Raw genomic sequence first — 144,179 nt, 5'->3', positions numbered from 1 at the left:
AATGTTTCCAGTGGATCATCCGGGCCGGGATGCAATCCTGCCTGCGTCAGGAGCTCTTTCACCCGACGGACCACAGGGTCACCATCCTGGTTCTCTGCCCACCCATGATGGGGCAGGGGGTTCAACGGGGCGCCCTGTTTACTCTTGCGCCTATTCTCCACCTGATGAGAACACTGAGTCGCCTTGGGGCGATGGAAAGCGGGCAGTTCCACCTCTTCAAATGCTTCTGGGTCTTCCTCCGTTTCGGGCAAGTGAGGCATGCGTGACAATGCATCGGCATTCGTATTCTTGTGCCCTGCCCGGTATTTGATGGTGAAGTCGTAGTTGGACAACCGGGCCATCCACCGCTGCTCCAGGGCACCGAGTTTTGCTGTGTCCAAGTGCGTTAATGGGTTATTATCCGTGAAGACAGTGAATTTCGCGGAGGCCAGGAAGTGCTTGAACCTCTCTGTCATGGCCCAAACGACGGCGAGGAACTCCAGCTTAAAGGAACTGTAGTTAGGGTTCCTTTCAGTGGGTGAAGTTTCCTGCTGGCATAAGCGATTACTCTCTCCTTACCCTTCTGGACTTGGGATAGCACGGCTCCCAGTCCCACATTGCTGGCATCTGTATACAATACAAATGGCTGGTCGTACTCAGGGTAAGCCAGCACCTCTTCTCCCATCAGTGCCGACTTTAAGCAGGTGAACGATCCTTCCAGTTCGTCGTTCCAGTTGAATGGGGCATTTTTGCCCTTGGGTTTCTTGGACTGGCCCACCAACAGGTCTTGCAATGGCGCGGCCTTCTTGGTGAAGTCCTTGATAAACCTCCGGTAGTAACCCATCAACCCGAGGAATTGCCGGACTTCATGGAGGTTACTGAGCTGCGGCCAGTCCTTGATCACCGTGACTTTGTCAGGGTCTGGGGCCACTCCTTCGGCACTCACCACATGGCCCAGGTACTGCACTTTGGGTTTTAGCAGATGGCATTTGGACGGTTTCACCTTTAAGCCAAAATTGGACAGAGCTTCAAACACCTCGGCCAGGTGCTTCAAGTGGTCTTCATAGGTCTTGGAGAAGACAATGATATCGTCCAGATATAGCAACACGGTTTCAAAGTTCTTATGCCCCAAACAGCACTCCATCATCCTCTGGAACGTTCCCGGAGCATTACACAATCCGAAAGGCATGTAGTTGAACTCGCAGAGGCCCATCGGTGTCGTGAAGGCCGTCTTTTCCTTGTCTGCCTCCACCACGGGAACCTGCCAGTACCCACTGGTAAGATCTAAGGTAGAAAAGTAGTTAGCGGACTTTAAGGCAGCCAAGGACTCCTCTGTCCTGGGTAGGGGATATGCATCCTTATGTGTAATGCGGTTTAGTTGCCTATAATCCACACACATCCTCATGGTGCCATCTTTCTTCTTAACGAGAACTAAAGGGGCTGCCCAGGGGCTACAGCTGTCCCTCACTACCCCAGCCTCTTTCATCTCTCGCAACATGTCCTTGGCGCACTGATAATGAGCTGGGGGCACAGCACGGTACCTCTCTTTTATGGGCGGGTGATCTCCTGTGGGGATGTGATGTTGAATCCCTTTTACCTGCCCGAAATCTAGAGGGTGCTTGCTGAATACCCACTCATACTCATTAACCACCCTGTAGGCCCCCTGTTTCTGGTGAAACGGGGTAGAGCCCACGTGCAATTCCCGGCACCAATCTTTTGACTGTCCTGCAGAGCCATTGTCCTCCGCCGGTTCGGACGGAACTAAGGGCCCAGGTGCCTGTATTACATTATTACTAACAGTGAACAGCTTGGCAAGTGTGGCGTATTTGGTCAAGTGGACTTCTTCCTCCCCACAGTTAAGGACGCGTACTGGCACCCTCCCTTGGCGGACGTCGACCACCCCTCTGGCTGTCAGGAGAGTAGGCCTGTTATCTGAATACACCGGCTCTACCAGGGCCTGATAATTTTTACCCCTAAGGCCTATGGCTGCCCGACACCATATTAACATTTCACTACTGGGGGGTATCGCAATGGGGTTTGAATCACTCACTGTGACCCGGCCAATTTCACCACCAGTCAACTCCACCTGCTGTCTCTGCATCAGAGCTCTGATCTCTTTCTGCAAGGCACGCTGTTCACTGTAACCAGCTGTTTCGGCTACCTGCTGCAACAAGACAATAACTTCTGCAAGACAATTTTCTATAACATTAGTACCGATAGTCATCATGGGGTTACATTCACGTCGATCAATATCAACAATAACAATGCCCTGGGCCTCCAATTCTACCCGACCCACTTTGACGCTGACCTCCTTATACCCCACTTGTGGCAGTGGCTGACCATTACTAGCTATGATGGTGAAATCGTCATCGGGGCCACGGGTAATGTCGGTGTCCTCCCAATAGTGTTTATAGAGGACGTAGGGCATAGTCGTCACCTGGGAACCGGTGTCCAACAGAGCGTTCAATGGGATACCGTCGATCACGATGGGGAGAACTGGTCGTCCTCCAACGTATTTGGCTCTCCAATGTTGCGGGCCTGATCGTCCTATTCCTGGGAGTTGGCCCTTTGCCCCAGGGGTTGCTCGTTTAAAGGACAGTACCTTGCAAGATGGCCCACTTGGTGGCAGCGGCGGCAAATCGGTCGTCCATCCCAATGGAAGCGATCGTCGTCTCGGCCTCTGGTCGACGGGATCCTCCTCTGTCGCTGCCAGGGGACATCCTCCGGTCTGGAAGCCAGCTGGATCTTCTCCTTGGGGGCCTCCTGTAGGGACTGGACGGTCCGGGCTAGGGCAGCAACGCTCTTGGTCAGCTCTTGCATCTGGAGGCGTAGTCCTGCAGGGGAGTCGTCATCCAGAGTCTGGGCATCGGCCTCAGCAGAGACGGATGTATCTGGCGCCACCTCCTGGTGGTACGTGAGGGCTTGACGCCTGGGGAGTACAGCACGGCTGGGCTGTCGCTCTGGGAGCGCTTGGATGGCTTTATCTTTGAATTGCACAAAGGTCAGGTGTGGGTTCTGCATGGCTAAGAAATATAACTGAGCCCTTTGGTTACTGCACCGGAGCCCCTTGATGAACCGTTCTTTCAGGAGTTTATCTTCATCTTGCATGCTGCTGGGGTCACTCTGCTTGATGGCCCGCAGTGCCTCCTGAAGATTGAGGGCATAGTCCCGTAAGCTATCCTGCGGCCTCTGCTTGCACCCATAGAATGTCAATTTAATTTCCGTAGCGGTGCGGGTGTCAAAGGTGGTTTGTAGCTTTGCAAGGACCTGCTGTGCAGTTTTCTTATCCGCGGCAGGCCAGGACTTCGCTTCTCTCAAAGCCGCGCCAAAGAGCTGTCCAGTTATCATATGAACCTTCTGAGGCTCTGTCAGGGGATAAAACTCGAGCAGGCTTCAAATCCCCTCTTTAAAGTCAGTGAACGTGTGGGCTTCTCCGGAGTATCGCGGGAGCCTGGTGGCTCCTGGTAGGTACGGCATGGAGAAGGACATTATGGCTGTTGTGGCTGCAGCAGTGTCCAGCTGGCTGATGGTAGCAGCAGGCCCCGCGGCTTCCAGCGGTGGTACCAGGCCCGTGGCTGCGTCTACTACGGGGTCTGGAAGTGCCCCTGCAGCTGTGGCCGCCGCTTCTCCTGGATCTGACATGGTCGTTCCTCCTTCCTGCTAACCCCCCCTTCCTTCCCCGGGGTCGGAGTTCCACTTCCGTAATCGGCACTTCACCGCGCCTTTTCTTCTGCGCTCTTTTCGGCCGGCTCTGCCCATGAAACAATGGCTCCTCCCTTCGTGCCCCACTCAGCGCAGAAATGGCGGATTTTGGCGGCAATTAGCAATACACAGTCTTTGCAAGGGATCACAGTTCAAGTACAATTCAACACAGTTCCAAGGCACACATGACCTGATTCTTTCAGGCTTAAGTAGATCCTGTTCGTGATGCCAAATTGGAGTGCCCCCAGACACAGGGCCACGAGTTCTCGATACCGTGCCCCTCAGTCTCTGTATTGGGGTCATCACGGTGGCTAGACCCGGTCCATGACCCTGCTAAGGGGCGCCCAATGAAAGGTGATGGTGTGATGCGTGGTGCAAGGCGCGATGAATAACAAGGACACAGGGTTGCAGTCTAGGGTTGAGCGACCTTTGCTTTTATAGGATCGGGTCGGGTTTCACGAAACCCGACTTTTTCAAAAGTCGGGTCGAGTGAAATCGGCCGATCCTATAAAAAAGTCGGGGTCGGGGTCGGCCGAAACGCGAAACCCAATGCAGTGCATTGGGTTTCCATGGTTCCCAGGGTCCTTCAGGCCCTGCGATCCATATTTTAGTGTAAAATAAAGAATTAAAATAAAAAATATCGCAATACTTACCCTCTGACGCGCCCTGGTACTAACCGGCAGCCTTTCTTCCTTAGAATCAGCCTTCCAAGACCTTGCGGTGGCGTCGCGGCTTCTGATTGGTCGTGCGGCGGTCACATGGGCGGCCGCGCGACCAATCACAAGCCGCGACGTCACCGAAGGTCCTGGAAGCGCTGATTCTTAGGAAGGACCTTCGGTGACGTCGCGGTGACGTCGCGGCTTGTGATTGGTCGCGCGGCCAATCAGAAGCCGCGACGTCACCGCAAGGTCTTGGAAGGCTGATTCTAAGGAAGAAAGGCTGCCGGTTAGTACCAGGGCGCGTCAGAGGGTAAGTATTGCGATATTTTTTATTTTAATTCTTTATTTTACACTTAAATCTGAATTCCGATACCAATTCCCGATATCTTAAACATATCGGGAATCGGTATCGGAATTCCGATTCCAGATTCAAAAGATCACCGACTTCATGGCCGACCCCACACTGGGGTCGGGTCGGGTTTCATGAAACCCGACCTTGCCAAAAGTCGGCGACTTTTGAAATATTTCGACCCGTTTCGCTCAACCCTATTGCAGTCTCTTTACCTCTTTACTGAAGGCTTTGGGATCCGCAATCCAGAGCACTATTAACAGGGCTGGCTGAGACCGGCCGGTCCGAAGGCACATCCTGAGTTTCCTTTGCAGGTGGAAATCAGTGCCTACCCACTAGCGCCTGGGTGTTGTAGTCCTTCCCTGCTGAGCACCACGGGATAGTCCTCACAACTGTTGTGTCTGTGTTCGTTGTTCTTTCTCTCTCTCTCTTTGTCCCCCAGGTGATATGGTTAGGACGCACCCGTATGACGGGTAGGCCTGGAGTTATTCTGGGACCCTAGAGAAGCCCCTCTCCCACAGTTGCCTCCCTTGTCTGCTTAGGTGATTTAGGTGAGACAGCCAACCTATAATTAACTGTCCTGCCGTGTTGAAGTAATGCGTAAAGTCTCTTACTTTCTTGGTGCTCCGGCCACCACTATGCGCCTCAGAAGGATGTTGCCTCGGTCTCACGGCACGACTCCTACTGGCTCTATCTCCTTTACACTGTGATCCCGCTTCTCACTTCTCCACAATCAACTTTGCTTTGTGTCCTTTCTTAGAATACCGCCGCAAGGTAGTGCAGGCGCGGTTCAGTAACGATCTGTTCTCTTTCTGGACCGCTGTCAGGATCCTACCCGACAGGTCCTCTCCCAAACTCTCCCGGACTCTTTCTGTCCAACTTCCTGTCCAACCCCCAGTTTTACCAGAGTGTGAAGAGTGGCCTACTAGATAGAACCACTCCCCCTGGTGGCTGGAGTGTGAAGTGTCATGTGTGTTTGTGATACCTGGTCAGAACTCCTTTAGTGCCATCAGACGTGCCACCACTCCCCTTAGCGGCAGAGCGTCATACTGCAACGACCAGATCTCTGGGGCGCTGCATAGCTGGGCATTATACTACATAGCTGGGCAATATACTACGTAGCTGGGCAATATACTATGTAGCTGGGCAATATATGTCTGTAGCTGGGCAATATACTACGTGACTGGGCAATATACCACGTGGCTGGGCAATATACTACGTGGCTGGGCAATATACTACGTGACTGGGCAATATACTATGTAGCTGGGCATTATACTATGTGGCTGGGCACTATGCTACATCACTGGGCAATATACTACGTGCCTGGGCAATATACTATGTCACTGGGCAATATACTACGTCACTGGGCAATAGACTACGTGGCTGGGCAATATACTACATGGCTGGGCAATATACTACGTCACTGGGCAATAGACTACGTGGCTGGGCAATATACTACATGGCTGGGCAATATACTACGTGACTTGGCAATATACTACGTGACTGGGCAATATACTACGTCGCTGTGCAATATACTACGTCGCTGTGCAATATACTACGTGGCTGAGCAATATACTACGTAGCTCTGTGCTGTATACTACGTCACTGGGCAATATACTACGTCACTCGGCAATATACTGCGTGACTGGGCAATATACTACGTGGGTCTGTGCTGTCTACTACGTCACTGGGCAATATACTACGTGGCTGGGCAATATACTACATGGCTCTGTGCTGTATACTACGTAGCTGTGCAATATGCTACGTGGCTGGGCAATATACTACGTGGCTGGGCAATATACTATGTGGCTGGGCAATATACTACGTGGCTCTGTGCTGTATACTACGTCGCTGTGCAATATACTACGTCACTGGGCAACATACTACGTAGCTGGGCAATATACTACGTGGCTGGGCAATATACTACAATTTACAAGTTTGAAAAATAAATCTTGCCAAATCAGAAAAGGTGATTTTCTGGCTTTATTTTCTCATTTTGACTCTCATCTTTTTAAGTGGGAGAACTTGCTTAATAGGTGGCTGACTAAATACGGTACTTATTTTCCCCACTGTATAATACATAGAGGACAGTGAGGACCTTCATTCTATATATAGGGAGAAGTGGGGACATCATATTTTACATAGGGGCTATGTAGCCATTTTACTGTATATAGGGAGCGCTGGGGTCCTCAATGTGTTATAAAGGGCTTTGGGGACCATCATATTGTGTATTGGGGGCTATAGGACCATCATTCTATATATACAGAGCTGCGTGGGTACTCAGAGGACATTATTTGTTATAAAAGGGGACATTATTAGTTTTAATAGGGGCATTCAGGTTCCAATTTTATTTATTTTTGTTGTGGGGCATTATTAACTTCTAAGTGGACACTCAAGGGTATCTGTTGCTGGAAGGGGGCTCTTGGGATATTATATAGTAGATACAGGCCTTTGCACAGTAGGGGCATTAATACTTTCTATGGGACACTTTCATTTTTTGGGGAGGGAGTAATCCTAATAATGGCACAATTTTTTAAATATTGGGGTCAGTGTTCCAAAACACAAGTGCACGGAGAGTGTGGAGCTTTTGTAGGTTGGAAATAGATGGCGACGTCGCTGAAAATGTGTTTTTGTTGTAATCTGTGCAGACAAGCTGTGGCTGGAGAAGTGGTAATGGAGATCTGGGCCAGATGGAAAAGACTGGAAAAGTGAATGATCTGAATCATAAAGCATGTCATGAATGTGTAAGTTACTATATATAACTATACTGTAATCACGTGTATGTTCTGTGGGACTGGTATCTACCAATATACGGTTACTGTAAGGTGGGAATATTGCTCTTTTTAGCAGTGTTTTTTTTTTTTTAATTTAGTAACAGCTTAAAGTGTTTCGGTCATTATGTTGTAGAAGGTGTATGGTGGGGTCATTAGTCTTTATATAGAGTGTTTAGTTACAGTGGGGCAAAAAAGTATTTAGTCAGTCAGCAATAGTGCAAGTTCCACCACTTAAAAAGATGAGAGGCGTCTGTAATTTACATCATAGGTAGACCTCAACTATGGGAGACAAACTGAGAAAAAAAAATCCAGAAAATCACATTGTCTGTTTTTTTATCATTTTTTTGCATATTATGGTGGAAAATAAGTATTTGGTCAGAAACAAACAATCAAGATTTCTGGCTCTCACAGACCTGTAACTTCTTCTTTAAGAGTCTCCTCTTTCCTCCACTCATTACCTGTAGTAATGGCACCTGTTTAAACTTGTTATCAGTATAAAAAGACACCTGTGCACACCCTCAAACAGTCTGACTCCAAACTCCACTATGGTGAAGACCAAAGAGCTGTCAAAGGACACCAGAAACAAAATTGTAGCCCTGCACCAGGCTGGGAAGACTGAATCTGCAATAGCCAACCAGCTTGGAGTGAAGAAATCAACAGTGGGAGCAATAGTTAGAAAATGGAAGACATACAAGACCACTGATAATCTCCCTCGATCTGGGGCTCCACGCAAAATCCCACCCCGTGGGGTCAGAATGATCACAAGAACGGTGAGCAAAAATCCCAGAACCACGCGGGGGGACCTAGTGAATGAACTGCAGAGAGCTGGGACCAATGTAACAAGGCCTACCATAAGTAACACACTACGCCACCATGGACTCAGATCATGCAGTGCCAGACGTGTCCCACTGCTTAAGCCAGTACATGTCCGGGCCCGTCTGAAGTTTGCTAGAGAGCATTTGGATGATCCAGAGGAGTTTTGGGAGAATGTCCTATGGTCTGATGAAACCAAACTGGAACTGTTTGGTAGAAACACAACTTGTTGTGTTTGGAGGAAAAAGAATACTGAGTTGCATCCATCAAACACCATACCTACTGTAAAGCATGGTGGTGGAAACATCATGCTTTGGGGCTGTTTCTCTGCAAAGGGGCCAGGACGACTGATCCGGGTACATAAAAGAATGAATGGGGCCATGTATCGTGAGATTTTGAGTGCAAACCTCCTTCCATCAGCAAGGGCATTGAAGATGAAACATGGCTGGGTCTTTTAACATGACAATGATCCAAAGCACACCACCAGGGCAACGAAGGAGTGGCTTTGTAAGAAGCATTTCAAGGTCCTGGAGTGGCCTAGCCAGTCTCCAGATCTCAACCCTATAGAAAACCTTTGGAGGGAGTTGAAAGTCCGTGTTGCCAAGCGAAAAGCCAAAAACATCACTGCTCTAGAGGAGATCTGCATGGAGGAATGGGCCAACATACCAACAACAGTGTGTGGCAACCTTGTGAAGACTTACAGAAAACGTTTGACCTCTGCCATTGTCAACAAAGGATATATTACAAAGTATTGAGATTAAATTTTGTTTCTGACCAAATACTTATTTTCCACCATAATAGGCAAATAAAATGTTAAAAAAACAGATAATGTGATTTTCTGGATTTTTTTTTCTCAGTTTGTCTCCCATAGTTGAGGGCTACCTATGATGTAAATTACAGACGCCTCTCATCTTTTTAAGTGGTGGAACTTGCACTATTGCTGACTGACTAAATACTTTTTTGCCCCACTGTATGTAGAGGTAATGGTCATATTATTATGTATTCGCTGTGTAGTGGTGATGGTGGTGGTTGGTAGTTTTATTGTTTTGGTCTTTTATAGTAGTCATTTTGATAATATTGGTCTTTGCATTGTGTGTTGTTGGCTAGCATCAGTGATATACTGTAATTACATATGTACAGATGGCGAAACATGCACTTTGGGGCTTGGACCCCTGATCTTTTAGGATCCTAGGAACACCCCTGCCATACTGTGTGTTTACATGTCCGTGTTTCTGGAGTTGTATGTTTGAAGGTAAGCTCAGTTATGGTACCATATCTGAGCAGCAAGCTTGGTTCTGGTACTGTATCGATGTAGTAATCTAGACCCTGGTACCACATGCATGACATAAGCTTGGTATTGTTCCCGTATCTATATAGTAGACATAGTAAGTTCTGTTGTACTCCCTTATCTCTGTAGTAAGCTCTGTTTTGCTCTCTTATCTCTGTAGTAAGCTCGGTTCCGCACCCATATCTCTGTAGTAAGCTCGGTTCTGCTCCATATCTCTGTAGCAAGCTCTGTTTTGCTCTCATATCTCTCTAGTAAGCTCGGTTCTGCTTCCCTATCTCTCTAGTAAACTCAGTTCAGCTCCCTTATCTCTGTAGTAAGCTCTGTTCTGCTCTCATATCTCTGTAGTAAGCTCCTTTCAGTTCCTATATTTCTGTTCTAAGCTCGGTTCTTCTCCCATATCTCTGTAGTAAGCTCTGTTCTGCTCCCATATCTCTAGTAAGCTCAGTTTTGCTCACATCTCTGTAGTAAGCTCCTTTCAGTTTCCATATCTCTGTAGTAAGCTCGGTTCTGCTCCCATATCCCTGTAGTAACTTAAGCTAATTTCTGCTCCCAAATCTCTCTAGTAAGCTCTATAGTAAGCTCAGTTCTACTCCCTTATCTCTGTAGTAAGCTTGGTTCTGCTCCCATATCTCTGTAGTAAGCTCTGTTCTGCTCCCTTATCCCTGTAGTAAGCTCGGTTCTTCTCTGACATCTCTGTAGTAAACTCCTTAGGCTAGGGTCACATTGCGTTAGGGCAATCCGTTTAGCGCTAGCGGATTGCGCTAACGCAATGTTTTTAAGGGGCCGCATTTCGGGGTCGCGTGAACGTCCCCGCTCTCGCAGATCCCCGATCTGCAAAAGCGGGGAACGGACCACGGGCGCGCCGCGGACGCTGCAAGCAGCGTCCAAGGCGCGCTGCAAAAGACCGGCACATCGCTAGCGCGTGCCGAAAAGGACACGCGCTAGCAATGCGCTGGTTACATTGCGGGCTATGGGAGCGCTAACGGGCGCGTTGAATGGCGTTAATTTCGCCGTGCAACGCTGTCCGTTAGCGCTCACACTAAAACGCAATGTGACCCTAGCCTTACAGTTCCCTTATCTACGTAGTAATCTTGGTTCTGCTCTTGTGTTTATGTAGTTAGCTTTCTTCTGTTACAGCATCTATGTAGGCAGTAAGCTTGGTTCTGCTCCCATATCTATGCAGCAAGCTTGGTTCTGTTCCCATATCTATGTACCAGCCTGTCTTTAAAGCTTGTTAACTCTGCTGCTTTAATGCAGTGGACAGAGATAAGCAGGGCAGAGGTGGACCACCACAATTCGAGGGCCACTGCCTTGTAATTGCCCCTTAGGCTGAAACGTGCCAGCCAGCCCCTGCCACAGCCCCTCATCATCCCCTTCTCCCCACAGCCCCTCGTCATCCCCCTTCTCACCACAGCCCCTAATCATCCCTTCTCAGCACAGACAACCCCTCATCAGCCCCCTGTTTGCCCACAAAGCCCCTCATCATCCCCCCATTCCCCACACAGCACCTCATTATAATCTTCCCTATGCAAGCCCACTCAAGTAGCATCAACCCCTTTCCAAAATCCATCTTCAGAGTACTCACACTGAGTCCTGGGTCTTCATTCCCATTTGCAGCCCCTCGGTCCTCTCACGGGGCTCCATGGTGGAGTCCATCATTTCCAACTTCCTTCTCTAGCAGCCTAGGCAAAACACAGCTGCCTGCTATTGGATCTCTTCATTGGACTGGACAGAAGGAGGCCCCGCCCCGCCCCTTCCAGTGACATTATTACCTCAAGAAATCTTCTCCGATCTAGACACAAACCCTGCTGCCAGCTGCATCACAGTAATGTATATCACAGCAAACACGGCCGCACGCAGTTTGCTGTCTGCGGCCATCAGGTGGCTGGCCCTGCACAGCTGCTGGGTGAGTGGCCCAGGGGGCATTTGCCTCCCTGCCACCCGGCCCAGCCCACCCCTGCTGGGAGCCACGGGACCCCAGTTGGATCTGTGGTATCAGGCATGGAGGGTTTCAGTGCTGCCATTAATTTGTTTGTTCTACATCCATGATTGAGCAGAGCACCTTCTCATGTCAGGAGGAACATCAATCAAAGCTGGCAGAGATGTGACTGCTGGTGTCAGTGGTACCAGTGGTAACCAATTTTAGGAATAATTTTCCCCCTGAAAGTGTTTGCATTGTTAGATTGACATATAATAAAAACAATTTCATATTATGGAATTGTCACGTGTAATTTTCTTACACAATAGTGCCTTGTTCACGTGTCAGTATTTCATCAGTATTTGAACTCAAAAACCAGGACTGTCTCCAAAACACAGAACAGGTGTCAGTCTTTCAATTATAGCTCTTCTCTGTAGGTTCCACTCCTGGTTTGGGCTTACAAAATACTGATCAAAAATATTGATGTGTGAATGACGCCCAATACAACCCCAATTTTTAAAAAAAAGTTGGGTCACTTTGTAAAATAAAATGAAAAGAATGCAAAGAATTAGAAATCTCATATATTTTATTCACAACAGAACATAGAAAACAGATCAGAAGGTGAAAGTTTTTCACATTTTTCCATTTCATTTGAAAAGGACGGTTGAGCAGCTAAAATCCTACATCAGACAAGAATGGGACAACGTTCCTTTCCCAAAACTCCAGCAATTGTTCTCCTCACTTCCCAATCGCAGACTGTTATGGAAAGCAGAGGAGATGCTAATGGTAGACTCGGCCCTGTCTAATGTTGTTGAGATGTTTTGAGGCCATCAATTTCTATGAGTCGATTTTTTTTCATATGAAATGGAAAAATGTCTAATGTTCACCTTCTGATCTGTATTTTATGTTCTGCTGTGGATGAAATATATTTATAAGAGATTTCCAGATCATTGCATTCTGGTTTTCTTTACATTTTACACAACTTTTTTGAACTTGAGGTTGTAATTTAACAGCTGTGATCATTGTATTTACCACTAATAATTATAGTTCAAAATGTTATGGTAGATATCCAATAGTCACAAACAAGTTCAATCTAGGGTACCAGTTTTTTATTTGGACCCATTGTCACAGGCGTGTAAGATCCAGCCCATAGCCCTGCAATCTGCCTCTAAAAACATTTGTGAAAAACAAAACGTAACGAGTCAGTTTGTGACATTTCTATCCTCTTAAATATTCCATGAGGAATGAGGAGTGGTGTTACTGGAAAGAGAAGCGCTTAGGCTACGTTCACATTTGCGTTGTGCGCCGCTGCATCGGCGACGCAACGCACAATGCAAATGAAAACGCATCAAAACGCACGCAAGAACGCTGCGTTTTGCGACGCATGCGTCGTTTTTTGCCGAAATTTGGACGCAAGAAAAATGCAACTTTTTGCGTTTTCTTGGCCCGACGTTTGCGGCAAAAAAAACGCATGCGTCGCACAACGCATCACACAAAAACGCATGCGTCCCCCATGTTAAATATAGGGGCGCATGACGCATGCGTCGCTGCTGCGTCGCCCGACGCAAACCCGACGCAAACACGCAAAACGCTAATGTGAACGTAGCCTTAGGAACTGCAGCCAATCAGTCCCGATCTTGTACATCTTTTGAAGTTACAGAGTGGGAGTCATTCAGAGCTTAGGTGCTTCAAGCAAGCATGAGGCTATGTTCACACGCTGCGGATTTTGCTGCAGATCCACAGCGTTTCCGCAGCTGCGGTTCCGCAGCGGTTTCCTATGCGTTTACAGTACAATGTAAACCTATTGGAAACGCAATCCGCAGCGCACATGTCCACGGTTTACATTCCGCAGCATGTCAATTATTTGTGCGGAATCCGCAGCGGTTTTACACCTGCTCGATAATAGAAAACCGCAGGTGTAAAACCGCAGTGGAATCCGCACAAAAAACGCGGTGTAAATCCGCAGTAAATCTGCGATAAATCCGCAGGAAAAACGCAGTGTTTTTGCCCTGCGGATTTATCAAATCCGCTGCGGAAAAATCTGCAGTGGACCATTCTACATGTGCACATACCCTAAAAGTCTCCAATGCTCTGCTGATTCAACAACTGCAGAGTTCAAACCTAATCTGGTGCAAACAATGTACCAAAAGCTTCATGGCATAAGTTTCCATGCTGAACAGCTGCATGGAAGCCGTACATCACCAAGCACCATGTCAAGCCGATGAAGTGATGTAAAGCCGCCACTGAATTCTGGAGCAGTAAAAACATGCTCTGTGGAGTGAAGGATCACATTTCTCTATCTGGCAGCCTGATGGGTGAGTATGAGTTTGCCGAATTGTGCAAACTGTAAGGCTAAGTTCACACTAGGTGTTTTCAGCTGTGTTTTATACTACCGGTAAAGCCAATGAGAATTCAGAAATCTCATTCACACACTTTATTTGTAATCAGTACTTTGTGCTTTGCATGTTTTTTTTTTTTAACATAGAGCATGTCATATCTTGCAGAGTTTTTTCAGTGTTTTTTACCCATTGACTTGAATGGGTGGTGAAAAAGCTCACCAAAAACGCAGGTATCAGGTTTTGCTGCGTTTTTTGTGCCAAAACCTGATTCTATGGAATATGCCTTTTTTTTCAACACTAAACTTTATCAGCATGTGCAAGAGACAAATCTAGCATGCCAAAAACCGCCACAAAAAAAAACCACACTAAAAACACAAGGAAAACATGCTTTTTTCCTGCAGCTTTTTTCCTACAGCTTCTTTCCTGCAAAGTGATCAGGTTTTGCTGCAGGAAAAAAGCTGAAAAAACGCCTAGTGTGAACTTACCCTCCAGTTGGGATAGGAAGGATAATGTCATGGGGTTGTTTTTCAGGCGTTGGCGTAGATCCATTAGTTCCAGTGAAGTGAAACCTTAAAGTTTCAGCATATCAAAGACATTCGGACAATTGGATGCTTCCAACATTGTGGGAACAGTTTGGGGAAGGCCCATTTTTGTTTTACTGTGCCAGTGCACAAAGCTAGGTCTGTAAAGATATTGTTGGGTGAGTTTGACATTGAAGAACTGACTTGCCGCACAGAGCCCTGACCTCAAAGCCATTGAATATTGCTATGATGAATTGGAATTGAGATTGTGAGTCAGGCTCTCTAATCCAACCTCATTTTTTTACTTCACAAATGCTCTTCTGGGTGAATTAAAAAAATCCAACAGACACAGTCCAAAATCTTTTAGAAAGCCTTACTTCAGAAGAATTGACACCTTTTTTTTAGCTGCAGAGTTGTAACTAACTCCATATTAATGCCTATGGATTTAGATTGGGATGTCAGAAAGGCTCCTGTAGGTATAATGTGTAGGTATCCCAATACTTCTGTCCATATATTGTACCATTCCTAATGTTTCCATAGCCTCATGGCAACCACATGGGACACTGTAATTGTAAGGGGCACGACCAGACAGCGGGTACCTGCGTGCCGGGTCCGGAACTTGAGAGGCTGTATCCACTGTTTCCGGAGGGAAGACTGAGTGAGCCGGACCTTCCCCTATTGCCTGGGGGAAGAGCTAGTGAGGGGGACCTTCCTGCTGTCCCAGGGTGGTGGAGTGAGCCTGGAAAGCGTGCGCAGCAACAAAAAAAAAGAAGGATAAAGCACCAGAGAGTGCTGCAGCAGGCGTGAAGGACGGGGACTGCTGCATTGAGGGGAGTAGTGTGCTCAGCAGCAACGTGCAGAGCAGAGCCATGCAGATCAGCGTCGCCCATCGCCAACAGCGGGGACCAGGGAGAGCGTGAAGTGCCGTGTGTGTCCAGTGATGGCCAGAGAACCAGGTACCGTACACTACGTGACCATGCGTACCGCACACGCACTGCCCACGAGGGACCAGATATGAGTCTCACATTGGCGCCCTGACGTTGGCAGAGAATAGTTGTCCTGACCTTTGTTATCTGACTACCCCAGTTAAGATAGTTAAGGAACCACGTTGGGCTCGCACAGGACTGGGGCTCGTGCTGTTGTTAGCCACATCAGTATATGAACAAGGGGCAGTGAAAGGTATAGGAGACCGACCACTGCCGCCAGAATATGGACCAACAACTACAGTACCATCCTGGAAAGGGCGCTGCACCCACCGTTGCTGGCGCTATTGAGTTCGCAGAAGAAGCTGCAGCATCAGGACTTCCTGATACGCTGCTACCGAACTGTCGTTGGTTGTACCATTGTACTTCACTTTGCCATTCATACTGTTTAACTCTTTACCTCTCTGCGTTTAGTACTCCCCTGTAAATAAACCTGTTAACCCTTGCTCTGCTTCCTGCCCGTCACTGCATCCCACGTTCCTGCAATTTCTACATAATGATGGCCATTAGTCACCGTTCTGTTTGCTTGGCAGTCAGGATTTTTTCATTTTTGTAATTCTTTTGAGTATCTCATCTTGAGTATATTTTTTCACAGGTCAAGAATGACTTTGACATTTAAGCTCTGGTAGCAAGTATCACAGCGAATAAAGTAGTATCGTTTTCTAGGGAGACATTTCTTTCGAGCATATTTGGAGAAAGATCTAACGATGACATGCTCGTTCTATTGTAAATGCGGTGGCTTTTACTTCAGCAATTCCATTAATATGACAGACTATGCCTGATTTATCTAATAGTGTCCATAATTTAGGTGTTTTCATTGTTAGTAATGCTCCAGACTGAGAAGACATAACTATTTGGCTACAGACTGGGTCATGTTACAAAAATTATTTTCAGTTTGAGACTAAGCAGAAATGCTAAAAAATGCTAAAATAAATCATGTCTGCATTTTGTTCGAGGATACATTAGAAACATTCCTTACAGGAGAAGTCAGCTCTTGCTGCCATTTTTATGCCTTTAATTTCCATAAGAGCTTAAATAAAAGTTTCTGGATATGAAAACCAAGAGGCTGTAAATTATAGTTCAGTAATTCCCCCAAGGATTCCCCCATACTTCTAATTATTAAGGAGGGCTCCTGTTTTGGTCCATTGACACGTAGCTTAGAACTGGACTGCACTGATTACCATTGCTACTCTAGGGACCTTGGCTACTAATGGTCCGGCTTGGCTGCTAGACGCATTACAGCCTCTATGGCTTTCACCTTGGTAGTTACATCCATGTGTATAGTCCTATTTTTCTCTGCAGGGGCTACAAAAAGTATTTTTGTAGAGTTACAATAGTGATTAGTGATGAGCGAGTATACTCGTTGCTTGGGTTTTCCAGAGCACGCTATGTTGGCCTCCGAGTATTTTTTAGTGCTCGGAGATTTAGTTTTCCTGAGTACATGTGGGGGTTGCCTGGTTGCTAGGGAATCCCCACATGTAATCAAGCTGTCTAGTAGCCGCAAATCATCCAGCTTCGGCAAGGAAAACTAAATCTCCGAGCAGTCATAAATACTCGGAGATCACCCGAGCGTGCTCTGGAAAACCCGAGCAACGAGTACACTCGCTCATCACTAGTAGTGATCCTAATTTTACATTCAGCTGATGCACAACACACTATTAGGATACATTAATATTAAAAAAAAACATTAAAAAACAAATATAAGAGAAATCATGGAAAGTCTACTTCTAAAGCAGATAGATGAAGCTGCAACCCATAATGAGGTCCTGGTTATGGGGGACTTTAACTACCCGGATATTAACTGGGAAACAGAAACCTGTGAAACCCATAAAGGCAACAGGTTTCTGCTAATAACCAAGAAAAATTATCTTTCACAATTGGTGCAGAATCCAACCAGAGGAGCAGCACTTTTAGACCTAATACTATCTAATAGACCTGACAGAATAACAAATCTGCAGGTGGTCGGGCATCTAGGAAATAGCGACCACAATATTGTACAGTTTCACCTGTCTTTCACTAGGGGGACTTGTCAGGGAGTCACAAAAACACTGAACTTTAGGAAGGCAAAGTTTGACCAGCTTAGAGATGCCCTTAATCTGGTAGACTGGGACAATATCCTCAGAAATAAGAATACAGATAATAAATGGGAAATGTTTAAGAACATCCTAAATAGGCAGTGTAAGCGGTTTATACCTTGTGGGAATAAAAGGACTAGAAATAGGAAAAACCCAATGTGGCTAAACAAAGAAGTAAGACAGGCAATTAACAGTAAAAAGAAAGCATTTGCACTACTAAAGCAGGATGGCACCATTGAAGCTCTAAAAAACTATAGGGAGAAAAATACTTTATCTAAAAAACTAATTAAAGCTGCCAAAAAGGAAACAGAGAAGCACATTGCTAAGGAGAGTAAAACTAATCCCAAACTGTTCTTCAACTATATCAATAGTAAAAGAATAAAAACTGAAAATGTAGACCCCTTAAAAAATAGTGAGGAAAGAATGGTTGTAGATGACGAGGAAAAAGCTAACATATTAAACACCTTCTTCTCCACGGTATTCACGCTGGAAAATGAAATGCTAGGTGAAATCCCAAGAAACAATGAAAACCCTATATTAAGGGTCACCAATCTAACCCAAGAAGAGGTGCGAAATCGGCTAAATAAGATTAAAATAGATAAATCTCCGGGTCCGGATGGCATACACCCACGAGTACTAAGGGAACTAAGTAATGTAATAGATAAACCATTATTTCTTATTTTTAGGGACTCTATAGCGACGGGGTCTGTTCCGCAGGACTGGCGCATAGCAAATGTGGTGCCAATATTCAAAAAGGGCTCTAAAAGTGAACCTGGAAATTATAGGCCAGTAAGTCTAACCTCTATTGTTGGTAAAATATTTGAAGGGTTTCTGAGGGATGTTATTCTGGATTATCTCAATGAGAATAACTGTTTAACTCCATATCAGCATGGGTTTATGAGAAATCGCTCCTGTCAAACCAATCTAATCAGTTTTTATGAAGAGGTAAGCTATAGACTGGACCACGGTGAGTCATTGGACGTGGTATATCTCGATTTTTCCAAAGCGTTTGATACCGTGCCGCACAAGAGGTTGGTACACAAAATGAGAATGCTTGGTCTGGGGGAAAATGTGTGTAAATGGGTTAGTAACTGGCTTAGTGATAGAAAGCAGAGGGCGGTTATAAATGGTATAGTCTCTAACTGGGTTGCTGTGACCAGTGGGGTACCGCAGGGGTCAGTATTGGGACCTGTTCTCTTCAACATATTCATTAATGATCTGGTAGAAGGTTTACACAGTAAAATATCGATATTTGCAGATGATACAAAACTATGTAAAGCAGTTAATACAAGAGAAGATAGTATTCTACTACAGATTGATCTGGATAAGTTGGAAACTTGGGCTGAAAGGTGGCAGATGAGGTTTAACAATGATAAATGTAAGGTTATACACATGGGAAGAAGGAATCAATATCACCATTACACACTGAACGGGAAACCACTGGGTAAATCTGACAGGGAGAAGGACTTGGGGATCCTAGTTAATGATAAACTTACCTGGAGCAGCCAGTGCCAGGCAGCAGCTGCCAAGGCAAACAGGATCATGGGGTGCATTAAAAGAGGTCTGGATACACATGATGAGAGCATTATACTGCCTCTGTACAAATCCCTAGTTAGACCGCACATGGAGTACTGTGTCCAGTTTTGGGCACCGGTGCTCAGGAAGGATATAATGGAACTAGAGAGAGTACAAAGGAGGGCAACAAAATTAATAAAGGGGATGGGAGAACTACAATACCCAGATAGATTAGCAAAATTAGGATTATTTAGTCTAGAAAAAAGATGACTGAGGGGCGATCTAATAACCATGTATAAGTATATAAGGGGACAATACAAATATCTCGCTGAGGATCTGTTTATACCAAGGAAGGTGATGGGCACAAGGGGGCATTCTTTGCGTCTGGAGGAGAGAAGGTTTTTCCACCAACATAGAAGAGGATTCTTTACTGTTAGGGCAGTGAGAATCTGGAATTGCTTGCCTGAGGAGGTGGTGATGGCAAACTCAGTTGAGGGGTTCAACAGAGGCCTAGATGTTTTCCTGGAGCAGAACAATATTGTATCATACAATTATTAGGTTCTGTAGAAGGACGTAGATCTGGGGATTTATTATGATGGAATATAGGCTGAACTGGATGGACAAATGTCTTTTTTCGGCCTTACTAACTATGTTACTATGTTACTATGTTAAATGGCACATAAAAAGTTGAGATTGAATATGCCACAGCACAAAAAGTGTGTAGTCCCAGCCTTACATGGGTTGTCCAGTGTAAAAAAAAAACCTTAAAAATAAAAAAGATTACTTTGTTTCCATCAACAATTGACAACTTGTAAAAAAAAAAATCACAAGCTGAGGCATACCTTGAAGCTACTGACCACTAATGGCAAGTCTTTTTTAGGGCCCCCAACAATTATGGGCCATTTGTAATATTTGCATCTTCTATCTGAAGGTGAGACTGTTACCTCAACACTCCGTATAGCTTGGCACATGGGCCAGAAGAGCATTTTATGATGGATTTCTGTTTCGCAATGTTTACTGGCCATGCAGATGTTAATATCAGTAGATACGGCAATTACTCTTTAATCCCATTTGGTTTGGATACCTCTCAAAAAGAGATACTTTGACTTCTATGTGCCAACTTTCCTAAAATGGTTTTCCAAGTTTTCTATTCGTCATCTGCTATAAGACTTTCATATATCAAACGTTACAAGCGGATATTGATGGAATAATAAGTGTTTTTCCGTCCGAAATCGCTTTACAGATTTTACAATCTGAGCAAAATTAATTGCTCCAATTTCCTGCACTACATGGGGCAAATGTATCAATAATGAATATGGAGCTATGTAAAATCTGTAATCTTGAGGCCTGTGACCAGCGTCGGACTGGAGCACCTTGGTCTCACCAGAGAAAATCATTCTTGGGGCCCACTATATAGCTACATAGAAATAAATACAAGACCATCAATTGTATGGTAAAACACGCTAATATCAGGGTATAATATAAAGTAGTACACGTCTTAATTATGTAGCAGAGGTTGGGGTAGCCCCATCATAGAATATAAAGTAGCCCACCTCACAGAGTATAAACTAACCTCCCTCATGGAATATAATGCAGCCCCCCTCATATGGTATATTGCAGCACCCCACAAAATATAATGCAACCCTTTCATAAGGTATAATGCAGCCCCCCATAAAATATAATGTAGCACCCTCATATGGCATAATGCAGCCCCCTCATATAGTATAAGGCAGACCCTCCACAGAATATAATGTAGCCCCCTCAGAGTATAATGTAACCCCTTCATAAGGCAGCTCTCCATAGAATATACTATAGCCCCCTCATAGCACATAATGCAGCTCCCCTCATATAATCCAGCCCCTCACAGGCTCCTGTCTCTAGCTGCAGCTCTCCAGGACTTGGAGGGCCCCCCCTGACTTAGCTATTAGCAACACACCACAGGCTGGGGGGCCCCTGGAGCAGTGGGGGCCCTAGGCAGCTGCTGGCCAATATGCCAGCAGGTGTCTGTGCCTGGGCCCACTGGAGAATCCTCCGATTCTCTGGTGGACCAGTATGACGCATAAATGCGTACACCCTTTTTGAAAAGTAAGATTTTAATCAAATAATTAAACTAAGCTATTGCTCAAGGAGGCAATATCCCACCAAGCAGTTACAAAGACGAATTCACAATATTCCTTAATGGATGTTGATGTACTACATTTTAAAACTGTCAGTCCAGGCTTCAATTGTCCATAGATAAATAGAAGGAAAAAGGTCCATATCCATAACGTCCATTCCAACTGGGCTTGACTTTGTGACTTCAACTCAGCCCATGCTTCTGAGATAGTGCCCCTGAGAGATACTATCCAAATGTCCATTGTAAAGCGCTGCGGAATATGTTAGCGCTATATAAAAGTAAAGATTATTATTATTATTATTATTGTAAGATTTTAATCAATAGCTCACTGATCACAAACTTCTGACAAGACTGAGTTTCATAGGACATTTTTTAATCCCTAACATGAAAGTAAGGTTAATAATATAACTTTAATTGCAAAATCTTCAGTTGAACTCAAATTAATTGATGCAAAAATGAGTACTCCCCACATTAAAAACTACTACATCTAATATTTTTATATGCACATCCTCAATATGACAGTTTGAGGAAAGACGATAAAAGTTTCAAATTAAATCTTAATTAAGTTCTTAGACAATAAAAAATAGAATATTTTATTCAAGCGACTGGAACAGAAAAGAGAACGGGAGCATGGAATCACAAAATATCAACAATGGCGTGCACATAGAATACTCCAAAAAATGGAAAAAACTTCCAAAGAAGAGAATATGTCAATGATTCATGCCAATTCATAAATAAATCAACCATAAAGTGCATAGTGCATACTGTAAATATTCATAATGAATTGGAAACATCCTAAGTGGATAAAATTAACTCTGTGTCAAAAGTGTCGCATGACTAAAAAATGGCCAATATGTATCCTGTGATAAAGGGTTTGCCAGAGTCATGATCAAATAGTTGTAAACACAAAATTGAATAAATAAGTGAAGGTAAAAAAGAATGGAGTACCTATAAAGTGCTGAGTGTAAAGGTTCCAGCTGCCACGTTCTCTCACCCCTACATCTAATATTTTGTATGGCCTCCATGATTTTTCAGGACGGCACCAAGTCTTCTAGTCATGGAAAGAACAAGATAGCGACATATTGCGACATGTATCTTTTCCACTTTTTCACTCTTTTACACCCCAGATGATGGATGGTGTCACACCAGGGTAGAGAGATGCCCAGTGTGCGACACAAAGGGTGAGGAAACAGGAAAAGGGGAGCCCTGATGATAGGGAGAGGGAAAGGATGGTGATCCCCTAACCACTCACCTAATGCTGAACCCTGTGCTCCCTATTGCCCTAGACGGGTCCTTCCCCCAGTTCACTGTCACATTGCTAAGCCCTCCCTGACCCTGGGCGTAGCCCTGGATAAAGGTAAGGACACTAGTCTTACTACTATGATAAGTCAATTTCAGGATAGAGACAGAAAGGGGAAGAACACACAAGCAAATGGAACTCCACAGGTCTCAAAAGGAACACAACAGCTTTTCCAGGAACACCTTTTTCAGATTCGTAAGGCACAGGATAGGAACTCTATCGCTGAAAGCGAAGTAGTCCCAATAAGCCGCAGCTGACACAGGAGCCAATGGAAAACTCAGCAGAGTTTAACACTAGGACTACTGGACTCGTGACCCCGACTAGAACTACTGAAGTGCAATTAGTCAAAATGACTATACCAGTAGTCCTAGTGTTAACCAAGGAATTCTTAACCCCTTCAATACCAAAATAAACTATAAACTTGTTTAACTCATGAATGGCTGCGCAGATACAAAAGAGGACCAGTTAACCACTGTGATCTTCTAATTTCAGACTCACCACAGGTCACAGCAGGGTGGGGCACATTCATGACAAATTCAAGAGTGATGCTCAACGTGTCTCTTCAGAATTTCCCATAGGTGTTTGGTTGGATTCAGATCTGGAGATATGCTAGGCCACGGAATCACTTTCACTCTGTCTTCTTCAGAAAATGCAACAGATGTGTGTTTTGGATCATTGTCGTGTTAGGCAGGGTTCACATTGCATTTTGTAGAATCCGTTAAACGTATGTGTTGAAAGTAGCCAAATTTTGTCTAAATATGCCCTCGCGTTAACGCTTGTGTTAACACAAGTGACTGCGTTATGTCATTTTGATGTCCATTCCTGAAGCCTCTATTTGTCTGCCTTCAAGCACTGTCAATAAAGTTGCTCATTTTATTTTATTTTTTTGGCCTTTTGTCTGCATTGTGTGGGAGTGGACACACATTCTCCATTTTGGAAGCATTGAGTGAACTTTTGCTGCAAGCAAGAAGTTTGTGTCTCAGTTTGTTAGATTTCGCTTGATGCAGTTGTGACGTCATCAGAGAAGGCGTATTTCCCAAAGGAGATGTTGGATTCATGATGTGAATTTTCTCCGGAATACGTATGGTGTATTTCACACCCTGTATGTTCAACTTCAGGATCATCCCTTTAAATTTCAGCGTTATCTTCAGATGTCCATTGAAACTTTTGATATTCTGCTCTCACATGTGAAGCATGAGATACATCATCAACACAGCGCTTTCCGGGACAGTATTTCTGCGGAAGAACGTTTAGTGTTGACCCTGAGGTAATTTTCTTTTTCTTGACACTGTGCCAAAGATAGGATGTAATTTATCGTTGTGCATGTCTTGTTATGTAATACACGTAGCCAACTTCCAACTGTCCTTGTCCATTTTCAGTTGCCTTTCTTTTTTTTGTCCGACAAAATCTGTACCATATGTCCATAGTCATATTTTTTTTTCGATAGATACCTGGCTACGGGAGAAACATTTGCGTCACTGCACTTTCAATTTCGGATGGGGAAATCAACCATTTGCCAACTAGTTCGAGAAACCTGTGATGCCATTTGGAATAACTTACAACCACTTATACTACCGACCCGACAACAGAAATGTGGCTATCGATTTCCCAAAATTTTGAGGTTGTGGCTAATTTTCCCAATTGCATTGGTGCCGTGGACAGGAAGCATATTCGGATTCAGAAACCAGTGCATAGTGGATCCCTATACTATAACTATAAAAAATACTTTTCAATTGTATTAATGGCTATTGCGGATGCTAGATACCGGTTTATTACTGTGGATATCAGTGCTTATGGACAGATAAACAATTCCAGAGTCTTCAAAGAGTCCAACATGGGGAAATGTTTGTACATCAACTGGAGCGCCCCCAAGGGCAGTGGGTACTCGGTACCGTGTCCTTCGTTCTCAGGGGGATGTCACGGTGGCTGACCCAGTCCGTGGCCCTCGGGACAAATAGTTAAAGGGAAAGGTCTTTATAGGGATACCGGGATCCTGCGCCTCAGAAGGAGGCAGCCTGTGTAGGGCAGAACTCCTCCTGGTATCCACTCCTTTGCTATGACTTCTTCACCCTCTCTACAATACAGTTATCTTTTTGTGTCTCTTTCTTAGGAGCTGCCACACTTAGGGCAGGCGCAGCTCCGTGTCCTTCTGTCTTAATCTCTTAACAGGCTCCCACCCCTGCCAGGGACCAACTACCTGAGCGAAGCTCAGCCAGCAACTAACTAACTTCCTCCCCAGGCAACCAGTTTTACCTAAGTGTGAAGAGTGCCCTAATAAATAGGAGCATAGCTCCCCCTGGTGGCCTGGAATATGAAATGTGTTGCATGTTTGTGATACCTGGATTCGGTTGTCTTTCTTTGCCTCCAAATGTAACATCACTCCCCACTAGAGGGAAATGATATTACTGCAATGACCAGGACCCTGGAGCGCTGCACATCCCCCCCGTTAAATCTAGTACTCCCGGACTGGGAAAAGAAAACAACAATACATTAGTAAAAGACATACAAATTTTTGAAATGCTGCAAAACAAGTTAATATAACTGCGTTTCCTTTATGGGATGTGAGAACAATTGAACGTTGCATAATAAACATATTTACATTTTGGAATGGAACAATTTAGCAAAAACAATATTCTAATTATGAAATAACATTACCCTTACAGGTATACTATCTCTAAAGTGCAAAACAATCATTTTTCTTTATTCTTACTCTTCATATGCAGGACTGTCTCTCAACCCCCACGGGCTCACTGCATTTTCCGTCTTCAATTTTATTCGCAAGTGCATCATTAAACATTTTCTATTGCCTGTCTTAATCTCAATTTTATTATTAGTCTCTAAGTTTCTGACAACATACTATCGACTATGTAAATGCACTGCGCCAGGGTCCTGGTCATTGCAGTAATGTCATTCTTCCACCAGGGGGAGTGATGTTATGTCTGAAGGCAATAAAGGAGATCACCTTACCACGTATCACAAACCACACAACACAGTTCACACTCCAGGCCGCCAGGGGGAGCCATGTTTCTATTTATTAGGGCACTCCTCACAATTAGGTAAAACTGGCAGTTTGGACAGGAAGTGAGACCAGAAGTGAGCTGCTATCTGAGCTCCTCTCAGGTAGTGGGTCCCTGACAGGGGTGGGATCCTGTCTGAGGCCTAGATAGAAGGACACGGAGCTGCGCCTGCTCACCAATGCGGCAGCATCCAAGGAAAGAGACATTGAAGGGAATTGCGTTGCTGAGAGTGAGAAACAAAGTCATAGCAAAAGGAGAGGAAACCAGAAGGAGTTCTGCCCTGTAAAAGGCTGCCTCCTTTTTGACGCGCAGAAGCCGGTAGCCGGAACACCGAGGGAGTCATCGTCTCTAAACCTGGCTCCAGAGACTGGCAGGACAGCTAGTTCCATATTAGTTGCCCAACCTTATACCCAGGAGGCACGGTGGCAACTGTGGGGGTCGGGGCGTGATAGTGTCCCTGTAAAAAGCCTCAGACTATCAGTCATACGGGTTTGTCCTATCCTATCCATCAGGGGGGACAGAGAGAAAGAGACTTAACATCTAAAATAGTTGTGAGGACCTCACCGAGAAGCTCAGCAGGGAGGGACTACAACACTCAGGTGCTAGAGGAAGGCTACCGATTTCCACCTGGATAAGGGGACTCTGGATTTGCCTTCAGACTGGCCGGACTCTGCCTACCCTGTGATCCGGTGCTCTGGACTGAGGACGCTGAAGCCTTCAGTAAAAAGGTAAAGAGACTGCAACCTTGTATCCTTGTTCTTCACTGCGCCTCACACCATCCACCGTCTACACTCTGGGAAGCCCTGGGGACATACTTCACCTGTGGGAAGGTATACCAACTAGCTGCCATAACATCACCCCAGCGGACCCCTAAGCAACGTCGGTCACCCTGACCGAATACCACAGGTGGCGTCACGAACATTATCCCTTTAAAGACTTTTCCCCATTTATTAACGGACGTCCCTAGGGCCACGGACCGGGTCAGCCACGTGACATCCCCCTTGAGAACCGAAGGGCCCGGCACCGAGTACCGCGCCACCCTTGGGGGCGCTCCATAAACATCATTATATCTATTATATTAACTCTGATTTGGCAAAGTGCAACATTTTACATCTCCTTTAAGGATTCAATCAGCTCACTGACGTAGTGCAAAACATTCAAATCAATTATCAATTCTGTAACAGTAAGAGATTCCACGATGTCATCAGGAACAGTCTCTTCAAAAAGCTCTTTTTGTAAAACCAGTAGGGAGCACCTTTAAGAAGGCGCAAACTATATACAAGCAAGTCCAGCCCAACCCACGCCGGCAAGTGGGCAGAACCAGAGTGTACCTTGGAGGTGCCAACTATGTGCAATGGAAAGCTTGTGGATCATTCACTGTCCATGATCCAAATGTTCTTTAAGGCAAAAGAAAAGGCAACTTTGAAAACAAAGGATCCCTTTGAACTAGGGACCCCATTAAATGGAAAACTGGACAGGTTTAATAAACTTGAAAACAGCAACAGTCAATTCAGGAACTTGCAGCAAACAGTTAACTATTTACAGTCACATACTTTCTTTTTATTTTCTCTTATGGTTGTCTGACCAGGGATGGTTGCCTTCCCTGCTTCTCCTGACATTTACAGCGCTCTTGCCAGATTATCATAGGGATTTCCCCTTGGAGCATGATCATGTCCTCCTCTGTGCTCACCTCCAGTGGCCAGGGATGGTTGCCTTCCCTGCTTCTCCTGACATTTACAGCGCTCTTGCCAGATTATCATAGGGATTTCCCCTTGGAGCATGATCATGTCCTCCTCTGTGCTCACCTCCAGTGGTGTGCCTGTGAGTGTTAGCAGTGTTCTCATGTGCTTCTCCATCCCGGATCCCTGATCCCAGGGAACACTGTAACAGCCCCAACCAGGTCGGGGAGCTGATGGTGCTGGGAGCGGGCCTACCAGTGATTCGTCGGTCTGCAGCGTGGCACAGTCGGTGGCTGCGGTAAGGTCAGTCACTGGAATGGGGTCAGTAGCTGTGGCACGAGCAGTCGCTGGAGTGGGGTCGGTCACCAGGGCAGGGTTGTTCCTCATACCTGTTTCAGATGCGGTCCCTCCGGGCCGGTCTGCTCCGTCTCTGCTGGGGTCTGGAACGCTGGTTGCAGGGCCTGGTGCTGCGGCGTTGTCATCTCTGCTTGCAGCATCTCGCTTTCTGGCAGGGCCTTGCTTTCTGGCTTCGGAGCGCCAGACCTTCTTTCTTGCTCCGGACCAGACGAGGCTGCCGATAGACGTCTGGCAAGGCTCCCGATGAAGGTCTTCTTCCACCCGGCCACAGTGCTCAGCTGCATCCGCAGGAGTTGGTTGCTGAGCTCTTCCACCTCCGCTTTCAGGAACTCCAGGACATCTGGTGATGGCTCACTGCGGCTTCCATCCCGGTAGCTCGGGAAGTCCTCGGCTTCCACCCCACGCTCTGGGTCCTGGCCGCTCGCCATCTTGTCCTCCATGTTCCTTCTTGCTGGGTCCTCATCCCTTTCTTGCTCTCTCCTCCGCGGGCGGTTTCTTTTTCTTTGTCTCCTCCTGCCATTTAGGATCAGGAGGTGGATCTCGGCTGCTGATGGACATGTCCTCAAGGTACAGAAATATTTGGACTGGGCGGCCATTATTTTTCGCGCTCTCAGTTCGTTCACGCTTACGACGGCACGCCCTTCTTCTCCTGCGCTTCTCGTGGCGCTGTAATGGCGGCGGTTTTGGCGGGAAGTTTGGCGGTCTGTTCGCAATACGCAGTACTTCAATAAATCACAGTTCAAGCACGATTCTGGCACAGTCTCTAGGCGCACATGACCCGATTTTTCAGGCTTTAATAGATCCTGTTCGTGACGCCAAAAGATTGGAGCGCCCCCAAGGGCAGTGGGTAGTCGGTACCGGGTCCTTCAGTTCTCAAGGGGATGTCACGGTGGCTGACCCGGTCCGTGGCCCTCGGGACGTCCAAGTTAAAGGGAAAGGTCTTTAAAGGGATATGTTCATGATGCCACCTGTGGTATTCGGTCAGGGTGACCGACGCTGCTTTAAGGGGTCCACTGGGGCGATGTTATGGCAGCTAGATGGTATACCTTCCCACAGGTGAAGTATGTCCCCAGGGCTTCCCAGTGCAGAGATGGTGGATGGTGAGAGGCGCAGTGAAGAACGAGGACACAAGGTTGCAGTCTCTTTACCTTTACTGAAGGCTTCAGCATCCACAGTCCAGAGCACCAGATCACAGGGCAGACAGAGTCCGGCTGGTTTGGAGGCAAGTCCAGAGTCCCCTTGTCCAGGTAGAAATCAGTAGCCTTCCTCTAGCACCTGAGTGTTGTAGTCCCTTACTGCTAAGCTTCTCATAAGGTCTTCACAGATGTTGTAGATGTTATGTCTCTCTCTCTGTCCCCCAGATGGATAGGACAAACCTGTATGACCTGTGGCTTGAGGCGTTTTACAGGGACTCTATCATGCCCCAGCCTCTAAGCAGTGCCACCTTGCCTCCTGGGTGTAGGGGTGGATCAGTAACGTGAAATTAGCGGTCCTGCCGGTCTCTGGAGCAAGGCATAAAGGAATGTTTCTCCCTCGGTGTTCTGGCTACTGGGATCCTGCGCCTCAGAGGGAGGCAGCCTGTGTAGAGCAGAACTCCTCCTAGTATCCACTCCTTTGCTATGACTTCTTCACCCTCTCTACAATACAGTTCTCTTTTTGTGTCTCTTTCTTAGGAGCTGCCGCACTTAGGGCAGGCACAGCTCCGTGTCCTTCTGTCTGGATCTCTGACAGGCTTCCACTCCTGCCAGGGACCAACTACCTGAGCGAAGCTCAGCCAGCAACTAACTAACTTCCTCCCCAGGCAACCAGTTTTACCTAAGTGTGAAGAGTGCCCTAATAAATAGGAGCATAGCTCCCCCTGGTGGCCTGGAGTATGAAATATGTGGCATGTTTGTGATACCTGGATTCAGTTGTCTTTCTTTGCCTCCAAACATAACATCACTCCCCCTTATAGGGAAATGATATTACTGCAACGACCAGACCCTGGGGTGCTGCACAACCACTTCAACATACCCTCAGTTCGACCTCTTCCGGGCACGGAAGGCCCAAGTTTGCCCTATGTTTTAGTTGGGGATGAGGCATTCCAACTTGGAAGAAATCTCCTGCTCTTTGACCCTGATGACTGTGAGTCGAACCTCATGAGCATTGATTCGACTACTGTTCGTTCGCCAGTTGAGGTTATGCAGATTTGTGATCAATTTGCTAATTATTTCATCAATGAAGGTCTGGTTCCATGGCAAAACATCCATGTGTGATACTTTTAAAACTTGTTATTTATTGGTATATTGGTGTAAAACCTGTTATTTATTGGCGTATTGTCAAGCCAACTGTATGCTGGACTGCTACATTGCCTGTGCATTTCCAAACCCGTTTTACCCTGGCCTCTGAATTGTGTTGGTGCTTGATATGACGGCTTGTCCATGGTACAATGGCCTGCACTTGTTTTTATTCTAGAGGAAGTGGGTTCCTGAGGGGCCAAAAATTCTTCAAAAGGATCATGAAATCGTTGCCTAAACAGTTAATTTCGGTGCGGTGGTATCTTTTGGGCTACAGGGACATACGATAAAAGCAGGAGCTTCCACTCATTGGCTGCATACACTGATTTTCGTGATTGCAAGCCCTTAATTTCCTGCCTTATATCTCTGTGTTCGCTGCGACACAGGTTCTCTGACCCTTGGAGTCCATCGACAATTATGGCATCGACTTCATCTTTGGCAGATGATCGCTTGCATCCGTGCTGTGCTTTCAAACGGGCACTGACAACAGGAGCCACAGTACTACTATGTGGCTCGCTCAGGACAGACACATTTTCAGTGCCAGTCTGTTGGCTTGTTTCCTGTCGAGATGGCTCCGGTTCCTTTGCCTCTCGGGCCACAGCTGTACTGCAGATTGTTCTACTAAAATAAAAAAAATATAGATTTTCAGAAAAACTTGTTGCTGTCACACATTTTACCCACACAAACAATAACATTATGTTTACTTACAATAGCTGGGTCAACGTTTTCTGTAGAAACATTAATTGATTGTAATGAACATATGGGGTGACTCGTTTGCCTGAAGATCCACTGGGGGTGTTTTGGCTGTTCTGGTAGTCCCGGACAAATTTGCCTAAGGCTGGTTTCACACGTCCAGATAATTCCGGTACCGGAGAAATCGGTACCGGAGTTATCCGTGTCCGTGTGCTCACCTGGCACATCAGTGTGGCACACGTGTGGCAGCCATGTGCCGCCCGTGTGCCGACTGAGAACCACACGGACCATGCAGGAGACAGCGCTAGAGTTAAGTGCTGTCCCCTGCTTTTGGTGCTGAAGCCGGCATTCATTCCTTCTCCCCAGCAGCGTTCGCTGGAGAGAAGGAATAAAAAAATCAAGGTTTTTTTTTGCCCCCTGTGTCTCCAGTCCTGCCCCATCTCCATTCTGCCCCATCTTCATTCTACCCCTGTGTCTCCCATCTTGCCCCTGTGTCTCCCATCCTGCCCCCGTGTTTCCATTCTGCCCCGTGTCTTTATTCTGCCCCTTGTCTCCATTTTGCCCCCATGTCTCCAATCCTGCCCTCTGTCTCCATTGTGCCCCGTGTCTCCCATCCTGCCTTCATGTCTCCATTCTGCCCTGTGTTTCCATCCTGCCCCATGTCTCCCATCCTGCCTACATGTCTCCATTCTGCCCCTTGTCTCCATTCTGCCCCTGTGTCTCTCATCCTATCCCAGATCTCCATCCTGCCCCAGTGTCTCCATTCTGCCCCTTGTCTCCTTTCTGCCCCCATGTCTACCTTCCTGCCTCCATGTCTCCATTCTGCCCCATGTCTCTCATCTTGCCTCCGTGTCTCCATTCTGCCCTGTGTCTCCATGCTGCCCCCATGTCTCCATTCTGCCCTGTGTCTCCAATCTTACCCCTTGTCTCCATTCTGCCCCTTGTCTCCATTCTGCCCCTTGTCTCCATTCTGCACCGTTTTTCCAATCCTGCCCCTTGTCTCCATTCTGCCCCTTGTCTCCATTCTGCCCCGTGTCTCCATTCTGCTCCATGTCTGCATTCTGCCCTGTGTCTCCAATCCTGCCTCTTGTCTCCATTCTGCCCCTTGTCTCCATTCTGCCCCCATTCTGCCCCAGTGTCTCCCATCCTGCCCCCATTCTGCCCCAGTGTCTCCATTCTGCCCTGGGCAGGATGGAGACACATGGTCCATGTGTCTCCATCCTGCCGGTGAAACATATTGCTTTCAATTAAAAAAAAACAAACAAACCTTTCTTCTTACCTGGCCGCGCTCCTGCAGCAATGATGTTCCCTCCAGATGTCTCAAGCATGCACTCGCTGGCGAATGATAATGACATCATACACCGGCGACGTACGTGCTGACATCAGCTGCCAGCCTCCGATTGGCTGGCGGCTTTAACTATTGCTGTGTGGGCCCGGGCCCACACGTCAATAGAGTAACTGAACCTACGTCTCGGACACAGGAACAGTTACTGCACGGAGCACAAGCCTGCGGCTGGGGCCCGATCAGCAGAAGAGATGCCAGTCAGGGCAGTAATGCCCTGATGGTGGACCTGCCTTTGACTAGTTGATGGGGCGTTAGTTGCCCCAGACTAGTCAGGCCCTTTTTCCATGTTATCACGCCCCTGTCATCATCGCCAGCCCCTGAAAATCTTGCACATGTGCGCCGCTCATTTCAGCAGCATCACTGAGTTTCTGAATCCTGGCGCACTGTGCATGACAAAAAGTTCAGTGGCTTCCGGTCATGCTCAGAGTGCCTCTGAAGCCAGCGTCTGAGGTGCACTGCAGAAGCTGGAAGTTCAGAAGATCGCTTCCGGTCATGTGCAGTTTACCTTTGAAGCCAGGAAGCAGTGATGCTGCTGAATTGTGTGGCGCACGTGCGCAAGATTTGCAAGGGCTGGCGATGACGACAGCTCCTGCAAATTATGTTGTCATGCCCACAGGGAAGTGATACATGGAAAAAGGGCTGACTAATTGGGCAACTAAAGCCAATTTACTAGTCAAAAAACTAATTAGCATAGAAAACGGGGACAGTACAAATGCTTTTTTAAACCTAATTTTACCTAAAAATATTTGGTTAGGCAGTAAGTTTGATGCATAAGTGAATAGTGCTGGGTTGGAGGGCATGGGGGACCTGACAGGTTCACTTTAAATTCACTCTTGTACCCCACAATCATGTTGTGGTCTCCGCAGGTTTCCAGGATTTGAAACTAAAACTATATATGAAAGATGCTTAAATTAATTACATACAAAGTTTTATCTACATGAGACTGGGCAATTCTTGTAAAATAAAGCCTTATTTACATATAATTTTGTAATGTCATGGTGCCTACAGTTAAACATGGTGGCAGTGTACTTTTGTAGGGCTGCATGAGTGCTGCTGGTGATGGGGAGCTACATTCCATTGATGGTATCATGAATTCACAGATGTGCTACTCTATAATGAAAGAGAAGAGGCCTATATCACTCCGTGCTCTTGGTAGATATGCACCTTCTTTCTAAGGCCTCTTTCAGACGTCAGTGTCTCCGATACGTGTACTGACAGTTTTCTCACATACCGGAGACACTGACACACGTAGACCCATTCAAATGAATGGGTCTATGCACATGTCTCCGTGGTTTCACGGACAGTGTGTCTGCATCGCCCCAGAGATCTGGTCGTTGCAGTATGACACTCTGCCGCTAAGGGGAGTGATGGTACGTCTGATGGCACTGAAGGAATTCTACTGACCAGGTATCACCAGCACACATTACACTTCACACTCCGGCAACTAGGGGGAGCAAAAGGCTTTATTTATTGGGCCACTCCTCACACTGGTAAAACTAGGGGTTGGGTAGGAAGTTAGTCAGAAGCTGACTGGGTTGGATTCAGTCAACATCCCGTGGCAGGGGGTGTTGCAGGGAGAAGACACAGGGGGGTCCCTGTCGGGTGTGGGAACCTGGCAGGTACCTAGCGAACAGAGCAGAACGTTACGGAACCGTGCCTGCACTACCTTGCGGCGGTATCCTAAGGAAGAAACACGAAATGAAGGGTGTTGTGGAAGAGTGAGAAACGAGATCAAGCACAAAAGAGAGCCGGTAGGAGTCATGCCGTGAGACCGAGGCAACTTCCTACTGAGGCGCGTAGCCGGTGGCCGGAACACCGCGGAAGTAACTGACTCTAGGCCTTACTTCAAACTCTGCAGGACAGTTAATTATAGGTTGGCTGTCTACCTTAAATTTCCTACGAAGACATAGGGGGCAACGCGTGGAGAGGGGCGTCTCTAGGTTCCCGGAAGAGCTCCGAGCCTTCCCGTCATACGGGTGCATCCTAGCCATAACATACCTGGGGGACGAGAAACTAGTAACATCTGGAACAAGAGAGAGAGAATTAGAAAGAACGAACGAACGAGAACAGAAGTTGTGAGGACTATTCCGAATGCTCAGCAGGGTAGCACTACAGCACACAGGCGCTAGTGGTTGGCAGGGCCGGACTGGCCATTTGGCATTTCTGGCAAATGCCAGAAGGGCCTGTCTGGTCATGGGCTGCCTTGTCTGCAAAGTTGTTAACAGAATCCGTTTTCTCAAGACATCCATACTGTTAAGAATTGTGATGGAGCACAAAGTCACCGACTCCATCACTTACCCCAGCAGGTCACGGGTATCATTAGTATATTGGTCTTGTAGTAAATCTTACCTTCCTCCATCCAGGGAAATATTAGTAATATATCCCATCTGGTGCTTGCGGACGGGGACAGCATGGGCCTGTGTGATTTCAAACGCCAGGGCTGAATTTCAGTCCAGTCCGTACCTGGTGGTAGGCACTGATTTCCACCTGCAAAGGGAACTCTGGATGTGCCCATCGGACCGGCCGGTCTCAGAAAGCCCTGTTAATCGTGCTCTGGATTGAGGATCCTGAAGTCTTCAGTAAGGAGGTAAAGAGACTGCAACCTTGTGTCCTCGTTATTGCCTGCACCTCACACCATCACCATCCACCTTACTGGGAAGCCCTGGGGACACACTTCACCTGTGGGAAGGTATACCATCTAGCTGCCATTCCATCACCCCAGCGGATCCCAAGCAGCGTCGGTCACCCTGACCGAATACCACAGGTGGCGCCACGAATCCCTGACAAACTGTACCACCTTTATTGGACGCCCCTTAGCAGGGTCGCGGACCGGGTCTAGCCACTGTGACAGCCTCAGTACCGAATCAGAGAGGCCCGGTACCGAGAACTCGTGGCCCTGCGTCTGGGGGCGATCCATGTCCGTGTGCAAAACACGGAGACATGTCCGCTTTTCTCCGGCAGCACATACCGCAATACGTCCCGCACACGTGCACACGGAGAACAGTGTGCACTCTCCTCCGTGTGCACGTACTGCCCGCAGGAGAGACAGCGCTACAGTAAGCGCTGTCCCCCCTGCGTGTGGTGCTGAAGCCGACATTCATTCCTTCTACCCAGCAGCGGTCGCTGGAGAGAAGGAATGAAAAATCAAGGTTTTTTTGTGTTAAAAATAAAGTTTGTCGGTCCCCTCCCACCTCCCATCCCCTGTGCGCCCGCCCGCTTGCCGAGAAATACTCACTCAGCTCCTGCGATGTATGCTCTCAGCGCCGGCAGCAGGTCCTGTGTGAGCGGTCACATGGTACCGCTCATTACAGTGATGAATATGCGCATATTCTTTGAAGCAGCAGCGAAACGTATGTTGGAGTGGTGTGTGCAGGGGACGGTGTGAGCTCCAGACTGGTGAGCATTGTGGCATTATGTGACCTTTATTGATTCATAATTTCCAGGACCATTGTTTCTTTGATCACTTGATCTCATTTGAGGCATTTATTATTATTATTTGCCTCTATTTTTTTTTTGTCTAATTTTTTGCAAGTTTGTTATTTAATTATTTTAACGCACTTTTATTGATCACATTACATGAATTTTTTGGTGTATCACTATTGATTGATTTTTTCACCAAGTGTTTATAAATTTTAACATTTATTCACTCCTTTATTATACAAATCAATTTTTTCACCTCATTTATACACATATATTTTTGTATATCGATGGTTTTGGATAAAAAAATGAAAAATATAGTAAATTACAGGTCCTTCTCAAAAAATTAGCATATAGTGTTAAATTTCATTATTTACCATAATGTAATGATTACAATTAGGGTATGTTCACACGTTCAGGATTTCCATCCTTTTTTTTTCCTGACTGTTTTTTAAAAAACTGCAGCTCTTGGCAGAAAACGCAGGTCCTTTTTTTGGTCCTTTTTTGGTCCGTTTTTTGATGCGTTTTTTGATGCGTTTTTTTGATGCAGTTTTCTAGCCAGAGTCTGTGTGTTTTCTAGGAATTTTTTTAGGGTTAAAATGGCTGAAAATACCCTAACCCTACCCCTACCCCTAACCCTACCCCTAACCCTACCCCTAACCCTACCCCTAACCCTAACCCTACCCCTAACCCTACCCCTAACCCTACCCCTAACCCTACCCCTAACCCTACCCCTAACCCTACCCCTACCCCTATTCTAACCTTAGTGGAAAAAAAAAAAAAAAAATTCTTTATTTTTTTTATTGTCCCTACCTATGGGGGTGACAAAGGGGGGGGGTGTCATTTACTATTTTTTTATTTTGATCACTGAGATAGGTTATATCTCAGTGATCAAAATGCACTTTGGAACGAATCTGCCGGCCGGCAGATTCGGCGGGCGCACTGCGCATGCGCCCGCCATTTTGCAAGATGGCGGCGCCCAGGGAGAAGACGGCCGGACGGACACCGGGACGCCGGGTGAGTATAAGGGGGGGAGATTAGGGCACGGGGGGGGCATCAGAGCACTGGGGGGGGGCATCGGAGCACTGGGGGGGGGCATCGGAGCACGGGGGGGCGGGATCGGAACACGGGGGGGGCAGCCACACTCCGCCCACGCACTTCCGCCCGCTCCCCGCACTTCCTGCTGCAGCGGTTCTGCACATCAAACCGCAGTAAAACCCGCAGATATATTTTTGATCTGCGGGTTTTACTGCGGTTTGGACCTCACAATGGAGGTCTATGGGTGCAGAACCGCTGCGGCTCCGGAAAAAGAATTGACATGCTCCTTCTTTTTTCCGGGAGCTATTCAGCGCGTCTTTTTTTTAACAATTTCCGGACCATGTGCACAGTGTGTCCTGTTTTCCATAGGGTACAGTGTACTGTACCCTGCATGGAAAACAGCTGCGGAACCGCAGCGGCAAAACCGCCGCGGTTCCGCGGTAAAAAACGCACTGTGTGAACATGGCCTTAAACTTTCATATATTATAGATTCATTATCCACCAACTGAAATTTGTCAGGTCTTTTATTGTTTTAATACTGATGATTTTGGCATACAACTCCTGATAACCCAAAAAACCTGTCTCAATAAATTAGCATATTTCACCCATCCAATCAAATAAAAGTGTTTTTTAATAACAAACAAAAAAACCAACAAATAATAATGTTCAGTTATGCACTCAATACTTGGTCGGGAATCCTTTGGCAGAAATGACTGCTTCAATGCGGCGTGGCATGGAGGCAATCAGCCTGTGACACTGCTGAGATGTTATGGAGGCCCAGGATGCTTCAATAGCGGCCTTAAGCTCATCCAGAGTGTTGGGTCTTGCGTCTCTCAACTTTCTCTTCACAATATCCCACAGATTCTCTATGGGGTTCAGGTCAGGAGAGTTGGCAGGCCAATTGAGCACAGTAATACCATGGTCAGTAAACCATTTACCAGTGGTTTTGGCACTGTGAGCAGGTGCCAGGTCGTGCTGAAAAATGAAATCTTCATCTCCATAAAGCATTTCAGCCGATGGAAGCATGAAGTGCTCCAAAATCTCCTGATAGCTAGCTGCATTGACCCTGCCCTTGATGAAACACAGTGGACCAACACCAGCAGCTGACATGGCACCCCACACCATCACTGACTGTGGGTACTTGACACTGGACTTCAGGCATTTTGGCATTTCCTTCTCCCCAGTCTTCCTCCAGACTCTGGCACCTTGATTTCCGAATGACATGCAAAATTTGCTTTCATCAGAAAAAAGTACTTGGGACCACTTAGCAACAGTCCAGTGCTGCTTCTCTGTAGCCCAGGTCAGGCGCCTCTGCCGCTGTTTATGGTTCAAAAGTGGCTTTACCTGGGGAATGCGGCACCTGTAGCCCATTTCCTGCACACGCCTGTGTTCCCCAAGGTCTGGAATCGGTCCTTCTCCACAATCTTCCTCAGGGTCCGGTCTCCTCTTCTCGTTGTACAGCGTTTTCTGCCACATTGTTTCCTTCCAACAGACTTACCATTGAGGTGCCTTGATACAGCACTCTGGTAACAGCCTATTTGTTGAGAAATTTCTTTCTGGGTCTTACCCTCTTGCTTGAGGGTGTCAATGATGGCCTTCTTGACATCTGTCAGGTCGCTAGTCTTACCCATGATGGGGGTTTTGAGTAATGAACCAGGCAGGGAGTTTATAAAAGCCTCAGGTATCTTTTGCATGTGTTTAGAGTTAATTAGTTGATTCAGAAGATTAGGGTAATAGGTCGTTTAGAGAACATTTTCTTGATATGCTAATTTATTGAGACAGGTTTTTTGGGTTATCAGGAGTTGTATGCCAAAATCATCAGTATTAAAACAATAAAAGACCTGACAAATTTCAGTTGGTGGATAATGAATCTATAATATATGAAAGTTTAATTGTAATCATTACATTATGGTAAATAATGAAATTTAACACTATATGCTAATTTTTTGAGAAGGACCTGTATATACCTACTGCTACATGGTCTGTTGCTCCCTGTCCCCTGTGTAACACATCTTTTTCCATATTTATACATATATGGATATTTCCAGATATGTATAATTTTCAATATATATTTTTTTCATATATTAAAATTGGTTCACTGGACATTAATTGTTTTTAATTTATTTCTAATAAAAGTCTTGTGCATTGTGCGGCTTTTATGATTTATTTATAAGTATTTTATTTCATGGTTTTGTGTATAATCATGATTTGATTGTCAATAAAATAAAATTTAATCAATATATTTTCTTCTATTCTTTTGAATACTTTTTTGGGGGGTATATATTATTGTTTTCAGTATTCATAGTATTTTATATCCTTATAACGGTGGTATTTCTTTTCTGTATAAGTTTTCTGGCTGGGATGGAGCCTGGGCGGAGTCACAAGGGGGCCCTGAAAATTTTGCCAGAATGGGGCCCCGAAATTCCTAGTGGCAGCCCTGGTCAAAGGACTAATTAGAATGGAAATCGGGGACAATTTAAATGCTTTTAAAAACCTAACTTTTAGCTAAAAACATTATACAGGTCTAGTTAGGCAGGGAATTTACTGATACATGGTGCTGAGTTGGATGGCATGGGGGACCTGACAGGTTCCCTTTAAATAATATAATAATTTGTAACGGGTCATATTTAAAGAGAAAATCAAATGTCTGACAGCATTAAAAATATTGCATTTCTGTGCTAACAATTACAGTACACATAATATCATACTAAAAAAAAACAGTTCACTGATGCAATTTAACAACAGGAATGAATTATAACTCATAAGACCGCATAAACTGATTTGAATTAAAGAGTTTAACAGGTCCAGGGAAATGAAAGAGTTAAAAGATCATTCGCTGTCAGGGCTTTTCTGCTTCTGTGTTGGGGATGGGCTGGTTACAGAATAACCAGAAACCTAAGGTCAAAGACACCACAGGAATCAAAAAGTTATTGCTCTCAGAGATAAGAAGGGTTGTATGCCAAGGGCACTGGATATTCCTAGCTGGAAATATAAAACACAGGGCAGAGTTTGCCAGTCTGCCAATGACTTGTAACCCACTGGTTACACATCTGTGAAGGTACCGGTACGGCATATGTTTATTTCTGCATGCTTAGAGAATGATCTGATCATCGATCTTTGATTTATATGGTTGGGTTTTTGCATTTGATATGATAAAATAGTTTACCAATTTTTTTCCCCAGGAATATAACTATAGGGAGTGCGGGATGTAACCTTAGGGGGGTGCTGAGGAAGTTGTGTCACCCGGGCTCATGAGATATCACCCAGAGGTTTATATGCAGTCGACGAAGCCACGTAATTGGCACACTGTAGGTTACAGACTGTTACTGATTTATTTATTTTTACTTTAAATTGGACTGGTTATTTTCTGATTATTTTATTATTCATGAAGTTGGCTGAGCATGAATGCGAAAAAGTAGTAATGGCCTTATAAATGAGTGTGTGACCCATAGCAAATGGTGTGGAAGAACTAGTACTGGAAAAATGAAGCACATAGTATGATATACCGGTAGATAGCTTATAGTTGATGGACGGATTCTTCAGCCAACAGCATTCTCTCCCTAGTCCGACATGACATACACAGGACCGCTCGTCTTCACTGAGCGCTCCCGTGTTCTGAGCACGAGAGCCGCTGTCAAACTCCCCTGACGACGGCGGCTTATCTCCCGCAGAACAAAAGGGTCTGCTGTCACCAATTCAACATTATATATTTTTTTCTCCCACAACATCATCTGTCAGGATATTTGGGAGTCCCCTATACACATTAGACTGTCGCCTGATCTTGATGAAATCTTTGAGTTTGGCCAATGTTAGTCTAACGAAAGAAAAGCCTCCTAAAAATTTAGGGTACACTTACACATGCATGTTTTAGGCAGGAACAAAAGAGCAAAAACACTCAAAAAATGCCAACCCTAATACTTTTGTAAAAAAAAACAAAAAAAAAACACCAAAACACCTCAATCCCCAAAAAAGACAACATAAATGAAGAAAAATACCATAGGAAAAAAGGTGTAAAAAAAAAGGATTTCTTACAAAAACGTGTGAAGGTACCTTACGTATATTGTAAATCCACTGAAAAGGTGCCAGCTATTTTGTATTTTTATTTTTTATTTTTTTGCACTAGAACACATGTACCGAAAAAGACTAATGGTCTTGCTATGGAGGGACAATTTTCATACAAACCGCAGAAGGGTCAACATTTTCATAACAGGACCTGTATTGGAAGAAGGAACAGGAGTTTCCAATTTGTGGGAGCACAAACTTTATTAGGGCAGTCTCACACGTCCAGATAATTCCGGTACCGGAAAAATCGGTACCGGAATTATCCGTGTCCATGTGCCGGCGCGTTTCTGTGGCACATCAGTGTGGCACACGTGCGGCACACGTGTGCCCACTGGGTACCCCACGCACCGTGCAGGAGACAGCGCTAAAGTTTAGCGCTGTCCCCTGCATCATGCTGAAGCTGCGATTCATATCTTCCCTGCAGCAGCGTTTGCTGTAGAGAAGATATGACTAATCTTGTTTAAAATAAAGATCCATTTCATTTCATTTACAGTAATGAATATGCGGCTCCACCCCTATGGGAGGTGGAGCCGCATATTCATGATTGTAATGGGCGGCCCCACGTGACCGCTCATACAGTAGAAGGTGCGGCCAGGACAGGAAGCAGCGCCAGCCAGCGAGGGAGCCGGGTGAGTATTTTAATAACAGCCGGGGGGGGGGTCATGGATCTTTATTTTAAACACGATTATTCACGCTGCTGCAGGGAAGATATGAATCGCGGCTTCAGCACCAGTGGGGGGGACAGCGCTTACTGTAGCGCTGTCTCCTGCACGGCACACGGACTGCACACGGACAACGTCCATGTGCGGTATGTGTTTTACACGGACCCATTGACTTTAATGGGTCCGTGTAATCCGTGCGCTCCCACGAACACTGACATGTCTCCGTGTTTGGCACACGGAGACACGGTCCGCAAAAAATCAATGACATCTACACAGATGCATTGATTTCACTGTGTCTACGTGTGTCAGTGGCTCCGGTATGTGAGGAAACTGTCACCTCACGTACCGGAGCCACTGACGTGTGAAACCGGCCTTAAACAGTTTCGTCAGATTATGACAACTCCTTTTAAAAAAAATCTCTGAAGCCGAGCTGCTGAAGGTTTCTCCTCCAGGAGCTCCAATAATCAGCTGCTATCACAAGGAGTAGTGTAATCTAAGCTCTGTAAAATAAGTCATCACATGGAGCTCTGTAAAATAGAGCTGCCCAAAAGCTGAAGGTTTTATATGCTTGACCTTCCTCTAGACTCTATAGGCCCCCATAGACATTATATGACTATTGGATGAACGATGCTTCCAAAACATCTTGGCCGTCTCTACCATACCCAGGAGCACCAGCTTGGCCAAGTGCTCCTGTGTTCTCTATGAGAAGGACTCTGCCTGATACGTCGACTGGTGTGACTTATCGCCAGGAGAACTATACGATTGGAGGTCCAAAATCGAACATGCCCTATCGGCATCTCCTCCTGACAGTCAACCAGCACTCCCCATACACGTTAGACTGTAGGCCAATCCCATTGATATCGGGGAGCTCTGCCAACATTTTTGTAGTGTTCATGGGGTTCTTAAGGGTATATTCAGGCAGTTTTTTGTTGTGCAAAGTTCTACAGGTGTCCCATTTTTCTTAAACAACCCATTGATATGAATAGAATTGATTTTCAGTCGCAGAATTTTCGGCAACAAAATCCTTAGTGTAGGAATTCACTGTAAAGGTAATCCCTGAGTATTCAAGTAGGCAGATCAGATGACCATTTCTTCTCACAGACCAAATGTCAGTGTGAAAAAATTAGCAGCATCCACTATTCTGTCTATCTATCTATCTATCTATCTATCTATCTATCTATCTATCTATCTATCTATCTATCTATCTATCTATCTATCTTCAGTCACTCTATCTTTAACCCCTTAATGACAGGGCCAATTTTTAAAAAATCTATCCCATGTTTCAAATGAGAATCACCTATTCAAGTCTATGGTTGCACAAAAAATTGGATCCTTTATGGATCATCTGTATTGCATCCTATTTGTACGGCTATATTGCTATTATTAACCTAGGAAAGTTTTAAGTCTTCTAGATTTTAAACTGTCGATGTGTAAATACGTACACACAGATGGAATAAGGATGAAAATCATCTTAGGTTTTTTTTTTAAATGAAATTGTGATGATTTTTACGCTCATCTGAACCTGGTCTAATATAATAGATTTTTTTGTGACTTTCTTTGGATTTACCCTCGGTTCCCTGAGTGTTTCCCCTCTGGGCTGTGGCTTAGACAGGCTTATGGCTGCTTGATTCTGCTCAGATAGACATTTCATGTGGGAGTTTCCTGGGTGAAAGTCATGAGTCTGTTCACCTCGGGAGTGTTTACTTGGATAAGACAACAGAAAAAGAAAGAGAGCAAAGCCTTGAGTCATGCCTGCTGACCTGGGGGACAAGAACCCTGCAGAAAATCAGCATGATAACAGGAGAGATAACGGCGGCGTGTGGGCAGAAACTGGATCTGACCGTAGATAACTTTATACAGGTGCTTCTCAGTAAATTAGGCTGCCGTCACACTATCAGTATTTGGTCAGTATTTTACATCAGTATTTGTAAGCCAAAACCAGGAGTGGAACAAATAGAGGAAAAGTATAATAGAAACATATGCACCACTTCTGCATTTATCACCCACTCCTGGTTTTGGCTACAAATACTGATGTAAAATACTGACCAAATACTGCTAGTGTGACGGCGGCCTTAGAATATCATCAAAAAGTTAATTTATTTCAGTTTTACAATACAAAAAGTGAATCTCATATTATATAGTCATTACAAATAGTGATCTATTTCAAGTGTTTATTTCTGTTAATGTTGATGATTATGGTTTACAGCCAATGAAAACCCAAAAGTCATTATTTCTGTAATTTAGAATACTTTACAACACCAGCTTGAAAAATGACTTTAAAATCTGAAATGTTGGCCTACTGAACAGTATGTTCAGTAAATGCCATCAATACTTGGTCAGGGCTCCTTTTGCATCAATTACTGCATCAGTGCGGCGTGGCATGGAGGCGATCAGCCTGTGGCACTGCTGAGGGGTTATGGAAGCCCAGGTTGCTTTGATAGCAGCCTTCAGCTCATCTGCATTGTTGGGTCTGGCATCTCTCATTTTCCTCTTAATAATACTCCATAGATTCTCTATGGGGTTAATTTCAGGCGAGTTTGCTGCCAATCAAGCACAGTGATACAGTTGTTTTTAAACCAGGTATTGGCACTTTTGGCAGTGTGGACAGGTGCCAAGTCCTGCTGGAGAATGAAATATCCATCTCCAAAAAGCTCGTCGGCAGAGGGAAGCATGAAGTGCTCTAAAATTTCCCGGTAGACGGCTGCGCTGATTTTGGTCTTGATAAAACACAGAAGTGATGACGTGTTTCTATTATACTTTTCCTTTGATTGTTCCACTCCTGGTTTTGGCTTATAAAAATGATGTAAAATACTGAACATGTGAGCCTGGCCTCATACGTAGAGGTGGCAAAATATGTCCGCTAAATAAAAAATACTCCCTAATTTATGTTTAGTAATAGATTTGGTTCACTTACCCATAAGAGAGATCCAAGAGTAGGGAATATGTGGAATTGCAAGATTCCCTGCAAATCCCCTGAAGATCTATCCGTGTGCTAAAATCCATTTTTGGGGCACTTTAAAGGAAATCTGTCACCAGTTTTTTTGCTACCTATTCCCAGAGCAGCATGATGTAGGGGCAGAGACCCTGATTCCAGTGGTATGTGATGCTAATTATTCTCAGGACTCTTTCATACAAATGAAGATCAGGAACAATAAAGCCTCTTCTGCTATCTATTCCACCAGATTTTCTCAGATCCAGTTCAGTTTGACAAAGATCGCTGCTGTGATCGTAAAGCGCCGCTTTTTCCCTGGTGTTTGAGTGCTGTTTAGGAGCATTTACATGTTTTAATATGAACTAAATATATTTTGGATTTTATCCTATAGGAGCGGGAACATGTAAAAGTTTTTCCAGTTTCGAGTCCTCTGCTTTTGCTGCATGGTTCTACATAATAATAATAATAATGGTGGTAGTGTCCCCATGTGTCTCTGTCCCTCTTCCGTTTTTTTTGGTTATTTTTTTTATTTTCTAAAAAGGTTTTGCAACATTTCTTTGTACTTTTCTCCACTACATTACTTGTTAATAGGTCAATTGAATAAACACATGTATACCATACACGTATCCATCTTCCAGACAGTTATGCAATTCTATAGCACGGGTATGGGCATATACAGCAATGTCACATATAACCTGAGCTACGCTGGGACATGCTGTACCAGTAACCAAGAGACATCAGATAAATATGCTGCACCCCCGAGGGCACTCACCTACATGATGCAAGTAAATGGGAGATGACAGTAAATGACACTAGTGAGTACAGCAATGATGTAGATGATATATAGCGCACGGCCAGATCTCATTCAAAACCAGTCCTAATCCAGGTTAAACTCCAATATATGCATTAAGAAAAGCCATTTTTTACATATACTATTGAAAATGGCTCATTTTTTTCATCACTGTGCTCACTGGGGGACACAGACATTAAAAGGGCCCCTGTGCAAGAACACTATATGGGCCCTTTGTAGTCCAAGAGCTCCTAAAAATGCACAATTGTACCTGCTTTGGAGGTAGAAAAGGGCCGCTTACCTCTTGGACGCCTGTCCTGCCGCACAAGTTGCATCAATGATATGTCCGCCCCTGCTGGGCTGCATGATTTTCATCCATTTTTTACCTATGTGTTCATTTTTTACTTTCAGTGCGGCATATATTTTTCTCATATGCAAACAAAAATAAAGTATCCAAGTGTCTTCTACCATTAAACAGTAAAATCTTGACAGCCCTCCGATTGATGACATCCCTGTGCTTCTTCACAGACCTATTGATTTCAATGGATGAGCTTGATTGGATTAAAAATGGACACGTCTCTGTTTTGTTCACATAAAGACAGATATATCTACAGCCCCAGCTGTAGCGCAGCCAATCGCCGCCAGGTGTCAGCTGATCATTACAGCTGACATCCGGCACTATGTGCCAGGAGCGGTCACGTTAACCCCCGGAACACTGCGATCAAACATGATTGCAGCGTTACGGCGGCATAGGGAAGCATCGCGCAGGGAGGGGGCTCCCTGCGTGCCTCCCTGAGACCCTCGGAACAACGCAATGTGATCGCGTTGTTCAGAGGGTCTCCTACCTCCTCCTCCCTGCAGGCCCCAGATCCAAAATGGCCGCGCGGCTCCTTCCAGGTCCTGCAGGGAGGTGGCTTTCAAGCGCCTGCTCAGAGCAGGCGCCGTGAAACCTCCCTGCAGTGTCTGTCAGATCGCTGATCTGACACAGTGCATTGCAAAGTGTCAGGTCAGCGATCGGACACTATAACATGATGTCCCTCCCCCCCCCCGAGGCAATGTTATAAAGTAAAAAAAAAAATATTTACATGTGTAAAAAAAAATAAAAAAAAAAAATCCTAAATAAAGAAAAAAAAAATATATTCTTTCAATAAATACATTTCTTTATCTAAATAAAAAAACAAAACAATAAAAGTACACATGTTTAGTATCGTGACGTCGGTAACGACCCAACTTATAAAACTGTCCCACTAGTTAACCCCTTCAGTGAACACCGTAAAAAAAAACGAGGCAAAAAAAAAAGCTTTATTATTATATCGCCGAACAAAAAGTGGAATAACACGCGATCAAAAAGACGGATATAAATAACCATGGTACCGCTGAAAATGTCATCTTGTCCCGCAAAAAACGAGCTGCCATACAACATCATCAGCGAAAAAATAAAAAAGTTATAGTCCTCAGAATAAAGCGATAAATTTTTATATAATTATTTTTTATATAAAATAAGCCCCAAAACATAAAAAAATATATAAATGAGGTATCGTTGTAATCATACTGACCCAAAGAATAAAACTGCTTTATCAATTTTACCAAACGTGGAACGGTATAAACGCCTCGCCCAAAAGAAATTCATGAATAGCTGGTTTTTGGTCATTCTGCCTCACAAAAATCGAAATAAAAAGCGATTAAAAAATGTCACATGCCCGAAAAAGGTACCAATAAAAACGTAAACTCGTCCTGCAAAAAACAAGACCTCACATGACTCTGTGGACCTAAATACGGAAAAATTATAGCTCTCAAAATGTGGAGACGCAAAAACTATTTTTTGTAATAAAAAGCGTCTTTTAGTGTGTGACAGCTGCCAATGATAAAAATCCGCTAAAAAAAGCTATAAAAGTAAATCAAACCCCCCCTTATCACCCCTTAGTTAAGGAAAAATAATAACGTTTAAAAAATGTATCTAAAAATGTATCTATTTCCATTTTGCCATTAGGGTTGGGGTTGGGGCTAAAGTTAGGGTTAGGGTTGGGGCTAAAGTTAGGGTTGGGGCTAAAGTTAGGGTTAGGGTTGGGGCTAAAGTTAGGGTTGGGGCTAAAGTTAGGGTTGGGGCTAAAGTTACGGTTGGGGCTAAAGTTAGGGTTAGGGTTGGGGCTAAAGTTAGGGTTAGGGTTGGGGTTAAAGTTAGGGTTTTGATTACATTTACGGTTGGGATTAGGGTTGGGATTAGGGTTAGGGGTGTGTTTAGGGTTATGGTTGGGATTAGGGTTAAGGGTGTGTTGGAGTTAGGGGCATGTTCGGGTTAGGGGTGTGGTTAGGGTTATGGTTAGGGTTGGGATTAGGGTTAGGGGTGTGTTTGCGTTAGGGTTTCAGTTAGAATTGAGGGGTTTCCTCTTTTTAGGCACATCAGGGGCTCTCCAAATGCGACATGGCGTCCGATGTCAATTCCAGCCAATTCTGCGTTGAAAAAGTAAAACAGTGCTCCTTACCTCCCGAGCTCTCCCGTGTGCCCAAACAAGGGTTTACCCCAACATATGGGGCATCAGCGTACTCAGGACAAATTGCATAACAACTTATGGGGTACAATTTCTCCTGTTACCCTTGGGAAAATACAAAACTGGGGGCTAAAAAATAATTTTTGTGGAAAAATAAAAGATTTTTTATTTTCACGGCTCTGCGTTATAAACTGTAGTGAAACACTTGGGGGTTCAAAATTCTCACAACACATCTAGATAAGTTCCTTGGGGGGTCTAGTTTCCAATATGGGGTCACTTGTTGGGGGTTTCAATATTTAGGTACATCAGGGGCTCCCTAACGCCACATTGCATCCCATCTCAATTCCAGTCAATTTTGCATTGAAAAGTCAAATGGCGCTCCTTCCCTTCCGAGCTCTGCCATGTGCCCAAACAGTGGTTTGCCCCCCACATACGGGGTATCAGCGTACTCAGGACAAATTGCACAACAACTTTTGGGGTCCAATTTCTTCTGTTACCCTTGGGAAAATAAAAAAATTGGGGGCGAAATATCATTTTTGTGAAAGAATATGATTTTTTATTTTTACAGCTCTGCATTATAAACTTCTGTGAAGCACTCGGTGGGTCAAAGTGCTCACCACACATGTAGATAAGTTCCCTACTTCCCAAAATGGTGTCACTTGTGGGGGTTTCAATGTTTAGGCACATCAGGGGCTCTCCAAACGCAACATGGCGTCCTGTCTCAATTCCAGTCAATTTTGCATTGAAATGTCAAACGGCGCTCCTTCCCTTCCGAGCTCTGCCATGCACCCAAACAGTGGTTTACCCCCACAGATTGGATATCAGCGTACTCAGGACAAATTGGACAACAAGGTTTGGGGTCCAATTTCTCTATGACCCTTAGTAAAATAAAACAAATTGGAGCTGAAGTAAATTTTTTGTGAAAAAAGTTAAATGTTAATTTTTTTTAAACATTCCAAAAATTCCTGAGAAACATCTGAAGGGTTAATAAACTTCTTGAATGTGGTTTTGAGCACCTTGAGGGGTGTAGTTTTTAGAATGGTGTCACACTTGGGTATTTTCTATCATATAGACCCCTCAAAGTGACTTCAAATGAGATGTGGTCCTTAAAAAAAAATAGTGCTGTAAAAATGAGAAATTGCTGGTCAACTTTTAACCCTTATAACTCCCTAACAAAAAAAAAATTTGGTTCCAAAATTGTGCTAATGTAAAGTAGACATGTGGGAAATGTTACTTATTAAGTATTTTGCGTGACATATCTCTGTGAGTTAAGGGTATAAAAATTCAAAGTTGGAAAATTGCGAAATTTTCAAAATTTTCGCCAAATTTCCATTTTTTCACAAATAAATGCAGGTAATATCAAAGAAATTTTACCAGTATCATGAAGTACAATATGTCATGAGAAAACAATGTCAGAATCACCGGGATCCGTTGAAGTGTTCCAGAGTTATAACCTCATAAAGGGACAGTGGTCAGAATTGTAAAAATTGGCCCGGTCATTAACGTGCAAACCACCCTTGGGGGTTAAGGGGTTAAATTAAAAAAAGGCACTGTCTCCTAGTCAAATCCTTGAATAATGGGCTTTGACACTCTGGCTCTGTCTGGCATTGCAGTTAGCTCCGTTCGTTTTTGTCAATGGGTTCCTTTCTTTTGACCAGCAATGGCACAATCTGACAGAGACTATGGAAGTTATGTCACAGTTTCCGAAACCCAAACAGTCTTATTTTTCTGTTCCCATATGATCTCCGGCTGAAGTATTTATGACAGCAGACACTAGTTAGACATGAAGGTTTTAAATGGTGCTGTTCATATATTATTTTCCAGAAAACACTGGAGTAGCTGTAAACATGGCTGATGCAAGTAGCGGGCAAGATCAGGCAATGGCTGCAGCTGAAGAAGCCAGGAAGAAAATGGAGCGAGCTATTTATTACTTTCGCACTGGGGACCGTAAGTATTATAATAGATGACATGGTTTAAAATTTATTTCACCACCTTAGAGCAATATTATTTGGACACTTTGATTGCATTATCTAGGTATTATACGGTAAATCACAGGACAGGGGGTATTAATAGAAGGTATTGCTCTGGGTACTAATCAATCTAAGGTTAGCCCTGGTATAATAATTAGGAATCACAAAAATTGAATGAGAATAGGAGCTGATCTGTAGTGCCCTGCAGCGGCTGCTACATGTTCAATGGAACTTTGCTTTGTAGATCGTTCCATGTATTTACATCCACTAATAGCTATCAGCTAATAACAGCTGATTGGTGGGGTTGGCAGGTATCAATCCGATATTGATGACCTGTCCTACGGATAGGTCCTCAATGTCCTTATACTGGACAAACCTTTAGGGGCTCATAAAGGCCGGTTTTTACATTTGTGTATCTGTGTGCAGCATTTGATCTGCATAGATCCGCATGCGTCTTGCGTACCTATCTTTAATATGGTTTACGCAGGGACATGTGTTTGCATCAGTTCGCATGCGGATGCGTACGCATGCGTCATTTCGCGGTGTGCGGCGGGGTCCGGCGATCGCAAAATGTTGCATTTTTTGAGGCGTCAATTATGCGCAGTCATCCGCATGCAGATGATTGCAGATGGAGTGCGTCAAAACAATGCATTACTGTCTATGAAAACGCATCGGCACGCAAGGATAGGCGTACCCATGCATTCGATGCGCTTGTGTACTTCAGACTGCGCATGTCCAGGAACTTGTTTGAGACATGCCCATTGAGACACGCCCTCCTGGAAATATCAAACGCATGCGCATAATGCAAACGCAGGCAAAAACTAATACAAACACATGCACAAACAGCGTTTTTTATATGTATCAGTTTACGCATGACGCAAAAAAAGCTGCGTAAACATGCGTTTGCGCATGCAGATGATGCGCTGCGCACAGAAATTCTAATGTGAACCAAGCCAAAGACGGACTTTTTTTGCACATGAAGATAAAAGAGACAATTTTTTATCAGTGTGCTAGATTCGATTTTCATCTATTTGGTCTGTGTGTTCATTTTTGAAATCATTATGAAATCGTTATTTCTTGTAGGCAAAAAAATAAGAATTTGCAAGCTTTGCCTACTCATTAAATCAGTGTTTCCCAACTCCAGTCTTCAAGAACCACCAACAGATCGTGTTCTCAAAATTTCCTTCGTATTGCCCAGATGATAATTCCATCACCTGGGCAATCCTAAGGGAATCCTGAAAATATGACCTGTTGGTGGCTCTTGAGGACTAGAGTTGGGGAACACTGCATTAAGCCTGAGGCCGGCGTCACACTGGCGTATTGCATCGGATGCGATATGCTAATGACCCTCGGCTCCTGCTCACAGCAGAGCAGGAGCCGAGTGTCATGCGTCTGTGCTCCGATTCTCTCGCACAGGGAGGATCGGAGCACAGCTGCGGAGGAGGCGGAGAAATGAATTTCTCCATCTCCTCCATTGCTGGGGTCCACTTATAGCGCACATCACTCGGATGATATCCGAGTTGTGTGCGCTGTCTCACTCGCACCCATAGGCTTATATGGGTGCGAGTGAGCCGAGAGTTTTCCTTGGTCCGAGACAATCGCAGCATGCTGCGATTGTCTCGGACCGAGAAAAACGGCCGACAAAAAGTCGGCTGCTGGGAGCTGCCCCATATGTTAACATTGGTCCGAGTGCAATGCGATTTTTTATCGCATTGCACTCGGCCGTTTTAAACGCCAGTGTGACGCCGGCCTTATTCATACATCGGTGTATAAACATGTATTTGAACATTTTTTACTGGGGCTATCAGTATTTTGCATCAGTGTGTTATCAATGTATAGTCCGTGTGTCTGTTTTTACCATCAGTGTGGTCACCAGTGTTTTTCACGGATGGACAAGAAAATAAATAAATTACAAATTTTCTTCTATACTTTTCACTTAAATACAGATAGCACATGGACTGTACACTGATGCAATCTGTGTGCGCTACGTGTTTTTCACGGACCCATAGATTTTTATCGGCATTTTCATCTGTGATACCGGAAAAAAACAGACATGTCTCCATGAACTTAACACAGACACATGGTCCACAAAAAACACTGACATATGAATAGCGCGATAGATTATAATGGGCGCGTGTTGTATCCGTGACAAAAAAATGGATATAACACATACGTGAAACACAGATGTCTGAATGAGGCCTCAGGCAGTATAAAATGCACAGTACTTAGATGAGACAAGTGCTATCCATTTTTTGCGTTGACCCACTTACTTTTAAATATCTGATACGACAGTTTGCAAAAAAATAAAATAAAGCAAGAATCAGACCTATGAATATCAGCAGAAGTTATTCTGCCTCCATTACTAGGTTGCAAGTATGGGGCTCTTGAGACAGCATTTCTATGGATGTCTGTATTGACGAGGGTCACACAAAGTGATTTCAACAGATAGCTTCAACTCGACTGCAGAGGCATGGGCCGACATACCACCTGTTCAACCTGTGCAACCGCACAGGGACCCACATTGGGAGGGGGCCCCCGACGGACATACAAAGCAATGAATGTGAATGACAGCCAGCGGCAGTATTACTGCTAACAGGAGAAGCAAGGGGGCCCGCTCTGCTGCACGCATGTGATATGACAGTTAAACAGGCCCCCCACCTCACCTGTTAGCATACATTATGCTGCTGTCCTGCCGGCTGTCACTGCTGCAGTGAGGTGACAGGTAGCAGACGCTGGACCAGGAAGAGAGGAGGCAGGAGGAGAGAGGGAGGGGGAGGGCCTCTCAGTCACAGTGAGTCACTGAAGCTTGCTCTGCTTGTGACTCACTGTTGCTGTGCACGGGCAGTAGTTCGTTCACTCTTCCCAGAGCCTCAGTGACCCGCCGGACTGGGTCTTTACATTACACATGAAAATAGGGGGTGTCATGATCCCAATGGCAGGGGATCACAAAAAGGACAAGCACAGATACAAACAAGCTCTAGGGCGATGGAACCCAGAAACCCAGGAAAGACAAGTCACCCAGTACCATCAGTAACCACCAGAGGGAGCCCAAAAACAGAACTCACAACAGTACCCCCCCCTTGAGGAGGGGTCACCGAACCCTCACGAGAACCACCAGGGCGACCAGGATGAGCCCGATGAAAAGCGTGAACCAAATCATCAGCATGAACATCCGAGGCAACCACCCAAGAATTATCCTCCTGACCATAACCCTTCCACTTGACCAAATACTGGAGTTTCCGTCTGGAAACACGAGAATCCAAGATCTTCTCCACAACATACTCCAATTCTCCCTCCACCAGCACTGGAGCAGGAGGCTCAAGAGAAGGAACAACAGGTACCTCATACTTCCGCAACAACGACCGATGAAACACATTATGAATAGCAAACGATGCCGGGAGATCCAAACGAAACGACACAGGGTTAAGAATTTCCAAGATCCTATAGGGACCGATGAACCGAGGCTTGAACTTAGGAGAAGAGACCTTCATAGGAACAAAACGAGAAGACAACCACACCAAGTCACCAACAAGAAGTCGAGGACCCACGCGGCGACGGCGATTAGCAAACTGCTGAGCCTTCTCCTGGGAAAACTTCAAATTGTCCACCACATGACTCCAAATCCGATGCAACCTATCCACCACCATGTCCACTCCAGGACAATGAGAAGGTTCCACCTGACCAGAGGAAAAACGAGGATGAAACCCCGAATTACAAAAGAAAGGAGAAACCAAGGTAGCAGAACTAGCCCGATTATTAAGCGCAAACTCGGCCAGCGGCAAAAAGGTAACCCAGTCATCCTGATCAGCAGAAACAAAACACCTTAAATAAGTTTCCAAGGTCTGATTAGTTCGTTCAGTCTGGCCATTCGTCTGAGGATGGAATGCAGACGAAAAGGACAAATCAATGCCCATCTTAGCACAGAAAGTCCGCCAAAATCTAGACACAAACTGGGATCCCCTGTCAGAAACGATGTTCTCAGGAATCCCATGCAAACGAACCACATTCTGAAAAAACAGAGGGACCAACTCAGAGGAGGAAGGCAACTTAGGCAAGGGTACCAGATGAACCATTTTAGAAAAGCGATCACACACAACCCAGATGACGGACATTTTTTGAGAGACAGGGAGATCCGAAATAAAGTCCATGGAAATGTGCGTCCAAGGCCTCTTCGGGATAGGCAAAGGTGACAACAATCCACTGGCCCGAGAACAGCAAGGCTTAGCCCGAGCACAAACCTCACAAGACTGCACAAAAGAACGCACATCCCTCGACAAGGAAGGCCACTAAAAAGACCTGGCCACCAAGTCTCTAGTACCAAATATTCCAGGATGACCTGCCAACGCAGAAGAATGGACCTCGGAGATGACTCTACTGGTCCAATTATCCGGAACAAACAGTCTCTCAGGCGGACAACGATCAGGTTTAGCCACTTGAAACTCCTGCAAAGCACGTCGCAAGTCTGGGGAGACAGCAGACAAAATCACCCCATCCCTAAGGATACCAGAGGGCTCAGAATTTCCAAGGGAGTCAGGCACAAAACTCCTAGAAAGAGCATCCGCCTTCACATTCTTTGAACCTGGCAGGTATGAAACCACAAAATTGAAACGAGAGAAAAACAGTGACCAACGAGCCTGTCTAGGATTCAGACGCCTGGCAGACTCAAGGTAAATCAAATTTTTGTGATCAGTCAAGACCACCACACGATGTCTAGCACCCTCTAGCCAATGACGCCACTCCTCAAATGCCCACTTCATGGCCAAAAGTTCCCGATTACCAACATCATAATTCCGCTCAGCCGGCGAAAACTTTCTAGAAAAAAACGCGCATGGCTTCATCACTGAGCCATCGGAGCTTCTCTGTGACAAAACCGCCCCCGCTCCAATCTCGGAAGCATCAACCTCAACCTGAAAAGGGAGCGAAACATCTGGCTGACGCAACACAGGAGCAGAAGAAAACCGGCGCTTAAGTTCCTGAAAGGCCTCCACAGCCGCAGGAGACCAATTAGCAACATCAGCACCCTTCTTAGTCAAATCCGTCAAAGGCTTAACAACACTAGAAAAATTAGTTATAAAACGACGATAGAAACTAGCAAAGCCCAAGAACTTCTGTAGACTCTTAAGAGATGTAGGCTGCGTCCAGTCACAAATAGCCTGAACCTTGACGGGATCCATCTCAATAGTAGAAGGGGAAAAAATATACCCCAAGAAAGAAATCTTCTGGACTCCAAAGAGACACTTTGAGCCTTTTACAAACAAGGAATTGGCCCGCAGGACCTGAAACACCTTCCTGACCTGCTGAACATGAGACTCACAGTCATCAGAAAAAACCAAAATATCATCCAAATACACAATCATAAATTTATCCAGATATTCACGGAAAATATCGTGCATAAAGGACTGGAAGACTGAAGGAGCATTAGAAAGTCCAAAAGGCATTACCAAATACTCAAAATGGCCCTCAGGCGTATTAAATGCGGTCTTCCACTCATCACCTTGCTTTATTCGTATAAGATTATACGCACCCCGAAGATCAATCTTAGTGAACCATTTAGCCCCCTTAATGCGAGCAAACAAATCAGTCAACAATGGCAAAGGATACTGATATTTTACGGTAATCTTATTCAAAAAACGATAATCTATACAAGGCCTCAAGGAACCATCTTTCTTGGCCACGAAAAAAAAACCTGCTCCCAAAGGGGACAAAGATGGACGGATATGTCCCTTTTCCAAGGACTCCTTAACATAATCCCGCATAGCAGTATGCTCTGGCACTGACAGATTGAACAAACGACCTTTGGGAAATTTACTGCCCGGAATTAAATTTATAGCACTATCGCAATCCCTGTGAGGAGGAAGCGAACTGAGCTTAGGCTCCTCAAAAACATCCCGATAGTCAGACAAAAACACAGGAATCTCAGAAGGAGTAGATGAAGCGATAGAAATCGGAGGTGCATCATCATGAACCCCCTGACAACCCCAGCTTAACACAGACACTGATTTCCAGTCAAGGACTGGATTATGAGTTTGTAACCATGGCAGACCAAGTACTAGAACATCATGCAAATTATACAGTACCAGGAAGCGAATCACCTCCTGATGAACGGGAGTCATACGCATGGTCACTTGTGTCCAGTACTGAGGTTTATTCATAGCCAAAGGTGTAGAGTCAATTCCCTTCAAAGGAATAGGGACTTCCAGAGGCTCCAGACTAAACCCACAGCGATTGGCAAATGACCAATCCATAAGACTCAGGGCAGCGCCTGAATCCACATAGGCATCGACGGAAATGGATGATAATGAACAAATCAGAGTCACAGACAGAATGAACTTAGACTGTAAAGTACTAATGGCAACAGACTTATCAACCTTTTTTGTGCGTTTAGAGCATGCTGATATAACATGAGCTGAATCACCACAATAAAAGCACAACCCTTTTTTCCGCCTATACTTTTGCCGTTCACTTCTGGACTGAATTCTATCACATTGCATTATCTCAGGTGACGGTTCAGACGACACCGCCAAATGATGCACAGGTTTGCGCTCCCGTAAACGCCGATCAATCTGAACAGCCATAGTCATAGACTCATTCAGACCAGCAGGCGCAGGGAACCCCACCATAACATCTTTAATGGCCTCAGAAAGGCCATCTCTAAACCTTGCAGCCAGAGCGCACTCATTCCACTGAGTAAGTACCGACCACTTCCGAAATTTTTGACAATAAATTTCTGCTTCATCTTGCCCCTGAGAGAGGGCCAACAAAGCTTTTTCAGCCTGAATCTCTTGGTTAGGTTCCTCATAGAGCAAACCCAATGCCAGAAAAAACGCATCCGCATTAAGCAACGCAGGGTCCCCTGGTGCCAATGCAAATGCCCAATCCTGAGGGTCACCCCGCAGGAAAGATATAATTATCTTGACTTGCTGAGCAGGGTCTCCAGAGGAGCGAGATTTCAAAGAAAGAAACAACTTGCAATTGTTCCTAAAATTCAGAAAACGAGATCTATCTCCAGAAAAAAACTCTGGGACAGGAATTCTAGGTTCAGACATAGGAGCATGTACAACAAAATCCTGTATATTTTGAACCTTAGTGGCAAGATTATTCAGGCTGGAAGCCAAACTCTGGACGTCCATGATAAACAGCTGAGATCAGAGCCATTCAAAGATTAAGAGGAGGAGGAAGTAGCCAGGCTGCAATAAGGCTAGGCAGCAAACTCTGAGGGGGAAAAAAAAAAAAAAAAAAAAACTTCCTCAGACTACTTATCCTCCTACTTCAGCCAATACAATTAACACTTTGTGGGCCGGTTATACTGTCATGATCCCAATGGCAGGGGATCACAAAAAGGACAAGCACAGATACAAACAAGCTCTAGGGCGATGGAACCTGAGCTGACCGCGACCCTGAACCTAACACACAAATAAAAGTAGCCGGGGAACGTGCCTACGATGATCCTAGACGTCTCGCTCCAGCCGAAGATCTAACTTCCCCTATCAGAAGAAACACAGACCTCTCTTGCCTCCAGAGAAATACCCCACAGCAAATAGCAGCCCCCCACATATAATGACGGTGAAATGAGAGGAAAGCACATACGTAGTATGAAAACAGTTTCAGCAAAATGAGGCCCGCTAAAGCTAGATAGCAGAGGATACAAAAGTGAACTGCGCGGTCAGCGAAAAACCCTTCAAAAAACCATCCTGAAATTACTTGAACTCATGTGCCAACTCATGGTACATGAAAAGCAATTTCAGCCCACTAGAGCAACCAGCAGCAGAGAATCACATAACTGCAGGCTGGACTAAAAACCAAATTAAGCAAAACACAAAACAGGAAAATCCAAACTTAGCTTGTCCAGAAGGTTCTAGGAGCAGGGAGCAGAGGTAACAAGACACACTGGATACATTGATAACCGGCGAGGAAATGCCAGCAAAGCCAGGTTAAATAGGAAACTCCCATATGCTGATGGAACAGGTGGAACCCAGAAACCCAGGAAAGACAAGTCACCCAGTACCATCAGTAACCACCAGAGGGAGCCCAAAAACAGAACTCACAACAAGGGGGGTGAGGGGAGGAATGAACTAATCACTGGTCTAGGTAGGGGTAGGGCTGGCCCCATTGGAATAAATGTATTAAAATGATCGATCCACTATACGGGGTGGATGGGGATAGAGGTCTACAGAGCGCCTGGTACATGTTAAAGGTTTTATGGAGTGCACAGTGACATTTGTGCATGGTTACCTCTCAGCCAATCACACACTGCCTTAGGCTGGGTTCACATTATGCTTCCGTAGTCCGTTAGATGGACTGCGTTACCCCGTGGCATAACGCGGTGTAATGCAGTCCGTTAACGCCGCCATTAAGCCCTATGTCGGACGCATAAATGGGTGTGCGCTAGCGATGTGCCATCATTGAGTGACGGACCCTGGGACGCGGGCTGCAGCATTTCCAGGTTCGTCACCGCTAGCGCAGATAGAGCATCTGCTAGCTCTATCCGCGTTAGCGCGATGGCATGTCGGCACTTGCGTTAACGCAGCCCGTTTAACGCATGTGTTGAACGGGCTGCTGTTAACGCAATGTGAGCCCAGCCTTACAAGCACATCTGTGATTGGCTGACAGGATGATCTCAAGTGTCTTCTGTGCAGATATGACATCAATTGCATGACTGCTTTGTGTTATATTCAGTTGATAAGTATGGAACTTAAATTTATTATTTAGAGTTGATATTTGTGTTCTAAACTGATAATAAATATTACATCCTATATGTTTACATAACTTTGTTGCTCTTCGGGAGGGGGGGGGGGGGGGCGGGAAGATTTCTTACACAGGGGCCCTCTGCAGTCTGTGTCCGCCCCTGTGCAGAGGTCTGTATGAAGATTCCTCTAGAGGTTTATTCTCAGGCTGAATTCTTGTATTATTCACAATAGTAACAGCAGTAGCTGTATCAGGTGAAAAGACAATTCTGAACCAGGAATGTAGAGAGATGAACCTAGCAAGATGTCTGACAAACACTAGCTGGGGAAGAAGAGAGGGGTTGTTTACTAGTGATGAGCGAATATACTCTGTACTCGCGATTTCTCGAGCACGCTCAGGTGTCCTCCTAGTATTTTTTAGTGCTCAAAGATTTAGTTTTTATCGCCGCAGCTGAATGATTTACATCTGTTAGCCAGCTTAAGTACATGTGGGGGTTGCCTGGTTGCTAGGGAATCCCCACATGTAATCAAGCTGGCTAAGAGATGTAAATCATTCAGCTGAGGTGAGGAAAACTAAATCTCCGAGCACTAAAAAATACTATGGAGGACCCCCGAGCGTGCTCAGGAAATCTCGAGTAACGAGTATATTCGCTCATCACTATTGTTTACATAAGGGCTGGACTACAGGAAATGCGACAGGACAAAACTCTAAAAGGCAAACCAGATTGCATAGCAGTATAACAGCAATAAAATGACCATAAAATATTGTATTATTCCCAAGTCGTGGGTCAGGACAGAAGTACTCATTCATGAATTACAGGTGCATTATCGGGGCCTTAGATATAGAATTCATTGTGCTATCGTCTGCATTAGATCTCTGCCTCACATATACAAGGGATGACGAGTGGCTCATTTCCTTTGTAAAGTTCTATAATGATTTTGTTTTTCTTTCAATCAACAGTAACAGTCTGGAACTACACTATCCTGACCTTATCCTTCATTGGATTGTTTTTAGGATTATTTCTTCTTGCCAAAAATATCTTAAACAACAGGTAAGAGTCAAGATTTCATCCTCCAAGGTTCTGTAGCATTTATATTTCAAACCAAAATGAACGGGCCTGTTGTCCAGAAGCAAAAGGTTATTTTTCACATGATAGAGTTTCATTGCAATTTTGGCAGACAAAGCCCTCTACAACTGCTGCCACTTTCTTATGAAAGACATTAAATGCCAACTGAAGAGCACATGCATTAGCTGTTTGCTCCTGCTTCTTCATCCTAGTAATTGGTGGGGGTCCTTTGTGTCGGGGCGCTGAATGAAATAAACAGGTCTCATGTCAGAACTCTGTCGAAATAACAATGACCCTCAGGGCTGGATCATCACAGATAGTGGGGTTACCATGCAGCTATGGCTACTTTCACACTGGCGTTTTTTTCAATACGTCGCAATGTGTCGTTTAGGGGAAAAAACGCATCCTGCAAAGTTGTTTGCAGGATGCGTTTTTGCCCCATAGATTAACATTAGCGACGCATTGCGACGCATTGACACGTTGCAACCGTCGTGCGATGGTTGCGCCGTGTTGTGGCGGTCTGCCGGGAGCAAAAAACGTTACATGTAACTTTTTTGCTGCCAACGGACAGCTTTTTCCGACCGCGCATGTGCGGCCGGAACTCCGCCCCCACCTCCCCGCACCTTACAATGTGCCTCCGTTTCACTGCTAGCATCGGAACCTCGGCCCGACGCACTGCGACGGGCCGAGTCCGACGCTAGTGTGAAAGTAGCCTACCACAGGGCTAAGGAGATGCTCTACATTAGCTTCGGCTATTTTCTGCTGTATTGTTCTGAAGTATTTGCTTATTATAATGGACATACAGTTTTTCAGAAACCACATGTGGTTTAATAATTAGCCATTTGTAATTGCAATGATGCTGTGGAAAGACTTTGTGACTTTTATAAACCCACTGTATCGCAGTTCCTCCTTGGCATCCCTTGGGGAGCACAGTGACTGCTATCTAGGACCCCAGCTTTCAAGAGGTTTTCCAAGGAACAAAAGTTCGTTTTAATCAATAGATCTTGGAATAATAATATTTCCACAATTGGATGTGTTTAAAAAAATGTTCCTGTGCCGAGATAATCTTATAAATGTGCCCCTGCTGTGTACTGTGTAATAGCCATGTCTGATCGTATAGTGACATGGTCTGATCATACCACATGAGACATATTTATTTCATTCAGTGCCCCAACACAAAGGACCTCACCAGTTACTAGGACAAAGAAGCAGGGGCAATCAGCTAATGAATGTGCTCTCATCCGCCCTGAAAAGGCTCATCTTTAAGATGCACCAAATCTGGTGCTTAGCCTCGCTCTTCCCACTTGCCTTGTAGCAGTGGCAAGTGGGGTTCATATTTGTGGGGTTGATGTCACCTTTGTATTGTCAGGTGACATCAAGCCCACAGCATAGTAATGGAGAGGAGTCTATAAGACACCTATCCATTAGTAGCCCCATAGTGATATTGTATAAACACACAGACACCCAGAATAAAGTCCTTTCTGTGAAATAATGACACAGACTCATTTAATAATCATAATTAAACCATGCTTACTGAATGCCTAATCTACCAAAGCCTTCGTCACCTGCAACAAAAATAAAATAATAAACCACAATATTCCTCACATGTCCGCAGAGAAGATAATCCATAATGTCCCACGATGATCCTGATCACTTTGAGAGCAGTCATATCACTGATGTGACTGCTCTCAAAGAAAGCCAGCGATACACTGACAGGAGGTAATTGCTCCCGCAGTGTATCACTGAGCTGCCGTGGGAGAGTTCACCAGAGTTCATCATCTGATCAGCTCCGGTGATTTCCCTTACGGCACCACTGCTGCGTGGGAAAGTTCTCACGCAGCGCTGCCATAAGTGAGAGCACCGGAGCTGATGAACTTCGGTGATCTCTCACGGTAGCTCAGTGATACACTGTGAGAGTGATTACCTCCTGTCAGTGTATAGACGGCGGCCAGGTAAAGCGGTCACATCTCTCTATGTGACTGTTCTACACGTGAGATCGCTGTGGGACACTCGGGACTATGTGGACTACGGCGGACAGGTGAGTATATGGTTGTTTATTTTTTTACATTATTTCCAAGAGACGAGGGCGTCAGGGATTGGGCGTTAAGGTGAGTATAATGTTTTTTATTTTTATTTGACTATGTATGTAATTTTACTTTTTTTTAACTGGGAGCACAGGTGCCGGCAGAGGAGACTATGTCTCCCATAAGCGGCTCCTCCAGCAGACATAGCCCAATGGGGGCAGTAGTCTCATCGGCCCACGCCTGTGGGTCAAAGTCACAGCTGTGGGGGTCACACTGACATCATGATCCCGCAGCGTTGTGATCGAAAGTATCGGTGGTAGCATTACCACAGGTGGCAGTCACAGCTGTGGGGTCATGCTCACATCTGACAGCATGATCCCGGAGTGCTCTGACCGACAGTCTGCGGTAACGTTACTACCGGTGCAGCACGGTGGCGCAGTGGATAGCACTGCAGCCTTGCAGCGCTGGAGTCCTGGGTTCAAACCCCACCAAGGACAACATCTGCAAAGGGTTTGTATGTTCTCTCCGTGTTTGCGTGGGTTTCCTCCGGGTTCTCTTGTTTCCTCCCACATTTCAAAGACATACTGATAGGGAATTTAGATTGTGAGCCCCATCGGGGACAGCGATGATAATGTGGGTAAACTGTAAAGCACTGCGGAATATGTTAGCGCTATATAAAAATAAAGATTATTATTATTTATTACCGGTGACAGTCACAGCTGTGAGGTTACGATCACATCTGACAGCATGACCCCGCAGCACTCTGACCGACGGTCTTACTGGCGGTGGTGGTACCACCGATGAGAACCACTGCGCCAGTGTTTCCCATGCTGCCACACAGATGACAGCATGGAAACCACCATAGGAAGCCAGTAAAGCGCAAAACAAAAACTCAGCAAATACGCAAACATTTTTATACTTGCGTTTTAGCTGCAGATTTGACTGATTCAACTGAAGTCAATGGGTGCAGAAACGCTGCAGAAACACACAAAGAATTGACGTGCTGCAGAAAAAACGCACTGCAAATACGCACGGAAATTTACTGATCATGTGCACAACACTTCAGGATTGTCATTGAAAAAGCTTGCATATGGATTCCATAGCGTTTGTGGCCCATTTCCGCGAGGAAAAAATGCTGCTAAAACGCGTCAAAAACGCACTGTGTGCTCATAGCCTGAATACTAGAGACAGGATAGGATATCCCTATTGGTACACCTTGTCGTGGTGGGATGGCTTTTATGCTTTTTGATCAAAATAGCGTTAACTAAGTACCCTGTGTTATATACATGTACTATTACTATTTACTTACTACAGGGGATATGATCATTATGTTTTTTTCTTGGGTTTTGTCTGTGGAATGACCAAAGTGTCAACGTGCTCTTACATATTGCACATATACCAACTTATACTCTGGCTCATTTCTTTGGTAGTGCTCAAATTCAGTCAGAAAAAAGCAGTGTGTGCATGAGATTTCTGAAGTCTCATTGAATTTGCTAGTACTGTAAAATGCGGCTTCTTTTTAACCCCAAAAATGCACCCAAAAATGTCAAGTGTAAAGATGGCTTAATGCTTAACCCAAACAAGATTAAAAAACCTAACTAGCATAATTTGCTGCTCTGTTTTGTCCAGCATAAAAGATAACACCCAGAAGTTCTGCCTTTAGGAGACGCTGTCTCCTGGTTGTCGAGCCATTTCATGTTGTCCTTTATCAAAGTTTGGACTAGTTCACACTAGCATCTACTATATAATTGTCTAAGGGTGACTTCCGTCTTTCTGTCTGTCCTTCTGTCACGGTTATTCATTTGCTGATTGGTCTCGCCAGCTGCCTGTCATGATTGCCGCGACCAATCAGCGACGGGCACAGTCCGGAAGAAAATGGCTGCTCCTTACTCCCCGCAGTCAGTGCCTGTTGCCCGCATACTCCCCTCCGGTCACCGCTAACACAGGGTTAATGCCGGCGGTAACGGACTGCGTTATGCCGCGGGTAACACACTCCATTACCGCCGCTATTAACCCTGTGTGTCCCCAACTTTTTACTATTGACCCTGCCTATGCGGCATCAATAGTAAAAAATGTAATGTTAAAAATAATAATAAAAAAAAAAACCTGCTATACTCACCCATCCATAGTCGCTCGCGTCGGCCGCTATCTTCCGCTGCAGGTTCCGGTGGCAAAGATGGTATGGGAGAAGGACCTGCCATGACGTCACGGTCATGTGACCGTGACGTCATCACAGGCCCTGCGCGCCTGCGCGAGAAGGACCTGCCATGACGTCACGGTCATGTGACCGCGACGTCATCACAGGCCCTGCACGCCTGCGCTAGAAAGACCTGCCATGATGTCACGGTCATGTGATCGCGACGTCATCACAGGTCCTGCGCTCATACCAACCCTGGGACCGGAAGCTGCCGTGGACTACAAGGGGCCCTCGGAAAGGTGAGTATATGTTTATTTTTTAACCTGTGACAAACCTGGCTGGGCAATATACTACGTAGCTGGCCAATATACTACGTGACTCTGTGCTGTATACTACGTCACTGTGCAATATACTACGTAACTGGGCAATATACTACGTGGCTCTGTGCTGTAGACTACGTCACTGGGCAATATACTACGTCACTGGGCAATATACTATGTGGCTGCGCAATATACTACGTAACTGGGCAATATACTACGTTGCTGCGCAATATACTACGTCACTAGGCAATATAATATGTAACTGGGCAATATACTACGTGACTGGGCAATATACTACATCACTGGGCAATATACTACGTGGTTGGGCAATATACTACGTCACTGGGCAATATACTACGTCACTGGGCAATATACTACGAAGCTGGGCAATATACTACATGGCTGGGCAATATACTACGTGGCTGGGCAATATACTACGTGGCTGGGCAATATACTACGTGGCTGGGCAATATACTATGTGGCTGGGCAATATACTACGTGGCTGGACAATATACTACGTGACTGTGCAATATACTACGTGGCTGGGCAATATACTACGTTTCAGGGCAATATACTACGTGGTTGGGCAATATACTATGTCACTGGGCAATATACTACGTCACTGGGCAATATACTACGAAGCTGGGCAATATACTACGTGGCTGGGCAATATACTACGTGGCTGGGCAATATACTACGTGTCTGGGCAATATACTACGTGGCTGGGCAATATACTATGTGGCTGGGCAATATACTACGTGGCTGGACAATATACTACGTGACTGTGCAATATACTACGTGGCTGGGCAATATACTACGTGACTGTGCAATATACTATGTGGCTGGGCAATATACTACGTGACTGTGCAATATACTACGTGGCTGGGCAATATACTATGTGGCTGGGCAATATACTATGTGGGCTGTGCAATATACTACGTGGCTGGACAATATACCACGTGACTGGGCAATATAATATGTGGCTGGGCAATATACTATGTGGGCTGTGCAATATACTACGTGGCTGGGCAATATACTACGTGACTGGCCAATATACTATGTGGGCTGTGCAATATACTACGTGGACATGCATATTCTAGAATACACGATGCGTTAGAATCGGGCCACCATCTAGTATATACATAATTGGTCCCATTCTCATCCAGGAGAGTGGGACGATTTTTTCTCACTTGTCGTCCATGTGCAATCCGTTTTTTTTTACTCAGCAGCTATTAATCTTTTACAGGACTATTTACAGTTTCCCATCTTACAGAATTGTAATGTATCCGTAAAAATCAGATGTTATACTCATGGTCTGTGTGTTATGTGATTTTTTTTTTTTTTGTTGCACTGTTCAATTTTGGAGTGAAATCGCAGCATGCAATTTTTTTTTCTCATTCCGACTACAGCTGAGAAAAAATACCCAGATCTGCACGGCCTCATTGAATTACACTGGTCCTACAGTAGTCCGATTTATTTATTGGATAAAACTCGTCTGATTTGTACGCAAGTGTGAGTGAGCTTTACACAGATCCTTATACTTGACCATTTTTCCTGCTTCCAGCACATCAGCTTCAAGAACTAAGTGTTCACTTGCTACCTAACATATAATATAATCAATGTTATTCACATCACGTGCAAGTGATTTTAATGTTATGAGCCATTGCGTAATATCTCTGGTCTAATAAAGGTGGAGAATCTCCACATTTCAACTCCATAAGGCCTGCTTCATACGTCCATGGTTAAACATGTATGTGACAGTCTGGTACTAGTGCCATCAGTGTTTTCCATCAGTGTGCCATCCGTGTGTTCGATTTTACCATCAGTGTGTCATCCGTGTGTCTGTTTTTACCTTTAGTGTCATCAGTCTTACCGGTTTTGTTAAAGAAAGAATGAAATTATGAAGCTTCTCCAAAACTTTGCAGTGTTAAATATGGAGAGCCATTTGTGTGCTGTACGTTTTTCATGGACCCATGGACTTGTATTGGCCTTTGTCATCTGTGCTTACAGAAAAAAAACGGACGTCTCCGTATGTTTTACACAGATGCACAATCCATGTAAAAACACTGAGATGTGTATAGCAGCATAAGTTATAATGGGTATGTGTGGCATCCATACAAAAAAACAGATACCACACATACTGGACACAGAGACATGTGAAGGAGGCCGATGACTTGTCACTGCATTGCGTTATTTTCTCCGATCATGGTTGAGTTGCAACATTTTTGCCACAATTATGGGAAATTGCATAAAAATGATGCGTTTTTGCCACAACTGTAGCTAAAGATCACAGCATGACCACAATGTGTGAACACAGACTAAGGCTCCTTCACTCGTGCGTTTTTTTGGTCTGTATGCGGTCCATTTTTAAGATCCGTAAATACAGACATAAGCACACCCATTGTTTTCAATGGTGGTGCGCACATGTCAGGTTTTTCACACAGACCGTGTGTCCATGTGAAAAACCCGCAGACATATCCTTTTTATTCCAGCAGCACTGAGGAAATGGTTGCTGCACACGTGCACACTGAAGACATCCGTGTGACATCTTGTGACATGGACCATAACGATAAGTTCTAAATCTGTGAAAAGCAGGAAAGTTAGCGCTATTCCCAGGCACCAGGTGCTGACTACAACTGTCATCATCCTTGTACGGTCTTCCTGCGATCAGCGATACCGGGGGACCCTGATGACAATTGTAGTCAGCTTATTTCATTAATTAATTAATTTAAACCCCCCTGTATTTTAAAACCAGCACAGATAAAACAGACAGCAGTGTGCTTCTATTATCAGGCCCGGACAGTCCATGGTTAGTGGCTCATCTCCTGCCCAAAAATAGAAGCCAGCAGCCACCCCAGAATTGGCACATCACATTAAATGCGTCAATTCTGGCACCTTTCCTGGCTCATCCCAATGCCCTGGAGCGGTGGCAATCAGAGTAATATAGGGGGTTGATGACAGCTGTGATTTGTCAAAAATCACAGCTGCCATCAAGCCCTGGGGTTAGAAATGTAGAGGTGTCAGTCAGACACCCCATTACTAACCCCGTAGTGAAAAGAAATAAACACAAACACACAAAGTCCTTTAATTGTAAAAAGCACTCTCCAACTAATTCCCTATTTTACCCATTTATTACAAAAATAAAAACAATCCACAGGTGTCTGTCATAAATCCATAATATGTGCGTCCCACGACGATCCCCGAATCTACTATATCCGGAGGCTGCGATGAGCTGTGACATAACGTTACTGCTCACCACGGCCACTGGAACACTCTGAGAGGAGCGTGAGAACCAGCGGCGGTAACAAGCGGTGATGTCGTTAAGATTAAAGCAGGTCACAGCCGGCGGTTCTCACGGAAACCTGTGTGAGCTGCCACCTGTGAACTGCCGTGAGCTCCGTAAGGTTAATGCAGTTCACACATGGTCTGCTCAGAGATTACTGTGAGAATCGCCGGCTGTGACCTGCTTTAACCTTCATGATGCCACCGCTCATCACAGCACCCGGATACGCATGCTACTCTCAGTGTGTTTTGGTGGCTGTGGTGAGCGGTCAGGTTACTGATGTCACCGCTCATCACAGTCTCCGGATGTAGCAGAGTTGGGGATCATCGTGGCAAGCTCATATTATGGATTATGACGGATAGGTATGTATTAATTTTTCTAATAGATGGATAAAAGATGGTAATTGTTGTGGAGCGCATATTGCAATTAAAGGACTTTGTGTGTGCTTCTTCCTTTTCACCATGGGGTTAATAGTGGGGGTGTCTAACTGATGCCTCTTCATTACTAACCCCTAGGCTTGATGTCAGCGGATATTACAGAGCTGTCATCTACTCCAAAACCATACCGCAATTGCCACCACACCAGGGCAATCGGGAAAAGCCAAAGCTAAGTGCCAAGATTGGCACGTCTAGTGGATGCGTCAATTCTGGGGCGGCTCAGGTCCAGTTTTATTAGGCTGGGAAGGGGCCAATATCCATTATACTTCCCAGCCTATTATTATCATCCCCAGCTGTCTCCTTCTTAGTATTTGCTGGTTATTAAAAATAGAGGGGACCCCACATCATTTATTTCTAGTCCCCCTTTGAGAAAGAAGACTTGAGAAAGGTTAATTTGAATGGAAACATCACCACGCCACATGGGCTAAATAAAGTCCTTTTGCTTTGGTAACTATAGGAGTGCTGCCTACCTTTTTTCATTTCTATCTATCTATCTATCTATCTACAGTGGGGCAAAAAAGTATTTAGTCAGTCAGCAATAGTGCAAGTTCCACCACTTAAAAAGATGAGAGGCGTCTGTAATTTACATCATAGGTAGACCTCAACTATGGGAGACAAACTGAGAAAAAAAAATCCAGAAAATCACATTGTCTGTTTTTTTTAACAATTTATTTGCATATTATGGTGGAAAATAAGTATTTGGTCAGAAACAAAATTTCATCTCAATACTTTGTAATATATCCTTTGTTGGCAATGACAGAGGTCAAACGTTTTCTGTAAGTCTTCACAAGGTTGCCACACACTGATGTTGGTATGTTGGCCCATTCCTCCATGCAGATCTCCTCTAGAGCAGTGATGTTTTTGGCTTTTCGCTTGGCAACACGGACTTTCAACTCCCTCCAAAGGTTTTCTATAGGGTTGAGATCTGGAGACTGGCTAGGCCACTCCAGGACCTTGAAATGCTTCTTACGAAGCCACTCCTTCGTTGCCCTGGCGGTGTGCTTTGGATCATTGTCATGTTGAAAGACCCAGCCATGTTTCATCTTCAATGCCCTTGCTGATGAAAGGAGGTTTGCACTCAAAATCTCATGATACATGGCCCCATTCATTCTTTCATGTACCCAGATCAGTCGTCCTGGCCCCTTTGCAGAGAAACAGCCCCAAAGCATGATGTTTCCACCACCATGCTTTACAGTAGGTATGGTGTTTGATGGATGCAACTCAGTATTCTTTTTCCTCCAAACACGACAAGTTGTGTTTCTACCAAACAGTTCCAGTTTGGTTTCATCAGACCATAGGACATTTTCCCAAAACTCCTCTGGATCATCCAAATGCTCTCTAGCAAACTTCAGACGGTCCCGGACATGTACTGGCTTAAGCAGTGGGACACGTCTGGCACTGCAGGATCTGAGTCCATGGTGGCGTAGTGTGTTACTTATGGTAGGCCTTGTTACATTGGTCCCAGCTCTCTGCAGTTCATTCACTAGGTCCCCCCGCGTGGTTCTGGGATTTTTGCTCACCGTTCTTGTGATCATTCTGACCCCACGGGGTGGGATTTTGCGTGGAGCCCCAGATCGAGGGAGATTATCAGTGGTCTTGTATGTCTTCCATTTTCTAATTATTGCTCCCACTGTTGATTTCTTCACTCCAAGCTGGTTGGCTATTGCAGATTCAGTCTTCCCAGCCTGGTGCAGGGCTACAATTTTGTTTCTGGTGTCCTTTGACAGCTCTTTGGTCTTCACCATAGTGGAGTTTGGAGTCAGACTGTTTGAGGGTGTGCACAGGTGTCTTTTTATACTGATAACAAGTTTAAACAGGTGCCATTACTACAGGTAATGAGTGGAGAAAGAGGAGACTCTTAAAGAAGAAGTTACAGGTCTGTGAGAGCCAGAAATCTTGATTGTTTGTTTCTGACCAAATACTTATTTTCCACCATAATATGCAAATAAATTGTTAAAAAAAACAGACAATGTGATTTTCTGGATTTTTTTTTCTCAGTTTGTCTCCAATAGTTGAGGTCTACCTATGATGTAAATTACAGACGCCTCTCATCTTTTTAAGTGGTGGAACTTGCACTATTGCTGACTAACTAAATACTTTTTTGCCCCACTGTATCTATCTATCTATCTACCTATCTTTGCTCATCTTAAGGCCCCTTCACATTTAGCGACGCTGCAGCGATACCGACAACGATCCGGATCGCTGCAGCGTTGCTGTTTGGTCGCTGGAGAGCTGTCACACAGACCGCTCTCCAGCGACCAACGATGCCGGTAACCAGGGTAAACATCGGGTAACTAAGCGCAGGGCCGCGCTTAGTAACCCGATGTTTACCCTGGTTACCATCCTAAAAGTAAAAAAAAACAAACAGTACATACTTACCTACCGCTGTCTGTCCTCCAGCGCTGCGCTCTGCTTCTCTGCTCTCCTCCTGTACTGTCTGGGAGCCGGAAAGCAGAGCGGTGACGTCACCGCTCTGCTTTCCGGCTCACAGCCAGTACAGGAGGAGTGCAGAGCACAGCGCTGGAGGACAGACAGCTGTAGGTAAGTATGTACTGTTTGTTTTTTTTTACTTTTAGCATGGTAACCAGGGTAAACATCGGGTTACTAAGCGCGGCCCTGCGCTTAGTTACCCGATGTTTACCCTGGTTACCAGTGAAGACATCGCTGGATCGGTGTCACACACGCCGATCCAGCGATGTCTCCAGGGAGTCCAGCGACGAAATAAAGTTCTGGACTTTATTCAGCGACCAACGATCTCCCAGCAGGGGCCGGATCGTTGGTCGCTGTCACACATAACGATTTCATTAACGATATCGTTGCTACGTCACAAATAGCAACGATATCGTTAACAATATCGTTATGTGTGAAGGTACCTTAACACTTAAGCATCTGTCATTTGTATTCTTCATTGTATTCCAGTCACTCTGATGGTGCACACAGACGGCACCCAGATGGCACACAGATTATACATAAATTACATGTACATACGTATGCTACACGGATAGTGTCGCACTGACACACAGATGGCATATCGACACGGACCTCGCCGGTTCTGGCTTTTACTGTACTGGAATCACAAGGACATGTGAAGGAGGCCTAAGACACCCTGAGATCCTCTATCACTAACAAAAAATCATTATATTCAGTTATCAAGGTGTAATGGCACACAATATAAATCTGATCTGCGGTGGATTTTAATCTAATGTCTTCTAACACCTATCTGTCGTTCTGTTAAATATTAATTATTAATTGAATTATTCTTATTCTCAATTCTGTACTGAGCACATTGCCTTTCGCTGACATTACAAAAGCTATTCCTGTATATATAGCTCAGAGTATAAGTTAACACCATATAGAGAGAACACGTGGTCTGTGGGATATATAACTGAGATTCCCAAACGGGTGGGGGCTGTCACCTCCTGCCTGCTCCTTCACTCTCCACGGACTTCAGACTACTTAGAGAAGGAATGAACAGCTGGCAGCCATGATGACTTCTACTCCATGACAGACAGATGCCTTTTACCATCTCTGGAAAGATGAGGAACAAATGGACAATCTGTTCGGAACTATTTCACCTATTTTATGTTTTGCTGCAATGTGGTTTTTCTGTGAACAATCCAATAAACCACTACATTTTTTATGAAAATATCATGACATTTTTCTTTAAGAGTAATGCATCTGGTATAGAGTCCTGATTAAATAAATATACAAAATAAGCATATTTAACACGTTCTGGTATGTACACCTCCAAATCCTAGTCTAGGCTGTAGCTCTAGTCACATTCCTTTAATAATTTTACTCTTCTTACAGAAAAAGAAAAATGATTGCCATGTATAAGATGAGCATGGCTGCAAAAAATGAAGATGACTCCGAAGGCAAACAGGCTGTGTTGACGCTGGAAAAAGAGAACCTATCACAAGAGGACGCTCAACTCAAGGAGGAAGTTCAACATGGTGACATCACAGTGCAGTGGAAAGATGGGCAGATCACTTCTCTATACACCGATGCTCCAGAGGAGGATGTATAAAACTGCTGGGACATATCTATTATATTCCCACTGGAGGGCACCAGGCCTTCTTCTGTAGATCTACCTAATATTTCAGACTAGCAGTATGGTAGCGGGGAATAATAATATTCCTAATACAGTCTTGTTCCACTTGGGACTTACATGGATTGGCTCAATATTAAATTGTGCTATTGGATATAGGATGTACTCATATAATGTTTCCCATACATAATGGGTCACTTCTTGGTAGGATTCTGAAGGTACCATAGAATTGGTTTACTTATATTTATTTCAAATTGCTCCTGCTCTACAAACAGTCGAATGCTACTTTCTCTTCGAGAATGAGATCTTGTGATAGTACAATGAACTTTCCCTACATAGACATAATTGTTATAGCTTTTTTATTACGCACAGTACGAAGGACTATCCAAGACATCTATAAAAAAGTAATGATGTTACTTTATAGCTGTCATTTTCATAACTTCTCTCTACACAAATTAAATGTAGAATATAAAGTAACCAACAGTTCAGTTTCGTTACAGAAGGACCTTGACATCAATGTATTGCAGGTTGAGTAGTGAGGTTTTAGTTGTGTTTGGGGTTTAGCTTTATGTTCCTAAAGGTTTTTTCTGATTGGTTTCAGCAATCAGGATCTTGTTCAAAATTACAATTTTTCTATGTACCCATTTTATATCACCTTCTCTGTCATGTAGAATAAACATACATTTGGCCTATGCTGTTTTAATAATAGTTCTCTAAACTTATTTATATATACCATATATCCGTGACCCTAAGATCTGACAAGATAATGTGCACCAAAGCCCAGCAGGAGACAAACCCATTTAGAGGGAACCTGTCAGAAACCACATGAGTATCCTCGAGTGCATTGTGGAGTGACGATTCCTATGAATTGAGGGGGCACCATCAGGTAAGATATGGTGGGATCCAACCAAGTCTACAAAACATAAATCACAACCAAAAGGAAAAAGACGTAGACCATAAAAAAGGATCACCACACAGAAATATACGCAATATAAATTTTTTGTATGATTCCCTATGATCTTCTCAGCCTCATGCTCTATTCCATATGTAGTTCCATCCTCCTCTGATTAATTGACAGGTCGTTGGCAGTGTACCAGAGCCAAAAACATGTCACCAGCCAGAGGAATGTGGCGCTAGCCTGGGAATACAGTGTACGGCTGAGGAGCTGGAAGAGCAACTTCACGCCCTAATGCACCTCCAGACTCAAGTATAGAGAACTTCAGAACTAGAGTTGAGCGAATTTTCTCAGGTTCCCTTTTTTTGGCAAGCTATACCGAGTAAGCTGCAGAGGGAACCCGGCTTCCTGGATCACACTGGCTGATCATCTGTTCTGACAGTCACAACACATGTATGGAGAGCCAACAATCAGGCTGTCCATGCATGTACTGTGACTATGACACAGCTGCGCCACATGCAGCTGCGGCGCCGATCAGCGGGTCAACCGGCGTGATCCAGGAAGCCGGGTTCCCTCTGCAGCTTGTTCGGTAAGCGCTATAGCTTGCCGAATAAGAGGGAACCCAAACAAATTCACTCAACTCTATTCAGAACGTGATTTCCTGCTATTGTAGCTAAGCCTTGGTGCCATAAAGGAATGAAGTGGCTTTTCTTTTAAAGGAATACATACTCATAAATTGTTTGAGTGAGGGTAAAGGTTATAGTTTCCCTTTTACAGTAAGGATACATGGTGACTTTTTAGGTGTAGAAAAATAACAAATCTTATTAGCAATCAATGGCCCACATTTGTGGGTGTATTTTATAGTATGGTATTCCATAGAAGTGTTGATTCTAAAAGAAAATTACCGTAAAGGTTTTCTGATAATATGGCATTTTATATGATCACAATTCAGAACACATGCTGGGTGAGTGGCATGGAGCTCCTGAAGCAAATATTGGGACCAATAATATAGAGCAATGAGGTGAAAAAGCAGTTTTATATACACCAAAGTGTGATCACATATGTGAATGTATCTGACTAGTTGTGTCTGATTGTAATCTTACTTCCTGAACATTACAAATTGATCTATTACATATTTTTTATAACATCTCATTGTGTAAAAATGATTTAAAATACATTTTTGCTTTTCATTGCAGTGTGATTAGCAAAACATGAAATGCCTGTAAGAAGTGCTCTGCGCTCAGATTTCTGGTCTTATATTATTCATTTTTTTATTCACTTATTTTAAACAGTCATCGATAACAACAGATGTGAGAAAGTGCACACATCTCAGAGTTCACTAGCTGTAAATATCTTGCTTGTGGATTATACACACAATACATTTTTCCTTTAAAAAGTGTCACTAGCTTTTTTAATACCTTTACATTCTTTAGGGGAAAAATTGTAAAAACTCTGTCATGAAGATGGAAGATGAAAGACTTCAATTTCTGATCATGGCACCATTTTCTCAAAAACCAATCCAATTCTGCATCATTCAGATAGTTGTCATATTAAAGTAACGTCAATAAATGGAGACCTCTTGCCAGTTTGGGTCAACACCACTGAATCCAAGATCTGAGCCACAATTCTCAAGGTCAGTAAGCAATTACTGTGCAGCTGAAGGGTTTTTGCTTGCTTGCTTCTAGTAAAGACTGACAGTATGGTGCCATTTACAGTAGCATTTTGATACCCAAAATTGGGTACACAGAAAGACTAATGTATTTCCGATGAAGTAAAAAGAATAAACTTGCCACGCAAGCCTAGTAGAATAAGTTTCACAGAGAATGGACAAAATTTAAGTTCTATAAGGGAATATTGAGCTTGAGTAAACAACTGTAAGGATGTATTGGACATTGTACCAGGTTTATTTGGGGAATGTACGCATAATCAACAGCTTTTTGTGCTGGCCATCCAAGAGTATCGTATTCTCTATGCAAAAAAATTATTTTGTACACTTTGCTTTTATAGGTCTCATCCCCGCCCCAATGTTTGATTGAACTCTGGGGCTTTGCCTTATGATAGAGCATCCAACTCCATCACTGGCAAAAAAAATCAATGCAAGGGTCTCAAAGGTTTTGGGAGGCTATGATGGATTTATCAACTGTTCTTGGAGTTAGTGAGCCCTCCCCTTTTCCCAGTAGACTCCTGGACATTCTTCGAAAGTATAGCAGTATTTATTAGACAAACACCGTCTCTTAAGATTGAAAGACTGGGGTCTGTGTCCTTCTTCTTTTAGCATGGCGTAACTTGAAGCTCATGGGCCACAATGCAAAATTTCTAAAAAGGCCCCAAAGTATCAAAGGTCGGTAATAGTGATATGCTTTTCATACGGGCCAAATGTACCTTTTGGGCTCTCTTAGGATCCCGGGCCCAGGTGCAATTGCAACCCATGCGCCTACTATAGTTACACCACTGTCTATTAGGACTCAAGTAATGTTACACAGAGGAGTCTATGGATGAGGCAAGCAGCTAATTGGCTTTAGAGGACATACAGTACATGAACATGGTCTTTCCTTGGATACTGATTAAAAAAATTTTACAGTTGGAGGACACACCACGCATTTGATGTCTTCTCGTGATGGATTCTGGGACGATGCTGTGCATAACAGAAGCTGGCAATGAGGAAACTTCAGCTGTCAGCAGGAGGCAGCAAGTACATTCCAAGTGTTCATCACAATCCAGAACCAAACATAACTCTGATAAAATAGCGTGGGATGAATGGTTGGCAACCAACATAGTCTGAACATCTGGATAACACATAATCATCAGAAATGGAATATTCAGTGAAGATGCACAAACGCTTTGACATATAATTCAATTTTTTTACGCTCTGTTTTTCCCAAATCTGGGAACATATAATATACATTGGCACATAGCATTCGTGTTTCAGGAAAAAGATTACCTTAAGCTTCATCCGTCAAGTAAACATCTCATTTTTTTCTGTTGCATTAAAGAACTGTCAGTGAAATATAAAGCTGCAGTGTAAAGTGGATGCATCATATACAGATCCATAGTTTTTCTAACATCCAGTTAAAGGGACACTGTCACCTGAATTTGGAGGGAACAATCTACAGCCATGGAGGCGGGGTTTTCGGGTGTTTGATCCACCCTTTCCTTACCCGCTGGCTGCATGCTGGCTGCAATATTGGATTGAAGTTCATTCTCTGTCCCCCATAGTACACGCCTGCGCAAGGCAAGATTGCCTTGTGCAGGCATGTACTACGGAGGACAGAGAATGAACTTCAATCCAATATTGCAGCCAGCATGCAGCCAGCATGCAGCCAGCAGGTAAGGAAAGGGTGGATCAAACACCCGAAAACCCCGCCTCCATGGCTGAAGATTGTTCCCTCCAAATTCAGGTGACAGTGTCCCTTTAATGCAGCAGCAAGAGGCATACTCTGATCTCACCAGCATTGTGACTTCCATTCATAAAGAAGCTGCCACAGCTATGATGATCTCAAATGGAGGCAAAAAGAATCCAACAAGCATTGACGGATCCTAGCAATCATAGGGGACATTTCACCAAAACTGACACTATGTCAGTCTTGATGAAGTAAAAGAGGCACCGGATTAATTAAGAGGCTACACGCCACGTAAGTCATTTGGTACCTCTTCTAAATAGCGTGGCGGCACCTGAACTACAGTAGCATTTTTTAAGTAAAAAATGCTACCTCTTTTAATGTATTGAACAAGCTGGTATGACCATGCCCCTTCATCCGTGCTCCACCCCAGTTCTTCCAATTTTGGAGGAGCTGATCCAAAATGGCGTGAAAACTCCAAGGTTGGAAATTTTTTGGATCACTCTGTTGTGCAAAAAAAATTGCAACCTTACACTTTTGTTGTGTAAAAGCTTTGATGAATCGGCCGCAATGTGTTTTAGATTTTGCTATCATTATCACCAAATTAATGAAACCCTTGATGGAAAATTAATATGTGAAAAGAGTAAATAATACTGAAGCTTAGTTACCCTTTCTCTGCACTCATCCAGGTGTCAATTTGGCCTTAAACAGTGACTAACCTTTTGTATTTTTCCTTAATCCAATAATGGAAGTGAAAATAAGAAACTTTGTAATATATGTTACTAGAGAAAAATGCTTCTTTCTCCAATTAATGAGTCATTTTTTTTCTCTCACTGTGCTTATTATTAAATCTCAAAAACTGCTCAAATCTGTCTACAGTTTTGTCTTCAGTAAAGGATCAAATTACATGTTCAGCCTATAAAAATCTAAAAAAGGTGGCGGGGAAAGAAGCTGGAGGGAGGAAAAGGTAGTGTACTGAGAAGAAATTGCTGAGGCTTCTAGCGCATAGGGAAAGCTGAAAAAATGCAGAATAAAAATAATATAGAGACCAGAAATAGCAATGTTTCTCGCAGACACAAACACTTGATAGCTTATTCTTAAAAGTTACCTTAAACTTCAGTTACACTCAAAAAAAGCAATTAAGCTGCAGATATTGGGTTAACATGCAGGTTAATAGCATTATGATGCTGTCCAGTGCCCACGCTGAGAACCCCACTACTGGGAGGAAATTAACTTTATTCCTTCTTACAGCATTTGACTTTCAATCATCGAGGTGGGCCGATGCAGCTTCAGTCACCACTCGGGGCATAGAGAGTGGCAGATGTAATTGCATCCCCAGTACTGACTGACAGCTGGCTTAGCATTAGAGCCGGCTGTCAGTCAGTTTTGGGTGGCACAGTTATAGCCATCGCTCACTGTGCACTGAGCGGTGACTGAAGTCGCGTAGGCCCACCTCGATGACTGAAAGCCTGAGGCTCCTGAGAGAAATAAAGTTAATTTCCTCCCGGAAATAGGTCTCTCATTGCGGGTGCTGAGTTGCATCAGAGTGTTATTAACCTGCAGATTAACCCCATATCTGCAGGTTAATAGTGTTCTTTTACATGACAGTTTCCCTTTAAGCTGAAAACTTGACATATACTGATTGCTCGTGACCAGCTGCCAAACAGCTACTTTTGTTTTAAGGTAGTATATCATGTAGCAACCAGTCTATCTTAATTAACAATTATTGATCTCAACCCTTTTGGAAAAGACGTCAAAATTTCAGGAACTATAGAAGCCTTTAAAAATATCCCAGAAAGCGTAGCACCCAAACGGCTTCCAGAGTATGGCAATGGGATGCGTTTTCATTAGACTAAGCCCTGTCATCGTGACACACTTTCATAGGGTGGTTAATGGGGCATAGAAAAGGTGTGGCCTGTAAATAAGGCCCCACTTATGAAAAAAAAAAGTTTTCAGTACTCCAGAGTCTCCAGCAAAACTATTCCTAAATTTAGTAGATATGGACGGGCAGTTTGATGACATCTAGCAAAAGGTAAACAGTAATAAAGCCATGCTCTTTCCAATCCCTATCTGTGTTATTAGATTTTTATAAAAAATAAATTTAGGGGAATAACTACTTTTTTAGGCTCTATACCATGCATTTGTTTTCACTGCATTGTCAGAACTTTTCACTTAAAATGATTTTTGATTGGAGTAAGAGGTCAGTCTCATCTCCAAAGTAGTCTACAGTCCGTACCATAAATAGAGACCAAGTATGTGTTAAGATCACTTCTCATATTAGGCCTTCTTGAAATTAAAAGATCTTGAAACCTTTCAGGAGGGTGAGCGTTGGTGCCTTGCGTTTGCTCATTGCTCTGGACGACTTCACGGTGACGAGTTTGGCTTGGGCCATAGAGGGAATCTCCTTGTAGCCCAAAGGGGACAAAGTGCTAAGTGTAGGCATTCCATGGCGGCTGGAGGGCGACGAAGAAGAAATAGGAGGCAACCCAAGAAGTGCCCTCTCCTCGGTGATGTAGAGTGGAGGCCTTAAGGATGCACATCTATCTGCTTCTCTCCTCACTTCTTGTATGGCATCAAAAAACACTTGCTGCACCAACCGGAAATCAAGACAGGCAGAGACTTCGCGGAACAGGCAGCCATGGCGGTTCGCCAGAGCTGAACCATCTGCTATACTGACCTGTCTGAGAGAGCACACAGAAATACGTCTTAGTTATCCACAATATCACAAAATGCATTAAATAAAGATTATGACCAGTATAAATCCTCCTTTTCATATCTGCCAACACATATAATCGGCAAGTTCTCTTATGTTCTTCATTTTAGAGATTTTATGTTATTCCTGACTTAAATCCAGTTACTTGACAAAATGTTCAGAATATGAGTTATTATTGGAAACATAATCCAATCCTCCATCGTAACTACTTACTCTTTGGTTGAGAAATGGTTCATAATTAGAAAAGTCCAAATGATCCTTTGAAAATTTTTAGTTTTTTGTCATTAATCTTAAAAGGGTTGTTATCTCTTCCAAGATATATTAGCACGTCTGTTCACTATTTGTATGTGGTATTGCAGATCAGCCCAAGCCACTTGATGGAGAAGAGTTGAAATATCAGACACAAACCATAGAAAAGTGTGGAAAAAAGTAACCATGTTTTAAGGATGGCATGCCAATATCTTGGTATCTATTTATATTATGCTTTACACACTATGTAACTATGAATCATCACATAGTTTTTCTACCCTCCATTAAAGCCCATTTGGTGAATGACTGAGCAATAAGTAAAGGGATTGTCCGCTACTTGGACATCCCATTCTCAATCAGCAACATTTATACTCACCTTCGGTGCCGGTGCCGTTCCAGCACTTGCTCTCCCGTGGTGCTTGCATCACATTGTTATGTCATGTGATCCTGCGCCCAATCAGCGCTGGCTTCATTCTCCGCCTTCAGACGAATCAAACATCTAGAGGAAGTGAGTGGCCAGCGGCAGCTCTGACTTCCTCTCTATGTCTGTTTCGTCCTAAGGCTGGGAGAGTGAAGCCAGTGCTGATTGGGCATAGAACATAAAAATGTTACCCGAGCCCCGGGATAGAGAATGCTGATACCGCTGGAATAGAACTGGAGGTGAGTATAAGTGTTCTTATTTTACTGGGGGCAATCATGCTGATTGAGACAGGGTTGTCTGAGCAGTGGACAACCCCTTTAAGGAAAGGTCACTGAAAATACTGGGGTCACATAAGCATTTTACATTGCCAATCTGCAATAATATATTCCACAAAGCAATTTCCTGAGTTTTCTAAGGCCGGGGTCACATTGCGTTAACAGCAGCCCGTTCAATACATACGTTAACGGGCTGCTGTTAACGCAAGTGCCGATGTGTCATCACGCTAGCGCAGATAGAGCTAGCAGATGCTCTATCTGCGCTAGTGGTGACGGACCCGGAAACGCTGCAGCCCGCGTCCCAGGGTCCGTCACTCAATGACAGCACATCGCTAGCGCATGCCCATTGTGGGCGTGTGCTAGCGATGCGTCCGACATACTGTAGGACATAATGGCGGCGTTACAACGCGTTATGCCACGGTGTAACGTAGTCCATCTAATGGACGCCACAGACGCAGTGTGAACCCAGCCTAAATATTGTGGAAGTAGGTGTAGTTCACATTTTAATACCTGAACTCCATGAATATGAGCAAAGCAATCTCATAGGAGAAAGTGGGAGAAGAGCAGAGATCTTGGCTGGACGGGAGGAAGCAGAAGAGAAAAAGGAAGCATCTTACAGCGATTTATTAAATAAGAACAAAGTGAACAGCTTAAGATCTCAAGCAATCCAGTCTGGTGACCACTATTCGATATGCTGCAGCTTGTAGAATATTTATAGGATTTTTTTTTTTAAATAGCACAACATGTTAAAATACCAGGAGTGTCAATATACAATGTTCAGAAAATAAAAGGAACACTTAAACAATATAAGTAACTCCAAGTCAATCACACTTCTGTGAAATCAACATGTCCAGGTATGAAGCAACACTGACTGTGAATCAATTTCTCCTCCTGTTGTGCAAATGGAACAGACAACATGTAGAAATTATAGGCAATTAGCAAGATGCCCCTATACAGAAGTGGTTCTGCAGGTGCTGACAACTGACCATTTCTCTTCTCATCCTTTTTGGTTGTTTTGGTCACTTTTGCATTTTGTCATTGCTTTCACCACTAGCGGTACTGTGCAGTAGCATGAGGCGGTGTCTATGGTACAACCCACAGAAGTTGCTCAGGTAGTGCAGCTCATCCAGGATGGCACATCAATGCAAGTTGTGGCAAGAAGGATAGCTGTGTCTGTCAGCACAGTGTCCAGAGCATGGAGCAGATACCAGTAGACACCAATACACCAGGAGATGGGGAGGGGTGTTATGATCGGGTGGCCTAGGAGCAGCATGAGACGGACTCTGGAGAAGGTGGCCCCTGTACTGACCGCAGACCCTGAACCTAGCAGCGCAACTTGAAGTAGCCGTGGGGGGTACCTAACACTCCCTAGACCCCTCGGCACAGCCTAAGATCTAACTACCCCTAAAGACAGAAACAGAAAACCTATCTTGCCTCAGAGAAAATCCCCAAAGGATAGTTAGACCCCCACAAATATTGACTGTGAGAGGAGAGGAAAATAACATACGCAGATATGAAATCAGATTTTAGCATAGGAGGTCATACTAGCTAAAAAGAAAGAACAGAACAGAGCACTATGCAGTCAGTATAAAAACACTAGAAAATATCCACCACAGAAGATACGAATCACCACATCTAACTAAAGACATGGGGGGTATATCTGCATCTCCAGAGAAATAGCTAGGCTGCAAAAATCCTTCACAGAAAAAACTGGACAAGACAAAAACATGAATATGCACAGAACTATAAGGTCCACAGCAGGTGGACAGCAAAAACAAAGCCAGGACTTATCTTTGTAGAAAAGCACAGCAAACTGGAGAGACCAGCAGGGAAGTGAATCCTGCAAAAACAAAGAACAACTGGCACTGACTAAAGAGTCCTGCAAAGCTATATACCCCAGTCAGTTTTGCAATTAGTAGATACACATGTCCACTCCTGCAGTCCAGTAACATGACTGCTGAAGTGTGTCAGCAGTTCTTGCAAGATGGAGGCATTGATGCTATGGACTGGCCTGCCTGTTCGGCAGACTTTAATCTAATTGAGCACATCTGGGACATCATGTCTCGTTCCATCCACCAACGCCACGCTGCACCAGAGACTGTCAAGGAGTTGACTGATGCTATAATCCAGTAATGGTTAAAAAAAAACCTAAGGATAACATCTGCAGGCAAGTGGAGACCACACACTACTGAGCATCATTTCATTGTCTTGAGGCATTTCTAATGAAGTTGGATCAGCCTCTAATTTGTTTTTCTACTTTGATTTTGAGTATCATTCCAAATCCAGACCTTCATGGCATATTAATTTTGATTTACATTGATTATTTTTATGTTTTATTGTTCCCCATGCATTCCACTATGTAATGAATGAAGATTTGCAACTGAAATATTTCATTCAGCGATATCTAGGATGTGGTATTTTAGTGTTCTCTTTATTTTTTTGAGCAGTGTATTTACCTTTAGGCTGTGGAAGCATGGTGACTAAGTCTATCACACAGGACACTCGGCCAAAGATCGGTGTATGCTGTAGCCACATCACAGCATAATGCATGTGGATGGGGTTGCACTTAAACCCGATTTTAAAGTTTATTGGGACTGCGACAAGCAAATTACAAAAATTGTAACCTGTTATATTTTCCAGTGATCCTGAAATTGTAGGACTATAGGTTTAACCTTTATTGTGGGCAAAGGCTTTAAGGTTTTTTTTAAGATGTGCAATCTTGGAGTTTATTAATGAAAATAATCTCATTATCAAATGCAGCAACATGGATTTATGAAGGACCAGTCCTGTCATACTAATTTGATAAACTTCAATGAGAAAGTATGCTCAAGACTAGACATAAATAAAGGTGTGGATGTTGTCCATCTGAATTTTTCAAAGGCACTTAATACGGTGCCACATAAAAGTTTGGTACATAAAATGGAAAAAATAAATTAAAAGATATGTGTCATTGGGTTAACAATCGGCTCAGTATTTGAAAACAAAGGGTGGTTATTAATGGAACACACTCTGATTGGGTCACAGTTAACAGTGGGCTGCAACTGGGGTCAGTATTGGGCCCTCCACTTTTTAACTTTTTATTAATGACCTTGTTGAGGGCATACAGAGTGAAATTTTAATATAGCATATGATTTATGCTTCTGCCAAAGTCACTCTAAAGCTCCAGCCTTAGGGTGGCTCATCATTTCCATACCAATGTATTTCAGGATCCCTGCCTCAACATTCTACAGGTCCTTCTCAAAAAATTAGCATATAGTGTTAAATTTCATTATTTACCATAATGTAATGATTACAATTAAACTTTCATATATTATAGATTCATTATCCACCAACTGAAATTTGTCACGTCTTTTATTGTTTTAATACTGATGATTTTGGCATACAACTCCTGATAACCCAAAAAACCTGTCTCAATAAATTAGCATATTTCACCCATCCAATCAAATAAAAGTGTTTTTTAATAACAAACAAAAAAACCATCAAATAATAATGTTCAGTTATGCACTCAATACTTGGTCGGGAATCCTTTGGCAGAAATGACTGCTTCAATGCGGCGTGGCATGGAGGCAATCAGCCTGTGACACTGCTGAGATGTTATGGAGGCCCAGGATGCTTCAATAGCGGCCTTAAGCTCATCCAGAGTGTTGGGTCTTGCGTCTCTCAACTTTCTCTTCACAATATCCCACAGATTCTCTATGGGGTTCAGGTCAGGAGAGTTGGCAGGCCAATTGAGCACAGTAATACCATGGTCAGTAAACCATTTACCAGTGGTTTTGGCACTGTGAGCAGGTGCCAGGTCGTGCTGAAAAATGAAATCTTCATCTCCATAAAGCATTTCAGCCGATGGAAGCATGAAGTGCTCCAAAATCTCCTGATAGCTAGCTGCATTGACCCTGCCCTTGATGAAACACAGTGGACCAACACCAGCAGCTGACATGGCACCCCACACCATCACTGACTGTGGGTACTTGACACTGGACTTCAGGCATTTTGGCATTTCCTTCTCCCCAGTCTTCCTCCAGACTCTGGCACCTTGATTTCCGAATGACATGCAAAATTTGCTTTCATCAGAAAAAAGTACTTGGGACCACTTAGCAACAGTCCAGTGCTGCTTCTCTGTAGCCCATTTCAGCACCTGTAGCCCATTTCCTGCACACGCCTGTGCACGGTGGCTCTGGATGTTTCCACACCAGACTCAGTCCACTGCTTCCTCAGGTTCCCCAAGGTCTGGAATCGGTCCTTCTCCACAATCTTCCTCAGGGTCCGGTCTCCTCTTCTCGTTGTACAGCGTTTTCTGCCACATTGTTTCCTTCCAACAGACTTACCATTGAGGTGCCTTGATACAGCACTCTGGGAACAGCCTATTTGTTGAGAAATTTCTTTCTGGGTCTTACCCTCTTGCTTGAGGGTGTCAATGATGGCCTTCTTGACATCTGTCAGGTCGCTAGTCTTACCCATGATGGGGGTTTTGAGTAATGAACCAGGCAGGGAGTTTATAAAAGCCTCAGGTATCTTTTGCATGTGTTTAGAGTTAATTAGTTGATTCAGAAGATTAGGGTAATAGGTCGTTTAGAGAACCTTTTCTTGATATGCTAATTTATTGAGACAGGTTTTTTGGGTTATCAGGAGTTGTATGCCAAAATCATCAGTATTAAAACAATAAAAGACGTGACAAATTTCAGTTGGTGGATAATGAATCTATAATATATGAAAGTTTAATTGTAATCATTACATTATGGTAAATAATGAAATTTAACACTATATGCTAATTTTTTGAGAAGGACCTGTACATAGATAGGTTTCTGTCCAAATGATTTGTCATTCATAGAGATGGCGCCTCACATCAGCAGGCAGCCACCAACAAAGATTAGATGTGACTCCAAATTGCAGCAAAGGAAATGATCACTTAAATTGCTGTTATTTCCTCATCAGTATTGGCACCAATAATGTAGAAAATACTCCAATATAACATTACACCTGCTACCTCTCTTGTCATTTCTGTTTCATTAAGCCATAATCTCACAATTTAATTAAACCATTATTAATAATGTCAATGCGGCATGTCCCTATACATTTTGAACTGAGGTCTAAGCGGTAAGGTTACTCCTTGTGGAGAGTGACATACCAGCTCTGGCTTGTCAAGGTAAGGAGGCTTATTGACCGTGCAATGCTCCTCTGGGAAACTGAATATGCAAATTAGCTCTTCAGAGAGAAAGAGGATTTGAACTCTATAGCGCCACCTGGTTGAAGCAGTGATCCAACAAGTACAATCAACCCTTTAACTAGTCTTGCAATATGACTTAGGATAAAAGCCAAATCAGAATCTCACTTTGTAGATACTGTGTTTTGGGCTATTGGTCCTCGTCAGTGCAAAGTATGAGAGCTGATTTGGCTAGAGGAGAGGCTCTGGACTGAGGTCTAAGGCAAATAATCCTCCTTACCTTGATATGCAAGAGCTGGTATGTTACTCTCAACAAGGAGAAATGTTACCCCTTAGACCTCAGTCCAAAGCCTCTCATCTAACCAAATCATTTTTCATACTTTGCACTGATGAGGGACAAAAGCCTGAAACACTGTGTCTGCAAATTGAGATTCTGATTTGGTTTTAGCCTAAGTCATATTGCAAGACTCATTAAAGGGTTAATAGTGACTTGTAAGATTGCTGCTTCCAATAGGTGGTACTATAGAGTTCAAGTCCTCTTTCTCTCTGAAGAGGCAGATTTGCATGTACAATTTGGCACTGTCCAATCTGTGCTGAAAGTGCCAGAATGTGTTGGGATTGATCTTCCTGCCAAGAGAAATAGTTACACTTGGTTATTAATTTATTTAAACATTTCCACGAAGAGGAACAGAAGAACAGCACAATGTAGAGTATCAAGAAATGATACTGCAGAGTTTACTTTTAATGGGGAATACAAGTATTTACTAAAACAGAGACCTCTTCCTTTTATTGATTCGGTGACTTTATGCCGTACTGTTTGTGCTGCTTAAATATGTACTACATGTGCGTTCTAGCAGTATATGAATAGTATGGTCCTACCTATATCGATCCATATCAAGCTTGTTCCCTAGGAGCAGAACTGGGCTCTCGTGTACGGCTCCCTTGTTGTACTGAGAGATGATCTCTAGATATTGGCAGCATGCTTCAAAGCTCTGCCTATTATCGATGCTGTACACCACCAGAAAGGCGTTAGCCCAGTGTAAATAGCGCTCAGGATTCACTGGTCCATCCTGCAACAAACGGAAAAGAAATTGTCTTTAAATAAAATCAAGGCACGTGATGAAAATTTAACTTTTAAGATATTTGATTTCTGAAACAGCAAAATGGAAAGAAGCAATACCACAAAAAACACAATAGAGATACTGTAGCTCCCAATAGGGACAAACCTTGTGGCGCACATAACAAGCGGTGTAATGTTTTAGTCACATCATCCCTATCCAAACCTCTCCATCACACCCATTTACATTTTCTTTATACCCTGGGAAGAGGAGGTGTCCGAGGAGTGGATGACATACTGATGGTAAAACGGACACGTGGATGACACACTGATGGTAAAACGGACACGCGGATAACACACTGATGGTAAAAAGGACACATGGATGACACACTGATGGTAAAAAGGACACATGGATGACACACTGATGGTAAAAACGGACACGTGGATGACACACTGATGGTAAAACGGACACGTGGATGACACACTGATGGTAAAAAGGACACACAGATGACACACTGATGGTAAAAAGGACACACAGATGACACACTGATGGTAAAAACGGACACGTGGATGACACACTGATGGTAAAAACAGACACGCAGATGATACACTGATGGTAAAAAGGACACACAGATGACACACTGATAGTAAAAACAGACACACGGATGACACACTGATGGTAAAAACAGACACACGGGTGACACACTTATGGTAAAAACGGACACGTGGATGACACACTGATGGTAAAACGGACACGCGGATGACACACTGATGGTAAAAATGGACACACGGATGACACACCGATGGTAAAAACAAACACATAGATGACACACTGATGGTAAGAACGGACACACGGATGACACACTTATGGTAAAAACGGACATGTGGATGGCACACTGATGGTAAAACGGACACACGGATGACACACTGATGGTAAAAAGGACACACGGATGACACACTGATGGTAAAAAGGACACATGGATGACACACTGATGGTAAAAAGGACACCCAGATGACACACTTATGGTAAAAATGGACACGCGGATGACACACTTATGGTAAAAACGGATACGCGGATGATACACTGATGGTAAAAAGGACACACAGATGACACACTGATGGTAAAAACAGACACACGGATGACACACTTATGGTAAAAACGGACACGTGGATGACACACTGATGGTAAAACGGACACGCAGATGACACACTGATGGTAAAAATGGACCCACGGATGACACACTGATGGTCAAAACGGACACATAGATGACACACTGATGGTAAAAACGGACACACGGATGACACACCTATGGTAAAAACGGACACGTGGATGACACACTGATGGTAAAACGGACACACGGATGACACACTGGATGGATGAGACACTGAAGGTAAAATGGACCAGACACTGATGACACACTGATCCAAAACACTGATGACTTCGATACCATTTTTTCCACATATATGTTTAAACACAGATGTGTGAATGAGGCCAAGGGCTTTTTTTGCTAGATGAGCAGTAGTTTTTCTTAAGTGCTTTTTTGGACAAACATATCTGTAAGACATTGTGCATGTTTTCTGCAGGTGGCAGCACTAAAGTACGCCATAAGTCTAATTATTAAATTTTTGCTGCATTTTTTAATTCCTTTTCCCTTTTATTTGAAGTGCTTTTGGTGCAGATGTAAAATAGCATTTTTAATAGTGATGAGCGGGTATACTCGTTGCTCGGGTGGTCTCCGAGTATTTGTTAGTGTTTGGAGATTAAGTTTTCATCGCCGCAGCTGAATGATTTACAGCTATTAGCCAGGCTGAGGACATGTGGGGGTTGCCTGGTTGCTAAGGAGTCCCCACATGTAATCAAGCTGGCTATCAGCTGTAAATCATTCAGCTGAGGCGATGAAAACTTAATCTCCAAACACTAACAAATACTCGGAGACCACCCGAGCAACGAGTATACTCGCTCATCACTAATTTTTAACAGTTTTTTATAGTACAGAAAAGCTTTGATCTTGCATTTTAAAATGCAAATCTGTGTTTTTACATGTATTTTTTCAGACTCATCATACAAGCCGATAGAAAAAGAAAATTACAGCCAGTCAGTTTTTCTGAAATCACATTTCATTTTCTTCTACAGTAAATTAGCAGATATTCTGTGCAAGAAAATGCAGCATTTATACCATGTTTGAACATGGCCTATCTGTCCAAGCAAATGGATGTGATCTCATAGAAACTCCTGTCCACAGTGTGTCATCTAAAAATGCTGTTGAACTGTGCTCTTTTGATGCTTTTTTTTTCACTATAAACTTTTATGCGGAGACTGTGAAAAACACGTGAAGAAAAAACACAGTAGTGTTTTTAAAAAGAAGCCATCCCATCAAAACTTTGATCCTCTACAGTATATCTTGCAGTCATCATATAATATAGCACTTGTACTTACAATTGCTCATTCTGCCCTTTACCCAGTTACAGGGACATCAAATATGTCTGTTATTTGCTTATTTGTGACATTTAAAAAAATTTAATTATTGTAATTGCTTTTCATTATTTGGTAGTAATTTCATAGGGATTAAAAAATCTCTGACCTCTAGAACATAGGTACATAGAAATGCACGGTTATAGGCCAGTTTCACACGTCAGTGGCTCCGGTACGTGTGGTGACAGTTTCCTCACGTACTGGAGACACTGACTCACGTAGACACGTTAAAATAAATGTGTCTCTGCACATGTCAGCGTGTTTTCACGGAGACATGTCAGTGTTCGTGGGAGCGCACAGATCACACGGACCCATTATAGTCAATGGGTCCATGTAAACACGTACCGCACACGGATGCTGTCTGTGTTCCATCCGTGTGCTGCCTGAGGACCACAGGGAACAGCGCTACAGTAAGTGCTGTCCCCTGTGTGTGGTGCTGAAGCCGCCATTCATCCCTTCTGTCCTGCTCGGCTGAAAGCAGCGCTTGCAGGAGAGAAGGGATGAAAAATCAAGGTTTTTTTTGTTAAAAATAAAGTTTGGGGGTCATCTAATGCCTCCCACCCCTCCCCACCCCCCTTGCGCCCGCCAGCTTGCAGATAAATACTCACCCAGCTCCCGCGATGCCTCCTCTCAGTGCCGCAGCTTGTCCTGTGTGAGCGTCACGTGGTACCGCTCATTACAGTGATGAATATGCGGCTCCACCCCTATAGGCATTAGATGACCCCCAAACTTTATTTTTAACAAAAAAAAACTTGATTTTTCATCCCTTCTCTCCTGCAAGCGCTGCTTTCAGACGAGCAGGACAGAAGGGATGAATGTCGGCTTCAGTACCACACGCAGGGGACAGCGCTGTCTCTCCTGCACGGTCCGTGTGGTCCTCAGGCGGCACACGGGCGGCACACGGCTGCCGCACGTGTACCACACTGATGTGCCATGTGAGCACACGGACACACGGACACGGATAACTCCGGTACCGATTTCTCCGGTACCGGAATTATCTGGACGTGTGAGACTGGCCATATAGAGATGTATCTCTAGGTACCAGTACCTAAAGGCTGTTTTGAAGGATCATACAATTATTATTATTATTTATTATTATAGCGCCATTTATTGCTTGGCGCTTTACATGTGAATAGGGGTATACAATGTTTATACAATAGGGGTAACACAATGTTTTTTAGAGTATGGCATGCAAATTGCCTCTTCAGAGAGGAGGAGGACAAGAACTCTCTAGTGCCACCTGTTGGAAGCAGCAATCCTACAAGTCACTATCGACCCTTTAAGACCCTTAAGACCCTTTAAGACTGTTTTCTCATGACATATTGTACTTTATGATAGTTGTAAAATTTCTTCGATCTGACTTGTGTTTATTTGTGAAAAAAATGGAATTTTGGCAAAAATTTTTAAATTTTGCAGTTTTTAAACTTTTAGTTTTTATGCCCTTACATTAGAGAGTCATATCATACAAAATAGTTAATAAATAACATTAACCACATGTCTGCTTTACATTAGCACAATTTTGGAAACATAATTTTTTTTTGTTAGGAAGTTATAAGGGTTAAAAGTTGACCAGCGATTTCTTATTTTTACAACAAAATTTGCAAAACCATTTTTTTTAGGGACCACCTCACCCTTGAAGTGACTTTGAGGGGCCTATATGACAGAAAATCCCCAAAAGTAACACCATTCTAAAAATTGCACCCCTCAAGGTACTCAAAACCACATTCAAGAAGTTTATTAACCCTTCAGGTGCTTCACAGGAATTTTTGGAATGTTTAAAAAAAATTGAACATTTAACTTTTTTTCACAAAATTTTTACTTCAGATCCAATTTGTTTTAATTTACCAAGGGTAACAGGAGAAAATGGACCACAAAAGTCGTTGTACAATTTGTCCTGAGTACGCCGATACCCCATATGTGGGGGTAAACCACGGTTTGGGCATATGGCAGAGCACACAGTCTGTTATTTTGTCTGGGCGGCTGTGCTAATGTCTTATGGGGTAATAGTGTATATGCTGGCACTTTGGTTGTCGAAGTGAGGCGGTTATATATGTGTACTTGTTCTACTCAGTGGTGTTGCGTTGTATCTGTTTTATACTTTATATTATACTGGAACTTATGGCGTACTGCTTTTAATTTCCTTGCAGCTATGACCCTTCCGCATTAGCCGTTATCGGCAAGCGACACATTAAGATTTTTCTTGATTATATACAGGTACATTATGGTTTTCTTCTTGTTCCTTCTTTATGTATATAGGTATGGTGTGGGTCATATACATGTGAATGACACATATGCACACTCATATATATATATATATATATATATATATATATATATATATATATATATATATATATATATATATATATATATCTGTATATGTGTGCTGTATAATGTGTATACAAGAGGGTCCTTTATCATATTTCTTACATGCACCTTGGTATGGACCTATATCCTGGACAGATGCTCGTTGTTATATTCTTCTTTTTTTCTTTTTTCTTCTAATCTAGTTTTTTACTCAATATGGATTCACTTTCTATTCCTTTGTTTCTTCCTTTCTATGTTTGCACATCCCCCTCTCTCTTGTTTCTGGGACATTTAGGTTATTATTTTATAATAAAAATAATAAAATATTTCCTCCTTTTTTCCATCACGGTGTTGTCCGATCACATGGAGTCTTCGGTGTCTTCTTTTCCATTAAATTTTCTTCTCTCGGATGTGATTTATTCAGCCTCTTATTTTGTTTAATGATTCTCATATTTGAATGTATTATATTAACTATAAAATTATCTGTTTTGTTCTGCTATCACAGACCTCCTTGAAAAAGGCAATGTACGCCGAAACATTGGAATTTTGATGTCTGTTACTATTTTTTTGCTTGCTGTCTATCAATAAATCTATCTCCATTGAGAATATAAAGGTGTGGACTTGTTGAGTGCCAAAGGTTACCTTTTCTACATATGGCAGAGCTCGTAAGGGAAGGAGCACCGTTTGACTTTTCAATGCAAAATTTGCTGGAATTGAGATCAGACACCATGTTGGGTTTGGAGAGCCTCTGATATGCCTAAACAGTGGAAACCCCCCACAAGTGACACCATTTTGGAAAGTAGGCACCCTAAGGAACTAATCTAAATGTGTGGTGAGCATTTTGAACCCCCAAGTGATTCACAGAAGTTTATAATGTAGAGCCGTAAAAAAAAAAAATCATATTTTTTTCACAAAAATGATTTTTCGCCCCAATTTTTTTATTTTTCCAAGGGTAACAGGAGGAATTGGACCCCAAAGGTTGTTGTGCAATTTGTCTTGAGTACGCTCATACCCCACATGTGGGGGTAAACCACTGTTTGGGCGCATGGCAGAGCTCGGAATGGAAGGAGCGCCGTTTGACTTTTCAATGCAAAATTGACTGGAATTGAGATTGGACACCATGTTACATCTAGAGAGCCCCTGATGTGCCTAAACAGTGGAAACCCCCCACAAGTGACACCATTTTGGAAAGTAGACCCCCTAAGGAACTAATCTAGGAGTGTGGTGAGCACTTTAAACCCCCCAAGTGCTTCACAGAAGTTTATAATGTAGAGCCGTAAAAAACATATTTTTTTCACAAAAAAGATTTTTCGCCAGAAATTTTTTATTTTCCCAAGGGTAACAAGAGAAATTTGACCCCAATAGTTATTGTGCAATTTGTCTTGAGTACGTTGATACCCCATATGTGGGGGTAAACCACTGTTTGGGCGCATGGCAGAGCTCGGAAGGGAAGGAGCGCCATTTGACTTCTCAATGCAAAATTGGCTGGAGTTGAGATCGGACACCATGTCGCGTTTGGAGAGCCCCTGATGTGCCTAAACAGTGGAAACCCCCACAAATGACCCCATTTTGGAAAGTAGACCCCCTAAGGAACTTATCTAGATGTGTAGTGAGCACTTTGAACCCCCAATTGTTTCACTGAAGTTTAGAATGTAGAGCCGTGAAAATTAAAAAATCATTTTTTTTCCACAAAATGATCTTTTAGCCCACAATTATTTATTTTCCCAAGGGTGACAGGAGAAATTGGACCCCAAAAGTTGTTGTCCAATTTGTCCTGAGTACGCTGATACCCCATATGCCGGGGGATCCACTGTTTGGGCGCATGGCAGAGCTCGGAAGGGAAGGAGCGCTGTTTTGGAATGCAGACTTTGATGGAATGGTCTGCGGGCGTCACGTTGCGTTTGCAGAGCCCCTGATGTACCTAAGCAGTAGAAACCTTCACAAGTGACCCCATATTGGAAACTTAACCCCCCAAGGAACTTATCTAGATGTGTTGTGAGAACTTTGAACCCCCAAGTGTTTCGCTAAAGTTTATAACGTAGAGCCGAGAAAATAAAAAATATATTTTTTTCCACGAAAATGATATTGTAGCCCCAAAATTTTTATTTTCACAAGGGTAACAGGAGAAATTGGACTGCAAAAGTTGTTGTCCAATTTGTCCTGAGTATGCTGATACCCCATATGTGGGGGGACCACTGTTTGGGCGCACGGCAGAGCTCGGAAGGGAAGGAGCACCATTTTACTTTTTCAACGTAGAATTGGCTGGAATTGAGATCAGACGCAATGTCGCGTTTGGAGAGCCCCTGATGTGCCTAAACAGTGGAAACCCCCCAGTTCAAACTCCAACCCTAACCCCAACGCACCCCTAAGCCTAATCCCAACCATAACCCTAACCACAGCCCTAACCCGAACACATCCCTAACCCTAATCCCAACCCTAATCATAACCCTGACCACACCCCTAACCCCAACACACCCCTAACCCTAATACCAGCTCTAATCTCAACCCTAGCGATAACCCTAACCACACCCCTAACCCTGACACACCCCTAACCCTAATCCCAACTTTAACCGCAACCGTAAACATAATGCAAACCCTAACTTTAGCCCCAACCCTAACCCTAACTTTAGCCCTAACCCTAACCCTAACTTTAGCTCCAGCCCTAACCCTAACTTTAGCCCCAGCCCTAACCCTAACTTTAGCCCCAACCCTAACTCTAACTTTGGCTCCAACCCTAACCCTGACTTTAGCCCCAGCCCTAACCCCAACTTTAGCCCCAGCCCTAACCCTAACTTTAGCCCCAACCCTAACCCTAACTTTAGCCCCAACCCTAACCTAACTTTAGCCCCAACCCTAACCCTAACTTTAGCCCCAACCCTAACCCTAACTTTAGCCCCAGCCCTTACCCTAACTTTAGCCCCAGCCCTAACCCTAACTTTAGCCACAACCCTAACCCTAACTTTAGCCCCAACCCTAACCCTAACTTTAGCCCCAATCCTAACCCTAACGTTAGCCCCAATCCTAACCCTAACGTTAGCCCCAACCATAACGCTAATGGGAAAATGGAAATAAATACATTTTTTAAATTTTATTATTTTTCCCTAACTAGGGGGGTGATAAAGGGGGGTTTGATTTAATATTTATAGGGGTTTTTTATAGCGGATCTTTATGTTTGGCAGCTGTCATACGCTAAGAGACGCTTTTTACTGCAAAAAATAGTTTTTGCATCACCACATTTTAAGAGCTTTAATTTATCCATATTTTAGCCCACAGAGTCATGTGAGGTCTTGTTTTTTGCGGGACGAGTTTTTATTGGTACCATTTTCGGGCACAAGACATTTTTGGATCACTTTTTATTCAGATTTTTGGAAGGCAGAATGAACAAAAACCAGCAATTCCTGAATTTCTTTTAGGGGGGGGGGCGTTTATACCGTTCTGCATGTGGTAAAATTGATAAAGCAGCTTTATTCTTCGGGTCAGTATGATTACAGTGATACCTCATTTATATCATTTTTTTGGCGCTTTTACACAATAAAAACTATTTTATATAAAAAATAATTGTTTTTGCATCGCTTTATTCTGAGAGCTATAACTTTTTTATTTTTCTGCTGATGATGCTGTGTGGCAGCTTTTTTTTTGCGGGACAAGATGACGTTTTCAGCGGTACCATGTTTATTTATATCCGTCTTTTTGATCACATTTTATTGCACTTTTTGTTCGGCAGTATGATGATAAAGCATTGTTTTTTGTCAAATTTTTTATCTATTTATTTGCGGTATTCACTGAAGGGGTTAACTAGTGGGATAGTTTTATAGGGCGGGTTGTTATGGACGCGGCGATACCAAATATGTTTACTTTTATTGTTTTTTTTTATTTACATAAATAAATTGATTTATTGGAATATATTTATTTTTTTTTTTTTTCTTTATTTGGGGATTTTTGCTTTATTTTTTATACATTCTATTTTTTTTTACTTTATAACATTGTCCCAGTGTGGGACATCACTATATTACATCAGATCGCTGATCTGACACTTTGCATAGCACTGTGTCAGATCAGCAATCTGACAGGCCGTCCGGCGCCTGTTCTCAGCAGGCGCCAGGAAGCCACCTCACTTCAGGACCCGGAAAGAGCCCCGCGGCCATTTTGGATCCAAGGACTCCATGGAGAACACCAGAACAAAGCGATCGCATCGCGTTGTTCCGGTGGGAGAGCGCAGGGAGCCCCCATCCCTGCGCGATACCCCTCTATGTCGCTGTCACTACTGACAGTGGCATCAGAGGGGTTAAATGCCCACGATCGGCGTTGGCGCCGATCGTGGGCATTGCTGCTGGGTGTCAACTGTCACATACAGCTGACACCCGCACGCGATCGCCGCGGTGCTCACTGTGAGATTGCACAATCGTGCCGCCGCACAAGTTATATTATACTCAGTGCGGTCCTGTCCGATGGGCGTCGCGGTCCAGCGCCTCCCATCTTCATGCGATGACGTCCTCTTCCTTGCTTCCTGTCACGGCTCCTGCGCAGGCGTACTTTATCTGCCCTGCTGAGGGCAAAGTACTGCAGTGCGCAGGTGCCAGGAAAGGTCCAAGAAGCCCATACCATGTATTGTCCCCCATTAGGGAAATAGTGACTTATTATATTACTGTATATTATTATTTTACATTACTACATTGATTGCACAGGTGTCTTTATCTGGTCCAGTTATTACACTGTATGACTGAGTGAGCACTATAAAGTGGTAAGTCACTAACAGAAGGGACTGGCACCAAGTGAACAGCACTATACCAATATTTATTCACATAACTGTTTATCACTCATGGTAATTCTGCTTCATGCACCTGTCTTATCCATGGTTTTTCCTTTTTTTTCTGTGCTATGTTGTGCATAAATATGTGATTCTCCAGAATTTCTTTTAGTCTATGCCTGATGAAGAGACCTGTGTAGTCTCGAAAGCTTGCAACTTGTTACCATCTTTTCAGTTAGCCATTAAAAGGTATCAACCACTGAGGACTCTCAATTCTAAATATTTTTCTATCTACTGGCTAACACGGTACCAAGATATATATCTTTCCTGTATACTAATCTCTATCACTAGTTGCAGTAAAGCAGAAGGTCAGTGAACTCCAGTCTCTAGACCTAATGGTGAATTTCTGTTCCCTGGGATTTTGTTGTACTCTGGTCACTCAGCCAAGGTCAGCAGGTCTGAATACAGATAGTACAGTTCACGGCTTGTGCATTTTCAGCTAATACCAAGAAATCTTGATCATTTTTACCTCACTTCAAAGGCCCTTTTGAATTTGCTTGAGACTCAGATCAAAAGATTCATTGTCCAGTACCGAGCACTGTGCCAGTCTTACAACCTGAGCAGAGTCTGCCAGATCCCAACAAAGAGGCGCACTATCTTTGTGTACAGCACAAAACAAGCTTGAGAATTAACCCTTCGTTGCTTTATGAAAACTAAGCTTATATTTCATTATTAAAACTCAAATATAGAAATGTATTCAAGAATGCAATCACTGGTGCTTCTCCATTTGTGGCTACGAGCCCTATCGTGTGCTGCCTATGATGATCTCCAATGCAGATTACACTGAAAATACCGAACATTTTGTCTGGTAAAATCCTGGACTTGGAAATCTGAAAGACCCCATTATTGTCAATGGGGTCCACTCGTGCCCGCTGATGTCCGGCATAAAATGGATCCGGCATTGTTGGTAGGAGAGAGGAGAGAGTAGGGCTGGAAAGACCACCGGGAGGATATCTTAGTGGGCTCAGGTTCTGAATTGGGCATTAACAACATAAAGCTTTGGTCCCAGTATAAAATACTCTTCAGAAAATCTTATTGTTTGGAACTTTTTCACATACTGTACTCACCGGATCAGCTGTGTCCATAACTCTTACAAGAACCGGCTCCTGGTCTACGATTTCTTCTTTAGCATATGTGTCTTCTGCAAAAAAATCCAAGCAAAACAATAACAATTGGATTTATAATATACAGTCCATTCAGTAACATCTGTCATGAGAAACAAATCACTACAGACATCTACTAGCAGAACAGGGTGGCACAAGTTCTCTTGGTGCTCAAGACATGCCCCTCTGCCACCTATATTCCTTAAAGGGACACTGTCACCTGAATTTGGAGGGAACAATCTTCAGCCATGGAGGCGGGGTTTAGGGGTTTTTGATTCACCCTTTCCTTACCCGCTGGCTGCATGCTGGCTGCAATATTGGATTGAAGTTCATTCTCTGTCCTTCATAGTACACGCCTGCGCTGTGCAAGATTGCCTTGTACAGGCATGTACTACAGAGGACAGAGAGTGAACTTCAATCCAATATTGCAGCCAGCATGCAGCCAGCGGGTAAGGAAAGGGTGAATCAAAAACCCCAAAACCCCGCCTCCATGGCTGAAGATTGTTCCCTCCAAATTCAGGTGACAGTGTCCCTTTAATACCTGTAGGACATTGAATTCCCCCTTTCATTCCATCCCTCAGCAAATCCCACTGCTATTATTAATAAAACCATACTACACATTTACCTCCCTTTTACTCTCAGCACGCTCAGAGCAGGCTGGCCAATATATGACATGTCTACCTGCTCTTCCTCTCCTACCATCTCCATTTCTCACCAACGCACTGAATCGAAACGTTTATCAAGCCCAACATTGAATAGTAAAATAAACCTCTAATTTTTTGTTTTTTACCCCCCAAAAGCTCATTATTGTGTGCATGAATCATAGAAGAAATGGTCATTTAAAATACGTAGGAAAAATTTGTACTTTTATTTTGTCATCTTTATTGATATTTTTCATCAGGCACAAAACAGACTAAGCAGTAAGACTTTCTTGGAGAAAAGATGTCTAAGAGCTCTTTCAGATGAGCGTAACGTCTGTGTAAGTTCCATATCAAAACTGATAGCGTACATGAAACGTGGAGGAAGGATGGCCATACAAGACAAGGAGTACAGCAACAATCAGCAAACACGCACAAAGATCAGATAATACAGTATAACATGAATATTTGCTAACCAGTTTATAAAACAAAGGGAAGGATGGTAGGTAAATGGTGTATAATTAACAAACAGGGCTGGGACAAAGTATTTTGGTGCCCTAGGCAGATGAAGTCAATGACACCCCCCCCTGCCACCCAGCTCTACCACAAAGCAAAGGAAGGGCTCAGAAATTAAGGTGACAGGAACCCTAATGCTCATCCCTGTTTCCCCTCCGATGGGTTTCCTAGCAAACTCTGATGACCACTTCCACTAGAATTGTTACCTTTTTCACAAAAAACTGTTATCAAAAGTAAAAAAAAAGTGGTGCACTGTAGGGATGTGACAACAAGGAGAGTGATTTCAAAGTTAGATAAGAATCAATCATTTTTGCTGACCATTTACACAATACAGGGGAAAAAAATAATTATATTCATCCCTGACATCCTATATTTTAAATGTAGAACCCAAGGATAGTTACGGAAACTAATAAAGCTTAACTATAATCAGGGCCATTTGGATTCAATTAAAGTGTTCCTCAGTTTATTGTTTTCTTCCCCCAAGTTTATTCCCCCCATCTGCACAGCTCCTCATTTTATCCCCACTCTGCACAGCCCCTCAGTTTATTGCACCCATCTGCACAGCCTGTCAGTTTATGCCCCCCATCTGCACAGCCCCTCTGATTATTCACCCCCATTTGCAGAGCCCCTCTGTTTATTCCTCTCATCTATATACCCCCTCATTTTATTCTCCTCCTCTGCACAGCCCCTCAGTTTATTCCCCATCTGCATTTTTTCAAAAGTGTGCCCCCCTCAGGAAAGCATGAGGTAGCGCCCAAGGCAAGTATCTACCCTGCCTACCCCTCATCCGGGCCCTGGTAACAAATACAATGACAGCAGTTACTTTCAATATCACCGTTTAAGAGTATACACAGGTACACTTAAACAGAATTAACAGTTATATGCAAGCAAAATACAGCACGATTAAGCTTTTCTATGCATAAATCAATAAAGCAACATAATTGTACCAGTACTTTAGTAATATAGAAAATGCAAAGCACAGCCGAGAGGGGAGGTGCACAGTCAATAGGTGCCCAAACCTTGACGTATAGATAACAAGTGACTAGCACACTCCTAGCAATTGTGATGCAAAATAAGGGGGTTTATAAATAAACCCCCTTATTTTGCATCACAATTGCTAGGAGTGTGCTAGTCACTTGTTATCAGTACTTTAGTAATGACCTACTCTGAGCAGTTTTCGAAGTGTCTCTTACAAAAGACTAACTAATTAGACCTCTATAAGGTTATACATATATGTGCATATATCTTAAAATGTAAGATTACCAGTATGTCCTGAAATTGAAGTAGAAGTGTACTTGCTGGCTGAGCCCCAAATAATCAGAAATGCCATCTTTAAGCTCTTAGGGAATGCCAAGCTCTCTAACACAGGGCTTCCCAAAGGCCTTAAAGATAAGGCCTCAAGTGGCCTAGCCCAAGATGCTGTATACAAGGTTGTCGTCACTGAGTTTGGTAATGTCAAGCCGAACAACGCGTCCCAAAGTCACCAACAACATATCCAGAGGCAGGCAGCTTCACTTCAAGCCTCTTCCACTCAGAACAACTCTCCTTGCCAACTGCCCACCAACCGCCAAAAATCCCCGCCCTCCAACTCCGGCCTCTCAAAGCGGCCTCTACTGGTCAGATCAAATATTACATCACAAATCTCCAACAATACGGTAAACTGTGATTAAGCCTTACATACAGACAGTACACAGACCATGGCAAGTCACTCGAGCAGCACACATGGGCAATTTTACAAGAAACCACTAATCTGATCTTTAAAAAAAGGCTGCCTAAAGACATTAATTTTATTCTATATTTTACGGATGCATTGCAATTTTTAATATAGAAAACTGAACTTTGCACATATTATCTTAGAAATCGTTAATTTATAAAATGGACACCATCCAAAAGTAATGAAAGAATGTATGGATGACATACCAAGCATAATAAAAAGGAAAAATTGTCCATTTTTTTGATGATCAATGGATGGTTTTATATTCTTTCATTTTGAACTAGGGCCTAGTTCACAAGACTAGGGAGCTACCCACCACTCCTCGGGCTATCTGCACAAAAGCTGTTCCACTCAGCATGTCCACATGGACTTTTCCTCTCTGAACCCTGTTCACAAAGGTAATATACAGATGATCAGGTTTCTAAATACATCAGATAGGGATTGCATACATCAGTTAGGACTGCTCTGATATGGGTATACCTTGACGATTGGTGGAGCAGCTTAGCATACATGTTTTGCAAAAAACGTATCAACCAAATACCCTGTTTTTTACATCTTTTACTAGCACTTGCGGATTACTGTGATTTTTTGAAACTGAGTGTTTTTGTTTCTACTATGCTCTTTTGTGTCTTCAAGTTTCTTGGTGGTGTGTGAACATGTTCCTACAGACCTGTTCACTGGACAAGTAGCCCATGTGTTCCTGTTTCCATAATTGTTCTCTTGTGTCTACAAGACTGGGGAGTTACCCACCACTCCTCTTGGGCTATCTGCACAAAAGCTGTTCTACTCAGCATGTCCACATGGACTTTTCCTCTCTGAACCCTGTTCGCAAAGGTACAGTTAAGTCCATATATATTTGGACAGAGACAACATTTTTCTAATTTTGGTTATAGACATTACCACAATGAATTTTAAACAAAACAATTCAGATGCAGTTGAAGTTCAGACTTTCAGCTTTCATTTGAGGGTATCCACATTCAAATTGGATGAAGGGTTTAGGAGTTTCAGCTCCTTAACATGTGCCACCCTGTTTTTAAAGGGACCAAAAGTAATTGGACAGATTCAATCATTTTAAATAAAATGTTCATTTTTAGTACTTGGTTGAAAACCTTTTGTTGGCAATAACTGCCTGAAGTCTTGAATTCATGGACATCACCAGACGCTGTGTTTCCTCCTTTTTGATGCTCTGCCAGGCCATCACTGCAGTGGTTTTCAGTTGCTGTTTGTTTGTGGGCCTTTCTGTTTGAAGTTTAGTCTTTAACAAGTGAAATGCATGCTCAATTGGGTTGAGATCAGGTGACTGACTTGGCCATTCAAGAATATTCCACTTCTTTGCTTTAATAAACCTCTGGGTTGCTTTGGCTTTATGTTTGGGTCATTGTCCATCTGTGGTATGAAACGACGACCAATCAGTTTGGCTGCATTTGGCTGGATCTGAGCACACAGTATGGCTCTGAATATCTCAGAATTCATTCGGCTGCTTCTGTCCTGTGTCCCATCATCAATAAACACTAGTGACCCAGTGCCACTGGCAGCCATGCATGTCCAAGCCATCACACTGCCTCCGCCGTGTTTTACAGATGATGTGGTATGCTTTGGATCATGAGCTGTACCACGCCTTCGCCATACTTTTCTCTTTCTATCATTCTGGTAGAGGTTGATCTTGGTTTCATCTGTCCAAAGAATGATCTTCCAGAACTGTGCTGGCTTTTTTAGATGTTTTTTAGCAAAGTGCAGTCTAGCCTTTTTATTCTTGATGCTTATGAGTGGCTTGCACCGTGCAGTGAACCCTCTGTATTTACTTTCATGCAGTCTTCTCTTTATGGTAGATTTGGATATTGATACGCCTACCTCCTGGAGAGTGTTGGTCACTTGGTTGGTTGTTGTGAAGGGGTCTCTCTTCACCATGGAGATTATTCTGCGATCATCCACCACTATTGTCTTCCGTGGGCACCCAGGTCTTTTTGCATTGATGAGTTCACCAGTGCTTTTTTTCTTTCTCAGGATGTACCAAACTGTAAATTTTGCCACTCCTAATATTGTAGCAATTTCTCAGATGGGTTTTTTCTGTTTTCGCAGCTTAAGGATGGCTTGTTTCACCTGCATGGAGAGCTCCTTTGACCGCATGTTTACTTCACAGCAAAACCTTCCAAATGCAAGCACCACACCTCAAATCATCTCCAGGCCTTTTATCTGCTTAATTGAAAATGACATAATGAATTGGATTGCCCACACCTGCCCAGGAAATAGCCTTGGAGTCAATTGTCCAATTACTTTTGGTACCTTTAAAAACATGGAGGCACATGTTAAGGAGCTGAAACTCCTAAACCCTTCACCCAATTTTAATGTAGATACCCTCAAATGAAAGCTGAAAGTCTGAACTTCAACTGCATCTGAATTGTTTTGTTTAAAATTCATTGTGGTAATGTCTATAGCCAAAATTAGAAAAATGTTGTCTCTGTCCAAATATATATGGACTTAACTGTAATATACAGATGATCAGGTTTTTAAATACATCAGATAGGGATTGCATACATCAGTTAGGACTGCTCCGATATGGGTATACCTTGACGATTGGTGGAGCAGCTTAGCATACAATTTTTGCAAAAAACGTATCAACCAAATACCTTTTTTTTTACATCTTTTACTAGCACTTGCGGATTACTTTGATTTTTTGAAACTGAGTGCTTTTTGTTCTACTATGCTCTTTTGTGTCTTCAAGTTTCTTGGTGGTGTGTGAACATGTTCCTACAGACTTGTTCACTGTGCAAGTAGCCCATGTGTTCCTGTTTCCATAATTGTTCTCTTGTGTCTACAAGACTAGGGAGTTACCCACCACTCCTCTTGGGCTATCTGCACAAAAGCTGTTCCACTCAGCATGTCCACATGGACTTTTCCTCTCTGAACCCTGTTCACAAAGGTAATATACAGATGATCAGGTTTTTAAATACATCAGATATGGATTGCATACATCAGTTAGTGTTTTTGGTTCTACTATGCTCTTTTGTGTCTTCTAGGCAGGTTTCGCACAATTGTGACCATGCTCTAACCACAAGGCCTGGCATGTAGCTCAGGTCAGGAGACCCAATGGTTAGGCCCGATCTTGCAATCCAAGCCCAGTCCATTTATCATGAAACCAGGATAGCACAATACAAAAAAATGTACTTTTCCAAAGTGAAACGTGACTAGATATGGACATATCCTTGTACTTTATATCATTGTAATAGTCCTGCCAAAAAAAACTGCAATTAGTATTATACTAGCATTCAGAATGCCAGGAACACAGCACTCTGCCCAGTTATCAATAGAGTCCATCAAAAGTTTATCCATGCTAATAAACCTTGTTATCTAAAATCCACATGGTGAATATGCACATTGTAACGTGTATTCCGGGCTTCTATTGGAAATCTGATTTGACACAACTTTCTCAAATTGAGTCAATGATACGACTTGGTCTTTAGCTGAATGATATTTTTGTAATGACTCCTCATATTCTCCATATTTGAACTTTGTGTAACCCGGGTATTGCCAGACTCAGTCAGTAAGACCAGAGGACCAGAGGATCCTCCAGTAGTCTCAAGTTGCACCATGAATACAGGACTGAAGGTCCAGCAGGAGACAAACTCTTTGGAGCGAATGAACTCAATAATTTATTAGACATTACCGGTGATATGTTCTGTGTGTATAATACATGGGAACCTATAAAAGGTCATCTATGTGAATGGGAGTATGAACTACCAATGAAACCTACAAAAATACTCCCACGGACAACAGGTCATTATAAAGCACACATTTTATTGGAACCATTAACAATTATATAAAAAACAAAGTAAAAAAAAGGAGAGGTCATACTGAGAAAAGATCATAGGGTAAATATACCAATAATTGGTCCCAGATTAATCAGAAAATCAGTTTCAAGCTTATATGGGTAGCTAAATACATCTCATATGCCCATGTGGAAAACAGAGAGGTAGTATTAATAAATGGATTCCAAAAAAGGGTAACCATCCAGAAATTAGTATGCCATAGCCTACAATTAACACTCATTAAGTTTTCAAGTGATTGACTAGATAATAATCATAACATGAATAATATAGGCAACAAAAATATAACGTGACAGTGCATAGAAAATAGTATTACCTATAAAAGTGCATATGGCATAGGGAATATGAATAGGTCACTGCACACAAAAAAAGTGCATGTGCTAGAAAGTGGCAGTGCTTTCATAGACCCAGATCCACAAAGCATATTAAACAATATGGATCTACAAAACAATCATTACTCCAAGTAAAAAGTGATATTAGCCATATTAGCTCCATATTGTATAAAGTGCTGTACAAATAAAAGTTTTGTGAGTCAGATTGCCACCCTTTCCTCATTCTGAAGCTTGCACCTGGGAAATCAGGATAATTTCCTCTAATCCAAGGAACCCCAATTTGCCATGGAATGCAGCAAAGCTGTTTGGCCATGTTCACACGTTGCAGAAAATATCAACTGCAGATTTGGTTATAAATCCACAAGCAAAATCTGCAGCAAATGCAGGACAGAATCTCAGCAGAATCTGTTTCTGTTACTTTTGGATTTGGCTGAGAGTCTCACTGTCTACACCATTACAAAGCATTGAATAGAGTGAAACCCACAATGAAAACCCAAATCCGCAGCAAATCCTGCATGTGTGAATTTAGTCTTAAGGTGGTGTAAGAATGTATGGTACCAAGCGCAAACAAGTCCCTGTCACACCTGACATTTGTAACTCAATGATAACTGATAGGCACAGTCATAAATATCTGCCATTACTTCTTATATACTTGGATACAAATGCAATATTATGCTTTCCCCAGAAAACATCTGGTATTGCCAAACCTCAGTGAGCATCACTGCATTATTCTAGATCTGGTATTGCCACACCTCAGTGAGCATCACTGCATTATTCTTGATCTGGTATTGCCGCACCTCAGTGAGCACCACTGCATTATTCTAGATCTGGTATTGCCGCACCTCAGTGAGCATCACTGCATTATTCTTGATCTGGTATTGCCGCACCTCAGTGAGCACCACTGCATTATTCTAGATCTGGTATTGCCACACCTCAGTGAGCATCACTGCATTATTCTTGATCTGGTATTGCCGCACCTCAGTGAGCACCACTGCATTATTCTAGATCTGGTATTGCCGCACCTCAGTGAGCATCACTGCATTATTCTAGATCAGGTATTGCCGCACCTCAGTGAACATCACTGCATTATTCTAGATCTGGTATTTCCGCACTTCAGTGAGCATCTCTGCATTATTCTAGATCTGGTATTGCTGCACCTCAGTGAGCATCACTGCATTATTCTAGATCTGGTATTGCCGCACCTCAGCGAACATCACTGCATTATTCTAGATCTGGTATTTCCGCACCTCAGTGAGCATCTCTGCATTATTCTAGATCTGGTATTGCCGCACCTCAGTGAGCATCACTGCATTATTCTTGATCTGGTATTGCCGCACCTCAGTGAGCACCACTGCATTATTCTAGATCTGGTATTGCCGCACCTCAGTGAGCATCACTGCATTATTCTAGATCAGGTATTGCCGCACCTCAGTGAACATCACTGCATTATTCTAGATCTGGTATTTCCGCACCTCAGTGAGCATCACTGCATTATTCTAGATCTGGTATTGCCGCACCTCAGTGAGCATCGCTGCATTATTCTAGATCTGGTATTGCCGCACCTCAGTGAGAATCACTGCATTATTCTAGATCTGGTATTGCCGCACCTCAGTGAGCATCACTGCATTATTCTAGATCTGGCATTGCCGCACCTCAGTGAGCATCACTGCATTATTCTAGATCTGGTATTGCCGCACCTCAGTGAGCATCTCTGCATTATTCTAGATCTGGTATTGCCGCACCTCAGTGAGAATCACTGCATTATGCTAGATCTGGTATTGCCGCACCTCAGTGAGCATCGCTGCAATATTCTAGATCTGGCATTGCCGCACCTCAGTGAGCATCACTGCATTATTCTAGATCTGGTATTGCTGCACCTCAGTGAGCATCGCTGCAGTATTCTAGATCTGGTATTGCCGCACCTCAGTGAGCATCGCTGCATTATTCTAAATCTGGTATTGCCGGACCTCATTGAGCATCGCTGCATTATTCTAGATCTGGTATTGCGCACCTCAGTGAGCATTGCTGCATAATTCTAGATCTGGTATTGCCGCACCTCAGTGAGCATCGCTGCATTATGCTAGATCTGGTATTGCCGCACCTCAGTGAGCATCGCTGCATTATTCTAGATCTGGCATTGCCGCACCTCAGTGAGCATCGCTGCATTATTCTAGATCTGGTATTGCTGCACCTCAGTGAGCATCGCTGCAGTATTCTAGATCTGGTATTGCCGCACCTCAGTGAGCATCGCTGCATTATTCTAGATCTGGTATTGCCGCACCTCATTGAGCATCGCTGCATTATTCTAGATCTGGTATTGCGCACCTCAGTGAGCATTGCTGCATAATTCTAGGTCTGGTATTGCCGCACCTCAGTGAGCATTGCTGCATTATTCTAGATCTGGTATCCCCGCACCTTAGTGAGCATCACTGCATTATTCTAGATCTGGTATTGTCGCACCTAAGTGAGCACCACTGCATTATTCTAGATCTGGTATTGCCGCACCTCAGTGAGCACCACTGCATTATTCTCGATCTGGTATTGTCGCACCTAAGTGAGCACCACTGCATTATTCTAGATCTGGTATTGCCGCACCTCAGTGAGCACCACTGCATTATTCTCGATCTGGTATTGCCGCACCTCAGTGAGCATCACTGCATTATTCTAGATCTGGTATTGCCGTACCTCAGTGAGCATCACTGCATTATTCTAGATCGCAGGGTGGTGCGACAGTGATAGATGGATAAGTGGAAGAAACAGTTAATCCATGTAATTAAACGTGAGCGTCCTGGACTGGAGTCTGACAGAAATGAATAACATTCCCCTGGAAAAGTGTTGAGTGAAAACATTTACTTTGCTGCCTGTCAGGACACTGGAGGCTTTTTTAAGCATCAGAGGAAAGGTTCATATCTCTTTAATCTCAGCCATTAATCAGCTGATTCCTGACCAATTTCTGCATCTTGTCACATTAATGAAGACAATTATTCCCACAAGACAGAGTCCAGATAACTTCTCTCTCGTCTAAGAACTCCCTGGCATGGCTCTACTTCCAAATATAACTCATTTTCCAGCATTAACGTGAATGCTGCGCCAACCTTCTCAAGATGTTTACGAGCTGTAAATGTAAGGTCACTCATCCTGCCCAAGGTACAGTTTAGTTAAAACCACTAATTTCATAGGGGAGAGTAAGTTTCTGAGGTCCTTTTAAAAGAGCCGATAAATTGCCCACAATGATCATACATTTAAAGGGAATCTGTCAGCAGGTTTTGCTATGTAATATGAGATCAGCATGATGTAGAGGGAGAGACCCTGATTCCAGTGATGTGTCGCTTACTTGTTTGTTTAGTACAGTTTTGCTAAAATCCTTGTTTTCTCTGCTGTAGATGTAGCGGTCTTCAGAATGCTGAACTCTGTTTAACCCCACACATGCCACTGACTCGCAGCTTCCTGTGTACAATCTGCCAATCAGTGGAGGGACAGAGTTACACAGATTAGCCTGACTGGTCTGCACATGACCCCTAGTCGAGTACTCATAATCTCTTACCGTTAAAACAATAATTGTATTGATACTAAGATACACAACCTAATAAGTGACACATTCCTGTAATCAGGCTTTCTTGCTCTATATATTTAGGCTGCTCTCAGATTAAATAGCAAAAACCTGCTGACACATTTCTTTTAAATGTAGCAATGATTGAGAAGGAGTTTCATGGGAACAATTGTTAGTGGATTTATCATTTCGCCCATGCTGTCATACACTTTACATTATTGTTGGTAGCACGTCCCCTATTTAAAGGGAATATATTGCCAAGTTTTTGCTATCCTATCTGAGTGCAGCGTGATGTAGGGGCAGAGACCCTGATTCCAGTGTTGTATCACTTACTGGGCTGCATACTGCAGTTTTAATAAAATCTCTGTTAATCTGCTGCAGATCTATCAGTTCTCTGAAGGCTGAGCTCTGTATAACCCCACCCACATTATTGATTGGCTGCTATCTATGTACGCTGTGCATGGGCAAAAAGATGCCAATCAGAGGTGGGGGCGGGAATATACAATTTACGAATATAAAGGGCTACCTGGCAGCAGCTTTACTAGCCTTCTAGTGACAATCTCCTGCTGATAAAATTGTGAATTTATCAAAACTACATCAAGCAGTCCAGTAAGTGACACACTAGAATCAGGGTCTCTGTCTCTAAATCATGCTGCTTTCAAATTAGGTGGCAAAGACCTGGTGACCGATTCCCCTTAAGGGGATGGATGTACTGCTGACTATCAGTTATTGATCATTTGAGTGTTGTGTAGTTTGATAACGGACTTTTTTATGGGTCCCAGTGACAGGAGAACATTCCCTTTAGAGCGTGATGGAAAACATAAGACCCTTCCAGGAGGCTTCATCATTTTCATTGCCAGTCAGACAATATGGATGTCTATAGACACGAAACATTAGAGGCAAACAGAAGATGTCTAGGCATGTGTTTACCCTGCTGTGTAACCAGTTTTGGTTGGAGAACAGGTGAGATTCCATCCAAAAGTGCCATATCCTCAAATTGTGATACCGGGTGAGCATGTAGTGTACCTTCCTAACATAATGGCACTGGTCCCAAATCCTCCAAGGCCGGTGATTCTATCATTTTTGCCAGGGGTTGTATAAGAATATACTCTTTTTTAGTGTAAAATTAATGTGAAATGGATTACTAATATATGGTAATTAATATATTAATATAATTAATATATTAATTAATTTATGCTAATTAGATCTAATGGGCTTTTACATCCTAATTAATGTGTCTGATATTTTTAAAGCTATCCTCTAAGTTACATCAAATTTGCATACTTTTCTCCCAGGGATCATTGCCTGTAAGATTCCATAAACATCATACTTCATACATATTCCCCCACATTACTGAGGTTTTAGAAATATTTGTTTTTTTTTTTACTATTTTTATAATCTATAAGGCTAATAGTTAAAAAAAAAAAATATAATAATGTTAATAAAAAAATGAAGATTCTTAATATTATTTCTATATCCATGAAACAGAATACTCACCAAGGAAGGGGTCATATTCACTTATAAACCTCCTGGTTAGGAACTTTACTGCCAGTGCTGAAAGAAGAAGTCATTGTTCATGAATTCTACATTTAAAGTGTATTCTGAAAAATAAGAAATAACTCGGATTTCTGACAAATTACACAGTATAAACAGTCAGGGAGGCAAGACAAGATCAATAATTGCTAACCACACAGGGAAATATCCGAAGAAAATAATAGCGGCAGCACGGTGGCTCAGTGGTTAGCACTGCAGCGCTGGGGTCCTGGGTTCAAATCCCACCAAGGACAACATCTGCAAGGAGTTTCTATGTTCTTTGCTTGGGTTTCCTCCCATGTATGATAATAATATCCTCCATATTACAATATCTGTAAAGTGCTGTGGAATATGATGGTGCTATATAAATATAGTATAAACCATATAAAATGTCAACTGATCAAAGAGGAACAATCATACAATCGCTGCCTCTCAAAGGCACGCAGAAAAGTCAATTTTCATAGGTAAAAAGACAAATAACTACCGTAAGTTGTTACACACAGAAAACTGTGCTATAATATATTCACATATGCAGTAAATAGTGGTAAATATGTCAGCTACATGTTATAGGTGTATAAAAGGCAAAAAAAGGTTTTGCACAATATTTCAAGTATTAGCAAGTGTCTGCTTGCAATTAGCAAAATAAGTAAAAAATAAACCTTTCAATATGGTGTACTGTATGTGTAAGTGTATAGAGTAAGTGTATACACTGTGTGCAGAATTATTAGGCAAGTTGTGCTTTGATCACATGATACTTTTTATAGATGTTGTCCTACTCCAAGCTGTTCAGGCTTGAGAGCCAACTACCAATTAAGTAAATCAGGTGATGTGCATCTCTGTAATGAGGAGGGGTGTTGTCTAATGACATCAACACCCTATGTAAGGTGTGCGTAATTATTAGGCAACTTCCTTTCCTTTGGCAAAATGGGTCACAAGAGAGATTTTATATTACAGGATGATTTATGTAAACTAGAAGCTTGGGCTGATAAATGGCAAATGAGCTTTAATGGGGATCAATGTAAGGTCATGCACTTGGGTAGAAGTAATAAGATGTATAACTATGTGCTTAATTCTAAAACTCTGGGCAAAACCGTCAATGAAAAAGACCTGGGTGTATGGGTGGATGACAAACTCATGTTCAGTGGCCAGTGTCAGGCAGCTGCTACAAAGGCAAATAAAATAATGGGATGCATTAAAAGAGGCATAAATGCTCATGAGGAGAACATAATATTACCTCTATACAAGTCACTAGTTCGACCACACTTAGTATACTGTGCACAGTTCTGGTCTCCGGTGTATAAGAAAGACATAGCTGAACTGGAGCAGGTGCAGAGAAGAGCGATGGATGGGAGCACATGACAGGATGAGGGCACAGGAAGAGGTAGCACATGACAAGATGGAGGAGCACAAAACAGGATGAAGGCGCAGGATGGGGCTGCAAATGACAGGAAAGGGGCGCAAGATGGTAGCAGCACATGACAAGATTAGGGCGCAGGAAGGAAGCAGCACATACCAGGATGGAGACCACAAACTAATATAAATGCTCGCCACCCGGGAGTAGAACGGGTTCAATAGCTAGTATATATAGTGGAGCAAGCTAGATCAAATTTATATGAAAAGAATCCCACAAGTATTCCATAGGTGTCTGACCAGCAGCTACTGCGCACAATTGGGGTGTATCTCCTGATATCCGTAAAGGATTTTCCACTGCTATGACATTGATGACCTATCTTTAGGATAGTGGTGGTCTGACACCCGGCACCCCCGCTGATCAGCTGTTACTATCTCTAGAAGCGCCTCAGATCCATCCCTCTGCCTTTTGTCTGCTCCCTGGTCTTTCAGGTCATGTCCTAGTCATTAACATGTGTGTCTTGCTGTATCTGTTCAAGTGGTTCATGCCAAATAACAGATCTGCATCTAAACAACAGAAGGCTGTATCCCGGCCCACCCAACAAACACTGGAGCAATCTGGCAGGTCACAAACAGTAGAAAGACGACCAGAATGATGCCAAAAACATCAGAAGACAGCCATTGGTAAGTATTTTTTCTACAGGCAGGGAACATGCATTAGTGAGACCGCTGAGGTGATGAAATAAAAAATAAGTCTTGCAACATGATCAGGAATATAAAGAGCAAACACCCCAAGGTAGACATTCTGAAGGTGAGATTCAGGCTTTAGCCCTGGACATGTTCTGTAGGGTGGCTGCTTCTCCTAGGTGATATTGGCAAGATAGTTTCTGTCATTAAGAGTTAATTTACTGATCACTTTGAATATATTCTTAGACCATTGGAGGGCGATATTTTCCCTCACATAATAACTAGTCAGAGATCATCACTTATATGTTATACTACAATATGGAAGCAGCAAAGTGCATTATAGATCGAAAATAAAAAAAAATACGTTTTAGTTATCTTTGTTGTTTGGAAAAGCTTGGTGTCAATTCAGATGTGAAAACATTCGAAACACGTAGAAAATTATGAGTGGATATTTGTGATTTGTCCTGAAATAGTTTTTAAAACTGTTTGAATAAAGGAACAAGAGACTTCTGGACCCTCGTTGTTCTTCCCACCCTTCTAGACCCTCGTTGTTTCTCCCACCCTTCTGGACCCTCGTTGTTTCTCCCACCCTTCTGGACCCTCGTTGTTTCTCCCACCCTTCTGGACCCTCGTTGTTTCTCCCACCCTTCTGGACCCTCGTTGTTTCTCCCACCCTTCTGGACACTTGTTGTTTCTCCCACCCTTCTGGACCCTTGTTGTTTCTCCCACCCTTCTGGACCCTCGTTGTTTCTCCCACCCATCTGGACCCTTGTTGTATCTCCCACCCTTCTGGACCCTCGTTGTTTCTCCCACCCTTCTGGACCCTCGTTGTTTCTCCCACCCATCTGGACCCTTGTTGTATCTCCCACCCTTCTGGACCCTTGTTGTTTCTCCCACCCTTCTGGACCCTTGTTGTTTCTCCCACCCTTCTGGACCCTTGTTGTTTCTCCTACCCTTCTGGACCCTCGTTGTTTTCTGTCTGTGCTTTGAATCAATGAGCCGTTCATCCGGTGATCTGGCATACTATATGCTTCTTTATTTCCAACCACACGCTCAATGAGTGTTTGCGTCTGTTTCATTTACATTGCATGTACTGTCCCGCATGGTGGAGTTGTCCACCACTTTGATATTGTTGACATATCTGTAAAAAAGGTCAATGAGGGTCCAACCCAAAGCATCTTCACTGATCTGTCTGTCGAACCCCCACTGATCTGCTACTAATAATAGGTTATCAATACTAAAGTAGTGGACAAACCCTTTAAACTTCCTAGTAAAGATCCGTAGGGACTCCATGCATTCGCCTGCTTCACATTTCTGTAGCTGTCACCATATCAATTAGCATATTACTGGCAACAGATAAGCAAAGTATATTATTTTTGGAACGAGCAATGCCAATTTTCTCTAGCTGACATGCAGATCACTCCATTTTTCTTGGCATCCGACAGCTCAGTATATTATGCTTGGCACTCAGCGGGGCTCAGTTTTTGTACCAGACATATTTTGTACATTATATTTGGCACTAATTTTGTCTGAGGTATTTTAATTTAACATGAGTTACCGAAAACCTTACTTGAGAAATGTTTCTGCATGTATTACAAATGGCAGGTGGGGTGCTTTGTTACCGATATTACATTGGGGCACTGAGTATACAGAGGGCAATGTCGTCACTGTCACCATTCACCACGTGACATGACAGAGATCCAGTCGTGAACTTTAAGGGCTTGTTCACACGCTGGCTGTTTGCCATGTTTGTTCCACTTGTTTTTTTGCCGCAGAGAAAATGCAACATTTTGCAGCACCAGCAAAGTGAATGAGATTTCTGAAATCTCACGCACATGCTGCTTACTTTTTCCTTGCAGATATAAAACTTCAAAGCGTTTTTCAAATCATCTGCAGCTTGTAAATTCTTTCAGCATTTTTGCAGCATTTTTCACCCATTGAAATGCTGTATTCTTTAATATTTCGACAGAGCCCAGGTCCGATCTGCCAGAATATTGATGAGCTGTAACAGGCAAACAGCAACCAGCACATGACAGAACAATGTTACCCTGCGGTAACACCATCGCTGGAAGGGTGCCGCTGCGGGAAGTGAGTATAGATTGTTTTTACTTGAATAAGGGCCCTGAATTGGTTAAGTTGAGGGTGTCCAGTGGTGGAAAACTCCTTTAAATAAGTAGACTACAGAGGACAAAACTCTCAGCTCTGCCGTTAATTCCTGCCATGCACCCACGTAAACCACGTAATTGACAGACAGTAAGGTCCCATAGTCATAGCCATCTTACCTGACTTGCCAGCTCCTCGGCAACCAAGCAGCACAAGATTACATTCTGAATGGAGGCTGCGGTCATTGGCGGCAGTGAAATGGGAAGCACTGACGGCTCTGGGTTTACCAAACATCAGAGACATTGTCTGTTGGTGTAAAAGTGAATGCATTGTAAAGATAGCATGCTATTTTATAATTGTTCACATTATAGTCGACAACGGCACCATTCCCTGCCTGTTTTAACTAAGCTTCACAGCAGGTGACCCTACGGGGCTATGGGCAGCACGGTGGCTCCGTGTTTAGCACTGTTACTTTGCAGAGCTGGGATCCTGGGTCAAAATCCCACCAAGGACGACATCTGCAGGGAGTTTGTATGGTCTCCCCATCTTTGCGTGGATTTCCTCCAGATTCCTCCCACACTCCAAGGACATACTGATGGGGAATTTAGATTGGGAGCCCCAATAGGGATAATATCTGTAAAGTGCTGTGGAATATGATGGTGCCATATAAGTGAGTAAAATAAATAACCATGGGTACCAGAGGTGATGAGGAGCATTTAATTTAAAGAATGTAGATGTTGCTTATTTCAGTAGATGCAGGGGCGGATATTTCAATGATGGAACCTGGGCAGCAGCAAAGGGGCACAAAAAGTAAGGGGTCCACTTCTACCTCCAAAGCAGGTGGAATTGGGCATTATGATGGGCTATTGGACGACTAAGGACCTATATCTTGTTTTTGCACAAGGGTTCTCCTCTGTCTGTGTCCGCTCCTGGGTAAAGAGTTATCCAAAACTTATAAAACGTTCCCAGAGATGGAAACGCTATAACATAACCACACTTTATAGCTTATTGAATACTGCTTTACGACAGGCATGGTGGCTACGTGCGCACTGTTCCTTTGTTTGGTTTTGTACGCTTTCCCTCTGGGATTTACGAGAACACGTTACAGACCCATGGAGATGATCTGCATTGTACATAAACGCAATGTAAACATTGTCTGTCTGGAGGACATTGTGCGCGGCCACATTAACACTTATACACAGACATGTCAATGGTTGCAAATTATTAAAGGTTAACTTTTGCTCAGTTTCACAATTTTATCACCCATGATATGATAACTGTGTCTCATTGTGTCCTGAACATTTATCACAATGCTCATACAACGCATCCCCCTCAGAAAGGCAACTTACGTTAAACATTTTGAAAAAAAAAAATATTGCAGCCCATGAAATGGCACACATGATAGTAACATCTTATAGTATAGCTCCCTTTACTGCGTGTGCCCGTCAGAACTACGTCACAATGAGTTATACTTAGCAATAATATATCAGTAGTACATATAGATCAAAGACAACATTTTCTCACCTGGCATTGGTGAGGAGGAAAAATTTGGGGGGTCTAAATGCTTAAAGACCCCGGGATTTTCCAATCCACAGTGACACTTTTATAAATCCATTGGACCAGATGTTGGAGAAGGACATTCTGTGTCAGGGTCCTCAGCCCCTATAGAGGAGATGAAAGGTGCAGTCAGTCCTGGGTAATTCTGGGATCTGCACAAAGTTCCTGTTGACTTCTGCTACCAGAACTACAGCTGCCTCTCCCCAACAGCTGGATATAGAGCGCTCCCTCCCCGTATCCCCCTCTCAGCTGATCTTGTGAGGTGTGCGTGAATTAATGTTTCCAGCTTCCACTCATTTCCAGTCACTGTGGTCACCTCAAATCTTAAATGTCCACTACTCAGTTTTCTCTTGCAAATAATGTGAAGAAAACTTTGGATTTTTGTCCTGTCTGTAGCTGGGATGCCTCATTGTCCTGCCTGATGTCTCCGTCCCCGGTTTCCCTCTCACTGTCTATAGTCTCCTGTTCCATCATTCTGCAAGTGGGGCAGTGCTGTTCTACTGTTCTGGACAGGCTGGGCCTGTGCCAAACGCCTTGTATGGGAAGTATTTTTTCAATGCCCCAGAGAAGAAGAATGAGAATCATCTTCTGTGTCACAGATCATCCCCAGTCCCAGAGAATTGTCCCTAAACCTAATACCGCAATGCTCTGATTGTTCCTAGGCAGTCTAGGATTACATGGGTTCAATTTCCCAGCTGAGTCTAGCATGTGAGGCCACGGTCAGGTTATTTTACGTTTACCCTAAAAGACATACTCTTTTTTTTTTTTATTTTTCAGCAATACAAAGGTTGGCCCTAGTAAATATGCACAATTTGCAATGAGTGTATTTTATCTAAGACAGTAAAAATTACAAGGCAAGAAAAGTTTCATATCCTTCAAGTAACAGTAAAGAAACAAAACAACTAAAAATACAAGAAAAAAAACTCATTCAGACAGATCACATATTAAGCTTCTTCTAAAGACGTAATTCCCTTTATTGCTATGACTATTAGGCTATGTGCACACGTTCAGGTATTTTCGCATTTTTTCACGATAAAAACGCTATAAAACTCATTAAAAATGCATACATTATACAGGGTGGAGCGCGGTAATTTGCTTTTTTGCACTGCATGCTGTGGCGGCACTGTCGGTCGAAGAGAGGGGAGAGTGGGTGTGGCTTACAGTGGCTGATGGGAGATTTGTATTCCTCTGCCTTTCAGTTGCCATCATGCAGTGGACACGTGAGGAGAGGTCATTTTGTGTTGAAGCGTATTTTTCAAATGCCCACTCGATCATTGCAGTGCAGCGTGCTTTTCGTTTACAATTCGCTGTTCCTCCACGCGGACGTGTTCCTGGACGGCAATCAATTGTAAATTGGGTGAATGCATTCAGAACAGCAGGGAATGTGTCATGTGTACGAAGGGGACCTGAGAGAAGGATTACAACACCACAAAACATTGAGCGAGTTAGAGCAGCAGTACTGCAATCTCCGAAACGCTCTGCTCGGAAGCAATCATTTGCTCTTGGCATTTCAAGACGTTCTCTCCACCGGATTCTTCATGATGAACTGAATTTTCACCCATATAAAATGTGCGTGGTCCAACATTTGTCAGCATGGGACTATTTGACACGGCGGACCTCTTGTGAAGACATGTTAGCAACGATACCCCGTGACGCAATTGTGTTTTTTTCTGATGAGGCACATTTTCACCTCAGTGGGTGTGTAAACAAACAAAATATGCGTTACTGGAGTGAAACAAACCCCAGAGAAGTTCACGAGAGACCTCTGCATTCGGACCGCGTCACTGTGTGGTGCGCCATATCACGAGTAGGCATCATTGGTCCTTACTTTTTTCAGGATAATGGTCGTGCCATAACTGTGAACTCCGAACGGTACTTGTCTATGATACAGGATTATTTTCAGCCGGCTCTTGAGGCAATGGAACTAGAGGATACATGGTTCCAACAGGATGGTGCCACTGCACACACAGCGAGGGTTACCATGAATTGTTTGAGGCAAATGTTTCCTGGACGGCTTATCTCTTTGAGGGGAGATGTGAACTGGCCAGCACGCTCACCAGATTTAGCCCCATGCGATTTTTTCCTTTGGGGTTACCTGAAGTCCCAACACCTTGGAAGACCTAAGGAACAATATTGAAGCTGAAATTGGCAGAATACCAGTGGACATGCTTGTTAGAGTTCATGAAAACTTCAGAAAACATATGCAGCAGTGTGTGGATAGCGAAGGTCGACATTTGCCAGATACACTATTTAAAACCATGTAATTTAAAAATTCCATTACTGTTCAGTATAATTAAAATATAAAATAAATTTTTCTAATGATCATAATTTTTTTTGTTTCATTCCCAAATCAGCAAATTACCGCGCTCCACCCTGTACATCCTATCATTTAGAATGCATTCTGCATGTTTTGTGCACATGATGCGTTTTTTTTCCACGAAAAAAAACGCATCGCGATAAAAAAAAGCAGCATGTTCATTAATTTTGCGGATTTTCTGCGTTTTTCCCGCTATTCCATGCATTTGGGAAACAACGCAAAAAAAAACGCCTCAAAAACGTGTCAAAAACGCATGAAAAATGCATGCGGATTTCTGGCAGAAATGTCCGGTTTTTGTCAGGAAAATTTCTGCAAGAAATCCTGGCGTGTGCACATACCCTTAATGCCAGTTTAACAATAAATGATCCTTTGGCAAATGACCTACTCTAACTGCTACATAGAAAAGATCGATCTGGATTGCAGCAACTTATATTTTTACACTTTTATACAAGGCATTCCACAAGGCATTCTCATACTCGCAAAATTAGCATAAAATGTTCGCACAAAAAATGTAAAACAAAATACAATATAAAAAGTGCTCAGTGTGAGCTTTTTTACTTTAGGGTCCGAATGTCATCAGTGTTGCTGATCCGATTTTCAGTAGTATTTGATCCATGTGTCACTTTTTACCATCAGTGTTTAATCAGTGATTTTTCACATATGACAAGAAATATAGAAATAAACTGTAAAGCTTCTCCTCTCCTAACCATTGCAATGATAATCACGGACAGTACATGGATGGCAATGTGTGCTGTCCATTATTTTCACAGACCCATAGACATGTATAAGTTATTTTGATGTGTGAAACAGATCAAATATGGACATGATTTTTTTGCATACACACAGTCCACAAGGAAACAGGGATAAGGGAAGAAATGTGTTTGAGGATGCTCTGTATTGTAAAGGAAATGTTTGTGAACTTATGCACCCACTATCTATTGTACATAGCAACCACCAAGTTACTGTTAAGTAAAAGGCAACACTGTGTGCAGAATTATTAGGCAAAAGTTGCGTTTTGATCACATGATACTTTTTATACATGTTGTCCTACTCCAAGCTGTTCAGGCTTGAGAGCCAACTACCAATTAAGTAAATCGGTTGATGTGCATCTCTGTAATGAGGAGGGGTGTTGTCTAATAACATCAAAACCCTATATAAGGTGTGCTTAATTATTAGGCAACTTCCTTTCCTTTGGCAAAATGGGTCAGAAGAGAGATTTGACGGGCTCTGAAAAGTCCAAAATTTTTAGATGTCTTGCAGAGGGATGCAGTAGTCTTGAAATTGCCAAACGTTTGATCACCGAACAATCAAGTGTTTCATGGCAAATAGCCAACATGGTCGCAAGAAGCGTGTTGGGCAGAAAAGGTGCAAAATAACTGACCATGAATTGAGGAAAATCAAGCGTGAAGCTGCCAAGATGCCATTTGCCACCAGATTTGCCATATTTCAGAGCTGCAACGTTACTGGAGTAACAAAAAGCACAAGGTGTGCCATACTCAGGGACATGGCCAAGGTAAGGAAGGCTGAAAAAATGACCACCTTTGAACAAGAAACATAAGATAAAACGTCAAGACTTGGGCCAAAAAATATCTTAAGACTGACTTTTCAAAGGTTTTATGGACTGATGAAATGAGAGTGACTCTTGATAGGCCAGATGGATGGGCCAGAGGCTGGATCAGTAAAGGGCAGAGAGATCCACTCCGACTCAGACGCCAGAAAGGTGGAGGTGGAGTACTGGTATGGGCTGGTATCATCAAAGATGAACTTGTGGGACCTTTTCGGGTTGAGGATGGAGTGAAGCTCAACTCCCAGACCTACTGCCAGTTTCTGGAAGACTTCTTCAAGCAGTGGTACAGGAGGAAGTCGGTATCGTTCAAGAAAAACATGATTTTCATGCAGGACAATGCTCCATCACATGCCTCCAACTACTCCACTCCACAGCGTGGCTGGCCAGTGAAGGTCTCAAAGAAGAAAAAATAATGACATGGCCCCCTTGTTCACCTGAGCTGAAAGCCATAGAGAACCTGTGGTCCCTCATAAAATGTGAGATCTACAGGGAGGGAAAACAGTCCACCTCTCGGAACAGTGTCTGGGATGCTGTGTTGTGGCTGCTGCACCCAATGTTGATCATAAACAGATCAAGCAACTGACAGAATCTATGGATGGAAGACTGTTGAGTGTCATCATAAAGAAAGGTGGCTAAATTGGTCATTAATTTTTGGGGGGTTTGTTTTTGCATGTCAGAAATGTTTATTTCTAAATTTTGTGCAGTTATATTGGTTTACCTGGTGAAAATAAACAAGTGAGATGGGAATATATTTGTTTTTTATTAAGTTGCCTAATAATTCTGCGCAGTAATAGTTACCTGCACAAACAGATATCCTCCTAAGATAGCCAAATCTAAAAAAAAACTCACTCCAACGTCCAAAAATATTAAGCTTTGATATTTATGAGTCTTTTGGGTTCATTGAGAACATAGTTCTTGATCAATAATAAAAATAATCCTCTAAAATACAACTTGCCTAATAATTCTGCACACAGTGTATTTTTGAGTAGTGGTCTCCCTCATTGGAGCCAGGACTTATGAGTAGGGTTGAGCGAAACGGGTCGAACATTTTCAAAAGTCGCCGACTTTTGGCTAAGTCGGGGTTTCATGAAACCCGATCCGACCCCTGTGCGGGGTCGGCCATGCGGTACGCGACTTTCGCGCCAAAGTCGCGTTTCAATGACGCGAAAAGCGCCATTTCTCAGCCAATGAAGGTAAACGCAGAGTGTGGGCAGCGTGATGACATAGGTCCTGGTCCCCACCATCTTAGAGAAGGGCATTGCAGTGATTGGCTTGCTGTCTGCGACGTCACAGGGGCTATAAAGAGGCGTTCCCGCCGACCGCCATCTTACTGCTGCTGATCTGAGCTTAGGGAGAGGTTGCTGCCGCTTTGTCAGAAGCAGGGATAGCGTTAGGCAGGGTCCATTAACCACAAAACCGCTTGTGCTGCAGCGATTTGCACTGTCCAACACCACCCTCGGTGTGCAGGGACAGTGGAAGTTTTTTTTTTTTTTTTTTCCCCTCAGCGCTGTAGCTCATTGGGCTGCCCTAGAAGGCTCCCTGATAGCTGCATTGCTGTGTGTACGCCGCTGTGCAAACCAACTGCTTTTTTCAAAGCACAAATCCTCTTGTTCCTTCCTTTCTGCACAGCTATCTTTTTTGTTTGTCCACACTTTTTATTTCATTTGTGCATCAGTCCACTCCTTATTGCTGCCTGCCATACCTGGCTGAGATTACTGCAGGCAGGGAGATAGTAGCTGCCTGCCATACCTGGCTGAGATTACTGCAGGCAGGGAGATAGTAATTGTAGGACATTCCCTGTGTTTTTTTTTTTTTTTTTTTTGGTGGGAGATTAAGATTGGCAATTTGGCATTTCTGCTAGAGTGCCATCCCTGTGTGTGCCATCTCTCTCACATAGTGGGCCATAGAAAGCCTTTTCATTTTTCTGTATTTTTTTTTGTGGGGTGTATAAATTCTCCCTGATAAAAATACAGTGGGAGATTAATATTGGCCTTTGGGCTTGTGTGCCAGTCCTGAGTGTGCCATCTCTCTCACAAATAGTGGGCCATAGAAAGCCTATTTTATTTTTTTTGGGGTTTTATAAATTCTCCCTGAAAAAAAGGGAGATTAATATTGGCCTCTGGGCTTGTGTGCCAGTCCTGAGCGTGCCATCTGTGCCAGCCCTGAGCGTGCCATCTCTCTCACAAATAGTGGGCCATAGAAAGCCTATTTAATTTTTTTTTTGGTTTTATAAATTCTCCCTGAAAAAAAGGGAGATTAATATTGGCCTCTGGGCTTGTGTGCCAGTTGTGAGCGTGCCATCTGTGCCAGTCCTGAGCGTGCCATCTCTCTCACAAATAGTGGGCCATAGAAAGCCTATTTAATTTTTTTTTTTTGTTTTATAAATTTTCCCTGAAAAAAGGGAGATTAATATTGGCCTCTGGGCTTGTGTGCCAGTTGTGAGCGTGCCATCTGTGCCAGTCCTGAGCGTGCCATCTCTCTCACAAATAGTGGGCCATAGAAAGCCTATTTAATTTTTTTTTTGGTTTTATAAATTTTCCCTGAAAAAAGGGAGATTAATATTGGCCTCTGGGCTTGTGTGCCAGTTGTGAGCGTGCCATCTGTGCCAGTCCTGAGCGTGCCATCTCTCTCACAAATAGTGGGCCATAGAAAGCCTATTTAAATATTTTTTTGGTTTTATAAATTCTCCCAGAAAAAAAGGGAGATTAATATTGGCCTCTGGGCTTCTGTGCCAGTCCTGAGCGTGCCATCTGTGCCAGTCCTGAGCGTCCCATCTCTCTCACAAATAGTGGGCCATAGAAAGCCTATTTTTTTTTTTTTGGGGGTTTTAGAAATTCTCCCTGGAAAAAAAAAGGGAGATTAATATTGCCCTTTGGGCTTGTGTGCCAGTACTAAGCGTTCCATCTCTCTCTCTCTCTCTTAGTCAGTGGGCCATAGAACGCCTATTTTTGGTTTTATTTGTTTTCTAAAATCTCCCTGAAAAAATCATTTTATTTTATTTGGTTTCTAAATTCTTCCTGACAAAATCATATTTTTTTTATTATTTTTTTTTCTAAAGTCTCCCTGAAAAAAAAAAAAAAACAGTGGGAGATTAATATTGGCCTTTCTGCTTGTGTGCCAGTCTTGACTCCTGGGTGCGTCATCTCTCAGTCAGTGGGCCATAGAACGCCTATTTTTGGTTTTATTTGTTTTATAAATTCTCCCTGAAAAAATCATTTTATTTTATTTGGTTTCTAAATTCTTCCTGATAAAATCATATTTTTTTTATTATTTTTTTTTCTAAAGTCTCCCTGAAAAAAAAAAAAAAAAACAACCAAAAAAAACAGTGGGAGATTAATATTGGCCTTTCTGCTTGTGTGCCAGTCTTGACTCCTGGGTGTGCCATCTCTCTCTCTCTCTCTCTCTCTCTCTCTCTCTCCAATTGTGGTCCATAGAAAGCCTATATTTTTTTTCCTTGATTTGGGTTCCAAAATCTACCAGAGAAAATAACTCCATCAATCATTGGTAGAAAAATATTGGCCTCTGGGCTTGTGTGCCACTCCTGATTCCTGTGTGCGTCATCTCTCAGTCAGTGGGCCATAGAACGCCTATTTTTGGTTTTATTTGTTTTATAAATTCTCCCTGAAAAAATCATTTTATTTTATTTGGTTTCTAAATTCTTCCTGATAAAATCATATTTTTTTTATTATTTTTTTTTCTAAAGTCTCCCTGAAAAAAAAAAAAAAAAAAAAAAAAACAGTGGGAGATTAATATTGGCCTTTCTGCTTGTGTGCCAGTCTTGACTCCTGGGTGCGTCATCTCTCAGTCAGTGGGCCATAGAACGCCTATTTTTGGTTTTATTTGTTTTATAAATTCTCCCTGAAAAAATCATTTTATTTTATTTGGTTTCTAAATTCTTCCTGATAAAATCATATTTTTTTTATTATTTTTTTTTCTAAAGTCTCCCTGAAAAAAAAAAAAAAAAAAAAAAAAAACAGTGGGAGATTAATATTGGCCTTTCTGCTTGTGTGCCAGTCTTGACTCCTGGGTGTGCCATCTCTCTCTCTCTCTCTCTCTCCAATTGTGGTCCATAGAAAGCCTATATTTTTTTTCCTTGATTTGGGTTCCAAAATCTACCAGAGAAAATAACTCCATCAATCATTGGTAGAAAAATATTGGCCTCTGGGCTTGTGTGCCACTCCTGATTCCTGTGTGCGTCATCTCTCAGTCAGTGGGCCATAGAACGCCTATTTTTGGTTTTATTTGTTTTATAAATTCTCCCTGAAAAAATCATTTTATTTTATTTGGTTTCTAAATTCTTCCTGATAAAATCATATTTTTTTTATTATTTTTTTTTCTAAAGTCTCCCTGAAAAAAAAAAAAAAAAAAAAAAAACAGTGGGAGATTAATATTGGCCTTTCTGCTTGTGTGCCAGTCTTGACTCCTGGGTGCGTCATCTCTCAGTCAGTGGGCCATAGAACGCCTATTTTTGGTTTTATTTGTTTTATAAATTCTCCCTGAAAAAATCATTTTATTTTATTTGGTTTCTAAATTCTTCCTGATAAAATCATATTTTTTTTATTATTTTTTTTTCTAAAGTCTCCCTGAAAAAAAAAAAAAAAAAAAAAAAAAACAGTGGGAGATTAATATTGGCCTTTCTGCTTGTGTGCCAGTCTTGACTCCTGGGTGTGCCATCTCTCTCTCTCTCTCTCTCTCCAATTGTGGTCCATAGAAAGCCTATATTTTTTTTCCTTGATTTGGGTTCCAAAATCTACCAGAGAAAATAACTCCATCAATCATTGGTAGAAAAATATTGGCCTCTGGGCTTGTGTGCCACTCCTGATTCCTGTGTGCGTCATCTCTCACTCAGTGGCCCATAGAAAGCATATAGTTTGTTACATTTGTTTTCTAAATTCTCCCTGCAAAAATCAATGTTTTTTTTTTGGGGGGGTTTCTAAAGTGTTCCTGAAAAAAATAAAAATAAAAAAAAAATAATAGTGTGACATTAATATTAACATTTGTGCTTCAGTGACAGTCCTGCGTGTGGGGCATCTCTCTAATTTGCAGCCACCAAAAAAAGAGTGTGTAACATTGGGCCTGATTTTCGCTGTGGTCTCACCAACCTGTAAAGGGGTAGCTAAATCATACTGAAGTTATAGCTCACCGTGTAAGTTGTGTGACTGCAACAAATAACGTTAGTTTGGTTACGTTTTTAAAACAATGAGGAAGTCTAGTGGAAGAGGTCGTGGCCGGGGGCGTTCATTGTCAGCTGGTAATGAGGGTAGTGGTAGTGGTGGAGCATCAGGTGGTCGTGGGGAAAAAAATATTGCACCTAAGTCTGGAGCTGTGGAGCCAGGTTCGTCGTCCGGCTACACAAGGCCTCGAACAATCCCTTTTCTGGGATTAGGAAAACCGCTTTTAAAGCCGGAGCAGCAAGAGCAAGTTTTGGCTTATCTTGCTGACTCAGCCTCTAGCTCTTTTGCCTCCTCTCGTGAAACTGGTAAAAGTAAAAGCAGCGCGTCGTTAGTGGATGTTCACGGTCAGGGACAAGTCACTTCCTTGTCCTCTTCAGCAAAAACAACAACAGAGAAGAATGCAGCAGGCGACACAACGGGTTACTCCATGGAGCTCTTTACACATACCGTCCCTGGCTTAGAAAGTGAAGCAGTTAACAGTCCATGCCCATTACAAATTGAATCTGACATGGAGTGCACTGACGCACAGCCACAGCCAGACTACTATGCTGGTCCTTTGACTCAGACCACAACATTGCCCTCGCAGGGTGCTGATCAAGAATCAGACCCTGATGAGACTATGTTGCCCCATCACGAACGCTATACCACCGAACGACACGGTGACACAGACGAAGTTGCGCAGGAGGTACAAGAAGAGTTATTAGATGACCCAGTTCTTGACCCCGATTGGCAGCCATTGGGGGAACAGGGTGCAGGCGGCAGCAGTTCTGAAGCAGAGGAGGAGGAGGGGCCGCAGCAGGCATCAACATCGCCACAGGTTCCATCTTCCGGGCCCGTATCTTGCCCAAAACGCGTGGCAAAGCCAAAACCTGGTGGAGGACAGCGTGGCCATCCGGTTAAAGCTCAGTCTGCAATGCCTGAAAAGGTATCCGATGCTAGAAAGAGTGCAGTCTGGCATTTTTTTAAACAACATCCAATTGATCAGCGCAAAGTCATCTGTCAAAAATGTTCTACTTCCTTAAGCAGAGGTCAGAATCTGAAAAGTCTCAATACTAGTTGCATGCATAGACATTTAACCACCATGCATTTGAAAGCTTGGACTAACTACCAAACGTCCCTTAAGGTTGTTGCACCCTCGGCCAATGAAGCTAGTCATCAACGCAACATCCCTTCCGGCAGTGTAGGACCACCATTTAGCGCACCACCTGCTGTATCTGTGCAGGTATCTTTGCCAGGCCAAAGCAGTCAGGGTCAGGGAATCACCAGTTTCGTAGTAGGAAACACTGCATCTAGGGCACCGGCGGCAACAATACCATCTCCCACCGTCTCTCAGTCTGCCATGTCCACCGGCACCCCCGCTAGTTCCACGATCTCCATCTCTCCAGTCCAGCTCACCCTACATGAGACTATGGTTAGAAAAAGGAAGTACTTAGCCTCGCATCCGCGTACACAGGGTTTGAACGCCCACATAGCTAGACTAATCTCGTTAGAGATGATGCCCTACCGGTTAGTTGAAAGCGAAGCTTTCAAAGACCTGATGGACTACGCTGTACCACGCTACGAGCTACCCAGTCGACACTTTTTTTCCAGAAAAGCCATCCCAGCCCTCCACCATCATGTTAAAGAGCGCATCGTCCATGCACTCAGGCAATCTGTGAGCACAAAGGTGCACCTGACAACAGATGCATGGACCAGTAGGCATGGCCAGGGACGTTACGTGTCCATCACGGCACACTGGGTAAATGTGGTGGATTCAGGGTCCACAGGGGACAGCAAGTTTGGGACAGTTCTGCCTAGCCCACGGTCTAGTAAACAGTTGTCTGTAGCCGTTCGCACCCCCTCCTCCTCCTCCTCCTCCTCGTCCTCCTGCAGAAGCAAGAGCTCGTCCACAGACCGCAGTCGCACAAACACTCCATCCGCACCTGCCACTGTTGCACACCAGGTCTCCCATTATGGGGCAGCTACTGGCATACGTCAGCAGGCTGTATTGGCTATGAAGTGTTTGGGCGACAATAGACACACCGCGGAAGTTCTGTCCGAGTTCTTGCAGCAAGAAACGCAGTCGTGGCTGGGCACTGTAGATCTTGAGGCAGGCAAGGTAGTGAGTGATAACGGAAGGAATTTCATGGCTGCCATCTCCCTTTCCCAACTGAAACACATTCCTTGCCTGGCTCACACCTTAAACCTGGTGGTGCAGTGCTTCCTGAAAAGTTATCCGGGGTTATCCGACCTGCTCCTCAAAGTGCGTGGACTTTGCGCACATATCCGCCGTTCGCCTGTACACTCCAGCCGTATGCAGACCTATCAGCGTTCTTTGAACCTTCCCCAGCATCGCCTAATCATAGACGTTGCAACAAGGTGGAACTCAACACTGCACATGCTTCAGAGACTGTGCGAACAGAGGCGGGCTGTTATGTTTTTGTGGGAGGATACACATACACGGGCAGGCAGTAGGATGGCAGACATGGAGTTGTCAGGTGTGCAGTGGTCGAAGATTCAAGACATGTGTCAAGTCCTTCAGTGTTTTGAGGAATGCACACGGCTGGTTAGTGCAGACAACGCCATAATAAGCATGAGCATCCCCCTAATGCGTCTGCTGATGCAAAGTTTGACGCACATAAAGGATCAGGCGTCTGCACCAGAGGAAGAGGAAAGCCTTGATGACAGTCAGCGATTGTCTGGTCAGGGCAGTGTACATGACGAGGTACCGGGCGAAGAGGAGGTGGAGGATGAGGAGGATGATGGGGATGAGTATATTTTTAATGAGGAAGCTTTCCCGGGGGCACGGGAAATTGGTGGCGTGGCAAGGCCGGGTTCTGGTTTTTTGAGGGACACAAGTGACGTAGATTTGCCTGCAACTGCCCCTCAACCAAGCACAACCGCAGATTTGACAACGGGAACTTTGGCCCACATGGCGGATTATGCCTTGCGTATCCTCAAAAGGGACACACGCATTACAAAAATGATGAACGATGACGATTACTGGTTGGCCTGCCTCCTTGATCCTCGCTATAAAGGCAAATTGCAAAATATTATGCCACATGAGAACTTGGAACTAATATTAGCAACAAAACAATCAACTCTTGTTGACCGTTTGCTTCTGGCATTCCCTGCACACAGCGCCCGTGATCGTTCTCACACGAGCTCCAGGGGCCAGCAGACCAGAGGTGTTAGAGGGGCAGAAATCAGAAGTGGCGTTGGCCAGAGGGGTTTTCTGACCAGGTTGTGGAGTGATTTTTCTATGACCGCAGACAGGACAGGTACTGCAGCATCAATTCAAAGTGACAGGAGACAACATTTGTCCAGTATGGTTACAAACTATTTTTCATCCCTTATCGACGTTCTCCCTCAACCGTCATTCCCATTTGATTACTGGGCATCCAAATTAGACACCTGGCCAGAATTGGCAGAATATGCATTGCAGGAGCTTGCTTGCCCGGCAGCTAGTGTCCTATCAGAAAGAGTATTCAGTGCTGCAGGTTCAATACTAACAGAAAAAAGGACTCGTCTGGCTACCCAAAATGTAGATGATCTAACCTTCATTAAAATGAACCACAACTGGATTTCAAAATCTTTTGCCCCACCCTGCCCGGCTGACACCTAGCTTTCCTATGAAAAGGTCTTGCCTGTGGACTATTCTGAATGACTTTTCCAATCTCGTAATTTTCTTCACCTGATTGTCCAGCATACGACATGTTTCCACCTCACGAAATGGCCAAACTCCCCACACGGGGCCGTGCTATCGCCACTTTGCGCTTGGACCCTTGAGAGTGCTGTTTGTCTGAAGAGGTGGGTGTGGCCGCTTTTGGTCGACGGCACTGCCACTGGGTCCCTCATAGTACAATAAAGTGTCTCTGGCGGTGGTGGTGCGCACCCAACGTCAGACACACCGTTGTAATATGAAGGGCCCTGTGCCTGTACCGCCGGCCACAAGCCAGTTCCCCCCCCAGCTCAAACAGTGCTCTACCACTAGCAAAATTATCTCTCACAGCTTCACCAATGTGTAGTCTAGGCGCTGACATCCTTCAATGCCTGGCACTGACAATACCATTGTTTTGACATTTTTGTTATGTTAGGCCTTCGAAGCCTGTCTGCGGTCCCTTCTTTCTACAACTACTACACTGACCAGGCCACTGCTGGCCGTGTTACCCTGGAACCAATTTAAAAGTGCCTATAGTCAGCCCAATTTTGTTATGTTAGGCCTTCGAAGACTGTCTGCCGTCACTCCTTCCACTAGACTTCCACTGACCATACACTGCTGCCCATGTACCCCTGGAACCAATTTAAAGTGCCTACAGCCAGCCCAATTTTGTTATGTTAGGCCTTGGAAGCCTGTCTGCGGTCACTCCTTCCACTAGACTTCCACTGACCAGACCACTGCTGCCCATGTACCCCTGGAACCAATTTAAAAGTGCCTACAGCCAGCCCAAGTTTGTTATGTTAGGCCTTCGAAGCCTGTCTGCGGTCACTCCTTCCACTAGACTTCCACTGACCAGACCACTGCTGCCCGTGTACCCCTGGAACCAATTTAAAAGTGCCTACAGCCAGCCCAAGTTTGTTATGTTAGGCCTTGGAAGCCTGTCTGCGGTCACTCCTTCCACTAGACTTCCACTGACCAGACCACTGCTGCCCGTGTACCCCTGGAACCAATTTAAAATTGCCTACAGCCATGTTTTATTATTTTAGGCCTTCGATGCCTGTCTGCGGTCACTCCTTCCACTAGGCCTCCACTGACCACACCACTGCTGCCCGTGTACCCCTGGAACCAATTTAAAATTGCCTACAGCCAGCCCAATTTTTTTATTTTAGGCCTTCGATGCCTGTCTGCGGTCCATTCTTTCAACTACTACTACACTGACCAAGGCACTGCTGCCCAAGTACCCCTGGAACCAATTTAAAATTGACTACAGCCATGTGTTAATATTTTAGGCCTTCGATGCCTGTCTGTGGTCACTCCTTCCACTAGGCCTCCACTGACCACACCACTGCTGCCCGTGTACCCCTGGAACCAATTTAAAATTGCCTACAGCCATGTGTGATTATTTTAGGCCTTCGATGCCTGTCTACGGTCACTCCTTCCACTAGGCCTCCACTGACCACACCACTGCTGCCCGTGTAACCCTGGAACCAATTTAAAATTGCCTACAGCCATGTGTTATTATTTTAGGCCTTCGATGCCTGTCTGCGGTCACTCCTTCCACTAGGCCTCCACTGACCACACCACTGCTGCCCGTGTACCCCTGGAACCAATTTAAAATTGCCTACAGCCAGCCCAATTTTTTTATTTTAGGCCTTCGATGCCTGTCTGCGGTCCATTCTTTCAACTACTACTACACTGACCAGGGCACTGCTGCCCAAGTACCCCTGGAACCAATTTAAAATTGACTACAGCCATGTGTTAATATTTTAGGCCTTCGATGCCTGTCTGTGGTCACTCCTTCCACTAGGCCTCCACTGACCACACCACTGCTGCCCGTGTACCCCTGGAACCAATTTAAAATTGCCTACAGCCATGTGTGATTATTTTAGGCCTTCGATGCCTGTCTGCGGTCACTCCTTCCACTAGGCCTCCACTGACCACACCACTGCTGCCCGTGTAACCCTGGAACCAATTTAAAATTGCCTACAGCCATGTGTTATTATTTTAGGCCTTCGATGCCTGTCTGCGGTCACTCCTTCCACTAGGCCTCCACTGACCACACCACTGCTGCCCGTGTACCCCTGGAACCAATTTAAAATTGCCTACAGCCAGCCCAATTTTTTTATTTTAGGCCTTCGATGCCTGTCTGCGGTCCATTCTTTCAACTACTACTACACTGACCAGGGCACTGCTGCCCAAGTACCCCTGGAACCAATTTAAAATTGACTACAGCCATGTGTTAATATTTTAGGCCTTCGATGCCTGTCTGTGGTCACTCCTTCCACTAGGCCTCCACTGACCACACCACTGCTGCCCGTGTACCCCTGGAACCAATTTAAAATTGCCTACAGCCATGTGTGATTATTTTAGGCCTTCGATGCCTGTCTGCGGTCACTCCTTCCACTAGGCCTCCACTGACCACACCACTGCTGCCCGTGTAACCCTGGAACCAATTTAAAATTGCCTACAGCCATGTGTTATTATTTTAGGCCTTCGATGCCTGTCTGCGGTCACTCCTTCCACTAGGCCTCCACTGACCACACCACTGCTGCCCGTGTACCCCTGGAACCAATTTAAAATTGCCTACAGCCATGTGTGATTATTTTAGGCCTTCGATGCCTGTCTGCGGTCACTCCTTCCACTAGGCCTCCACTGACCACACCACTGCTGCCCGTGTAACCCTGGAACCAATTTAAAATTGCCTACAGCCATGTGTTATTATTTTAGGCCTTCGATGCCTGTCTGCGGTCACTCCTTCCACTAGGCCTCCACTGACCACACCACTGCTGCCCGTGTACCCCTGGAACCAATTTAAAATTGCCTACAGCCAGCCCAATTTTTTTATTTTAGGCCTTCGATGCCTGTCTGCGGTCCATTCTTTCAACTACTATTACACTGACCAGGGCACTGCTGCCCGTGTACCCCTGGAACCAATTTAAAATTGCCTACAGCCATGTGTTATTATTTTAGGCCTTCGATGCCTGTCTGCGGTCACTCCTTCCACTAGGCCTCCACTGACCACACCACTGCTGCCCGTGTACCCCTGGAACCAATTTAAAATTGCCTACAGCCATGTGTTATTATTTTAGGCCTTCGATGCCTGTCTGCGGTCACTCCTTCCACTAGGCCTCCACTGACCACACCACTGCTGCCCGTGTACCCCTGGAACCAATTTAAAATTGCCTACAGCCATGTGTGATTATTTTAGGCCTTCGATGCCTGTCTGCGGTCACTCCTTCCACTAGGCCTCCACTGACCACACCACTGCTGCCCGTGTACCCCTGGAACCAATTTAAAATTGCCTACAGCCAGCCCAATTTTTTTATTTTAGGCCTTCGATGCCTGTCTGCGGTCCATTCGTTCAACTACTACTACACTGACCAGGGCACTGCTGCCCAAGTACCCCTGGAACCAATTTAAAATTGACTACAGCCATGTGTTAATATTTTAGGCCTTCGATGCCTGTCTGCGGTCACTCCTTCCACTAGGCCTCCACTGACCACACCACTGCTGCCCGTGTACCCCTGGAACCAATTTAAAATTGCCTACAGCCAGCCCAATTTTTTTATTTTAGGCCTTCGATGCCTGTCTGCGGTCCATTCTTTCAACTACTACTACACTGACCAGGGCACTGCTGCCCGTGTACCCCTGGAACCAATTTAAAATTGCCTACAGCCATGTGTTATTATTTTAGGCCTTCGATGCCTGTCTGTGGTCCCTCCTTCCACTAGGCCTCCACTGACCTGTCTACTGCGGCCCGTGTACCCCTTGAACCAACCTAATAAAATATTTAAAAAATTAATTTGATTATAAAAAATAAGATCGTGTTGAGATCTCAAATGCAGACATTTTAACAATCAAAACAAACACACAACAAATATCTGGAACTGTACTACAAAGGTCCAACAGCTACAATTTCTTTCTCCTGCAAGAAGTTAACTGAAAGTTTTTTGGAGTTGTTAACACAGATATGGCATCCACCGAGTGTTGTCCTGTCGCGTCTCCTTTAAATTATTTCCAATAAGATGTTAAACTATTAATTTAATAAAATCAATAATTAAAAAAATAATTGAGTAAGTCAAAAGCACATTGCAAATAAACATTAATTACAAATCAAGAAGCATGGCGCGTCCGAGGGTGAGTAGATACCGAATAAGAATATAATCACCCTCGGACGCGCAATGCTTATTTACAACAGCCTTCCTTCCTAAGAATCAGCCCTTCCGTGGTGTAGAGAGAGGTTGTGTTACACTCCAAGGTGTTCCCCAGGTTGCCTTTCCTGAGCTTCGATCTTCCGGCTCTCGTTTAGTAGCTGTTGGAAACTACGCTGCATTAGGCCTACTAATTGTGTATGGGGTGTAGAGACAGGTTGTGTTACACTCCAAGGTTTTCACCAGGTTGCCTTTCCTGAGCTTCGATCTTCATGCTCTCGTTTAGTAGGTGTCGGAAAGTAGGCTGCATTAGGCCTACAAATTGGGTATGGGGTGGAGAGAGATGGTGTGTTACACTCCAAGGTGTTCCCCAGGTTTCCTTGCCATTGCTTCGGTCTTCCGACTCTCGTTTAGTAGTTGTAGAAAAGTACACAGCATTAGGCCTACAAAATGGGTATGGGGTGGAGAGAGATGGTGTGTTACACTCCAAGGTGTTCCCCAGGTTGCCTTTCCTGAGCTTCGATCTTCATGCTCTCGTTTAGTAGGTGTCGGAAAGTAGGCTGCATTAGGCCTAAAAAATGGGGAATGGGGTGGAGAGAGATGGTGTGTTACACTCCAAGGTGTTCCCCAGGTTTCCTTGCCATTGCTTCGGTCTTCCGACTCTCGTTTAGTAGTTGTAGAAAAGTACACTGCATTAGGCCTAAAAAATGGGTATGGGGTGGAGAGAGATGGTGTGTTACACTCCAAGGTGTTCCCCAGGTTGCCTTTCCTGAGCTTCGATCTTCATGCTCTCGTTTAGTAGGTGTCGGAAAGTAGGCTGCATTAGGCCTACAAATTGGGTATGGGGTGGAGAGAGATGGTGTGTTACACTCCAAGGTGTTCCCCAGGTTTCCTTGCCATTGCTTCGGTCTTCCGACTCTCGTTTAGTAGTTGTAGAAAAGTACACAGCATTAGGCCTACAAAATGGGTATGGGGTGGAGAGAGATGGTGTGTTACACTCCAAGGTGTTCCCCAGGTTGCCTTTCCTGAGCTTCTATCTTCAGGCTCTCATTAAATTGTGGTTAAATGGAACAACTGCATTTGGCGTACTAGTTGGTTTGGGGCCTACTATCGGTGTCTGCCACTCCTTGCTGTTCTCCTGGTTTCCTGTCCTGAAATTCCATTTTCAGCCTCTCGTTAAGTAGTTGTTAATGTTAGACTGCATTTGGCCTACTAGTTGGGTTGGGGCCTACTATCGGTGTCTGCCACTCCTTGCTGTTCTCCTCCACTGAACAAAGCTGTGCCGCCTGTTTACTACGGTTGCCAATTTTGAACTGCATTTCGACTACTTACTGATTTGGCCCTACTCTCTGTGTCAGCCTCTCATTCCAGTTGTCCTCCACTGCAATGCCCCCTGGTTATTCCTGTGTTACCAATTTTGAACTGCATTTAGCCCACTTTCTTCTTTGGGCCTATATCTGTGTTTCCACTTCATCGTGCCCATTGCCCAGCCAGTGATAGATGAGTCTGCTGGTACATTGACCCATAACGCAACATTCCCCGTGCACGCTACACAACAACATTGTGACCCTGCTGAAAGTCAGGTTGCTCTTCCCGCATACCATACCACCTTACACGGGGACAAAGAGGAAGGTGCAGATGAAAGTGCAGGTTCCTTCATCAGGTAGGGGGAGGAATACTAGTTGGCGACGTCACTGGCACAGGGCCTCTCATAGTACGCAAAAGTGTTGCTGCCGGTGGGAGGCGCCCCCGCCGTGCAAACACACCGCTGTACTTTGAGGGGCCCTGTGCCAGTGCCAATGCCAACGAGTGGGCCCCCCCCTGCTTGCTCAGGATCACAGCACTTGCAAAGTTGAAATACTTACCTCTCCCTGCTCCACTGCCGTGACGTGGTCCAGATTTACTGGGCCCACTAATTACTTGAACCAGCCCTACCCCCCACAACTTTAGCCAAATGACCCCCAATTTCAAATGCCTTCCAATTATTTTAAGGTAAATTACGCTTGACAAGCTTCATTAAGAAGAATGGATGGTTTTGACATTAAAATGGGCACTCTAGGTGTTTTCCTGGCCCCCACTCACTGCCGACTATGCTGCCCCATTGACTTGCATTGGGTTTCGTGTTTCGGTCGATCCCGACTTTACGTCATAATCGGCCGATTTCACTCGACCCGACTTTGGACATAGTCGGGTTTCGCAAAACCCGGCTCGACTCTAAAAAGGTCAAGGTCGCACAACTCTACTTATGAGTAACAGAAGCCTTAAAGAGGTTTTCCCAACTGGTTATCTTTTTCCTAATATGCCCGATAATGGATTTATTATAATAGATCAATAAACAGTTGGATATACCACTAAAATTTGTTTAAACCAATGTTCAACATCTGTCCATGGGATCTGTCTAGAATTTCAGTTTGTGGTAAATGGGGCTAAAATGCAATGCCATACAAATACCTTGGACGAGTGTTGTTTTTGGAGGAAAGCAGGTACATTTTTAAGAATCCCTAACCATCCCTTTAAGTATCTTTTACATCTATAAAGCACTGCAGTAAAAAACATGAACATAGTACGGCGGTAGGTTTACATGTAACTACGTGTGATTTAGCGTCTGCATCTGTTTCTAAGTGCATGTTAGTAATTCTACATTGGTGTCTGAGTGTCTGTGTATTTCAGCTTGTCAGTCTGCAAATGTGATAGAATGTAAAGTAATTATTAGCTGGGTATAAATTTAGAAATGTTCATATTTGTCATCATTAATCACTGGAACAAGTAGCTGCAGATGGGGGTCGCTGAGCAGAGATCTGCTCTCTTAATGACTTTTGGACTAGAGGGAACAAAGCAGAGCAGTCTTGAGAGAGGAGAAAATATGTAAATGTTTATATCTTTTAAGTGTTTCTCATAAGCTGCTCTTAAAATATCCGAGCTGTGATACTCTAGGCGTATCTGAAGCCTTTATTTGGATACTTTGAGGTGCTGGGAGAAGCCTCAATATTCAGCGAGTTACTATACATGACATGTGTGATTAAAAAAAACCTCAACAATTTGGGTCAGTCTACGGTATGGTATGTCAGACATGACAGTAAGACTTCAATCTTGCTGATGGTCTCTGCAAGAAATAATAGTACCCCTCAAAAGCCTTAACAAGTCCAATAACCCTGGCAAGCAGTACCCACCTCTGTACTGATGAAGGGCAAGAATCCAAATATAGTTGTTTCTTCCGTTTGGAGAAAACTCTGGTTTAATTATTATCTTCGTTCATGTTAGTTTGACATTGGCACATAGCTATCACCAATAGGTGGCACTATAAAGATAGAGATCTTCTTGCCATCAGGGCTGCCAACGTCCAACAATTTCTGTGATATTTTGATGAGTTGTCCAGAAAAAAATAAAAAGTGTCATTAGGAGAGCCAACTTGCATAGTCATAGTCCCAGGGAGCATTGCCTGACCTTTAAGACTGCCTACTAGGGATGAGCTAACCCAAATTGTAAAGTTCGGGGTCAAACCTGACACCTAGCGTCCGGCGCTGAACTCGGAACACGGACTTCTCCAAGAAGTCCGTAAGAAGTCTGTGCTACTGTGAGTAGTTTGGATGCTTAATAAAACTGGTTGAAAGGCTGCAGCACAGCCAATCAACAAGTTTTTAGACTGTGGGCACTTCTGCAGCCACCACAGCCATGCCAAGTATTTTCATGGCTGTGATTGGCTGGTGCCACCATGACCCGGCCTGTGTGAGCGCTGGATCAGGTATGGCACCGCCACTGTGCTCTGACTAGCATAGGGACAGCTTGAATGATGAACAGTGGAAAAGAAATAAAGAAATTATTAAAAAAAGCTATGTGGAGTCTCCCGTATTTTTTAATAACCAGCCAAGGGAAAGCAGACAGACGTAAGCTGATCTTATTATGCTGGGAAGGGGCCAATATCCATGGAACTTCCGAGCCTATTAGTATCAGCCCCCAGCTGTCTGCTTTGCTTCTGCTGGCTACTAAAAATGGGGAACCTCCCAAAAAATCATACTATTACTATATTACATTATTATTATTATTATTATTACACATTCAAATACAGTTTTCCTCAATCCCAAGCATGATATTACATCCTTAAAGGCTGACGATGGAGTAGTCATAAAGTCAACTATATGATGTAAAGGCTGGAGATATGTGCACCGTATTTATAAATCAAATATGCATATTTTCCACAGATCCAAAAGTTTTCAGTTTTAGGTATAGACAAATGTGACAAACATGCATCAAATTTATAGACCAGGCGTTCATTGCAGAAGATAAACATAAACCATACAGGGCAACATTAGTATAGAGGCGCCACAGAGACCAAGACCCATGTGGATGTCTCAAAGGTGCACCTATAGGACACTCCTGGGCATGATATAAAACATAAGAAAATTGGAGCATAGTCCAAGGGTAATCAAAAAATATAAATTTATTGAAATAATACACACAACATATAAATAGACTAGGATCAGGTAATAAAAACAAAAGACAATAGTGTCCTGACTAGAGATGTTATTGCTATTCATATGTAAAAGTGGAGCGCCCCCAGACACAGGGCCACAAGTCACTCAGTACCGGTCCTTTCTCCTTCGGTTCTGCGGTTGTCACGGTGGCTGGACCCGGTCATGACCCTGCTAAGGGGCGTCAAATGAAGGTGGTAGTACAGTCTGTCAGGGATTCGTGACGCCACCTGTGGTGTTCGGTCAGGGTGACCGACGCTGCTGTGGGGTCCGCTGGGGTGATGGAATGGCAGCTGGATGGTATACCTTCCCACAGGTGAAGTATGTCCCCAGGGCCTCCCAGTGAGGTGGATGGTGATGGTGTGAGGTGCAGGCAATAACGAGGACACAAGGTTGCAGTCTCTTTACCTTTTTACTGAAGGCTTCAATATACTCAGTTCAGAGCACGTTCAACCGGGCTATCAGAGACCGGCCGGTCCGATGGGCACTTCCAGAGTTTCCCTCGCAGATGGAAATCGTTGCCTACCAATAGCGCCTGTGTGTTGTAGTCCTACCCTGCTGAGCATTTGGAATAGTCCTCACAACTGCTGTTCTCCTTCGTTCGTTCTCTACAGCTTTCTCTCTCTCTCGTTCTTTGGTTCCAGATGTTGCTAGTTTCTAACGTCCCCCAGATATGTTATGGCTAGTACGCCACCCGTTTGACGGGAAGGCTTGGAGGTCTTCCGGGACCCTAGAGACGCCCCTCTCCCAATGTTGCCCCCTATGTATTCATAGGTGTAGAAGGTAGACAGCCAACCTATGATTAACTGTCCAGCGGAATTTGAAGTAAGGCCTGAAGTCAGTTACTCCTACGGTGATCCGGCCACCGACTACGCGCCTCAGTAAGATGTTGCCTTCCTCTCTCGGCACGACTCTTACTGGCTCTCCTTTGTGCTGATCTCGTTTCCACGTTTCCACAATATCCTTCCCTTCGTGTCTCTTTCTTAGGTGTTATGATCTGGTGATTAGGGAGCGACATGTGTCTAGCTCTGAGCAGGTGGCAACTATACTGACCACAGTCCCTAAGCTCAACACAACACTAGAAGTAGCCGTGGAATGCTCCTAACTCGGCCTAGGCATCTCGTCACAGCCTAAGAGCTAACTACCCCTAAAGATAGAAGCAGGAAAACTATCTTGCCTCAGAGAAAATCCCCAAAGGATAGATTAGCCCCCCACAAATAATGACTGTGAGAGGAGAAGGAAATGACATACGTAGTATGAAACAGGATTTAGCACAGGAGGCCACTTCTAGCTAAATAGAAATAGTACAGAACAGAACACTGTGCGGTCAGTAAAAAACACTAGAAAAATTCCACCGCAGAGAAATGCAAAAATCTCCACACCTGACTAAAGGTGTGGAGGGCAAACTCTGCTGCCCAGAGCTTCCAGCTTAACTGAATAGATCCATACTGAAAAGCTGGACAAATGAACAAAAACAAAGAAAGAGCTGAACAACAAAGTCCAAAACAAGAGAACCGCAAAAGGACAAGCAAGGACTTAGCTTTGATGAACTGGTCAGAGTGTCAGGAAAGTCCTAAGAGCAATGACTCCAGGCAGGAACAATTGACAACTGGCATTGGATGAGGGATAAGGCCAGACTAATATAGCCGAGCCAGAAAGACGATCAGTGAAAACAGCTACTGAAGCTAAATCCAAGAAGCAGCCATACCACTAAAAACCACAGGAGGGAGCCAAAGAGCAGAACTCACAAAAATGCTACTTACAACCACCGGAGGGAGCCCAAGAGCGGAATTCACAACACTTAGGATACCGCCGCAAGGTAGTGCAGGCGCGGTTCCGTTACGTTCTGTTCTGTTTGCTAGGCACCTGCCAGGTTCCCACGCCTGACAGGGACCCCCCTGTGCCTTCTCCCTGCAACACCCCCTGCCACGGGATGTTGCCTGGTTCCAACCCAGTCAGCTTCTGACTAACTTCCTCCCCAGCCCCTAGTTTTACCAGTGTGAGGAGTGGCCCAATAAATAAAGCCTTTTTCTCCCCCTAGTGGCCGGAGTGTGAAGTGTAATGTGTTCTAGTGATACCTGGTCAGGAGAACTCCTTAGTGCCATCAGACGTACCGCTGCTCCCCTTAGTGGCAGAGCGCTATACTGCAATGACAAGGTCTCTGGGGCGCTGCAAAAGTGCTCAAGGGGGAGGGGGCGGCGCCTGGCGCCGAAGAAGCCTTGAGTGATGGCAGCGTGGTGCGTGCAGCAGGGGGGTTAAGACCTGCCTCCACGACTAAAGACAGGTATTTTTGCGAAATTTTAAAACGCTTTATTTCTGCTTTGACTGCACCAATAACTAAAAGAGCCACCTTGTCAGAATGCAGCATTACTGCTGCACAAGGTGGCTCTTTTAGTTTCTAACGGCTGGAGGGGGTGACAGAGTCCCTTTAAGCCGCCAAAGATATTAGATAAAAATAAAGGTACCGTCACATTTAGCGACGCTCCAGCGATATAGTAGATATAGAAAAACTGACTGAACAGCAATCTAATCTGAACTGGTGCATAACCAAAAAAGTCATATAGCAAATAGATTAATGGCTGCACTCAAAATGAATCTGTGCTAGAGCAAGGAAATGTGCGATACATGAAATGGGAATAGCATAATGGCTTGTGAAATATATGAAAAAACACATGAGATTCTTAGCACAAGATTTGGCTCCAGCGATATAGACAACGATCCGAACTAAACTAGATCGCTGGAGCGTCGCTGTTTAGGTCGCTATAGAGACGTCAAACACAGCAACTCCAGAACGATGCAGGAGCGATCCAGTGACGTAACGGCGACGCACTTATCGTTCTCGCTGGTTGTTAGCTCCGTGAAAAACATTGCAGGCATCGTTGCTTTTGCTGTCAAACATGACGATACACGCCGACCTGACGACCAAATAAAGTTCTGGCCTTTTAGCTCCGACCAGCGATGTCACAGCAGGATCCAGATCGCTGCTGCGTGTCAAACACAACGAGATCGCTATCCAGGACGCTGCAACGTCACGGATCGTTGTCGTTCTCTTTGTAAAGTTGCTCAGTGTGAAGGTACCTTAAGCCATAAACCACAGATCTTGGACAACCAGCTACTGTGTATGGGATGGGGGCCCCAAATTTCCCCCAACAAACAATATCTGTGAAGATGCAGATCAGAGAGTTGAAATGAAATCATCTGATCCTTTTGCTCAGGGGTTAAGTGTCTACCATGCTCTTCTGTCGGTGTCTCTCATAGAGAACACAGTAAAGCTCGGCTGAGTGTTCCTGTGTGTGGGGGAGTGGGAGAGATAGCCATTAGCAGAATGATGGTTTATCTGACACCTATCCAATGTGTATGCATGAAGTCCTTTAGGCCTTGATCACACACATCAAGTTTTTGGCTAACGTTGCATTTTAAACATAACCCAGATATGTTAGACATATGAAGATATACTTTTCAACACTGTATGCTTTATTTTCTCTGATAATGGGGTCTAATGTGTTTTTGTTCTGTGTTCTTACATTTCCTATTACAGAGCAGTAAGCCCTGTGTGTGCCAATGTAAGATTCCTATCTGAGGCTTTATATCATCCCTAGAAGATAGAGGCAATATCCACCCATAATTTGGCATGTAAATAACATGAATCAGGTTATTTCATTTCTATATCAATGCACTAGAAGAAACTTCATATGGCCCCACAGATCTGTAATATGGGCCAGAGGGTACAAGTAGCAGAAAAAGTCCATTGTTACCATCATAGGACCAGGGGAGGTGGGTGAGTACACACATTTTAAAGCTTTGTAAACTGTTGTAAAACAAAAGTGTTTGTTTTGTTTGACCTGATTTGCTGTGAATTTCCAGGTAATATGCAGAACAATAGATTTTTTTTCTATGAATTGTAAAGTACCCATTTAATTCAGTGTTGAAAATGTGAATTATGTGAATAAGTTTTATTGTTCTGTGGAAACCACCATTAGTTACAGGAAATGATTGGTTCCAGGAAGCAGCTAGGAGCAATATTGATATATCTTCAAAATGTCCTAATCTATCACTGTCTCCGGCTAATTGGGGCTGGTTAATTTAATGACCTCTAATTTATTCTGCTTCCTGTAGGACGGAGCGTTTATGAACTGGTCGGGGACTAGTAGTAAATAATTAGGACGTCGGACTTCATGATTGCTCTCTTGTATTACTGACATCTGCTGATACTTTACTCACAATCTTGGGTCACGTTAATATGTACAATGATAATACAAGAGATAGGTAGAGCGCCCCCCACCGGTCATAAGATGAGGACTGTGTGGCTGTATAGCAAGAAGCTCCTCCTGTTTCTTCTGTGCAAAAAATCCTGGATAGAAATGTTCTGCTCCCTCCATAGCTATGGCAGAACACCGCAACAAAAGAAAAACTCCCCACGAATACTATGAGCGTTACACTGGGTGTCAGGGTTGGAATCAGAGCATTGGAGGTTTTCTTATGATCCACAGCTACAACCCTGATTTACACTGATGTAACTTGATATAACTTGTGGGCCCTAATGTAAATCTACAGAAGGGCCTCCAACTATCATGGTCATTGGTCTTCTCACATGGACATTTGGGCCCGGGACTCCAACTGTTGTACCCACTACACTCACATCCTTCCTGATTTCCAACAAAACTTCCACGTTTTGGCAATTTAATGCACATTTTATACTTTTAAACCAAAATATATATTTAAGCTGTGTCTTGAGATTGTAATAAGCTTTGTTTTTTCACTAAATATAAGGTCAACAAGCTTTGAAATAATTGCTGTCCATAATTACATCATGATTCTTGACCATGTAGGTCAATTAATGCCATAGGACGTGATACCACAGTCATATGCCATCACCGTGAATTTTACATTGACGATGTTGCCCCCAAATTAGCGACTTTCTTACAGATCTCAGCAGAACAATGACCATAACTGTGTGGTCGACCCCTTTTGAAGGAATGAATTCCAACGCACCAAGAAACAACCGGGGTTACCGACGAGCGTCGTACTGCAAATGGAACCAAGTCCAAGTTCTTTCTTGAATACATTTGTATTTGTTGTTGCTGTTTTGCAGATTTATATGATACCTGTTTATGTTTGATCTCTCTGATCGAGGCCCATGGATTGGAGAAGCAGTCATGTTTAGCTTACGTACCATACTATAGACTCGTGCTGTCTTTAGCACAACCACAATTGTCGAGCATGCATATTGCTACCTTTACCTTATCATGGTGATGCAGAATAGTTGCACTACAGGGCGCTTTTCGTTTGTATGTTGCATTTGAGGAACTTGGCTTATTGGGCTGAGCTGCGGTACCATTCACAGGGCTATGTCCACCTTACCAGACACTGCACTAACCATTACTGCCTTTACATTCTGATGATCAGTGACGGCTCCCTGAATTGTACCATGATAGGTTTTTGTCTTGTACAGGAGCTCATTGCTGATAAGCCAGGTGACTTTCTTACAATGCAGGTGGTGGTGGGGGGTGGTCATTGAGTTACTGTTTGATTGACAGGCTGGGCCAATGGCATCATTGCATTACTGGCCCAAACCATGAAGTAGCCATGCCTCTGCAGCATCAAAGGAGTAGTGAGACTGAAATTGGCCACGATCCCCAGGGGGTGGGGAGGAGACTAACAGCAATCATGGTCATTCTGATACATTCTGCACATGTCCAGCAGTGGTGCATAATATAACAGTCAATGAGCTGTAAACAACTAATAATTCATTGGCAATATCAGGCAAATGGGGGGAAATTGTACTAATGACAAAATATTTTGTGTTTACAAGTACCAAGCCTAAACCATTTTAAAGATAGACAGACAGACAGATAGATAGATAGATAGATAGATAGATAGATAGATAGATAGATAGATAGATAATAGCATAAAGGACACACACTGACAAGCCCCCACAAGATATACACAAAAGATTGTTTATATTGAATAAAGCAATAAGCCAAGTGACCAAGAATATAGGGGTACACATAAAAGTACTGGGTATGGGGCTACCCAAAAAATAAATGTCACATCAGAGGAAAAATTGTCATAAGCCCACAAATATGAGAAATGTATCAAAAATGTTTTGTTAGATTAAAAAGTTAAAACTTAACTGTCATTTTTCTTCAATAATAATGTAAAGCAAGCGATTTTAAACGGATCCTGTCACCTACAAAATCGAAGATGAGGTAAGCCCACCAGCATCAGGGGCTTATCTACAGCATTCTGAAATGCTGTAGATAAGCCCCCGATGTACCCTGAACGATGAGAAAAAGAGGTTGGGGGTGACAGGTTCCCTTTAATAATCTTTCAAGTATACTTCATATATGAAATCCGAAAGAAAACATTTAAAAAACTTTCTAGAAGATGTTCCCCTTGTGTTGTTTCTAAAACAAAATAGTATTCACTTCCACACACACACTCAATGCAGCCTTCTGAGGGTGAGCGCAGAGCCTACACAGCGTGCAACAGTCACGCAGTGCATAGTGCTGAGCTCTGTCAGCTGTCAGTTATCAGCACACTGCTCTTCTGCCTGTCAGCTGGTTCCTGTGTGCTCAGTGATGTCTGCACATCTCATTGTATAGCACAGACACACAGGACAATCAGCTGACAGAGCAGAAGGAGCTCAGTAACATTGGCACTTCTCTTGCCCTGTTGACTGCTTCCTGTGAGCTCAGTGACATCGGCACTTCTCAGTGTTATTGATCATCCTGAGGCATATTTTCTAGATTTGCATCACTCACAGGCAGCACAGGAGCCATCAGCTGACAAATTTACACTGAGAAGTGCTGATGTTACTTAAAGCACAGGAACCAGCTGACAGAATAACACTGAGAAGTGCCGATGTCAGTGAGCACACAGGAACCAGCTGACAGAATAGCAATGAGAACTGCCCATGTCAGTGAGCACACAGGAACCAGCTGACAAATTAATACTGAGATGTTTGATGTCACTGAGCACACAGGAAGCAATTGACACAATACCAATGACTACTGAGCTCACAGGAGCCAGCTGACAAGGAAGGAGCAGTAAGGTAAACACTAAGGGGTAGTGCCCTACCATTGATCCCCTTCTGACTTGTCTTCTGATTGTCCTGTGTGTCTGTGCAATACAATGAAGAAAACGGCAACATCACTGAGCACACAGGAACCGTCTGACACGCAGAGGAGCAGTGTGTGCCCACAACTAACAGAGCTCCTGCACTGTGTGACTGAGATAACCTGCTGATGCACTGACATACAGTGCATGGGATTCATCCATGAGCGTGCATGGCTCAGCCCCCTGCCTTAGAAAGCTTCAGAAACAGCATAGGCAGGGCCGGCTCCAGGTTTATGAGGGCCCCGGGCGAAAGAGTCTCAGTGGGCCCCCCTCTTTAACTCATACCACGATTCATGATGCACAGATACAGCAGAGAAATATAGCACAGCCCACGTAGTGTATAGCACAGCCCATGTAGTTTATAACACAGCCACGTAGTATATAGCACAGCTCACGTAGTATATAACACAGCCACGTAGTAAATAGCACAGCCACGTAGTATATAGCACAGTCCACGTAGTATATAGCGCAGCCACGTAGTATATTGCCCAGCCATGTAGTATATTGCCCAGCCACATAGTATAAGGCACAGACATGTAGTATATAGCACAGCCACATAGTATATAGCACAGACACATAGTATATAGCACAGACACGTAGTATATTGCCCAGCCACAAAATATATTGCACAGCCGCGTAGTATATTGCACAGCCACGTAATATATTGCACAGCCACGTAATATATTGCCAAGTCACGTAGTATATAGCACAGCCACATAGTATATAACACAGGCAGCCCATGTACGTAGTATATAACACAGGCAGCCCATGTAGTATATAACACAGGCAGCCCATGTAGTATATAACACAGGCAGCCCAGGCACGTACGTAGTATATCACACAGGCAGCCCACGTACGTAGTATATAACACAGGCAGCCACATAACATATAGCCCAGCCACGTAGTATATAACACAGGCAGCCCACGTAGTATATAGCACAGGCAGCCCACATAGCATAGAACACAGGCAGCCCAGGCACATACGTAGTATATAACACAGGCAGCCCACGTAGTATATACCATAGGCAGCCCACATAGTATATAACACAGGCAGCCCACGTATATTTAACACAGGCAGCCCAGGCACGTACATAGTATATAACACAGGCAGCCCACATATTATATAACACAGGCAGCCCACGTAGTATATAACACAGGCAGCCCAGGCACGTACGTAGTATATAACACAGGCATCCCACGCAGTATATAACACAGGCAGCCCACTTAGTATATAACACAGGCAGCCTAGTTCACCCACCACCACGCCATCGCCGTCGCCCCCGACCATTGTGGACACAGGATCTGCGCACATGCACTGACGAATGCTGCTCATCTTCTGCTGCTCACTGTGCTGGAACTGGACGGTGGACCCGGGTCCCGGACCGTGTCGCGACGCGATCTGTGTGTCAGCACTACTCTTCTTAGGATTGACGAGCTCCTCATTCTTACCCGGAAGTGACAACCGCCGGCCCGGAAGTGACTCTTCTATCCCCATGGACGATGATTGGTGAGTATTCCTGCTGCGGTGAGTCCCAGTCAGTGAGTCCCGCCTCCTGCTGCCAGTGCCGGTAATCATATATCCGCTCCAGCTCCACCTCCTAGTCCTGGCTGGAGTCACACACAGCACACAGCACACTAGCACAGGGAGGGAGGGTTAGACTCGGGAATGATGTAGTCCTGCTTCGGGGGCCCCCCAGGAGCGCATGATGCGCTGCGCATCAGTGTCGGCAATGCCGGCATAATAAGTGTCTTACCGTTATGGGCCCCCCAGTCTCGCTAGGGCCCCGACACTTGCCCGGTTGCGCCGTGTGCTGACGCCGGCCCTGAGCATAGGTAGACATCTTCTAGAAGGTTTTTAAAAGGGTTTCTTTCGGATTTCATGTATAAGGTATATTTGAAACATTGTTGAAATCACTTGCTCGACATTATTATTGCATAAAAATTAAAACAACAGTTACTTATATGTCTGGAAGACAGATACAGCAGTAAAAAGGCATCACACACTGCAGGAGAGGATCTCATATAGACGTACATATGATCCCAGGAGAGTGCAAAAGTAATGTAGAGCATACACATCAATG

At 43.9% G+C, this 144,179-nt stretch overlaps 2 protein-coding genes across 6 annotated transcripts; one reads left to right on the top strand and one right to left on the bottom strand.

The window, feature by feature from the left end:
- Positions 1-39,061: 39,061 nt before the first annotated feature.
- Positions 39,062-73,687, top strand: SLC51B (SLC51 subunit beta). 4 transcript variants are annotated; one of them, XM_069766345.1, is made up of 4 exons: positions 39,062-39,211; positions 48,913-49,035; positions 58,704-58,794; positions 70,821-73,687. In XM_069766345.1, the coding sequence occupies exons 2-4, from the start codon at positions 48,936-48,938 to the stop codon at positions 71,035-71,037; spliced, it is 408 nt and encodes a 135-aa protein (XP_069622446.1). In that variant the 5' UTR covers positions 39,062-39,211; positions 48,913-48,935; the 3' UTR covers positions 71,038-73,687. The 4 variants fall into 4 exon arrangements, with proteins under 4 accessions (XP_069622446.1, XP_069622447.1, XP_069622449.1 ...); XM_069766346.1 differs by having other exon boundaries at positions 39,095-39,217; XM_069766348.1 differs by lacking the exon at positions 39,062-39,211 and adding an exon at positions 39,341-39,461.
- Positions 73,688-75,271: 1,584 nt separating this feature from the next.
- RASL12 (RAS like family 12) lies at positions 75,272-114,123 on the bottom strand. 2 transcript variants are annotated; one of them, XM_069766344.1, is made up of 7 exons: positions 113,978-114,107; positions 113,629-113,766; positions 112,284-112,410; positions 107,929-107,985; positions 95,822-95,895; positions 84,990-85,180; positions 75,272-77,972 (listed from the first exon to the last, which is right to left on the bottom strand). In XM_069766344.1, exons 3-7 carry the CDS (start codon positions 112,405-112,407, stop codon positions 77,585-77,587), a joined length of 834 nt encoding a protein of 277 aa, XP_069622445.1. In that variant the 5' UTR covers positions 112,408-112,410; positions 113,629-113,766; positions 113,978-114,107; the 3' UTR covers positions 75,272-77,584. The 2 variants fall into 2 exon arrangements, with proteins under 2 accessions (XP_069622445.1, XP_069622444.1); XM_069766343.1 differs by having other exon boundaries at positions 113,629-114,123.
- Between the last annotated feature and the right edge of the window lie 30,056 nt (positions 114,124-144,179).

The sequence above is a fragment of the Ranitomeya imitator genome, chromosome 4 (assembly GCF_032444005.1).
Source record: "Ranitomeya imitator isolate aRanImi1 chromosome 4, aRanImi1.pri, whole genome shotgun sequence".
Taxonomy (NCBI): domain Eukaryota; kingdom Metazoa; phylum Chordata; class Amphibia; order Anura; family Dendrobatidae; genus Ranitomeya; species Ranitomeya imitator.
This window is presented reverse-complemented; position numbering and strand designations above follow the sequence as displayed.

Bases quoted from the DNA above. Each gene is read 5' to 3' on its own strand.
- RASL12 (XM_069766343.1), bottom strand. From the start codon at position 112,407: ATGTCTCTGATGTTTGGTAAACCCAGAGCCGTCAGTGCTTCCCATTTC. The intron at 107,986-112,283 runs GTAAGATGGCTA...TTCTTCTTTCAG, and splicing joins CCGAGGAGCTGGCAAGTCAG to CACTGGCAGTAAAGTTCCTA. The intron at 95,896-107,928 runs GTGAGTATTCTG...ATTTTTTTGCAG, and splicing joins TGAATATGACCCCTTCCTTG to AAGACACATATGCTAAAGAA.
- SLC51B (XM_069766345.1), top strand. From the start codon at position 48,936: ATGGCTGATGCAAGTAGCGGGCAAGATCAGGCAATGGCTGCAGCTGAA. The intron at 49,036-58,703 runs GTAAGTATTATA...TTCAATCAACAG, and splicing joins TTACTTTCGCACTGGGGACC to TAACAGTCTGGAACTACACT. The intron at 58,795-70,820 runs GTAAGAGTCAAG...CTCTTCTTACAG, and splicing joins AAAAATATCTTAAACAACAG to AAAAAGAAAAATGATTGCCA.